General features: G+C 41.8%; 1 protein-coding gene and 1 pseudogene across 7 annotated transcripts; one reads left to right on the forward strand and one right to left on the reverse strand.

Moving 5' to 3' along the window:
* Positions 1-29,150: 29,150 nt before the first annotated feature.
* Positions 29,151-101,966, reverse strand: Igf1 (insulin like growth factor 1). Of its 7 annotated transcripts, none has more exons than XM_037196859.1 (6): positions 101,737-101,966; positions 101,338-101,419; positions 96,058-96,214; positions 47,213-47,394; positions 45,810-45,861; positions 29,151-33,146 (listed from the first exon to the last, which is right to left on the reverse strand). In XM_037196859.1, the coding sequence occupies exons 2-6, from the start codon at positions 101,398-101,400 to the stop codon at positions 33,121-33,123; spliced, it is 480 nt and encodes a 159-aa protein (XP_037052754.1). In that variant the 5' UTR covers positions 101,401-101,419; positions 101,737-101,966; the 3' UTR covers positions 29,151-33,120. The 7 variants fall into 7 exon arrangements, with proteins under 7 accessions (XP_037052754.1, XP_037052755.1, XP_037052757.1 ...); XM_037196860.1 differs by lacking the exon at positions 101,737-101,966 and adding an exon at positions 101,608-101,669; XM_037196862.1 differs by lacking the exons at positions 101,338-101,419; positions 101,737-101,966 and adding an exon at positions 101,119-101,269.
* Positions 97,806-97,948, forward strand: LOC114700651 (annotated as a pseudogene).
* Positions 101,967-144,179: the final 42,213 nt, after the last annotated feature.

Below are 144,179 nucleotides of genomic sequence, written 5' to 3' on the forward strand. Positions count from 1 at the left end.
TATAAAGGTGAAGCATCCTGGGGACAGTGAGAGCTCCACCTTTGCAGCCCTCCTAAATCCACTCTTCTTTTCCTTTGGGAGGTTCTGATCTTTCCCCTGTGGGAGCAGAGGCTGGCAGTGCTGCTCATATTGCTGTTTCTAGTGATACATGGTATATGATTAATGCTCCTGTTCTTCGTGGTAGTTAAAGGTGCACCCTTTCGCTTTGTGCTGTCCAAATCACCAGCCTGCTTCAGAACCGGCCCAGGAATTCCCACTGGTTTCCTAGGCCTTACCCTGTGCCCTTAGAGACCATGTCTTTGCTGTGGCTTCATTGCTTCACATGTAGGTCTGTAACTATAGTATCAGGTCCTTTAACCCAGCAGGATATCAAGATCTTTTCACTCTCTGCTCTCCAACCAACACTCCTCACCATCAGTGGTCACCAGTATTTGGGGATTTGACATGTCCTACTGTATTCCGTTTGTAGAAGTCTGCCTATTTCATGTGGTGTGGTGTGTCGCCCCCAGCTAACTGAGATTTCTGTGTTCTTTTGTGGTGTCTCATACTTCTGAAATAGCAGCCCTCCCCTCCCCCAGTAGCGATGGTCATACAATGGGCGCTCTTTTCAACCAAGATTGGTGAATAGAGTTTTAATTGAGCCGTAATTAATTGTTTTGACTGAAATGTATAATTAATTGTTTTGACTGAAATGTATGTTAGTCATTATGTGTGAGTGTGGGTGAATGTCTGTGTATCCATTCTTAGCCATTTCCTTGAGGCTCTATGAGTCGTAATCTATTCTTGGGTTGATCTCAGGACTATCCAACCTGAGAGGGGTCATCCTGATCATAGGAAATCTGGTTTGGATTCTGCAAGAATTAACTTCATCCTTTGCTTTACATCTAGTACCTACTTATAAGTGAGTACATACCATGTTTGTCCTTCTGAATCTGTACCTCACTCAGGATGATATTTTCTAGTTCCATCAATTTGCCTGTAAATTTCATGATGTCATTGTTTTTCTCTGCTGAGTAGTACTCCATTTAGTATATGTACCACATTTTCTTAATCCATTCTTCAGTTGACGGGCATCTAGGTTGTTTCCAGGTTCTGGCTATTACAAATAGTGCTGCTATGAACATAGCTGAGCATGTATCTTTATGGTATAAATCAGCATTCCTTGGGTAGATGCTGGGTCTTGAGGAAGATTGATTCCCAATTTTCTGAGAAACTGCCATACTAATTTCCAAAATAGCTGTACAAGTTTGCATTCCCACCAGGAGTCCAGTTCAAGAGACAGAAGAGGGATTCTATAAGTAAGGGGCACCAAGATCATGATGGGGAAACCTACAGAGACAACCAAATCAAACTAGTGGGAATTCATGAAATTTAGATCAACAGCTGTGGAGCCTGCATGGGACTGGGCGAGGCCTTCTGCATAGCCAGACTGTTGTGTAGCATGATCTGCTTAAGGGGACCCTTGGCAGTAAGATCAGGATCCATCCCTGGTGCATGAGTAGGCTTTTTGAAGCCCACTACCTATGATGAGACACCTCGAACAGCCTTGAGGCAGGGGAAGGGACTTGGACCTGCCTCTACTAAATGTACCTCCCCATTGGAGGTCTTACCTTCTTGTAAGAGGGAATGGAGGGTGGGTTGGGAGGGGGAGGCTGGAGGGGCGGGAGGGTGGAAGAGGAGGATCTTTGACTGGTATTTAAAATGAATAAAAATATTTCTTAATAAAAAACATTTAAAAAAATTAACTTCATTTCAGGGATGAAGGTTCTTTAAAGCCAGACCCAGCTTCCTGGAACTAAGAGTCACCTTGGTCACTGTTACCTAAATTTCCAACTTTTCTCATTTTCCATGAGAGTAGCAACCTAGTAGAGCCAGGGCAGACCACTAGGTGAAGGCACCGGAGGATGCCAGGCTTCTTTGCACTAGAAGCCTCTCCCCACTCCCAGCCCTTGCAGCTTTGACTTTGCTAGTTTACAAACTTGAGAGCACAAAACCCACTCCAGTCTCTCGTGCAGATTCATAGTACATCTAATCATCTGTGATTATAAGTCTATGAGGCTTTGCCTCATCAGTCTATTTTATTTTAACTTTATATAAAAAATGTCCGGGTGCTATGATTATCCATTATGGCCATAGGCCTGGCTTCATATCTGCTTCTAACTTTAAGTCACCGTCCTTGACCATGAAGGGCTCAGGAAACAAACCTGATGTTTTTGGTACACACTCTGTGTTGGTGGAATTAAGCCTTCATCCTGGTCCTGGTATTTCTGCCAAGCTGCCTCATTGTGTCCAGCTATCTTCTCTTTTCTTGCAACAGGATCTTTGCTGTGTCCCATTCCGGCATCTGGAGTCTCGACGCACACATATTGATATCTGATATGATGACCAATCCCACAAACAATTTCACTTAATTCAATAAACATTTGCCAGATTGAGTTACGTCTCAGGTGATGTGTTATGCGCTGGCTGGATAATACGGTGTGATAAATGCTTTAGCAGAAGCATGTGTATACTGCTATGGAAACTCAAATGGAGAGTAATAAATTCTTCCAAGGAAGGATCAGAAAAAGTCATTGGGGAAGAGCCTATATTTGGGATTAGAAGTTCTTTCTCTCAGAGGTCAGGGAGGTAGGTAGAAACGAGCATTCCATCAAAGAGCAAAGCCAACGGAGAACCAAGGAGTGAATACTTGATGTTTCAGGGAACAAGGACAGGGTTTTCCCCAGGGTGACCTCTAACCATCACCATGATCATTCCTTGGGGAGATTCCTGGAAATTACATTTCGAAATCTCATGTCATGGTGATTTGGAATCTCAGGAGTGACATCTGGCAATATTTAATAACAATAAGCAACAAGGTAATTTGTTGTTTTGTTTTGGTTTTTTGACAGGGTCTCTCTGTGTAGTCCTGGCTGTCCTGGAACTTCCTCTGTAGACCAGACTGGCCTCAAACTCACAAAGATTCACCTCCCTCTACTTCCCAAGTGCTGGGATTAAAGGTGTGTGCCACCACATCCTACACCTTTGTGGTTTTTAAAGTAATTGAATCAATGCTTATCACTTTGTGTACACTATAATGACCAGGAGGATCAATAAGATATCAATGCCAGATTCATCTCCAGAGGTTCTTAGTTAATGATTATGTGCTGTGGCCTAGATGTCTAGATTTTAAAAGTTTCTCTGGTGTTTCTAATGCAGATAACTGCTATATCTAAAATGGAGGACTCAGGTCCAGAGTATGAGCTTTTGGAAGCAAAGCAGGTACATGGAGACCAGCTATACATTATAATAGGGATGTGAGAAGCTCATGACATTTTCTCAGTATTTGTTGGGGAGTTTGCAACTCGCAAGTTGATCTTGCAGATGATAGAGAAAATGAAGTGTCTCCCAGAAAGTTAAATTCCTATTTACTTATCCCAGCCAGTGATGTCAGGAACCCAAATCTGACTTATTTACTCTTCATATTGGAGACAGGGATACTCAAGTACCTTTCCCAGAAAGTGGGCTCCGCTGTGCCACAGTAATTAATTTTAAAACTGTTTCTTTCTCTAGAGGTACAGTATCTATTTTGTACCCCACTTTAGAAACTTCATCTGCGTCTGGGTAAACACTGAGCCAGGCAAGTTCAAGAAGGCAAGACTTCTGGCAGGTTGTTGGTGGTGGTAGAGATTACACATTTGTGTGGGCGCCAAGCTTAGCATCATACAATCCAGTGAGTCCAAGAGGTTCAGAAATAAAAGGAAATGTGGGGTTTTTTTTTGTGAGGATTACAGTATGTTTGGGGCACTGTGGAGTTTTTGGGGTGGATTGGGGTTTTGGAACTGCAGTGGTCCAACATGATCAGGAGAGTACCAGCTACATCATGGGTACAGGTAAAAGGGAATGGTGGGAAGTCCCATGTAGGGCATACCTCTGGGCCCTATGTAGCAATTCATCCTATAGACCTCTTAAGTGTCCTTCATCTTATTTCCTCTCTCTTTGTCTTTTCTGTCCCTCATCCTTTTCTTTAGTACTCTGTATCCTCATTCTCTATTCTGAGCCCTGAGATGACCAACCAGGCCCAACTAGCCTCAAAAGTTGCTTAAAAAAAAAAAAACCAATAAAACATCTCTATTCATTGGTGTGTGTGTGTGTGTGTGTGTGTGTGTGTGTGTGTGTATGTGTGTGTACCCATGTGTATGCCATGATGTACATGTGTAGGTCAGAGAACAACTCCGTGGAGTCAATACTCTCTTTCCACCTTTAATGTGCATCCTAGAGCATGAACTCTGTCCTTCATCCTCTTCCTTAGCCCTTTAGGCTTCATAGCAATGCTGTTTCACACTGAGCCACCTTGCCACTCTCCCTCCCTGCCCTTTGCCCAGAGACCTAGAGAGGAAAAATGCCCAGGAAAAAATGTCATATGGATAATTAATGGTAGTACTATGACAGGACCATGTATTGTACTTTCTCTCTTATAGGTGAATTGCTAAACGGTCTAGTTAAATAAAAATCACAGAGCCAGATATAGGGGTTAAAACCTGAGAGATCAGGGAAATAGGAAGAGCCACAGCTAACCTTACCTCACCAACTCCGCAGCCTCTAAAGCAAGCTCCTTCCTGTCTAGCTATGCCTATATGCCTTGCTGTTCTGTTCTCTCATTTGTTCTCTCAGCCCAGCTACATCACTACCTCTTCCTGCCCAGCTCTGTCACTTCCTGTCTGTCTGTACAGACCTCCAGACCTCTGTGGTTAGTGCTGGGATTAAAGGCATGTATCACCATACCTGGCTCTGTTCCCATTGTAGCCTTGAACTCACAGAGATCCAGACAGATCCCTGCCTCCCAAGTGACAGGATTAAAGGTGTGTGCTACCATTGCGTGACTTCTATGTTTACTATAGTGACTGGCTTTTTCCTCTGATCCTCAGGTAAATTTTATTGGGAGACATAGTGTATTGGGGGACACAATGAATCACCACACTCTCTCTCTATGCCTGTGTATACTCTAGTATCCTTTGAAAGCCAAGTGAATCATTTGAGATATACATTGTATGTCATGTATGGTACCTATACTCATTTTCTAAGAAAGCGCCACCAATTAACCTGACATGCTGACTAAATTAATTGAAAAGGACGTTGCCTAAAATTTTTGTGAAAATGGAAGTAGGAATTTACAAAATAGGAAGTTCTGACTCACATATTTTAGGCTGCATGATGAGTTACTAAAGTTACAATCTGCTGTTGTGATAATGTAGAGTTCCCAAACCATGAATGTTAGGACAAGAAGAGACCAGTGGTCTTATGGTTGAATATGGAAAAGGTCTGCTGTGGTTGTCACTTTGGTTCATCAATCTTGCTCAGGCTTCTTCCTTTCGTCTTCCGACCCCATCTGTTGGTGTCCTCACATGAACATGTAGAGGATCAACTCACTGCTCTTCTAGCACAGCACTGCACTGGTTGGTTTTCTTCTGTGGTGTTTTGGAGTCTGGGAGCCCAAGGCAGTGTCCAACTCTGTGCAGACAGAGCAGATACTAAAGGTAGCTGCTGAATTGATTGATGTGGTGTTTGCCCGTCATACAAAATGCTCTAAGCACAGCCTTCGGCAGTTTTTTCCAGTCTCCAAGCACACTATAACTCCCTACAACACATTAGATAAGAGCCAGAACATGGCTGATGCTACTTCCCACTCAGAGATTATACATGTTGGCATCTTTTAAAAAAAATTCCAAAAATTTGGAACTTGGAGAGATTTTGAAGGTCAATAAGCCCAACCCACAGCTGCTTCAAGAAAGGCAGATTATTCAAAGACGTAGGGATTTGGCAGCTTCTTGGTTTGTGTACTAGTAAAAAGTCAGCCAGAAAGAATAATTCAGATTAAAAGTCATTTGAGGGCCAGAATTATTCTTTTTGGCTACATCTGTCACATTGGTAAAGAATAGTTAAATCTACTCGCATTTTTCTTCTTTGTTTTATATTTATGTGTTTAACACATACAAGACACACAAATTTTAAGTTTGTAGCTTTAGAAACTTTTTTACCTATACATATTCATCCACAGAACTATCTCACAAATTAAAATATAAATTACAGGCTGGAGAGATGGCTCAGAGATTAAGAGCATTGACTGCTCTTCCAGAGGCCCTGAGTTCAATTCCCAGCAACTGCATGGTGGCTCACAACCATCTGTAGTGAGATCTGGTGCCCTCTTCTTCTGGACTGCAGTCATATATGCTGTATACATAATAAATAAATAAAAAAGATAAAAATCATGACAGTGAGTTGGTGGTCAACTTGATTGGATCCAGGATCAATTAAGAGACGTGCCTCTGGAGGGGTCTGCGAGGGTATCTCTTGGAATGATTAACTAAGGTGGAGGACCCTCCCTCAGAGTGGGGAGTATCTTCCCTTCCTATAAAGAGTTCTGAGAGACAAATGGGGCTGCTTTGACCTGCTTCTCTTGGCTCCTTGGTGATGAGATCATCTAAGTTGCTACTGTTGCTGCTGCTGCTGCTACCATCCTGTACTGGCACCTGAATCCAGCTTCTTCTCCCTTACAACATAGACTGAAGACCCAGGCCTCCACACCAGACTGTGAGTGCTGACACATCCACCCTTGTGGACTGAGTTTCTACCAGGTTTTAGGCTCTCTAGCCTGTACTCAGTCCCTGTTGGACTACCCAGCCCACATCCTGTAGAGCAATCTAATAAATCTTCTCTGTAATATGTATTCATGCTAATGGTTCTATTCCTCTAGAGAACCTTGAGTTCCTCTAGGGGGACCCACAGTCCATTTTAAGGCTGAGATTGGTAGCGCGGACCTATAATTGCAGCATTTGAAAGGCTGAGACAGGAGGATTGCCGAGTCCTGGAAATCCTGGGTTGCATAGCCAGACACTATCACAAAGAGTCTTTAAAAATGGCGTAGACTGTTTCACAGGGGGAAACTTTACCCATGAGCTAATGCTCTCTTACTGCTGCTGTCTTTTCCAAGAAATCTAATTTCTACCTTCACAGGTTTGTAGCCTAGCTTTGATCTTTGTATAAATGAACTATGTAGTTTTGTTGGAGGTTTATCCATGTTGTTATATGCACCAATTGTTTTCTTTTTCACAGCTGAGTGTGAATCTCATGACTACAAGTTATTACAGGGTAATAACTTGTTAGTACAGGGTATTAGCTATTATTCAGAAGAAAGTCGAATGTGTTGCAACTTTAATTTAGCAGCTCCATGAGCTCCTTTCTGGATTCCTTGTCTTCAAGTGGGAGGAATGGCTAGCATTGTTTTTCAGTTCTAGAGTCAGTGAATTACGGTATATGCATTGAAGATTCAACTTACAACTGGAAAACATTTACATCTGACAATGATTTCATACCAAGAAATGTCCAAATAATTCCTATAAGGCAGTAAGAAAAAGAGAGCAATATATATAGCCTAAGCCAAAATGGGAAGAAGGTTTGTGTGTGTGTTTGCTGCTGTTGCTACAATGAAGAAATTGCTGAGCAGAAAATCCTGGCATCATTGTCATGACCTTGGAACACATATTTGCAAAGTCTCTGAAATGTTTGGTTATCTTCATGCTGCAGAAAAGTACCCCTCGTATTGTTCACAATGAGAAAGACAGCGCACTGTATTTGAGTTTGGTGAATATGTGGAAATGGTAGCACAAAGGGATGGCCCAAAATGTAAAGCTCCCTGCCAACGAAAAGCATCATTATTATTCTAGGTCTGTAGGAATGCAGTTGACATCAGCCACCATTCAACCCAGTCGCAGGTGTAGCCACAGGCAGGGTTGTTTTCCTTTGTTCCTTTGCCATGGCGGTGGGAGAGTCTCCGAACGCACACAAATAACAGCTGTGATCTTCATTGAGAGTTTTGAGTGGCCAAGCAAGGTGTACACTGAACGCATAGCAACAGATAGGTTTTCACTTGGGCAGGCACAGTATTATTCCCTCCAAGTTTAAAAGGGAAAGTTTTAACAGGCCTCTTGGAAGTGACCCCTGTTTCCCCCCCACCTGTTCCCAGTTACTGTCAGAGTGCGTCATCTCTCTCCCACATGCCCAGTGGGAAAACAACTTTGCCATCCAGAGCAAAGGGAGTATTTTGCTGTGTCAGGGATACAAGGGTCTGCATATGGCTCATTGTGCATTGCCCAATTAGCATTCCCCCCACCCCCCACCCCCACTCAGTGCTGGAGTTCCCTGCCTTATCATTTCAGCATGAGAAGCCACTACAAACCAAAGCTTTGCCAGAATGCTTGTGGTCTCTCTGCCTTGGCCTCTTTCAAGATTTTGCAACACTGGTCTCATCTGAGCAGGGTGAGAAATTGTCCCATCATCGCAACCAACCCAGATTGGTCAACCAAAGAGAATTTGCTTGTTCCTCACATTTGCTGCCCAAATCTTCTTGGACGAGGAGATCCCCATGACCCTGCCCCAAGACTGGCGGTTAACTGTTAGGTATTCCCTGTTTAGAATCATCCATCAATTTACTTCCCACTTGGTCTTTTCTCACCCATTTCTTTTATAAAAGATTGAGCTGTTTGATAGTAATATAAATGTATACAAACAGCACACAGAATCCAACACAGTGTAGCTAGCTGCTGATGACACAGAGTTCTGAAGAACAACTATAGGTTTGAATCTGAGTTTAGCACAATACCTGGGCGATTAAAACCCCAAGATTCTGGAGCTATAAAACTGGGACAAAACATCACCCCAGCTCTCAAGATTCTCAGTCTGCCACGTGAGGTAACCCAGTACACCCTCCCAGAGAGTGGACAGTCCACAGTTATTGCCTCATAAATACTATGTGGGATGTTTGTTCCGCAGATTGGGCAGCTGGGATCGATCATCCTGTGCAGTGGCCAGCTCAAGTTCACAGCAGAAGTGTATGTTAATCCTAGGACAAGAACGAAGTCCCAGAGTTCCTTTCCACTGGGGGCAAAAAAGGCCACAGGGAACGGTGACTTCTTCAAGCTTGGGTGGGAAACAACACAGGCAAACCGAAGCAAAGTGAGATGAGTTATTACGTGTTGTTGGCTTTTTCAACCAAGTGGTCTAGCTGACTGGCAGGGAAAGGAGGCTTTCATCCTGGAAATGGTAATCCTGCCTTCCACTTGCAGCCATTTGTGAAGGGCATCCATTTTGCTTTTAGCAATCCTGCCTTCCCCTTGCAGCGTTTTGTGAAGGGCATCCATTTTGCTTTAAGGAGTTGCGACCGTTAGATTAGAAAAGCAAAAGGAAGCTAGTACTATGGGTCTCCTAAGAGGAGCGTGGAGTTGATACTTCAGCTTTAATTAACAAGAGGCAGGTTTTTGTGGAGAGAAGAAAAGATCTTTGAGAATAAAGGGAAGGGTCTTTTAGGGGAGGTGTAGATCTATGATGTAAGAGCTGGCAAATAAGAGAAGGACCAGGTTATGGCATTCCCTCTCTAGGCTACTAGGTGGAGAACCGCTGATTGGGAGAAGGAGAGGAGTGGTGGGCTGAGTACCGGGATGTGGAAGATGGACCTGAGGGGATCACATGGAGGGGAGCTGTTGAGCGCAGGGGTGGCGTTCCCTGGAGAGCAGCAGCGCCACCGAGACAGGGCTGTGTTAGCTGCTCTTCATGGTCTTTTCTGTTGTGAATCTTCTATAAACCTCTGCCCGCATGCCCATCTGTCAGATCTCTCTTTTTAACGCCCAAGGACACTAACACACACTATAAAGCATAGACCCAGTCTGGAAGTTCCTTGGAGATATAAAATGAAGCTCCCAGTACTTGTACTCTGTGCCCCAACTAGTCCCATTACTTACGTTTTAATTTAGAAGTTCACAGAGCAAGCTCATTAAGGGTATGGTCTCTAGAGCCAGGTGACTTTTACCTGGTTCTCCCCCCTTATTAGCTAGGAAACTTGGAGGAAGTTTCAGAGGTGCTCGGAGCCTTGGGTTCCTTATCTTTCAGATGGCACAATCATAATTCCTGCCACATGGGTTTGCATTGCCTCAATGAATTAACACACGGGGAGGACTTTGTTAGAGCAATGTCTCGTATGTAGTGGAGTACAGTAACTGCTGGTTGGAGATGTTGCTGCCTGTGCTCAGCCACGTGTGTGTGTGCGTGTGTGTGTGTGTGTGTGTGTGTGTGTGTGTGTGTGTTCCTGAGTGTGTATTTAAAGAGATGAGAAACTGGCAGGTTTTTTTTTTTTTTTTTTATAACCAAAGAGGAGTTGTATTTCATTATTTCAATGTTTTGGGTGCTATTCATTTGATTTTCTATTCCTTGATTTATAAATGCTTTAAGTAATTGTGGAGCCCTTTAATAAATGATTCTTTTTTTTTTTTTTTGGTTTTTCGAGACAGGGTTTCTCTGTGTAGCTTTGCGCCTTTCCTGGAGCTCACTTGGTAGCCCAGGCTGGCCTCGAACTCACAGAGATCCGCCTGGCTCTGCCTCCCGAGTGCTGGGATTAAAGGCGTGCGCCACCACCGCCCGGCAATAAATGATTCTTAAAGTAGGCATTCCTCTGCCCTCAAGGTAGCTTGTAACTTCAATTAGTCTATCCAACAAACACTTCTCCCTTGACCTGACTTGGGGGCCGTGTCAATCTCCAGAGCATATCTGCTGGTCCTGGAAAGCTGGGGTCCTGCAGCAGGCCATAAACTGCATGGTATATGGATTTAATAATGTCAGGGGAAATTTTCAGTTAATTCCTTGGACTGTGGGTACACCCAGGATTCAAAGGCCAGACCAAAATGACATGAAGAGAAACAGAAAACTGGTAATTATCTGGTGAATTTGGGTCATGTGGAAAGCCAAACCAAATTACTTTAGCCAAGGAAAAAGTGATTTTTTTTTTTTTTTTACAAATGAATTAGCTTTGGTAAGATTTTGATGGGGTCTTCCCCTCTCTTCTCTCTTCCACCAGGTATTTCCTAGAAGCCAACAGATGACTTTGTAAGAAGATGAAAGTTGGGTACTCTGAAGGATGTCAAATTCAGGGGGAATCTGTTATTTTGCATTACTTTCAGTATAAACATATATAGAAAACTCACAGCTTGATTCTCAAAGCTGTGGCTATAGGACCCATTACTTCTTAGGTGTTCTTCATTTTAAATGAAAGTTGACAATCCTTTTTTTTTATTTTGAAAGAAATGTTTTCACTGAGATTATTTCCTAGGTATTTTTAAAAATTTTTAAATTATATTTTACTCCAAATTTGTACGTCTAGAGTAAAAACAAATGAGAGAAACAGGTTTTAATTTTTATGTTGTCAGTCACTTATTACAATTTTAATAGAGGATTTCAAAGTATTTCCTTATCCAAGAAATAGTAATGGAAATTGCTGACTCCATCTGTAACCTGCAAAATCCCATTAACTGGTGTCATGAGAATTTGTCACTTTGTCATCTAGCTGACCTTTTATAACCCGGGCACTCAGAGTGAACTGACATCCCCTTCAGTTCTTCAGATTTCATTGTGATCTCACCAAGAACCCCTTCCCATCAGCATCTCAGCCAGCCCAAGCCAATTTTAAAGCAAAGTGCATAACCAGAAATTGGCGCCAACCTTTGTGTATCATCCTTTCCATATTCAAAAACTGCCCAAGACTCATCTGATTAAGCATAAAAATAACTCTGTGAATGTCATTAGGCTGATGAACATTCCACCTCTGGCCACTTGAATTTGTATTCTGGGGATGTATCATTAAGTCACTGTTAAGTTGTTTCTCTTGTAAGGACCTGACATGCTCTCTAGAGTCTGAAGAATATTTTCATATTGAGTTTCGAAGGTTGAAATTTGCAATTTCTATTCAACAGAGAGGAAACAGCTGGTAAGTTAGGAAAGGCCAGCACAGTTCATCTGGCTACCATATACTCTACTGGGTTCTCTGGTTAATAAAGCGTCTTCATTCCAACCAGGGGTCCCTCCCTGCCAAATCTCCTCATTAAATAGAGTTGTGATTAGAAAATAATAAATGACACTTTATGTCATATGTGCCTCTTTCCAAGCTTACATAGCTGTCTTTTAAGTTTCCTCTTACACAACTTTTCCTTGGCTTTGGGTTTTTCTTCTCCCTGGCTGTCCTTCAACAAGGGATATGCAAAGTTCTTAATCTATAGCCCACTACTGAATGGAGCACCTTTTTACCCATTCTTATGGGATCAGCTGTTATCAATGCATTTGTTCTTTCCACAGCCCTTAATTGCTTCACACCGATTAATCCTTGTCTTACTGGATCACAAACAGTTGATAAAATCTTCTTCTGTTAGTTGGTAGTGTTTTTAAAGTTAAGGAAGGTCATTAGATGTCTTCTACATAGGATTCCAAATGTGTACAGATATTAACCGGAAAAGTATCACTTAGGGAAGTTGCTAAAAATAGGTATTTTTTGGTCTCAATTTCCAGACATTCTGAACCGTTTTGAGTGGGGCCCATAAGGTTCTAATGGACAGTCAGACTTTTGTTCCAGTGACGGATAAGAGTGCTTGATTGCAGTGGATTCAGAGCAGGCAGATGGCCTCGAGAAATGCCTGGGAAGTGAGAACAAGGAATCAAAGACAACCTATTCATACATACAATTTCTTAATTTATTTGTTGAGACAAAAGCATACTGTTTATTTCATTAACTGATAATCTCTCAGTACAGATCGAATGGAGCAAAAATCAAACACACAAATAAAAATAAAAAACCAGCCAGGCAGTGGTGGCACATGCCTTTAATCCAAGCACTCAGGAGGCAGAGGCAGGTGGATCTCTGTGAGTTCTAGGCCAGCCTGGTCTACAGAAGTTGTTCCAGGACAGCCAAGGCTACACAGAGAAACCATGTCTCAAAACAAAACAACATCAACAACAAAAAGGTTAGAAATAAAAAAAATACAATCATTTGATTACAAAAACCCAGCCTTTACCCTTTCAACAGGAAACAAGTTGGCTTTGTTTATTGTGTATGTGATATACTTTTTTGGATATTCTTTTATACCCTGCTTTTCATTTAACACTGTGTATTGGAATGCTGACTATATGCTTTGTGGAGATTTTTTCCCCCATTCTTTTCAAAGTTCTTTCTATTCATGATCATGAACGTCTTCATGATCAGAGTCTTCATGTTGCCTACAGTGACGTCACTGAGACACCCTCACGGTGGTGGTATGGTCAGGGCCTTTTCAGCAGTGATCAGTTCATGAAAACCATCATTTACGAATGGATCTGGGCATTATCAAATGGCTGGGAGAAGGTAGCTTAGTCCCTTCCATTTGTCTCTTTGCCTATCTCTGTCTGCCCTGGAAGATGCATTGGGAAGACACAATTTTGGAAGCAGAGAGCAAATCTGTTGACATCTGTCTTCACCTTGGACTTCTCAAACTCCAGAATTTTGAGAAATAAATTTTCATTATTTATAGATAGCTCATTGTTTACACCAGTATAAATGAACTAAGAAAAGTCATCCCCAGGTGCTTAACTATGAGCTAAATATCTCCTACTGTGGACTTTAATGCTGTTCACAGCTTTTGATTTGGCAAAAAAAAAATGCTGCAATAAACATCTTCGTGCATGTACATGGGAGAGCTGCCCTAAGAGGAGAAATAAATCTGATGGTTCATAACACATGGGTGCTTAAAATTTCAATAGTTTCTGTTCACTTGCTACTGTTCACTGTGAATACAGGCACGATTTGAGAACAGCTGTTTTCCTGCACTGTTATCAATACTCGATTGATATTCAAAAACCTTAAAAGTTTGCCGCCAGGTGGTGGTGATGCACTCCTTTAATCCCAGCACTCGGGAGGCAGAGGCAGGTGGATCTCTGTGAGTTCGAGGCCATCCTGGTCTACAAAGTGAGTTCCAGGAAAGGTGCAAAGCTACACAGAGAAACCCTGCCTTGAAAAAAAAATTAGCCAATATTTTGGAAAAGTGGCATTTCATTGTGATTCAGGCTTCTGAATTTCTGCTTAGAAATGAGAGTAGCACTCTGTTTTCCATGTGACTGTGGATGGGTTCACTTCCACAAGCTTTCCATTCATATCTTCTCCCAATTTTTCAATGGGTTATCCATATTTTCATGTTGATTCACAGGAATTATAGGTAAGATTCTTTCCTCCATTTTCTGTAATGAAGCTATTTAACCATTCTAAGCTAGGATTACTCAGTAGGTAATTATGGTAACCCAGTAGGGTCGTGTGGAGTGAGAATTGATGGAGATAAAACATTAAACTCTTTGTGTACTCCTTGACATATGGAGATTGCTCTGGGTGGTTGTTTCTGCTATCAGCATTACATTGTTCAGATCTTAGACCCTTCATAAAATCTTAATCTAATTTTTCCCAGGCCTCAGCCCAACTGTTAATTAGCTCATCCATGAATTCCATGAATCTTTGCTGATAGCTGGGTAAAAGAAGCTGCTGTAAACAGGTCTTCAGGACTATAAAGGTGTGATGGTCATAGACTGGGAGGGGAAATGGCGCCCAGTCCTGTGATGAAGTTTAGTGTTTTGTGAGCCCCATAGACACTCTTCAGGATTTTCTATCTCCAGGAGTGGCAAAGTGGTGGGGGATGTTTTATTTAGATCGTTTAAATTGTGATAACTCCTAACCTGATCTGCTAGTGTATCCTGGTGCTATGCCCACTTCTGTGTTGGAAGGAGGAGAAGGCTTTTCTCTGAAATTTCTGTTGGGATCTGGTGGAGTTTCTGACAGTAAATCTCAGAACACTGTAGGGGGATCCTAGAGCTGCCTGGAGTTTGTAACTCTCAGAAGGGCAAGTGCCAAGTCTCCAGTTCTCAGTCATTTACAGTCCATGGTTTGCTACCTTAGCCCTGCCTCCCACAGTTTCTGTTTGTGAGTCTATATTCACCTGTCTCCAATCTTGGGGGCTATGATTTATCTTGGGCTCTTTCTTACGAATCTAAGAAGAGTTGTTGATTTTGCAGTTTTTTCTAATATTTACTTTTAAGATGGAATTTATACTTCTATATCTTCAGTGAAGAAAATGATACATGGACTGCTTGTTTTAAGAACAGACATGAGCTGCAAGTGATGGCTGGTGCCTGTCATGAACAGTTGGGAGGCTGAGGCTGGAGAAGCACTGTGAGTTCCAGGAGACCTTGACATAGTGAGTCTGAGGCTAGTCTGAGCCTTTAGTATGAAATAGTCTCTAAAAACCAAGCAGACAGACAGACGGTATGGGGCAGGACAGAACAGTAGTTGGTTAGAGCTGCCATAATAAAGCAACACAAGACGACAGAAATTTTCTCCTTACAGATTCAGTTCTGGAGGTCGTAGGGATAAATCAAGGCACTGGCAGGGCCTTCTTACTCTCTCTCTCTCTCTCTCTCTCTCAATGCAGGGGAAGAACTCCTCTTTGCATTGCCAAATCCTGGCAGTTTCCAGCACCTTGGGCTTGTAGTAACATCAGTTCAGTCTTGGTCACCCTTGGCCCATGGCTTCCCCCCCTGTGTCTGTGTTCCTCTTTTCCAGTCCTTCTCTTTGCTATCAGAAAGACCTTAATCACCAAATTTAGAGCCTACTATGTGCTGAGAGTCTTAACTAATCCACCAGCAAAGATGCTCATCTCCAGATACTCACTGTCATTGGTGTTTAAGGGAGACTTGAATGTATCTTACCAAGGGATACAGTTCACTCACCATATTAGTAAAGAACCAAATTAAAACTTGAGTATACCATGGGGACATCTATATGGTGATATATGTATGAAGATAATGGGAAATTAGATTTGAGATATATTTTTATCAGAAAGGTTATAGGATTTGTTAATGGATTCAATTTGGGATAAGAGAGAAAAAAAGAGATGAAAAATAACTCAGACTTTTCATCTGAACCACTTGCTAGACAGTAAGATTTATCTACTTGTCTAGAGAGAAGCAATCTTCCAAGGAAGAAGAATGTGAGGCCTTTCTCTAGTTATCTTAATAATTTAACAGAACTTTAGAATGAGGCTTCTGGGACCAATGGACTGGGTTCACAGTGTTGTACACTGATCTCCATCTGCAAAACATAATTGCTAATAGGACTAGCTCCCTAAGAATGTTGTTGGGTCAATTAGATGTGATTGTGCATGTGAGAGATAGAATAATCCGTACCAGTCAGACAGAACTCCTACAATCCTCATCTATCTCCCTTTGAAAGGAACCTGTAAGGATCCCAATGGTTTCTTTGAATGTCTCACACTTTGATTTTTGTAGTAGATGAAGAGAACTGATACAGAGGTAGTATGCGGGGCACAGAGAGAAGGGGGCATAGAAGTTGTGAGAAACTGTCCTTAGATATGTTAAAGTAGTGGTCTGAACAGAAAGAAGGGAGGAAACTGCCCAAGGCTTGGTAAAAGGTAAAAAAAAAAAAAAAAACTATGAGAAAAGATTAAAGACTCAGGACTTTTCGAGTCTGGAATGTTGGGAAAGAGTCTTTAATGGAAGTGGGAAAGCCAAACTGTAAGGTGGCCCTGAGTAGAGAAAAGGTGCATTCAGCTTTACCATGTGGAAGTCCTGGCTGTAGAAGGGGAGAACCAAGCACAATGGAGGCATGTTGTGATGGTTGGCTATCAGGGTGGCTGGTAGATATGGTAGATGACGAATTCTACCAGACACACAGTGAGGGCATGGGAGGGGCGAGGGTGGTGGTGGTGGTTAAAGGCATCTGTTGCCAAACCTGATGACCTGAGTTCAGTCACCTGACCTCACAGGGAGGAAGGAGAGAACTGGTCCCTGAAAGCTCTCCTTTGACTTCCATATGTACATTGGGGTACATGCCCTATGCACCCCCACAGAGATACAGACATAAATGTAAACAGAAATTTTAAAACGCGAGTAGCCCAAAAGTGTAAGTTGCGTGTGATGATTTCTTTTTTTTAGTTGCCACTTTAAAAATGTGAAACCCGAAGCAAAACACAGGTGAAACATATTTCGGCAATATCACTCAACTCACTAGAAGTGACATACATTCTTCCAACACACAAGCATCGTGAAATGTTAATTAACGTTGTGTAGCAATTTCCTCTGAATTGAAACGGTCCGTAGTGGAGAGAGGGTTGTTAAGACTTAGAAAGTAAATGAGTTGTGGAAAGCTAAGGAAGCAAACAACTTAGAGCTCACAGGAAGTTCCTGAAACTTGTAAGCCACCCAGGTCGATCCCCTGTCCCTCAAGGTTAAGCAAGCAGTCACGCCTGGTGGGAAGAGGATACTCTCTGCATAGCTGAACTGCTTGTAAGTCCTTCGGGGTGGGGGGACCCAGGGGTGCAGCTTAATGAAGCTTCACCATGCTGGGCCCGGCTTGTTGGGAATGCAGCTATTTTGAGTCATCCACATTCTTTTTTTTTGTTTTGTTTTTCGAGACAGGGTTTCTCTGTGTAGCTTTGCGCCTTTCCTGGAACTCACTCTGTAGCCCAGGCTGGCCTCGAACTCACAGAGATTCACCTGGCTCTGCTTCCCGAGTGCTGGGATTAAAGGCATGTGCCACCACCACCCGGCATCCACATTCTTGTAAGTGAGCAATCCCAGCAGACTCACTGGTCCACTAAGCTGGACTCGGGTGGAGTCGTCTCTCTGGTCTGTCTTTGTTGCTTCTCTGGGGTGAACAGACATCTGTGCACACGTCCCCAGGAAAAGTCATCTTTTGATTGTTGTCGTCATTGTTGGTCATGGCACGTCTTTGAAATCTGGTATTTTATAGTCATACACATCCATATTTTGAGAATGCAATTCCTGCTGCAGTGGACGGTGTTATTACAACTGGAGATGGTGATCACACAGAAGATTGGGACGGGATTTCAAAAGAAGATGCAAGCCTGGCAAGGCTTGTATGGAGGGGAAGATCCTAGATAACAGGTCAACATTTTCTGGTCAGATTTGGGCGATCAGTTATTTTGCACACGTTCAATATCCTGGGGCTGGGAGATAGCTTAACTGGTGAGGTGCTTGATATTCAAGCATTGGGGGCCTGAACTTGATCCCTAGAATTAACAGGAAGCCAGGCACAGAAGTCCATGCTTGTAATCCCAGTGCTGAGAGACAGAGCAGAGGAATTCTTGGGGTTTACTGTCTAGCCTAGCTTAATTGGCAAGTGCCAGGCTAGTGAGAGTCCCTGTGTCTAAAAGCAAGCTAATGGCACCTGAGAAACAACACCCAAGGGTGAAATCTGGCTTCTGCATATATATATATATATATATATATATATATATATGTATGTATGTATGTATATGTATATGTATATATATAAACAATAAGTCTGTACATGCAAGCACACATAATTTGAAGACATTCACTTCATTTGTTTCACTACCTGGCCGAGAGAAGAGTGAATTAATAGTAGTAATTCAGTTCACATTTTAATCACAGTGTCTCCTGTTTTCTTTACTCTCAGTTTTTTAAATACTTCACTGTGGAATGTTGTCCCCTGGGCATGTCATTTGGCTCTTGTCTTGAAATCAGTGAAGCTGTGATTACTCATGTGAGAGTCTCACAAGATTTAAGTCCACTAGCCTTGCTCTATGGAGGGGAGGAAGAGCTCATGAAGTAGTACAGGAGATGGCTAAGGAGGTGGCTAAGCAGGCCATTCCAGGAAGAGCCCCTCACCTCCCTGAGGAGATGGAAGTACTTACCCATCACTGAGAGGTGCTCCGGGAGCTCTCTTTGTAGGTTAGCCAACTTGAAGTTACCCATGATTCTTTAAATTACCTCTATTAGAGTCGTTGGTTCACCAAGCCAGACTTGGGTGGAATTGTTTCATTGGTACCCTATCTGGAGGGAACTGACATTTTCCCCCACATCTATGCAGGAGAAGTTGATACAAACTTTGCTCATGTATTATTCTAACTGTCCATCTCTTCATGACTGTAATGTAAATCTGATTTCCTTATAGCTACATTTCTAGAATAGAACATATTAGGTCTCTAAAATGGCCTATGACATAAAAGCCAAATCCTTGCCTTCCATGAGTTTATAGTATGATTGGTAGAGAAGAATGTTGTAGAACAAAATCAATCTAGTGTTAGATAGTGGATAGCCAGATAATATTGCAATATGGGATCCAGGAATTCAACAGAAATAGAATCCACAGGGTTTGAAGTAGCCTAGAATAGCAGAAGTGAAATATGGATCATGTCTTTACATGGCTATCCAAGGGTTTGCCTTTAAACACATGGAAAAGTTTGAAAAGGAGACACATGGTTGGACAAGTGATGTGCAAAGGCAGGATGTATATGGATTGTTAAGATATAACAGTGAAGAGAAAATAAAATGTACTGCATAGTAATGGAATTTGAGTTGGCTAAGCAAGACTTTTGTGAGTAACTTTCACAATGGACCGAAGAGAGTAGAGGAGGTATGTGGCTATGGCAACTGCCTAGAAGGCGATAATGGGTGGATTAAGGTGATGCTTCGGGGATAGGTAGGAGCAGAAATGATGACAGGTGTTTGAACAGTCCCCTCACTGGACTAATTTAACCTAAATGTGTATTGGGAGGTTGAATTCATTGTGAAGGACAACTTCAAGGTTCTGAACTAGTTACTGGGTGATGGTGCTGCAGGCTGAAGGTTCCAGATGGATAACTGCTTTTTTGAGGCAAACATTGAGAGAGGAAAATGGGTTGAAGACAAAGTGTTAGAAGATGTCTAAGTGGGAATTTCCAGTAAGCCTTGAAATGATGAAGGGTCTCAGAGAATGTAGGTTCTTTCCAAACTTTTTTTTTTTTTTTTTTTTTTTTTTTGCCTATACAGAATGTGTTTACTTTATATGTTTCCCTGTGGCTTAGCTGATTACATTCTTATGTGTGGTTTGATGCTCCTCTGGCTTCAAACTTGTATTTGTTTTGGGCACGGTTGAAGTAAAGTGCTAACGAGCCCAAGGTCACGGGTTTGATCCCCAGAAGGGCCAGTTAGTTTCATAAAGAGGAAAACAGCGTTTCATGGTTCACAGACTTCACCCCTCATCTCATCTAACTTCTCTCAAAACTAAGAAGCATTGTCCCAAGAGGGCCTGGTGAGAAAGTGTGAGTGGCCATGTACAGTCCATTAAGGCCACGGGAATAACAGGTTCAGATGGGTTCATCTGGGCTGCTTCTCTGAGAAGCCCTGTCTGCTGTTCTCACTCAGCTCTTGGGAGAGCATCTTTTCAGAGACGGCATTGGCATCGTAACCAGATGCACATGGCACTGTCACGTGTGTCTCCACTCCCGTCTCCCTCTCTTGGTCCAGTGTGGTGATCCAGGAATGCATGGGCCTTTGCCATAAGTGTCTCCTTACCCGGGCTGGAGTATTAGTAGTTTGATTTTGAGAACCCGCTTTCTAATGTACAAATAAATCCTGGAGAGCGCAAGTGTGCCCTGAAGACTGGAAGCAGTTCTTTCACTGACAGATTTTCCCCATTGCATCAGGCTGCTTCAGCTTGCTAGATACTCTTTCTGAGAAATACACATGCACGTCTAAAATTCTTGTGCGTTTGTCATACGAGGGCACAGCATCCAATATTCCATGCCTTTGAAAGGAACGATGACATCTATCAATCAGCCCTGAGGTAGGTCTCCAGAAGACTTCTGCCATACAAGCCATTAACAGTGCTTGTTGGGGTAGCATCGGAAGCCTGTTTCTGTGGATACTGCATTTTCAAAAATTGATCTTGGAGGCTCTCAAATTACTTTCCAGCCAACTGTTACTTTGCAGGGTCCCATAGGAATGACCCCCTCCCCTAAAGAGAATTTGGAAGAATATTTCATGTATCTTGAAAGACTCATAAGAAATCGTCATGGTTTAATGGGGACTTGAAAACAGATTGCCTTTTCTTTCAGGGAATTAGTATTTGTCACACCGGGGATATTAAACCACTTCAAGATTGATATCTTAGAAGATTATGCTGTGGAATAAATGCCTAAGTGTAAAGAGTAACTGCAGAAGAACTCCAGTTGCATGCTGATGAATTTAATTAAACTGTTTGGAAAAATTATGTGTTTGGGCATAACGAGAAGCACGTGATTCACATACATTGCTTGTTTGGATTGGTTGCCCTGACAGGCACCGATATTTGGGTGATGTATGGAACACCCTGACACGGTCAAAGAAGAAGGTAGAAATCATGATCCTGAGGGGCTGTGGTTCTACCGCCCAGGTTGGGGTGAGGAAGCAGGAAGAACTAGAGTAGCACAGCTAAAAAATGCCCAACTTGGAAATCTGGGTTTGCTGGGTAGCATGGCACAAGAATCCCACCAGCACATTCCCCTGCTTTTGCCAAGGAGAAGAATCTGATTGGGGAGAGAAAGTAATCACTTGGTTAGTGTTAGGAAAAGTGGGGCCATGAGTCAGCGCATGCACAGGAAAAGCCAGTGAAAGCCAGTGGAGAGGGGTCTGTTGTGAGACGTTTACATACTTAATTTACCCCTTGTTAGGTCTCAAACCTAGGACAAATGGCTAACTGAGGTTCCCATTAACATCGCTGCAGACCTGGTCTCCAAGTTCTCCCAGCATCCCTCAGCCCCCTACCTGTTACAGGGCTTACCCTATACCCTACTCTAAACTTCTCCAGCTCAAGGGCTGGGCTGCCCTTCCTCCAGCTGCCCTTCCCTATATAATCCAGCCATTTTAGTTACCCGGTAGTTTGCCTTCATGGCCTCTTGATCTGGCTGGCTCTCCCCTCCCCGCTCTCCTCACATGGCCCGGCTCAGGGTCAAGTCCACTCTGGACCCTCCCAGATGCTCCTGCCCCTGGGTATGCTCTCCCTTTTATCTATAATAAACCTTCTTCTCCACCAGACCTAGGAGCAGCCATGGCCTTCCTCTGTCGTTTCTTTCTCTCATTCACCCCTTACCCTCTCTTTTTCAGACAGGGATATTACCTTAAAGCCTTGGCTGGCCTGGAACTGGCTGTACTTTGAAGTCAAAGTCACAGAGATTCACTCGCTGCTGCCTCCTAAGGGCTGGGATGAAATGTGTGCGCCACCATATCTGACAATTTTCTCATTCTTCATAACAACAGGAGAAGCAGTGATGATCAAAATCATGGTGATTATTCCCCCTTTCCTGTTCAGAGGACTCACCTGTAGATGGAGGGTATGGAAAGGAGGGATAACCAACACTAAGAGTATTTGAAAATCAATATGGGAACCTATATTTTATAAACTTCATATACATACATACATATATATACACTCTTTTATATGACATAATTAATTAATTAGAGTTACCCTACACAGGCGACAGTGATTCTTCTAGAAGCCATAGGTTGTCAAATAAAAAGCCCAGTGCCAGATGTGGGATACCTCCTCTCAAATTGTTGGTCAGGAATGTCCCAAACAATACAGGTTTTTGGCTGCTATTGGCCTTAGTTTCCCACTGGAACTTGATGATAGAACCCTGTTGCTGCAGACACCACACACTTTAGTCCCTGGGTGTGGAGACACCATGCTGGTACTCACCTGAAAGTACTTCCCTGTTGACTGGCTTTCACAGTCCTGGAAGGTGCTGTGGTGGCTGCTGGGTCGGAGACAAGTCATCAGCAACTGTATCCAGCTGTGAGCCCTGTGAGCTACAAATAATGACTGGCCTATCCAGATATTACCATGGTTAAATTAGTAGCATGAGTGTTATGGGGCTAACCAAGTGATTTCTGATTAGCTCTCTGTTCTGATCCACAAGAGAAAAACACATGCCTTGTATTGTAAATCTGGACAAGAACCTATGACTGTGAAACTCACAAGCCCCAGGGGGCAAACCTACTATCATTATTGGGCTAAATGAATTGAATTGCCCTTACATTTGTATCTCTGTATCATAGTTCACCGTTCAGACCTTATCAATGACGTTTCTCTGTGCAGTGACTTGCCCTCAGCACCTGGCTGAAAGTGTCAGAGCCACACCTAAGCCGCAGTCTGCCTGACTTCAGCTCACAGTGTTCTTTCCCTCTTCTTTCTGTTTGTATTGTGTGGAGTCCCCCGAAGAAAGCAGGAGCTGTGTCAGGTATTGAAAGCAGAATTTAACGTAGCTGCTAAAGAGATGAGCAGTGAAAGGGGAAGAGGCAACCAGAGATGAACAAGCGTCAAAAAATCACAGCACCCAGGGCTAGAGAGCCAGAGAGGAGCCGTGCTTTCATTTGGGAAAACAACAAGAGGATAGATATAGGTCTATCAGGAGGGACAGGTACTTCTTGTTCCAGGAGGCAAAGACCACGGACGGAAGATATGCAATTACTCACCAGAGTGCTACTTTGAAAAAGATAGAAAGGGGGAAACTATACGACTTCCTTCCTCCCTAAAGCCTTCTGTCTTTTGTTAGTGCCTCCTGTTGGCCACACTTAACCGGAGCCCAGGGACAGGAGGTGCTAGAAAATATAGTTCCTTATGGAAACAGATTTTTAAAAAATGTTGAAAAATAGTCGTGCGAGGGAGCAAATAGGCATCACATTCTAACACAGTCAGAAGTACATTATTTCACTGCAGTTTTCACTACAGTTGTGGGGTCTAGAGATACCAGCGGCGTCTTCTCGGTATTCACAGTCTAAGAGAATCAATATGTTTGGCTATGGGAGAAGGGTAGGAATGTCTATTTCCAAATGACCTTTAAAGCAGAGAGAAATGAAGAGAAATTTGATTCTGGGGCAGTTCTAATTGTGCGTATTTTAGGTTACATAAGGGAGTCTAAATGGGAGTTTTGAGCCAGATAAGTCAGGGAGGCACAATCATGAACAGTGGCTCTGCTTCTCTTACTGTTCTCTCCCTCAGTATCTCCAAAAACCCATCTAACCCCTTCTCATGTTTTAGAGATTTGAGGTTTGGAAGAATAGTTCCACGTTTATGGGGTGGAATGTTAGGTTCTCTTTACAGCATTGGAATAGAGAAGTTGCTATGACTAGAGCCTATGACTCCAGCCTCAAATTTCCATTTGGAAGAAAAAACTTTATTCTCTGTCCTTTCTACGGGATGCTGGGAATAGGCAGGAGCATTGAGTTCAAAAAGCAAAGCTAGTTAGGAAATGGCAGGAGGGTTTCTCAATCTTTAGCTCTTCCTTTATGCCAAGAAGAGGAACATTTCCCACATTACTTGAAATCCAAGGGCAATTTCTGGTTCTGATGCACAGCTGCAGTTGTTTCAAATCCAATTTACACCTGTTTCTGCTTTCAGTGACTGCTGTATTCTTTTCAAAGTCATCTCAGCCCATCACGGGGTGAAGAAAAGAACTTTTAGAAACCAGATGTTGCAATAACTATAACCATTATCCTTTGTTGAATCCCAAGGAGAATTAGTCTCTATCTATAAACTGGAGATGGTTTTCAGCTCAGCCTTGTATTGAAGACTCTTCACTGCTTGGGGACATATGCTCTGTAACCTATTTTCCATCAAGAGTCATAATTGATAGTCCTGGAGTCCTCAGCTTTAACTTAGAACCATAAACTTAGTAATGACTATTTTTGATATGCTAATGTCCCAAAGCAAAACTCAGTGTCACCATACACAATTTCAACAGAGAACCATTGCAGAAATGCTTCTTGAACTGCAGTGGTAGGGAGAGATAGAAAGAGTGTACAGCAAAATATACATGAAGAAATGCCTGACACTACTTCACTGAAGAATACAATGATGCCACCAGATGTTTGTAACCACATGAAGAACTATAGTGGCATAGAGTGATACAGGTGTGGAACAGAGACTTCAGATAACCCAGTGAGTGTCACCATTGTTGATAAGATTTTCCAAATGGTGGATAAGACTTGGTAAGGTTACAAACAAGGGACAGTTGATCTTCCCTTGAGTCGATGGCAATTTCATCCTTGTAGTGTTCAGCTTAAGTTAAAGCCATGGAAAAATACTTTGAACTTATAATAAGTTGAAGTTGTATTCTAAGCTCTGATGATGATCAAACAGGTTATCATTTATATGAAATGTCTGAAGTCTTGGTCCCTGCTCAATAAATGCCAATCACATTTCCCTTATTATTCAACAACTCTGAGTGTTTGCATAGATTTTCAAAATTTTAGAACCTCTTGTGTGACTTGGCTCACGTGGGTTGCAAAGGAAGAGATGCAGGTATGTTGATGTTACAAAACTCCAGGCTATAAAGATATGTTTCTTTCCAGAACCTCCAATTCAGCCATTGGCCATTGAGACCTCAACAGATTTGAAAACTGTTGAGGAAAAAGCAGATGGATTACTGCCAAGTCTCTAGTAAGAGACTTCATGATCAACTTACACATTTCCTTATGTATGAATTGTTTGTCCCTGGACTATTGTGGGTCTAGGACATAACCTCACTCATTGACGTCTCCCAAGATTGGTTTGCCCTTGGATTTCCCAAACACTATCCAAAGTGCTATCAAGAATCAACACTGTAACCTGAACAAGTGGAAGAGAGGCAGTAGTAATGTTGAGAGTTCAGCTTAAATACATTGCTGCTGTGCAGAAATGCTTATTTATCTTGAGAATGCCCTCCAATATGATTTATGACCCAAAGACATACGTAACTGCAGTCTGCTTCTAAAATGGAAAATGAAACTTGAGTAAGAAGTGTCAATTAGTATGCTGCTGTGTCCTTACATCTGAATCGAATATGAAATGATGAAGTTTTAAGTATGAAGACCATATTCAGACCATATTCAGGTATGCTTGGACTGTCTTTAACTTCTAGTGTATTAATGTGTTTGAGCCTCCATTCCTAGTCTTTAGAGTAGTGCTTGACACTTTTTTAAGAAACAAGGATAAATGATACAGTATAGGTAGATCACAGCAATAACTTATTGTTGTTAGTCATTATTATTATTACAGTTAGTGGTAATTATCAATGATGCTCATCAAACAGCAGGAAATGTTATTTTTACGAAAAGCAATGATTTGGCCTAACTCATCTTGGAGATCTTTCCAGGGGTAGAATTGCTCTTCAGCTCTTTGGGAGGAAAATGGCTTTGGACAATATTCAACAATAAAAAGTAAGTCAGTCTGCTCATACCCCCAAACATAGGTTAAAGCTGTGAGGAAATGTTGCTTCCCAGAACATAATGGAATTTCCTTGCAAGCTTGTGAAGGGTTTGGTAGGAAGATATGTAGTTCCTTGGAGAATTTCAGAATAGGATAGGGTCTTCTTATCCAGAGGCCTGTGAGCAGTCAGAAATTCCTTGATGGGTTCGAACTAATAATGATAAGGGGTGTCAAATTGGAAACCCTGTTCTATCATGTGCTACCAACCTCTCACTTCATTATCTACCAACCATTTCAGAAAAGGTGTAACCAGGTTAGATGGATGTGAATGGAGGGGAAAGATATCATCTTGGGCAGAGGAAGGAGAAGAGCTACATAGAAGACCAGTGCCACTGGAGACAGAACAGGGGATTTGGAAGAGGGACTGCAGAATGTTAGTGAAAATCCATGGCAAGTTTAAAGGAACAAAGATTGGGAATTAATTTGAGCTCAACTACCAATGGTATGTGGGACAGTATTAAAGAAAACATCTACCTTATTTCTTTAAATCCAAGTGCAAATCACATGGCTCCTATTTACTTAGTCTCTCTCTAAAGAGTGAAAGGTAGGATAATAAAAGGGAAAATAGAGTCAGACTCTTTTGAACAGGAGGAAAATTTCTGTACACTACAACTTGTCTTTCTACTAATACTTGTATGAGTGTGATACCATGGTATGTATTCAGTAAATAGATTTCTTGAAAGAACTCAATGGTGAGAAATCATATTCTTATAAAATCTCTTCATATGGGAGTGCATCCAGTGTTATTTGTGTGTGTTCGTTATAGGATGTGGGTGGATCTCTTGGAATGCAAATGTTTTCCTAGCTGCTTACATCATGGGTTATAACTCACTGTTGGGTCACAGTGAATGGGGTTGGTCTCATACACCTACTTCATTGTTCAAGAATATATTATACAATTCATATATCTCTTTATTCTGGGTGTTTTCTGTGTTTGTGAGTTGCATTCACCATCATTACTAAAAATGCTATGCAACAGTAGACATTTTAAGAAATGACACACTACAGCAAAAGAACCAATTAATCAAACATGATTAATTTTAATGTAATTACTAAAGAAAGATATAACATTTTATTATGACACTCTAGCCATACATTTTCAAAATATGCTTACTAAACAGTAAATGTAAGATAATGATTCAGTTAGTTACATTTTTAGAAGTCATTAGGACTGATATTGTTTTTCCATAAATGAATTGAATAATAATCATTTCAAATACAATCAGGATTAATTTGATAGAAGATGTTTTTGAATAAAAGAGATACAATGAGTGACCAATTATTACTTTCAGGTTTCAGGAGGAAAATTAATTCAATGTCTGTAAGTTATTTATCACACTTGGCCTTTAAATGTGATAAAAATGAAGAAAAATACATGATGTAATCCAAATTCTCATATCTCATTAACTCTTTAACCAACAGAGATCTGATATGATATGATATTTGGAGTTCTTAATGTAAATTGAATATAAACTGCATGATGTTTGGAAATTTTTGATATTTTGAATAGACATTTTAATGATACATAAACACAGATAAGAGTTGTGAATAGACAGCTTGAGGTTTCAGAGTCCTCTTGTAGTGTGGTTAGCAGTAGGTACAAGGTAAATATTCAAACAGAATGAGATTAGGTGATCAACAAAAGAAACTTTACAATGAGCTAGTGAACAGGGTCAGTGGGAGGTTTGGAAGGGATTTTTTGAGTTCTGATTTTCATTTTCGTACTTTACATAAGTGCATTTTGGGCAAAAGAAAATGAATAATGCTTACTTTTAGGCCTAGGCAATTTAAACACAGGCAGATTCTAAAGACTGTGAAAGGTCATGTTGAAGGTGATTTAGCCTGGGTTTCAGGTAGGAGAAAGTATTTCCATTTTAGCTCCATTTCAATGGGTGGTGACATTTGGATTTTTGTATTCCTTCTCATTTTTTTGGTTAATTTTTTTTACTTAAAAACCCATATTAATGACAGATTAAAAAAAGAAAAATCATGTCCGAAATTAATATAATCATACATTAAGAGGGAACATGTGAAATGTGTGTTTTAAAAGACAGTCCTTTAGTTATTAGATTTTCTCTGGCCAGCCTCTATAAAAGTCTGAGGCAGACACTGGGGGGAAAAAGGACTGTGAGGAACAAAGACAGTTTCAAAAGTCCCCTGGGCTTCTGTCTTCTCTAGGAAAGTTTTCCTTAAAATGATAGGAAAGAGGGGATAGATAGTACCAGATGTGACTTGGTTATCATGTACCAGATGCACTTAAGCTTCAGTCTTGTCTCTTTTCTTTTAAAGAGAAACCACACAAAGAAGGTATCTATGTATCACTTTCTAATACCTAACAGGAAAGTCTTATAGAGTATCACAATAGCAGTAAGTAAATATGCACTATAGGATTAAGCACTAGCCTTGAAAACAAAAGAAGCAACAAAAATTTCCCTTAGTTTCCCCCCCTCCGAGTCAGGACTTCATGATGTTTTTGGGGAGTGGGGACAGAGACTCACACCTCTACTGTATTTTAAGGTGAATAATTTCTTAATAGTAATCATCCATCTTTGAAAACATGGGAAAACCAATGTGCTTTGAATGGGAATGCTTATTCATGGGAGAAGAGCCAAGTAGGGCCTCCTCTAGACAATCTTTTATGATTGAAAATAGAAAGGAACATTTAAAATAGTCTGATGCAATAAGCCAAACCATACATTTCTAGCTAGCCTATAGAGAACGGATATGAGTTTATTATCTTCCATTCTACTCCGAAAGAGAAAAAAAGACCAAGTCATTTTGAACGTTAAGACTTTCATTCATAAAGATTGTATAAGATAAAAAAAAAAAACCAACACAAAACAAAACAAAATCTTCACAGATTGTCAGCCATCTTCTTAAAAAATTTCTCATAAGTTCTTAACTTTCTTTGTCGGTAGATAACCCCCATCTCACAAGAAAATACTTTCCAACCTTTCCCAATGAGATCCATGACTGTTTCTAGGAGAGCGAGCACTCTTTGAGGCATCTGGTGGAAGAGCATCCTCTAAAAACCAGAATTTAGTGCATATCCCAGAGGATGTGGCAGAAGCTCTTTCTAGTAATAGGTAAGTCTATGTTCTTAAAATCTTTGCTTTTATTTTCTCCACTTTCTGAGCATTTGTTTTAGAGTGGAGCACACACATGCGCGCTCACACACATGCACACACATGTAAGCAACACACGCACATCAAAACTAAAATCAAAACCAAAAATCAACAAGAAACCCAAGCAACCAACAAAAAGCAAGAGGTAACTTAATCCTCTTCTGCCGTTTGCCTCAAGTTCTTTTTCTCCTCCCATTTTGACTCCATGCTATTGAGCAACATTTCAGATTGGGTAAAGTATTGCTAATTTTGTTGAATTTGAGAGCAAACGAAATAATGGAGTCTTCAGACTTTAAAACCTCTTCATCCTGTCTCTGAACCCCCAAACTCACAACTTGGTGAACAATATTCTACTTGTTAGTGATATAAAGTTGAAAGGTGGTGGCTAGATCTAATACTATCTTATTAAGCCGTCTATCTATAGGATTGTTGTTTTCATACTTTAAAAAAATATGTCTATGCTTTCTTTTTTTTCTTTTTTCATTTTTTTTAGTCAAGTACTTTCTTAAAGAAACAATAGCACCACATTGGCATAGCTGGCCAAAGAATAAATGGGAAAGCAAAACATGCTGCACCCTCTTTTCCTTACACCCTCCAAGTGCTCACACCAGCAGCAGAAATCCTGGAGCCATGGGGTATGAGATGGTTTCATCTACACAGACATTCCACATGTTGCATTGACATTCCAAGAAGGGGAAGGAGTCTCAAGGGGGCAGGGCTGCCTTTATTAAACATAAGATTTTCATGGAAATGATTTCTTTTTATTATTCCATTTGGAGTCTTTTAGGGTGAGTAGGTGGTGTGTGTGTGTGTGTGTGTGTGTGTGTGTGTGTGCGCGCATGTGCGCGCGTGCACATGTGTATGCATACATGTAGGATGGGTATTAAAAAAGTGTTTTATTTTACTCTAGGGAAGTAGATTATAGTGGAGAGATGCGTTAACTTTTTCAGTAGAACTGATTCACCTTACAATTTTCAAACAACTGATATTCTTTGGTGACTAGGACCAAAATTTGACCTAGGTACTGAGTATTTTTAATTAAATCAGGAATAAGCCTATCAAATGAAAACTCCTTCCTACCTATCTTTATAATTCTTTTGTGAATGTCTTAAAGTTGCCCCATTTCTAGACACTAAACTATTTAACTCCGTAGCAAAGCTTACAAAATTTAGAGTTGTAAAATTTGAAGTGTCATTTCCTACCAATCTTGAATCATTCTGATTTATCATATAATGGTCAGTTGGCTTTCAGAGTTTATGTAGATTTATCTTACAGTGTTCATTTGTCTGAGAGTATAATGATGTGTTAGTATAATTAATTTTTATTAGTTGATTTCTGATTCAGTTGGAGAGAATTATGTATTGGATAAAGGATTGCATATTTAAGTTTTCATCATTGAGAGAATTTTTGACTAGGTATAGGATTAAATAAACAAAACATGTGACAGACACTTGGAATCACCATATCCAACCATGGCAGGAACCCTACAAATCTGTTTAAGACTGCCTATAAGGCTTTCTTGGAATCACTAACTTTAAAAGGTATACACTGGAAACAAGAACTAACGTCAGAACTGCTACCCTGGGTATGGGAAGGTCCAACTTTTCCCACCACACCTCTGGGAAACAGAGAGATGGTGAAATGGACCTAATATTCCATTTACGTCTCTCCATGATATATGTAGGGCATGTTCAGCTCGCCAAATCCTTCTGAGGGTTTTACTGAACAGCACTTTCTCATTTATTCAGAGATGTTTGAGGCAACCCAGCAGAAGGAAAACTAAAAATGTCTTGTTTTTTGTTTTTGTTTTTCTTAAACATTTTGTGAGAATATTAAGGAAGTCTGCAAAAGAGAAAAGGCTGTAAATAAGATTAACTGAATATTGGATAATTTTTTTGTTCTAAAGAGGGAGACAATCTTGCTCCACAAACAGGGAACCTATTCTAGGTTCTTTTGGTTATCAATGCCCAGTTGAATGTATCCTGCACATCTGCAGGAAGCTGAATTCTTTCTTTTAAGCAGACACTAGGGAGAACCTTGGGGCTGAGATGGAAACTTTTTGCCTCTCAAGTAGCAATTCTGGCCAGCACATTTTCACAAAATAAAGTAAGTAAGTATATACGCAAGCAAGGGCATAAGAGTACATCCACTAAAGTAACTTGTGGTTTTTAATAGATATTATTATTAGGGTATTTATTTTTTATATGCTAAAGGGAATGAAAATGTGGTTTTCAAACTGAATAGATTATCATTGATAATATTAGAGTTATTCCTAGATACTAAGTGTCTACAAGGATTAATATGAGTAGATAAATGGAATACTCTTTAATTGGCAAGGATCTTTCTCTTTCTTCCTTTTTCTTTCTTTTCACTTATCTTTATATTCATAAGTTCAATGCAGAAGTAAAACCAAATTATGCATCAAATGTCTCTTACTCTGCAGCATGCTGGGGAGACAGAGTCATTAGCTCTTCACTAGTTAGTTGGACAGCTTCACCAATTAGAACCTGGGTATCATACTGTCACCTCAGTGACTGACGAATAATCCTTGGAGCTACACTGTCAATGGGTTATTTACAGAATTCCTTGCATCTCAGCAATTCAAGGGCTCTGATGTTGCACCCTCCTGGAAACCCAGAGGAAAAATCTGAAGATCTATCTTTTTAATATTCATACCACCTCTCTGAGGTAGGTAGATGACATATTGCCCCCCATTTTGCAGATGAGGAAACGGAGGCACCGAGAGGTGGAGTGACTTGACCAAGGTCACATGGTGGTGAGTCCATGTGGCAGAAGTTGCAAATCCTTGTTTCTTCGGTGATAAAAAGAAACCAGGACTCCTAAAATCCCTAGCCTCTTGCTTTTCCCATGCCATAGCTTCCTCTCTGGACACACTTGCCAAGTGTGTCTCAGTGGACTTTGTGTCTTAAATTCCTCTCGGAAGGCATAGCTGGGGAGGCCTTTGTGTCTCCCAAGAGGGTGGATTTTTTTTTTTTTCAGTTCCCTTTCTAAATTTTGTCATCTTAGGCTCCAGGCTTTCATCTTTGCTTTGCTTTCACCTTTTACCATTTTGACCAGATTCTTTCATATAACAAACTACAAAATAGCACCATTGTACTAAAAAAACAACAACAACAGAGTTTTACATACTGGTTGATATAGCCTGTATTATTGATATGCTAAATTTACATAGTGCTCTATATGGAAAAAAAATAAAAAGAGCAATCGCTAGTTAGGTTACATACTAACTTATCATTTGAAGGAACCACCAAGAGTTGAAGAGATGTTCTACGTTTCAAACACACACCTAAAAATGATTGGCCTCAAAGTTGCAGTTACTGTCCTTCTAATTTTTTTTTCTTGTAATACGAGGTGGAAAAATAAAGCTTTGTGTCTAAAATAAACGCATCCAACTTATATTTGGTACAAATGCCACAGATGAAGTCAGGTGGGTTAAAACTTGGTGGGCCAATTGACTACTTACTTGCTCTTGCTTTTGAGGAGGCCAAATTCAACAAATACCAATGTTAGAGAAAGGGCTAATGGAGATAGACAAGACCATTACACTCTGTAAAACAAGCAGCTTGAGCTATGTGGGGAAAAGTAAAAATAAGAGAGCAATTCATAAACCACGTATACACAGTTGCTGAATGAATGGCTTCAGTAGCCAAAATTCAGAGAGGAATTTAGTGCAACTGGATCTGTACAACACCCATGCATTTTCGGCTCTTGAGAGGCAGGGACTAGGAGATATAATTATATATATATTTTTCTCTATAGAACGTTATTGATAAAGGATCAACAGCAATTTACCCACTCCAGGACCACTTTTGCAAGGTGCAAAGTTTTTTAACAAACACTCCTAAAGACAATGTTGGAATGTTTACTTGTATATTTCATTGGGGGAAATGCCCATCTTTGAAATGTTATTGAACTTATTATTCTTATTATTTTGGTCGGTGTTCCAATGTTTTGCAGGTTGTTCATGCAGATCAAAGGATCCTGCCGTGACACATCATTTTCTGCTTCTTGGCAGGTTCTTCCTACATCCTGTAGTTCTTGTTTCCTGCACTTCCTCTACTTGCGTTCTTCAAATGCACTTCCTACACATAGGGAAGAAGAAAAGGTCCCATTAAGTTATTGTGGTTTATATATCTGGTTATGTCTTTAAACATTTATTCATTTATCCTTTGTGTTTAGTAGTCACTATGTGATAGATAATTAACTCAATACACACATGCAATGTCAATGACCAAAACAGGGTGAGAAGTATTTCAATGCCTTTAAAGATTCATCATTTCTTTATTTTGGTAACTTTCACTCTCTCTTGTAACTCTTTGTAAGATGGATAATCAGTTCCTGTTATACTTATATCCCCTTTCCCTTTGTTCTTGTGCTATAGGAGACTAGTACTGATTCTTCCTGGGTACTGGGCCCTGCTATTTCTAATACTGGGTCTCATCTTTTTGTATCTTATGCCTACCAACCAAGCTAAAAGAGGGTTTGGAGTCTTGAATTCTTTGAGAAACATACAGATGGACAAACCTTTAGTTAATACTTCAACCAAACTTGACTATCTCTATGATCTTCTATAGCATGTGGACCATTGCTTTATAATTACACAAAGATGCCATCCTTTCCACCTGCCTCTACCCCAGATTCATTCACAGGATGGAGATCCTGAGAATTCTACCCTTCTGACTGGAAGCTTATTTTTCCCCCAGTGAGTAAAACAAAAACAAAACAAGCCAGATCCAAACAACAAGGGCAACAAAACCCCAAACTCCTCAGACTCTGAGGTTACCTCTGCTATCTTGTTGCAGCTTGTTTTACATTACTGTTTTATAAAAGGGACATGTTGTTTTGATTTTTGTTCATTTTCCCCTATGGAGAGAGGCAGCATTTTGGAAGCAGGAGATTGGGAAGTCAGGTAAAAATCACAAAATCCTGAGCTGAGCTCCAACTCTACCGTCTTCTGTTGGCCAGCCACACGAACTTGTGTGCAAGTCCTAATTCCTTTGTCCACAAAATAGAACAACAGGATCTATAAGACGGAGGCATTAGCATTCATGAATGCCCTTTTCTAGAGCAGAGGCATAATAATTAACGTGAGTATTAGATGTTATTATTAACTTTCTCTCTTTATTATGTCATCTTTGTTTGTGTGTGTAGTGTGTGTGTATGTGCTCACGCACGCACATGTGTGCATGCAGGTGTGTATGTGGGTACAGCTATAGAGCTGCAATCTTTTTTTTTTTTTTTTTTGAAACAGTTTTTCATTGACCATGGCTGGAGTATTGAACAGCAAGCTCAGGGTGTCTGCCTGTTTCCACCTCTCAGCATTAATGCCTGGCTGCCGGTTATTTATAGGAATGCCAAGGAATCTGAACTCAGATTCCCATGCTTTCACGGTCAGCTCTTCGCTGACTGACCCATCTCCCCTGGCCTTGTTATGCCGTACTAATTGGAAAGTAACAATCCTAAGGCCCAAATGCCATGTTCTTTGAGTTGCTAACATTATGACTTCCTCAACAAATAACGATGATGAAGGAATGAAAGAATATGAATTTTGTTTAGAACAGAAGTTCTAAGAGAGCAGACTCATCTGCCTCATGGTGGTTAAAGCTCAGAATCTAGCTTGGGATGCTGCAGGTAATTTACCTCTAGTCAGAGAATGTCCTGTAAGAAGATGCAATAGACAGTAATAGGTACAGAATGGCACTTCAGAAGTCACGGTATCCCTTATCACTGGGGACACACTTCTGTCAAGACCAAACAGTCATCCTCACACTAGCAGCCGGAATTGCCAAACTTTTCCCCTGCCTAGGGTAATGCCCACTCAATCTCAATACCGTTAGGAGCTAAAGGACTTTAGAGACCTTGGAAGGGTGAGAGGATTTAATACTGATGAACACTAACATTTCTTGGAACCAATACCTATCAACCAAGACTCTTAGGCATGTGGTGATTTTTTTCTGACACATGTTGATCTTCCCTACCGGGAACACGAGTTTTACCACTGAGTCCTTCATGAAACATGAAAGGGAACTAGCCCTTTGTGAGGCGACGGTCAATATCCTACTGACCGAACAGAAGAAAGGTGGCATTCCCACGTAAAAATACTCTTTAAAATAACAGGTCCATGCCCACTGTAAGAAAAAAAGCAGGCCAGGAGAAAGTGGGATCTTGAGTGCAGCATCTTGAAATGCCATCAGTTTAAAATATTGAGACTTCCCCTTTTTATAGTCTATACTCTTATAAAGTTCACTTAAAGTACTTTCGTTGCTGGGCAAAGCATTAGGCACTGATCTGCCAGTGAAGGTCTGCTCCTTATTCTCAATCATTTTCTGGACAAATGAAAGGAGGCATCTGTGGTAGAAGAGTGGGATCATTAAAGCTCCCAACCCATCTGAAGCTGCACATGGACCCATTTGTTCCCTCTCACCTCACACTTCAAATAGTGGAAATGTCAACAGCACTAGTCTACAAAACTACTAACCAAATTAACCAACAGGTAGGGGAGTATACTAATTTGAATTTTTTTTCTGTTTAATATGCACACTAGCTTAGAAATAAAGAACCATGAGTCTAAAGTACACACACTAAAACAACTCATGAATGACCTGGTAACAGTGAAAGAAATCCCATAATGGATTGAATCGCCAGTTCTCGAGCTGAGTTACAAACTTGTTAAAGAACACAGTCAGGTATCTTCTGAACTTCACTCTTCAAGTGTGTGAGGGCTGTGCACAACTAAGAGGGAAAATGGTTTAGATTGACCATCTTACAGATCTTTGCCTTCTGGTTGTTTTGCTTTTCTCCGAAAGCAGAAGGTAGGCAGGGTAAGGTTGAGCAGAGGTGTGCCCTGGTGGTTTTCTTGTGGGTCTGCCTCAGTGTCCCGTAGAGTGATGGTCTGAAACGCACCCACCACTGCTCTAAGTGGCATGCTTCCCAAGCACACGGGCTCAGCGGACCCATTTCAAACCAGCTCTGGGTCTGGCTTGCATTTGGCTCTCTTCCAGGGTGGGCGGGAGCTCACATGTGATTTCTTTGTTGCAGACAATGACAGCGACGAACAAAAGCACTCAGAGACTGGGCTGCATCTGTTGCTTCTCTCATTGTCTTAATTTAATTACACTGGCGACCCTTGACAATAGGCTGCAGGTGGAGGCCTGTTAGGAGCAGCCGTCCTTGGAGCTGGCACCCACCTTCAATGTACTTCTTGAAGGGTTATGAAACAGTTTCACAGGCAGCCAAGCAAAAACTTTTCACTTCAGCAGCTTGTCCAAGACAAACAAGCCAGCTGAAACTGTTTCTAGTGTGCAACTAGACAGATTTTTGAAAGGAAAACAGTAGTGAGTAAATATTATTTCCTATTGACACTAGAGAAGGTAAGATTATTAAAAAAAAAAAAATGCCTGTCTTCCAGCTTGCTGGGGTTGATGGAAGAAACTGACCCTTCTGAAGGAAGGGCTCACCAGCCTATTAGGGAATGAGCTGCGAAAGGGATTCATTTGTAATAGAGGCCATTTGCCTTCTTCCCTAGCTCTCAAACTTTCCCCTGGAAAGTTATCCATAGACCCTTTGAGGGCAAAGATCATCAAAGGTTAATAACAATAAACATCACAGTGATCTTGTGTGACACCTGCTGAGGCTTTACAGTTGCGTACATTCTCTCCCTGGCTCCTGGCATCCATTTTGGCAAGGTGACCTTATTTGTAGTCACTCCATTTCCAGACTGAGGCTAGCTAAGATTTAGTGACATGCTGAAGGCTGGGGAGGAACGGGCTGTCAGAATTAAGAATAGAAATAATAGTAGCCATCACTTGAGCATCTATAATGTGCTAAGGATTAGTTCAAACACATACATGTTTTCTCATTTAATTCTCACGGTCATCCTCAGGATGGGCACTGGCCTCTTGACCATTTGACCTTTAAGGAATCTGAAGCTTTGAAAGGGTAAACAAACAAACACACAAACTACCCCCCAACCCCGGCAAAAAAAGAAAAACAAACTTGCATATTTCTTAGAGTTAAGGTAGACTTCTGCTTTGAGTTTGCAGCAGTTCTTTGTGAATCTGAGGCCGACCTGTTAGCCTGCTACCTACCACACCAAGAGGTGGAACAGAACCTAGTGCCTCAGAGTCCATATCTCTTTCTAATAGCAGTAGCTTATAATGTCTTCAGCTGTCCACCTGGTTCATAGTCTCAGGGAGAAGACTCTAAGCTAAAAGGGTGGGTGTTTTTCCAGGCCACAGTGTCAGCTAGGCCACACTTGCATGGTTATTTATAGAGGTCTGGAAATGTAGTATTTTCAGTTAGCAAGGGCTAACTCCTTGGATATCATTACTTCTGATTTTCACCATGCCTGTTGGGGTGTGTGTGTGTGGATTTTTGCCTAAGGGGCAGAATATAAAAGAAAGATGATAGGCTCTTTAAACTTGAGGAAGGAAGTGTTGATATTCTCAATAGACCATGTTTCCTTCTTCCACTCACTGCGAACAAGTTAAGTATTGTATGGCATAGCCTAGGAAAGGCCTGGTCTCCTATAAAGAAGCACTGGGGAAATAATGCCCAACATGGAATATTAGCAGCTTCTTTAGAGCACAAAGTACTAACTCAGCATTGACCTTCTCCACAAAAGGGCAAATAGGAAAAAAAAAGAACAGTGGACGATTGAGAGGTGACCCAGACATCAACCCTTCACTTGTTGAAAAGGATGTGCTGTAATTCTTTTTTTCTAGTTGGCTTGGGGACACATGACATTGTGGAGGATGATTTAGATGTCTTGGTATCAGCTTTGACATCTTTTTACTTCAAGGAATCCCAAGTTCCAATTCTAAGACAGTGTCAGATCAGCCTTTCTTCTCTGGTAGCCAAGCTGAGTGAGATTTACTCTGTACATTAGGATGTGATTTTTAAAATGAAAGAACAGAGAACACAGTTCGAGAGACCTGGGCTCCTGTTGTGTGTGGCAGACTCTTTAAGACAGAGGCACATGTGTGGACATATGGGACACTGTGTCAGTTTGTCTAGCCTCTGGCTGTTTTTCGGAAACTATGTTCTTCTGCCTTTAATATGATGGGAATGGCTATTTCTTCCTCTCCCTCCCCATGCCTTTTTCCTTTGCACAGATTAGATTGTTCCAGGCTGACCCCTCACCTAAGCTGTGTCTGAGTGTAGTGGGGATACACACTTTTGGAACCCAGACATTTTTAGTGGCCACTTTGTCATAAAGACTCCCTGATGGCTGTTACACTATCCTTAACACCTGATATCAGCCTCAGACATTTCTGCCTGAGCTCCTTTCTCTCTCTTTCTCACTTGGGATCAGATAGCATTGCTATTTGATGGTTTGCGCAAGCTACCAAACCAAACTCTATTCTCTTTTCTTTCACATAGTTATATCTCCTAATAACATCTTGCTTATTTGTCTCCCTGAGGCCATAGGTTTTCATGCCTAGTTTTGGTCCCAGCTCCCTCACCTCACAAGACTTATGTGACCATGGACAGCCACTGACTTGTTCTTGCCTCAGTTTCCTCTTCTATAATGTGAAAGAATGGAGTAAAAGCACTGACTTCATTACATTGGTCGATTGACTGTGAAGCATAGGGAGATGGCTACTATTGTGTGCAAGAAGGCTTGCTGTCCAAGACACTTGGTTTAGATCCATTTTCTGAGCTTGACTCTTAGCAACATCATTCTAGACTGGCTTGTGTGATACCTCATTTGCACCTACTTTTGTTAGAACACTGACATGTTTTAGAGCAAATTCTGCACATGTTTGTTTCTCCTACTTAAAGGGAAGCTTTATTCCTTTACCTCTGTATTCTCCCTAAATGCAAACAGCGTGTTTAAGAAACAAAAGGCAATAGCAAATTTGTCTTCTTGTTTACATTGATTTAACTTTTCTGCAGAAGTGATGGGGTAGAGTTTAGGTCAACAGCAAGCATGGCACCGTCACTTCTTGTGTTCACAAAGCAAAATGTAACAGAGCTCTCTCTGGTCTCAAAACTTACACTGATGATTGTGGCCTAATCGATGTTAATTAAGAAATGGAAGAAGGAGTGAGGTGTCTGGCTAACATGTGAGAGTCCATCTTGGGTGTGTGTCCTGACTTGGCCAGATGTGAGAGCAAGACCTTGACAAGGCATTTAGCCTTTTTCGGTTAATTTTCTTATCTCTACAGTGGGGAAAATGATAGCATTTACCAGGAATGCTTATGATGATTAAGTGAAAGGATTCACCAAAGCCCTTGCCATAGGGTAAGTGTTGAATAAATACTGTCTATTATTATTATCATCCAGGTTTTAATAGTCACTACTACTGAAACCCTTTCTGTGCTAGAATGCTACCCCTTTTCTTCTGATTATAGGCAAAGTTAGCTACCTTCTGGTTTTGCAGAGTACCCTTGAATGCTGGGGAAGCATGCCCACAGCTCTTCTTCCTTTTCTCTTTTAATGAATGATGTCTCTCTAGAAATGCTCAGAAGTCAAGGAACTTGAATTCATCCTACCATTATTTCAAGATTAGTCTGATTTAAGAACTTTCTCCCTCTTCAAATAACCACCTGAAGTGATTTCCAGCCTATCTTCCTGTGATGTAAGAAACTGCTGGTTAACAGTTTAAAAGGATGGAGGGAAATAGAAGAAGAGAATACTGAAGGACTGTTTTCCTTAAGCAGCAGAAAGTACTTATTTATTTATATTGTCTGTAACAGTCTCGAAGGGTGTTGTAGAATCCTGCAGGTTCAAGGTCGTTTTGACGGATTTTATGGACAACTGGTTTGGCTATTTTCGTTTGTGATTAATGATGATGATGAAGATGATAATGGTGGTGGTGATAAATAAGGTGATAAATAAGCCTAATCCTACCATTGTTCCCTGAGGGAGTTGATTTTGGAATTGCTGAAAGGTTCAAATGTGACATTTCAAAAGTGCAATACCAGATTCTGGTGATTTTACTGACGTTTGCACCTCTCACCTGAAAATTCGTTCTGATGTTATTTTTCCTCTTACTTTCACAATGCCATTGTTCCAACTGGCTTATGACTTATACTAATGCTGAGCTAGTGTGTGTACTAATTTGTATCATGATGTCCTTGAGAGACCCGAGGCCCCAAAAAGTCTTCTGGTGTCAGTTCAATGTACCAGTGATGAGTTCACAGGGTTAGTAAGAAAGGGTGTTGCCCTCTTCCACTCAATTCTTTGAGTGTGTGACAAATCTGGGCAGAACATTCAAACTCTGTGTTCTGAATTTTCCTTTTCACTGAATTGAGAGAAATTTTGGAAGCTTGGAAGACTCTCCCGAACTTTTAGGATGAACAAAATAACACTATGACAGGTTGAAGTGATTTGCATCTGTTTGAGGTTGATGGGAGCCTTCAGCGTATAAAAGTAAACAAGGAGAATGCCAGCTAGTGCTTTTCCAAGGCAGAACAAGCTACAAGAACAGTTCATGCAAACAGTTTTAAAATTTTAAAATCATTTTGTGGTGCCAAAGCACCTCTACCTCTAGCCCTGTATTCTTTTGAAGAATATGAATATTATTCACAGAGACAAACCAAGCATTTAATAGTGACCCAGTCAACTAATACTGACGAAAGAACAATAATGATGCCATGCATTTGTTGCTACATTTACACTTTCATTTCTTCTGGTCTTGCAATGTTCCATAAACTTTTCAACATGCCTTGCCATGACATCAACATCACACGTTTCCAAGTGCACCATTGTCAAATGATTAGGAATCTTTCCCAACCCTCGGCCTTCCATACTCTTGCTCTTAATTATTGGAGATTTTCATCCTGCCATAATTGTTATCTACAGCTGTGAAAATAGCCCATCATATTTTCACAGATGGCAGGGCTGGTTGGCTTTTGATTACTTAACCTCTTAGTGCTGGCCAGACAGAAAGCCCCATGTGAACATTTCTAGACTTTACACAGAATTTTGTAAAAAAAACTTTTGGCATATGAATCTTTGCTTAGAAGTCAGGGCCATTGAGCCAGCTTAAGTTTGATTTAAAATTTCTTAGTTTTTCCCTCGGAACTTTGGAGCCATTTTAACAAGGGTAAGGATATTTGCTGTCATGCTTAGACTGTTGTAGAATAAGAATGGATAGTCCAGAGTGAGGAGAGGGTGTTGGAGACTTATGGGGAGGCTGGGGCTGGAGAGATGGCTTACAGGGTAAAGGCAATTGCTGCCGAGTCTAATAACCTGAGTTTGATCTCCAGGACTGTCGTGGTGGAAAGAGGGAACCCACTCTGTCAAGTTATTCTCCGATCACCATATACATACCGTGGCATACACCTCTCCTCAGAATAAGATTTTAAATCTTCTTAAAGGAAAGGGGAAGGAGATAGCAGAAGCCCGGGGCAGTTGTGGCCAACAATCCCAATCTCTGAGAGGAGCAGGAAAAGGGGAGGTGACTTCATTCTTGCCTATTTGGTGGCTCCTGAAGAACCCTCTCTAACCAGCACCAGGTGTCGTTTCTTACTTAGGTCAAAGCGACCAATAACTGGCCTTTCAGCCCTGAGGTAGCATTTCAGGAAAGAAATTCTATGGTGGGTATTCTAAAACTTTTAAAAAACGACTGGGCTTCATCCAAAGCTGTCAGTCTTTCCATTGCTTTCAAAAGCCCTCACATTAATTTCAGGCTATCAACTTCATTTTGGCTGAAAAGTCAACTTTGTGTTATCAATTACATATTTCAAAAAAAGTCTGATTCCCTTCTAGCACGCAAATCAAAAGACTAGCTTTTGTCTTCCCTTATAAATCCCAGTAGACCTGAACACTTGCAGGCTCTGCTGCCGTAGGAAGCCATGTTTCCCGCTGTCAGTTGGAGGGAAGTGGTCAGGAGATTCTCGAAGAGGGGTTACTCTTGGGGAGCTATTTCTTTGTCTCCTTTTGCAAATGCTTACATCTTACCAGCACAAATTTGAAGCTGTATGAAGTTGGGTTGTTTGTAAGAGACATTTGAAAGACCTGATGCTGGAGAAAGGTGCTGCTAGATCGTCAGTCCGAGAAACGGAAGTGTCCCGGAAGCCCTGCGAGCCCGGAAATAGCCCACACTGCGATTTATTTTGGCAGTTTTACTTAAAACTATTAAGATCTAGCATCCATGCTACAGTTAATTTCTCCCCAGGCACCATGGAATGAAAACACATATTATATTTGATTTTAACTGGTTGAGAAAAAAATGATGGTTTTTCTGAAAAGTCCATTGTATGACCCTGAAATAAATACTAACAGTTCTTCAGATGTGGCAGAGCTGGACTAACCATTTCATTTCTAATTCTTCAAAGAATCAAGTATTCTTCAAGCTGGGAGGAATCTTAGACCACTGAGTTCTCTTCTGTCATATGTTGGAGAATATGTACTCATTGGAACAGTTGTCAGACTTTGGCTCGACATGTTTGGCAGCATGTGATACTTCTACTCCAGGGAACTTTTCTATTGCTCTAATTTCCAAAAGTACAGTGATACTAGCGAGTATTTCAATAGTGCTTATTATGTGCAAGCACCATTTTGAGTACACACACACACACACACACTTATATGCATACACATGCACAATTATAGATATATCTATATATACTTTCAATAAGTTCTCACAACAGCTGTATGGGGTAGATTCAGTTGTTACCATATAGAGAGATAAGGAAACTGAGACATAGATGAGCTAGAAGGTTTGCCCATGAGTACACACGCGGCTAGTAGAAGAGATTTGACTTGCATTAAGGCATTCTAAAGGTGTTCTGTGTCCTTAATCTTGATACTATCCTGCTTCTCCGACTTGTAAGCTTTATGCCTCATTTAGACATTTACAGTCATAGATCCTCAATTAACTTGTCTCAGAATTGTGATTCCTTGTGTATTTTTAATTAGTTTTAAACACAATTATCAATTTGCTCCAACACAAACACTTGAAGCTGAAATATGGGGATTGTAAATAAGGATTACTACTTTGTTTACTTCAAGAATACTCTGGGATGGATGACAGTCACCGTGAAGTATTTAGCTAATCACAAACTGTCACATTAAGTTTTTGAGCACTTTTAATTCAAGCTAAAGAAGGACATTTCAAATATGTGAGATGTTAATAAACCTCCTTTGCCTTTCCTGCTTTATTCTGTGATTGCCTCACTATCCTCAATAGGAAAGGAGGAATCAATCTCAACAGTTCTCTTCACTTTTTGTGGTCTTCTTTTGCTATAGTGTGTCTGCCTATATCACTCATTTATCCATCTAAACATTCATCTGTCCATCCATCCATTCATCCATCCATCCATCCATCCATCCATCCATCCATCCATCCATCTATACATCCTTCCACCTACTCAGTATTGTATGTTGTGCATATTCCTCTAATTCCTTGAGTATTACTTACTACTAAAATGATATGAAAGGACAATGCTTGATTATGTTTTCCTAATTCCTATTACATAGCAATGGCATGTAGGCAGGCATGTTAAGGATTGCTTTTAAATGGATAAAACCCATTTCAAGAAGAAATGTATTCCAATACAGAGTCTATGGCTATGAGAACTTATTTTAACTAGAAAGTCCTATTGGTTTCAGTTTGACTAGAATGAAGTTTATAATTAGATACAACCACACAAACCTTTCCATAGGACACAAATACTGAATTGTTTTGCTGAACTGAGGTCTCTTGAAAAGCTGTCTGTGTCTGAAGGCTGCAGAGTTGATGTGGCATTAGTGTCAGCTTTTACCTGAGGCTGGTGCTAAAGTGTGCTTGCTGTCTTGACAGAATGTAGTCTCTCCTAATAATCTAGGATCAGTTTGCAATGATACCGGAAGTAGGTTAGCTTTCATTGGGGGTTTTGACACACATTTCTAACTGAACCTTTTAATCCTATTTTGAGCTCTGGACATCTCTATAATATTGAAGAAATCCAATATTTTCAGTGAGCCATGGTGAAAAGGTGATCCTGGAGTAGAAAAAAATATCAGGATCATAAAGGACTAGGCAAGAAAGGATGCTTTCTAACACCAGGACTTCTTGAAGTATGTTTCATAGATGAAATGTTTCACTGTGGCTTTCAGTCATTTTACCAGCCCAAAGGTCATCATGAGCGTGGCTGAATATTACCGTCTTCTACACCCTCTTTGAGTTGTGATTCACAATCTGAATAACTTGAGATTTTTGCTTTCTGCTCAATGAAGATCTTGCTGTACTGATTGAATCAAGGGAAGTAAGTGCAAAGGTCACTGGGACCCACTTTCTGCAAGTGGAATGATACCGTCTTCACATTCAGAAAATTCAGCATTCTTGCTTGTACTCACAACCTTTCTTCTGGCAGAAAAATACCAAATTAGGGGAGACTTCCAATGTCCCTTTCTTTTGTACTTCATTCACTCTGATGAAGTGTTATTGTCTGCCCAGAAGAAGCTTAGAAATCAAGTGCATTTCTACCCATGTCCAGATCTCCTGGTCTTTAAAACAAAGAGAATCAAATGGCTTCCAAGGCCTTTACCAGTGCTAACAGCACGATCTAGGGGATTTTCTAATGAAGAAAAAGCTTATAGGATTTGAGATTTCAACATCTAGCTGTGTGTGTGTGTGTGTGTGTGTGTGTGTGTGTGTGTGTGTGTGTGTAGAAAGAGTGAGGTAGCAAGGGAGAAAATGGATAGATGGATAATTAAAAATGTTTTGTTCTCCCTAGGAGATACAGTCAAATGACATAGTTTGATATCAGAAATGTTCATTATGGGCTAACTGCTATCCTCTACCCCCAAATTCATGTGTAAGGTCTCAATTCCAAGTACCTCAAAAACAGACTACACTTAGATATATAGTCTTGATTGAGGTCATCATATTTAAATGAGGTCATTAGGGTGAGCCCCAATCGAGTCTCACTGATCTCCCAATGAAAACTAAATTTTGGACACTGAGATATGTAAGGAGGGAAGATTGTGGAGACACAGGAGGAAGGTCTCCAAGGAACTACACCTTGAATGTGGACTCCTAGAGCTGTGAGAGACAAAGCGTCTGTGGGTTAAACCACTTACTCTGTAGTCTGTGGTACTTTGCTATGGCAGCCATAGCAAACTCATACAATTTTTATGTCTGATACCAAAGTACAAAATAAAAGTTCAGAGACCTTTTAGAGGTTACCTCAGAGTCTTTTATGTAAATACTGGATGCTCTTTGGCCTACACCCTGGGCTTGACTAAGAAGCAGAGCTACCAATGAAATTCAGGGAAGAAATCTGGGAACTTCCATGACACAATACATGTTGCTGCGAATTTAGGGTTAATCTTTAACTCTGAACATATATTTACACGGGCAATTCTTTTCTAATAGATTTGTACAAAATTTGGAATGCATGCTACCGATGCGATCTTTATTTGCATACTTTCTATTCTGATTTATTTTTTTGAAGAAGGGGAAGGGTGTATCTTGTTGGCATGTTTCTTAATTCATTTGTTCTTGATGGTCCCTTGTCACTTGGTACTTTCTGAGGTGTTATGTTCTCCTTTTCCATTCTTTCCATGTATAATCGCCACATCCCACAGTAGGTTCTTCCGCCTTCCACCGCAGACGTTATCTAGCTCAGCTGGGCCTACTTTTCTTCATTGCCCCTCAGTTCCTCTCTCATCCTCGCCTTTACCACGTCCCTGTCGGCCTCTGTGCTCACACTTCCTAGCTCCACGCTCCCTTCTCTGCTCTTCCTTCTCTCCCCTGATTGGCTGGGTCGCTTCTGTTCCCTCCTTCCCTCCAGGGTGTGTCTTTGGCTCACCTTTCCTTCTCCTTTGGGGCTTCATTTTCTTGTTTGTAGATAGGGCCTGGGACTGCAAACATCACAAAAACAATTGCATTGAGAATAGATGGTTCCTGTGCTGAAGACAGTCTTTGAAACTGCCCAGAATGCCTGGGCTCCATAGGAAAAAGGAGCCAGCTTTGGTGCTGGAAAGGGGTCTCTAACCCAGGCACCAGAGCTGACATTCCAGAGCTTTGGACCTTGTCTCTCATACCCACGTCCTCTTCAACTAGAAAGAATGAACATTCCTTTGCCCTTCATTCACACACTGGAATTCCTTCTGACTCTTGTGCCTACTGTGTTCTGTATATACCAACCAAGTCCCTTGCATCCCCTGAGGTGACTCACTGGGGTGATGTCTCCCCTAAGACATCAGGGTCCTCCTTCAGCCTCAGCTGGGGCTTAGGACCAGGAAACAGCAAAGGTGTCATTGTGAAATTTTGGGTCTCTTATCTTATGCTTTCCACACATGCTAGTTTTGTTTCAATGATAGTATCTACACGTTCACCATTTTTCTTCAGCAAAACTCCTCAGAACACCCAAGAGAGGGATGTTCCTTCCTTCCTTTCTCCTTTTCTTCTTTTATCTTCTCTTTATTTCTATGTAAGGACCATGATTTTACTTAGGCTCTGAAGTGTTCATTCACTCATTCATTCATTAACAAGTGTATCAAGTGGCCAACATTCAACTATGTTTTATCTGTTTCTGGTCACACAGATGGTGTTCTTGAGGTTGCTTTACAACAATTGCTTGGACAAAGGATGCCTTGTGTTTTGATCATTAGAAACATCTAAGCATTCCTACAGCCAAACAGAGTATGCCCATTTTTAGTGTTTTTCCTTTAATTTATAATTGCCACTGTGAATTTCAAATAGGTCCTAATATGGAGTCGTTCTGTATTTGGACCATTGTGGAACTCCAGGATGTACAAATTTTGTTACTAGATATAATTATGGCAAATGTTAATCCTGTCTAATAGTTACTTGGTGTGGGCATTCCACTTGGACATGGAGTACATCTTAGAGAATATTTACTGAATTCTGACAACTTTCTGCAGTACATACTATCATCACAATTTCACTGATAACGGGGACTTGATATGCTGTTTGCCAAAGATGCCTTATTGGGCAACTTGAGTCTTGACAGCGTTAGTCCTTGCTTTCCACCGTCTTCTAAGTGTCAGGCTGTCCAGGGCAGTGAAAAAGATAATTCTGAGTAGAGAGTGATTCAAAGGATGGAGCTGTAAGCCATCCATCCCATTGGCAGGATTGGAGCCTTTTGACCTGACATCTAGGAGACACAGGGCAGAATTTCCATTCCCCTCCCTGCCCCTGTATGAAAGAGCACTCAAGAATGACTCCATTCCATCCACACGTGCTTACCTTCTGAGTCTTGGGCACGTCAGTGTGGCGCTGGGCACGGATAGAGCGGGCTGTTTTCGTAGCCTTGAGTGGGGCACAGTACATCTCCAGCCTTCTCAGATCACAGCTCCGGAAGCAGCACTCATCCACAATGCCTGTCTGAGGTGCCCTCCGAATGCTGGAGCCATAGCCTGTGGGCTTGTCTGCACAGATCAGAGCAGCTTGGAGTTAGACAACTTTGCCCTGATGCCTCTCTTCTCCCTACATCAAGTCTCTATACTTCTCCAACATGTTACCCTTTTCTTGAAGTACCTCCAATAATGTCTGAGCTAATATGTTCCTTTAGATTCCAGTATGTCCCCTGGGGTTATAACACACTCATGTGCAAGAATTCATTCACCATACACTTTTATTTATATTGTTCTGCCCATGTTTTAAACAACCCATGTTCAAGGATCCTGTTCATGTCCATTCCTATCACTCTTCTTTCTATTGTCTTAGTTGAGAGACCTTTGAGAGTGCTAGTCAAAACAGAATTTATGGATCATGTTTCTTAAAATTTTGTAAACATACCGTTTTGTTGTTAAATTGACAAGGTAATTGTATATATTGCAAGGGTACAGTATGATGCTTTGGAACACATATATACTATACAATGATCAACTGAAGTTATTTAGATTCCATTATCTCAAACACTTGGGCAAGAATACCAATTAATACGTGATGCTGGAAAAACTGAGTCTTTTTAATGACTTTAATAAATGTGTCCAGTTTTTGTACACAGGGCAGCTCAATTGTTCTTTTCTTGACCGTTTCTATTGTAAAATCAAATTGCATAGAGGCAAAGTTTGAAATCTAGAAATATATACCTGTTTTATTTTGGGGAAATCTGAGACTTAGAGTTTGAAGGAGTTGCCTAAGGTCATTCATGCAGTAATCGGTGGAGTCAGGATTTAAACTCTTGACCTACTTGTCGTTAAGCCCACAAGCTTCATGGAGCCCAGAAGACACTGTTGTGTAACTCCAGAAAAGTCACTTGAGCTCTGTAGGTCTCAATCTATTGTACAATGGGCAATAACATCTTTCTTGTCAGAACTGAGGATATGATGAAACAATGTATTAAATAAAATAATATACTGCACCTGGTACAGAAGAGATCTCAACTACTTATTAGCTTGTGTGCTTGGAGTATCTTTTCCAGTGTCTTAAAGGGGTTTGCACAATCACTCCAGAAAGCATGGAACAGCCATTTCTGTTTCCTTACAGTAAACTGTTGGACTGGGATGGAAGGAACTAAATGCCAGGGAGAACACTGATATCAAACCTCCCTTGATATTTGCAAATCAATTGGATCTCTTTACTTGGCTAGGTTTTGGTTTGATTTGATCATGTTTTTGACCACACTTTTCCTGGCTTTCAGAATTAAAAGAAAAGATAAAACAAGCTTACATAGAACTTACCATGCACCCAAATGATCAATTTTTTGTTACCATACAAGGTTTATGAAATCAAATGTTGTCTATATAGTAGTGTATCAAGCATACATAACATGAAGCTGTGTTGTCTTAGATTGGGTTATACAATTTTGATCTGTTCTCATCTCCCTTACATCCTTTGGGAGGTAGACTACTTATGATCTCTCCTTTGATATCTAGGCTTCATGAAAGAAATTTATGAACCACTGACCTATAAGAATCCAATTAACAACCTGATATATACTTAATCTTAATTCCTGACCCAAGAAGGCATGGCATTAAAGTCTTATAGTCACATAAATAATGACACAATAATACTGGGGTTCTGAAAGTCAAAGTTTTCAACGGCATTTTCAGCTTCCTCACTGGGGGAGAGTGAGGTCCGTGGCAATAGCTCACTATCACACTAGTTTGGCTGCCTTGCTGCTGAGAAGGCCAACTGTTTATGGCATCCTCTAAGAACCCAAATGTTTTCCTGATGCTTGGCACAGGAACCTCGTTGCTGCTTCCTCATAAGGAAGGTTTATTCTCAGGGCAGCTGGCAGTAGTCACTTCACGAGAGTTCCTTTGCGCTCTCTCTGGGAAGGGTCTGCTCTCTCTCACAGCAGACCCTATGGGCTGCTTGTGGTTGTGGGCTTGGGGAGGGACCAGGCGGCTGACCCCAATGGAGCCTCAGCAATGCTTTTACTTGTTTTTGGGTGGAAGACTAAGAGGGAAGTGAACTCAGGGCTTTTGCTTGCCAGCCAGGCCCTGGCAAAGTTGAAATTCAGCTGATCCCCTGGGCAATGTAAACAATGTTTTCTGTTTTCTTGTTTTTTATAATCTTTTCCTGAGACTATAAATTAGAGGAAAGACACAGATTGATGTACATGGCTCTTGTAACCCACAAAGGACTTCTATATAGTTTTGTAACTGGCTAGCCAGTTAAGACTAGGGCATAATGTGGATTCTCTTTGCAGGTAGGGAAAGGAGAGAGGAACCTGTCTCTTTGCTATACCTATCACAATAGTAACCTTCAGGATGATTGTCCTTTGTTTATAACACATTTTCTTAAAGGGCATGCATAAAGAGTTACTTGTTGATTATGGAACAGTTATTTGATATTTAGGAGTGGAGTTTTAGGAGTCCTTCTAGAAACTTCCAAACCCAGCTAGATCAAATACAAATGTTTTCACAACTCAAGCTTATGGATTGAAAATAGAGAGGGATAGATTGTGGATTCTAGGACCTATTTAAGATTTCTATTCCAAGCGCTTCTCAATCTTAATTCTGTGATCAATACTTGCTCCAAGAAGAGGATGCCAGTCATTACCTTTGGATAGAAGAAAGCATTTCCATACATTACATGACCCTTCTTGGTGACTCTCAAGAGCCATGAGTCTACCACAGGTCTATTTCATCTTCTGAAATAATAACCATCACCACAGCAAAGAATAGCACACCACCATAGCAACTAGCTTGTTGTATGTCTCAGAAGAGCTTAGAGTTTGATGTAGTTTGTTCTAAAGGTAGCTGTGCTTTCCAGTCCACAGACTGATGGATTTTGAAGCAGAGTGCTTGAGGATTTTTATGTAATGTTTTCCATTAAGGAACTTGATTTTATCTTATATCTGTATCTTCTTTGTGAATGCTATTGGAGTAGTGGTATACATGTGTGGATTTTCCCATGAACCAGTGAGTTCAAGCTACCAATTTTAGAGGGATGCTTTTCTTTGTCAATTCATAATGACTACAATGGACCCATTGTATTGTATTCAGAATTTATGAATGTAACAAATGTTTACCTGCTGCTTTTTAAAGCTTAATTAATCCTTTGAAGTGTCCTATAGGCTTGATTTCAACAATCATCATCTTTCAGCAATTGAGGGACCACAGTTGTGGGTCAAAGTTTCAGGTTTTACCTTCAACTATCTCATGTAAGTCTTTTTTGGAATAAAAGTATTTACTGTTATGATCTAAAACAGAAGCCTGGTGCAATACAATTTGTCATATAGGCAATCAAGCAAATCTCCCCAGCACCTATTGATATAAGTATGTATCTTAAACACAGCTAAATTACAGCAAATTTCAATCACTTTTTTTTTAATGAGATAGAACTGGTTGCTACATCATTGCCTTTAAAAACTACTTATTACATATGTTTATTCTGATTGGCAGAATCAGAATTATCAGGGAAACAGAAAACAAAATTGGCTTAACATAAAAGATTTAAAACAATTTGAATAAAAATGTTAAAGAAAACAGACTTTCTTGAAATGTAATGAACTCCTCGCTATAGGAAGCAGCTAAGTAAAGGCTATACAAATACCTGTCACTGACCTTAGGAGCAGAATCCTATATTGGAAAGTGGATGACTAATGTGGTCCTTTCTATTCCAGAGAGTTTATAGAAAATCTTGGCTAGTCAGCATAGTTGGGAAACACATTGACTTCAAGGAAGAGTTTCAAGCATTTTCAAACTTAGAAAGTGAACATTTATCATTTGTCTTCTCCAGAATGCTCAAAACACTTCTCCTTGTTTCTACCCAATGCAGTGGTAAAGGACAGGTGACAAGGCCATTATCTTTCACAACGAGATGTGATCCAAGGGTTCTCTTACTGTCTACACATTTAACCATTAGACTGTAACATTCTGCAGATGTTTTGCTGATGAAGTCTTAACATTGAAAATTTATACTAATAAATTTATTTTGTCAATATCTTGGTTTGGGATCATCTAGAATACAGCTCCAAGACAGCTTAACAGACAAACTGGCCACTTAGACTTTGAGTAGGCATAAGGTTTAGGCATAACACACTGCTGTATTTTAAACATAGGCCAACACATAGACTTCCAATAGTTAAAGATCTGACTTCTATAATAGCAGTACTTTCCTTTAAATAATGCATGGTCACTGGAGTAATTCAATAATCTTCAGGGCCAAGTTGCTAGTTACAGGGGTTTGGGGCAGAACTGTAGTATCATCAAAACTACACTAATTAGCTGAGTATCACATTTTGTCACAGATGCAAGCAACTCACTCATCTCTGTCTCTGAGGAGAAGCATGCACTTCAGAGATTTAACTGGGGTCTTTGTTTCTAGAACAAAGAGTCCTGCCCATCCATCACGAGTAAAGCTACCTCTACCCATCTTCACGAATTTGTGTTTCTCATCACTTTCTGAAAATGTACTTGAAGCACTGTACTTAACTTTGATTCTCTGTGAAATTTCCCCTTTTCTGGCTGTAAAAGCTCTTTAAACTCTCCATTGGAAAGAATGAAACATTGATTTTATGAATCAATATTTTAATAATGACAAAGGCAAGCATTTTCAAAACAGGAATGTACCTAGTTTTGAAGACATATGCTTATTCTTTTCTGGGTTACAAAGAATACAACAATTCTTTAAAACAATTGCTAATAGGAGGAGGAGGTACCAAAGTAGATTCTTTTTAAAATTAAATTAATTTTTAAAAATTGATAACAGGATGAAGGGGCAAGAAAATTAAAGATGGGGTTTGGAGGCTATTTCTAGAAAATTCTCAGTCACACACCTGATAGAAAACATAGATGGAATTATTAGATAATAAACAATTGGCCCTTAACTTTTATTAGCTGAAGATTGATTATGCAACCAAATATCACAGAATCTGTAGGAATCAGAACACTGGTTTTCTTATATAAGTTGATTTTTTTTTGTCAACCTCTAGATTCACTGACAATTCAGAATAAGTCTGAATGATTGGATTCTTAAGTCAGTACTGGTCTGTGGGCAAACTTATCTAATAAAAATTAATTCAGTTGACTTCAATCTGCACTGGATATTAGTAGGAAAGTTCTGAAAATTGTATAAGAAGTAATCTTGCAGCTGCCCAATAAATTCTTTTTGTTGTCCTGAGAATAGAACACAAGGTCCTATGCTGGCTGAGCACACATTGTACCAATGAACTAAACCCCTGGCCTCATGTTTTAGCATTTTAACATCCTTTCTTCCTTACTCCCTTGCTCCTTCCCCCTCTTTCTCCTTTCCACCATCCTTCTCTTCCTCCCTCCCTTTCTTCCTTCCTTCTTTCCTTTTTTCTTTCCATCCTTCCTTCGTTTCCTTGGGGACAGGGTTTTGCTACATAGCTCAGACTGGCCTTAACCTTGAACTCATGAGCTCCAGTCTCCTGAGTGCTGGGATTGTCGGTTTATGCTACAACTCCTGGCAACATTTTAATTTTCATTTGCCGAGATGGAAGTTACTTCCCAATATTTCCTACTTCTGATAGCTTTCTATGGAAAACTGACGTGCTTCATGAATCCTAATATAAAACATCGTTAGCTGGGTGGTGATGGCATATGCATTTAATCCCAGAACTCAGGAGGCAGAAGCAGGTGGATGGATTTCTGAGTTTGAGGACAGCCTGCTCTACAAAGTGAGTCCCAAGACATCCAGGTCTACTCAGAGAAACCCTGTCTCAAACAAACAAACAAACAAACATACAAACATTGTATGGTTGATATTTCCTGAATCCATAAGACTTACAGTAAACTTTCAAAACCTTATAGAAGTCATATTTAATTGAAATAAATTAATAAGGTGTGTGTGGACTATGTGCTTAGTAAAGATGGAGAAAGGCAACTTATTGTTGCTCCCGTCATTTGCTATTCATGATCACACAGGTTTGCACTTATAGACTCACACATATCAGAGAATAAAGCGAATCCTCATCAATATTAAAGGTTTTCAAATTAGGATTATTTGCATAAGTTTTAAAACCTATATTTAGAAATAATGCCTGACTGATCCTTTTCTGAATACCGGTGTTCAGGGCTGCATTTCTGTGAAAGGATCTTTCCCAAGCTTGACCTTTGGCATCTGTAAAAGTGGACACTGAGAAAATGTTCTCTTTTCTACGAACAATGTGTCAGAAACAGTCTGGACAACCTATCAAGTTCAGGCATCGATTTCACTTCTGGTCTGTGTTAATGTTTAATTGGCAGTGTTTGCCAGTTCCACTCCTCAGTTTGGATGAAGTCATCTTTTCTAGGAATCGTGACCCTATGTGACCCACCCCACCCCCACCACTCAGCAGCCCTGTCTCGGCTACTAAATCGCTATAATGCCAAGGATCAAAGTCTCCTTGTTTCCCAATCATGTCAATGTTTATGTATCTCTGGGTCTCAAAGGAATGACACAGAGCGTCAGGAGGCTGCTCCTGTCTTGAGTCCCTGTTCTTTTGGAAGCCCCAATTCAAGGGCAGGTATGGAAAGCAGACTGTTGGAGTCCCCTTTGTTTCCAAGGTCAGGGAGTCAAAGCGCAAGGCTTAGGGGCAGGAACAGCTGAGATCCAAAGCAGAAACATTGTTGCTTTAAGACTCTTTAGAGAAATGGCCTGACAGAATGGGAAGCAACATGATGTATTACTTTAGCCTGATACAATGCCCTGGAGGGTGAGCATCTTGCCAGGACAGCAGAATTTACTAGCTTGGGGCTTATTCCAAGGCTTGAAGGAGATAGACACAGCCAACAAAATTCTACTTTGGCAAGAGAAATGCTTCACTGCACAGAAACTGTTGTCCTAAGGGGACGGTTTGGTTTATCAGTGTCTAAGGTGAAAGGTAATCAGATGCCAAGAGGTCATTTTTATGTTGAAATTATTTCAGTGGGGCTTTCTATGTAAGTTAGCTATCATTAACTAGTTAGGCAATTTCTTCCACTTACAGAAAATCACAGAATCTCAGTGAGATCTGCCAGTAATACCTGTCCCAACGATGACAGAGGCAGTAGACCGAGTGCTTAAAGCCCAAAGGACTGAGTCTGATGGTTTAGATTCTGCCACGTATTCAACTGCATGAGTCTTCTTCTATGAGTCTTCTTCTTCTTCTTCTTCTTCTTCTTCTTCTTCTTCTTCTCCTCCTCCTCCTCCTCCTCCTCCTCCTCCTCCTCCTCCTCTTCCTCCTCCTCCTTCTTCTAAGTATTTTGAGACAAGGTTTCTCTGTGTAGCTTTGTGCCTTTCCTGGAACTCACTCTGTAGCCTAGCCTGGCCTTGAACTCACAGAGATCCAACTGCCTCTGCCTACTGTGTGCTGGTATTAATGGCACGAGCCACCACTGCCAGGCTTGAACCCAATCTTCTAAGATTCAGATCTTCATAAGTAGATTTGCCATACCAAAAAATATCTTAGAAGTGCTGTGAGGATTAAGTAGCTCTTTGTCTAATGTCTGGCATGCAGTGAACTACGTAAATATTGGCTGTCTGTATGATTCGGTTTTGCTGATTAACACAGCAACTTGGGCAAGAATTGTCTTCCTCACTGTTTAAAATGCATTCTCCCTTACCCAAAAGAAAGTTCATTCAAAACAGATTTTCTTGATAGACAAGGGCTGTCTGCATTAAGGTGAATGAGTAACTGTTCCCTTGGAAGCATATGTAAACTTTATGTGTGTAAACCACCCTGACTAGTCCTGAGTTGACGGCAAGGATGGATCCTCCAATCAGGTCTAATAACATAATGTCACATATGGTTACCTTTGCCTATTGCTACCTTGGTTTTCTTTCAAATAACCTACTGGTTAAAACCGTTGCTTTTCAGTATCCAACTTACTTCAAAATGGTTTGAAGGCATGAGGTGAGTGTGGGTGGAACACACAACCCGAGAGGTGTCCTTCTCTTGTCTTGTTCACCTCCCTCCTCCCTTTACCTTGCTTTTCCTGGTCTGATGGTGTTATTTCCCCTCACTAATGACTATCAGGCTGAATGCTCAGGCCATGCTGAGTTCATGGTAGGCTAGGAATTAGATACTCGTTCCCCCTTGGATAATTGAAAACGAGGGCTTCCTCCTTGCCAGGTCTGCTTTGGGAATGAATAGTCATCAAGTATCCAGTATTACCAGACCACTAATCACTACTCCATCTTGGACTTGTGCCTGGATGCGGTAGAAACTATAAGAGAAGGGATAACAAGGGTACCGAGGATTGCCTGTGTGAGCTTCAGTGTCCTCCCCCTCCCGCCGCCACTCCCCTGCCTTTCTCTCTCTGAAAGATTGAGACAAAAATTGGCATAGAGTCTGGCTCTAATCTGGAGATAGTAGCCTGGCTGTTGATATTATCTCTAATGCATACACTGTTAATCCTACTATACTTTCAGCTGCGATAGCGGCCTTGTAGTCAAAACACAAGGCACTCATGACTAGAGGGCAATGCCTTTCTCTCTGGTGCCACAGAGAGATGAATCAGCCAAGGGGGTATGAAAGCACACCCTCCTTATTTTTAGTTTTACTCTAGAGTCTATCATCTCTCTTTGCTTTGCAACTTGGCACCTGCCCTGGGATCTCAGGGGCGCTGCTCCCTGTCAGTCTCCTTTCCTGAGGCTTCTGGCTTTTTTTTTTTTTTTGCACTTGGGGCACATCTGGACCTTTTCCCGGGGGTGGGTGTGACAGGGTCAGCATGGCAGGTAAAGGGGTGATAACTGCCAGGGAAGTCTGGCATGTCTGCATGGAGAACCTTGAGAGGTGGAGGCTCTGACAAGAGGGCCCTGCACCAGAAGAGCAAACTGTTGGAAGACGGCCTCCACAGCAGCAGCAGAAACAGCTCTTGGCACCATGGCAGAGGAAAAGGCAGCCAGAGTCAATGACAGATTGAAACACACAGAGAGAGGAAAGGAGGAGGGTGGGCAGGAGGAGACAGTTTGGGTGGTAAGTGGCATAAATAACTGCCTGATGTGTACTCAGATGCTGGTTGGGTTGGGCATGACAGTCCTTTCCTGCTATGTCTTCAGACTGAAACATCCCAGGGAGTGTTTCCATAGCACCCGGTGCTGAGCTATACGCAGACAGGGAGAGAAAGATGGCGGTGTGGTATATTGAGCGCAATGCTGGATCTCAGCCTTAGAGACTTCTCCTGGACTCACACGCTACCCAGACTCTCAGAGATTCATTCCCATGACCAAACTGAACTCTGGATAACATCAGGCACCCTCGCTGAAGACATGACTCTCAATAGTGCCAAGCTGGCCGTGCTTCCCGCGTTTGGAATAAATAATGTTTACATCTGGCACATGAATGCTGTTCTGGAATAAGAGGGCAAAGTAGCAAAGCAGAAGATCTAATGAGAGAATCAGAAGTTTCTTCTCTGTCTTATTAATTTCAGATACAAGCAAGTTTCATCAGCTCAATTTAAGGACAGTTAGGGTCAGTCAAAAAATGAAGGAATATATCAAGTTCTGATCTTGATTAACAGATAAAGACAGGAAAGTCTGTGGGGATTGTGGAGGCCCTTCAAGGTAGGGTTCAAGTGTATGTTGGGAGGAGAATAGGAAAGAACCCTCCAGAAACTCATTTTTTTGGGGAGGTATTAAAGCAATAGGAAGATACAAGCTACATATTGTTAACCAAGGTGTTAATAAAGAAGAATACCTCTCATTTAATTGGGAATTTGCAAAAAAAAAAGTGTTTTTATAAAAATTTCTTCAACTTTTAAAAGCTTTTTTAAAAATTTTATGTGTATAAATGTTTTCCCTGCATGTATTTTTAAAGTACCACAATCATGCCTTGTGCCTATGGAAGTCAGAGGAGGGTGTTGGAACATGTGGAACTGAAGTTAAAGACAGCTGTGAGCCACCAGGTGGGTGCTGGGAATTGAATCCCGGTCCTTTACAGAACATTGAGTACTTTTAACTGCTGAGCCATCTCTCTAGGCCTGTATAATTCCCTTTTAAATGGGCCTTTTACTGTTACCTTCACAAGAAGTGGCTCTTTACCATGGGCAGGAGAGTTGTTAATATTGTTGATCAGAATGTTTAACTTCCTGGTAATCAGTGGGGGTTTTATCTCCCCAGTTTCCATAGTGTCTGTCAATGGCGTATGGACCTCCTGTGTGACAGACCCTTCCTTCCTTTCAGGTGGGCACATGTAGTTTCCTCAGAAAAGACTAGTTACAGGTCATGGTAATCCACCTTAGGTAATGTGAACCGGCTTCTAGGCAGGCCACCGTGAACATCATTGCTATCCAACATGTTCCCAGGGGACAGCATCAGGTAAGAGGTAGTAAACATGGTTTTTCAAGTGCTCCCTCACTTTCTCTCCCTCTTCCTCCTGCTCTCTCATTCTTTTACTCTCTCTCTCTGTCTCTCTCTGTCAAACCAACTTGTTTTAAGGTTACTAATATTTAAAGATACAAGGAGTTCTTAAACAAGTCAGAATATATTATTTGTCAAAGCATCAAGCGAGCATACAGATTGAAGCCAGATGGTTCATTTTTAATATAGTAGATATTATACTATAAATACATATAATAAGTAATTATATTATTTCGGGACATTTCAGATAAAGGTGGACTCATTGGACCATTATTGCTTTTCTCTGTGGATTTTTGCTGCCACCATTGCCGCCCCTTTTTCCTAGTATTTGATTTCCTAAATATAATCAAAAGGCCTCTGTGTTTTCTTCAAATTCCTTCATGTTAGCTTTTTTTTTTTTTTTTAATGTCTTTGGGCATCGCAACAAAATCAGAGTCAACTAAAGTGGTTTCTCTGAAAGCTTTTGGCAATCATGGAGCCTGTGAGCTTTGATCCTTTATATTCCCAACCTAGCCCCACCCAAACGAGGTGAGCTATGAGTAAGTGAGGGGGGGGGGAAGGGAAGAGGAGAGAAAGGAGGAATAGAGAAAAAGAGGGAGAGTGAGGGTCAAGTAATAGCTTGACTCCAAGTTGGAAGATGTTCTCATCTTTATTTCATCTGGGACTAATATCATGCCTACATTCCAAAACTCATTAAATGCTTTTTAGCAAATATAATTATCTACCAGGAAAAAAAATCTGACTCTTCTGATTATTTCACTAAATTCAGCATAGAAAAACCACTTTGGGGTATGCTGTTGGATAAAGTAATCTCATTTTTATTTGTACTTTTTGTTACAAGCCTAAACACAGAATGGCCACAGTGCTCTGCCCTGGGACTTGGTCTGAGGCAATGGCCTTTTGGCCTTCTGCGAATTTCCTTTCTGAGAACTGGAGACCGTTGCCTCAGAAGTCATTTTCCAGTTCTTCGCAGAACTTATTCACAGTTGCCGAATGAGTTGGCTTGGTGTAGAGAGAAAATGTGAGCCCTACTGTGACACACAGCTGGAAGGTGGCTGGTGCCCGGGGACACTGGGCCAGCATGGCTGTCTGGGGGCCATTGTATTTCCTCTGACTGCCTCCATCTGCTCACTTTAGCTCAGATCTAGGTTTAGGAAAGCTCCGTTTAGGGCACTCATGGAATAAAATCTGTCCCTACTTTAGCAGGAAATGGGGCTCTAACTGTCTCTTGTGATCTATAGTCTCTCAGAAGGGCAGCTCTCATTCCATTTTTCAGCCGGCCTTCCAGGACCTTCTTTGTCCTAATCCCACACAAAGCTTCTCATCTTTGGAAGAAAGGACAGTTTAAAGTCCATGGACCTATTGATGGGTGTGGTCTCCACAGTCTCCACCATGACAAATACATGTACATTCACGAAAGAACTCCATCTGTAAACTTCTAGAAATAACTCACAAGGGCTCCTAGCCATTTCCACACAATAAGAGAGAGAGGAGGGCAATGAAGCTTCTGGCTTTGTGTAGTAGGAGTTCTGATAAGAACCGACAGAGAGCACCTCAAGGCTCTTTTCGCTGTGTTGGTTATCTTGTTGTGGCTGTGATAAAATACCTGAAATAAGCAACTTGTAGGAGGAAGGATTTTTTTTTTTTTTTTGACTCATGGTTTTAGTCTGTGATTAGCTGGTTCCATTGCTTTTAGGATGCTTTTGTGTCAAGGCAGAAAACATCATGCTAGAAAGGCATGGTGGAGATATGTTTTCACCTCATGAAGGGATGGAGAATGGGAATGGGAGGGGAAGGGAGAAGAGTATGTGTGTGTGTCAGGGAGGGAAACATGGTGACATGGGTAGATAAGATATGCCCTTCAAATGTATGTTTCAGTGACCTCCTTCCTCAAACCAAGACCTACTTCTTGATAGTCCATTTAGGTACCATCAGCAGCGTCATCCATTCATGAAGTTATTGCCTTTATGCTCCAACCACCTGTCACTAGTACTGCAAGCTGGGAAGCCAGGCCTTCAGCATGTGAAGCTGTGTCAGTTCACATTCAAATCAAACTCATCTGGACTGTAAGCTTCTGTCACTGAAGAAGTATTTGAAAGAAAAGGATAATAGGAAAAGGACAGAATAGGAACACTTGCATCTACTTCTAAAGGTTCACCCATTCATTTTGCTCCTAATCGAACTCCTCTCATCTTTCCTGCTTCTGGATCAAGAAAACACTCAGACAAAGGTCAACTGAGAAGTCCCAGGCTCTTCATTTCTTCTCAAGTAGACTTGCTCTACTGAGACTTCCCTTTGGCAGACATTTCTTGCAGTGGGACCATAAACTGTCATAAATTCCTCACATTCTTCAGAACATCTGTGCCTTCTTTGGCCAAACCTTTTCCTTGGTACTCAACAGGCCACAAATCACCCTTTGCTGCTCTTTCCAGGCTGTGGATGTCCTAACACTCTTCTTTCAAACCACATTCTTCTCTCGTCCTTGGCTGTGGCTCTTGGCATATGAGTCTTCTCATATCCCCCATCTGGGTTAGGCATCTGAGGCATCCCCATGAGTGTTGCCCCAGGCTGTCTACCTGACTTGAAATGCTGCCTTTCTCTAAATGTCAGAGTTGCTAAGGAGGCTATGTTACCTCCTTTGAAGTTTAAATTCTCAACCTGACTTACACAGAATAGTGTAGACAATACTTCCATATAAACAAGAACACTAATGACTGGCATCTAGAGGAAATTGACTAGCTAGTGAGCCGGAGGACAGTACATAATGATCCAGAGATAAAATCAAAAGAGTCTATAAATGTTTTCATTAAACACTGTTTTCTTTGTGACATTTGTAAAACCAAAGCCTTTGCAACAACATATAACCAATAGCATCATCTCTTTTAAGTGATTCCTATTAAACTTTTCATGTCTTATTACTTTGCATGTCTTATTTATATCTTTCTAGTATCTACATGGAGTGGGCATTATGTCTGCATCCATCTAATATGTCAGGAAGCTGAGATTTACAAAGATTAAGTAGTAACTTAGTCTATTAAGTAACAGAGCCAGGCTTCCCTCCTAGGGACACTCTAAAAGTGGGAGAACTCTCTGGTGATAAAAACATCCGAAGTTGACACCGTTAGTGAGACTTCCATACCACATGATGCTGATATCCATGAAGATGATAGGTGAGATCTTCTAAGCTGAACTTCCAACTCAAGGGTTCAAGCACTTCCATTAAACAGTTTTCTCCTGAGTAATGTGGTGACATGAGATAGAAGTCTTTGAACTTCTGCAACCAAGGACACAGCTTAGGCATTGGATGCTCACCTACCATTCATAAAACCATGACTCTGTTTCATATGGGGTACTCAGCTCAGTCACATAGCTAGACAATTTCACTTCCAATCCTACTGAATTTCAAAAATTTTAACAACTTTAACTCATAGTAAAAATCATGAAAGTTTACCCATAAGTTAAATATCCCAACAAATTGCATTACCTTCATTTTTAAAATAATTTTTCCTCATTCTCATCCAGGGGTAGATTATTTTTATGTAGCTATAGTCACAGCCAAAATTTAATGTTATGTTATATTTCTTCCATTTAATTAATGTTTTATTGCAAGTATTTCCCATGTTGCCACCTGATCTTCAAAGTTATAATTTTAAAGCTGTGGGATATTTTATTGGGTAGATTTATTATCCTTGGTTTCTTCAAGCTTTTTTGTATTCCTAGATGTTTTGGCTATTTCCAGTTTTATTATTGTTTTAGCTAATGCAACAATGAAGTGTTCTTGTAAAGATAATGCTCTAATCAGAGGTCATTGATAAGAATGAGCTCTCAGGAATGGATTTGTTGAGTCAAAGGATACTATCTGACAGTCCTATTCTGATGAGAGACTGCCTTTTCACCATAAGAATCAGAAAGAATTTAGTCGCAAAAGCAGATAATTGTATCCAGATTTCCTTCCAGTGTTAGAAAAGAGAAAGCTAAGGAGGAATCCAAACAGGAAGCTTACCTGTGTCCCATGAGTCAGAATAAAGGAACCGCTTTCTGCTTTCAATTACTGGTGCTGTTTTTATGAAGGGAGCATGGGGTGGAACCAAGCTTTAGTTTGGCATTCAAAGGTTTACTAAGTAGGAGGAAAACCAAGGGAAATGAAATTGATGACAAGAAATGCTGGTTCTCAGTTTTCAAAAGCACCGTGGACCTAGGAGTTTTCTTCTCTAGAGAGGGCTTACGGATCACAGCTGCTAAGGCAATACTACACCCCAGTGAAGGAGTGGACGTCTGCCTTCCAAATAACAAAGGTGCTGCCCTTATGCTCCTTTGAGCTGAAGCACTCTATGAAGCATGGAGATCTTGCTCAACCTTCTTTGGGACACATAGGATGCTGACAATCTACCTTCCCGCCTAAACAGAAACTTGGGCAACCATATTTGCTGTTCTGTTACCACATTTTTCTTCTGCTCCTGGTCCTTCATTCATAGATTTGTATTTAGTACATACTCTATAGTCTAGACACTATTCTCAGCAAATACAAAATACAAATGAGATGACAGATCAACATCCTCTATGACCCTAGTGACGGTGACAACTTTAATGGCTACTGCGGGGCAGGGGTGTGGAATTCAACAGTTCGATGACAGTTATTCTGAGAAAGTGTTCAAGCCCCAGTATATCACAAGGAATTTCTTTCAGGTCCGGGGTGTACTCTGCTCTGTTTCAATTCCATTAACCTCCTTGAACATGTAAAAACAACCAACAAGTGGTATTTAACTATGTATTTACCTTTACCTTCTGTTTTTGAAGACCAGCCTATTTTCCCAATTTGGTTTTAAGTATCTCAAGGACGGAAATTTCATCCTTCTGCTTCTCTGTCTAAAATCACAACTTCAGATATGTGGGCGTTTCCTACATGCTCATTGGTAGATGTAGTGGCAACTCTGGCACACAATAGCACACAAAAAGAAGCAATAGGAAAAACATCTGAGCATTGAAAAGAAGAAACCTAACATCAGGAACTGAGCATTTAATATAGCAATAAAATCCTGTCCTTACATGCATGGGGTCCAGGGTTTGAGTCCAACACCACACACACACCACCACCACCACCAGCAGCAGCAGCAATGTATGTATTTCAAGGTCTTCTGTTAAAGGCATAATAATAGCACCTGTATTTATGGGTAATCATATTAAGGCACAAAGCCAGCTTGGAGTAGCAGGTGGCATACAGCAGTCACTTGAAAGCTGTTATTTCAATCACTCTTCTAACCATCACCATTATGACTTGAATGTGGGGGTTGTGGGAAACTGATTTGAACACGGGCACTTTTCTTGAGTCAAGACATTGGTTTTACTGTTTCATTCAAGCTATGTGAGCCGAGTAAGCTACTGGACCTCTCAGGGCTCATCCTAGGAGGCAGCCACCAGTGATGGATGCAGCAAACTCTTCACGAGTTTAGTTAATGTCATTCAACAGAGTCAGTGATCAGCCATCCTGTGCCTGGACTTGGTGCTCTGAATGCAGAAGAGGACCTCTCACCCTCATCCCCTGGAACCTGCAGTTCATAATGTACGTCAGCATTATCGATCCATACAGCCAATTATCAACTGGCTATCGATCCATACAGCCATGAGTCTGTGGCAGTTCCTGAAGCAGCTAATGTGCAAGAGGACTAAAACATTCTAGGATACATAACAATGCACACACACATCAGTGATTCTCTAACTTAAACTTGCATTGATATCACCTGGAGGAGCTACTAAAACATGGGCCAGTGGGCCACGCCCAAGTTCTCTGTTTCTGCCAGTCTGAGCTAGTGAGTGCCTGAGAATTTGCATTTCCAGCAAGTTCTCAGTTGATACCATTGCTTTTGTGTGACATCAGCTGCCTAGGTATGGATAAGACCCAGGAACGAGTATAGAAAGAAGGAGCCATTGAGAACTACAGTCCTGAAAAAGACCTATTTTGAACACTTAAAATATGCCAGAATGTTTTCATATCTCTTTTGTAGTAAAGGTATCCCATATGTTAGTCTCGTAGCAGAACCAATTTTATTGCAAATCAGAGAGAGAGGGGGGAAAAACACATCAAAACCTTCTAAAAGAAGAAACTGAAACAAAAGATACATATTGACCTTTCCCCGTTCACTGTGTTTTTTACGTTGACAGTCTGCCATTCAGGATTCCAGCTAACCCCTGAAGACAAGGTATGGGGTCTAAGGGTAGGAAGCTAGAGCATTAACAAGTTAGCCAAATAGAAACCGGGAAACACAGGGGTGCCCGCTGATACTGAATGCTGCTTTTCTGAGTTCCATTTGTTTTTAAGTGTTCAAAACTCCACGGTGGGAATTCACGCCGCCCTGCTCAGTTGTAAACTCAAGCTCAGAAGACGGGGTTCACAAGAGCCTGTGCCCACTTTTTCCTATGACTTTCACCTTTATTACCCACTAGGGTAATATCGAGAAGTAAAAAATACAAAAATGTGGGGTGGGCTTACAACACACCTTCAGGGCTGTATTATCACAACATCCTTTCAGGGACCAGTCAGAACTGGAGGAAAAGTTGGAAGAGAAGCCCAGCAGTTGTGATCACTTACAGAACCAACTTGGGGGTAACTAGAGGCCATGTGATTGTGCAAAAAGAAGAATGATAACTTTCTATTCTATCTATCTATCTATCTATCTATCTATCTATCTATCTATCATCCTATCTCTCTCCATCCATCCATCCATCCACCCATCCATCTGTCTGTCCATCCGTCCACCTATCATCTATCTATCTATCTATCTATCATCTCTATCTCTCTCCATCCATCCATCCATCCATCCACCCATCCGTCTGTCCATCCATCCACCTATCATCTATCTATCTATCTATCTATCTATCTATCTATCTATCTATCTATCTATCATCTCTATCTCTCTCTCCATTCATCCATCCATCCACCTATCATCTATCTATCTATCTATCTATCTATCTATCTATCTATCTATCTCATTATCGATGTACCTCAAGCAAGTATTAGAATCAGTCATGCTGTGGAAGCTGGATTAATTAATCTAATTGCTTCCAGAGAGAAGTGACAGGAAGGGGGCAAATGATGCTTTCTTAGTTTCGAAGCCTTCCCCACGAGGTTGTCTTGGAGCTTCTCATAGCTTTAAACCAAACAGTGCCCTGTGGGCAGCAACTCCAGACTGGTGGCATGAAGAAAGGAGGCAGAACCTGTGGCTGGTGCAGTGATTCCAACTTCCCTTGAGCTCCACTTTGCATTTTCCTCTTGAGAAACAAACAAACAAAACAACAAAAACAAAAAATCCACTAGGATTTTTAATGTTTTTTTTTTTTTTTTCTAGCTATCTACTTGCCATTTCCTCTCCAGGATATTTTACACATCTCCTTCACAGATCTATTTCTGGGATAGGGAAGAGGGAAATGGTCTCATTCACTCAACAAGAAGACTGTTAGGGATCCCCAGGGATGACTGACATGTCTGTGCTGAGACACTCCCACAACTTCCTTACTGGTTTCTCCAAAGACTTCTAAGGGCCCTCTAGGGAGGACCTGCCATAGGCACAGAAGTGTGTACGAGCATCCCTTAATATGGAAGTGCTCCACCAAGACTGAAAAGAGTTTGAAGGGTGGTAAGACACTTGGCCTGGTCCAAAAATGTTCAAAGCCTACTAAAAACTCATGACTTAGAGTAGTGGTTCCCAACCTGTGAGTCTGGACCACTTTGGCAAACTTCTATCCCCCAAAATATTTCTATTGTAATTTATAACTGTAGCAAAATCACAGTTGTAAAGAAGCAATGAAAACGGTTTTATGGCTGGAGGTCACCACAACATGAGGAACTCTATGAAAGGGTCGCTGTGTTAGAAAGGCTGAGAAGTACTCCCATAGAGGATGATATGATCCAAAAGCAAAGGCTTATTAAAATACAAATTCCTTAGAAATCCTTTAGTCTATGGTTATATTTGGCACCCTTTGCATGCTATATAACTACATGACTGTGGATTTTCTAAGAGAGAGGAAACTTAAAAATTTAAAAGACTCCATTGTGTAGAGAAACTGGAGAAGGACAGGCCCAGCCTTACAGAGACACTGAAGCAGTCAGTCAGTCAGTACCCTGTCAGCCACTGCAATCTTTTCTAAGACATTTAGGGCTTGCCTACATACCAGACTTCCTACCCCAAATGCCAGTTATGTTATTAAAAGACACCCAAAGATCCAAGATGTTTCCTTAGGTCAGCACTCATAAAAGAGTATTTGTTGTTCAAGAGATATCACACAAAAAAATCTTCAGATCAGCTGCAAATGTGTATCAAGAGTATCTAGCTCATGGGAAGTTCCATGGTGAAGAAGTCTATCTGATGTCACCTGCTCTGCACTTAGTGACACCATACTCCCATTTTTCAGAGGTAATAGATGTTACCTCTCTGAGTAACAGGGCTCTGAATCTCAAAATTCCCTGTTTATCACATTTGATTAAAAGTCCTCCAAGAACCCATTGGGCATGTTAATAATTAACTGAGGAACAATGTGTTACCAAACATTAACCTCCCATTAAAAATTCTGGGTCAGAGAAAACAGAAGGGTTAGTTTGCTAATGGAGATTGGTTCAGAATATCAGACCTTCCTTAAATTGTAATCGCATTCTACTCAAAGAAGGGCCCCTACTGTCCACCCTATCTAAGGGAGCCTCCACCCTCAATTCTACGATCCTATTGCTCCTTTCCACACATTTATCAAGACTTGACATGATCTTCTCTATTTATTTGCTGACCTGTACTTTTTCTCCTTTTGCCCTAAGTCCAATGTGAGGTCTATGAAGCCCAGAGCCGTTTACTCTGTGCTCACTGCTACAACAACAACGGCAGCCAGAATAGCTCTACATGGAGTCAGTGCTTAGTGGAGACATTTTAATATGTGGATAGACGAGTTAATGAATGGATAGAGAAGCTGATCTGTTCATTGTTGTACCCATAGTGAGCATCATTAGTGCTCAAAAGATGACCATTGCATAAGTGAATGGAGAGGGATGATTTGCACCATTTCCCACAGTTAAACCACGTTTATAGGGAATGGGAGAAATGAGTGATAGTCCAACCCTTCAGAGGATTCGTGCAAATCCAGACTCCTTCCTTCATGACAAATAATAGAAGAGTGTATTTTTCAGATAATCTTGAGTCGGGAATAGAACTTCAAAATGGTTGAAGGTAGGATTATAATTTAAAGAGACCTTTAATGACTTCAGAACAAGTCATTGAAAACAGAAAGATGTTTAAAATGGACAGAAGTGGCTCCACCTGGCAAAGACAAGCACTATAGCAAAATATCTGTGAGCTCTGAGTGAGCAAGAAAGTACAACAACACATTGAAATCTGAAGCGAGCTCATGAGGGGGGTTATGAAATGAAAGCCTAGAGAGTTATCTTTCCACAAAACTTGGCATTGCTGAGGTTTTAATTAGAGAGTAGGAGCTCATATTTCACCCTATTTTAGTATTTATTTGGAGAAGCTGGAGATATTCCAGCAAGATTTTTTAAGAAATGATTAACTGGATAGAAAACAAAGTTAAGATGTAGGTCTCCTAGAAAGATGATGCTAAGATCAATGTGGGGAGGCATAATAATATCCAGGGTATAATAATCGCATGGTACTCTTGTTCATCTCCACTGAGGACTAGACATGGATAGACAGGCTCAGTCTACATCTAATGTATTCCCATTTAGTATCAGGAAGAATTTATTAAACAGGGGAAACATGCTGAACCAGGGCCAGTGGGAAGCTGAGTAATTGCTACCCTGGAGATCTCTAAATGTAGGATGACAACCATCTGCTTAGATAGAGGCAGGGGACTGGACCTAAGGACCTCTTGGCTTTCCTTCTGTCTTTGAGTCTGTGTTTAGAGAATCGTGGCCACTGAGCTCCCCTATTCTTTAGTGATCCTCCATTCCCATCACAGGACAGACCCCACACTGTCCAACTCTGAATGGCTTCCCTTGGGAGGAGCTCAATTGTTCTTCTCTGTACTGGAAGGAAATGGAGAGTGTTGCTTCAGCTGCTTCCCTTTTCCAGCCCCCACAGAGAGAGGCCAGCTTTTGTCCTGTTGGGGCTCCTAACATGCTGTAGCAGCCTGCTTCTCCATCTTGTGTGGGATTGGAAGGTGGGTGCAACTGGACACAGTCACAGGATGCCAGATCTCCAAGACGTTTAAGGTCCAGTCTGGATCTATCCCCGTGTTACTCAGAATAAGAACATTGAAGGTAAAACAGCTCTCAAGGAATCCAACTGATTCTTCTTGCATAGAACTGAATTGTAAACTCCTTAATTCACAAGGTCTACTTGCGCCCTGTGTCTGTGCTTTAGTTAGAAAGAATTTTTTGATGAAGATAAAGAGTCTAAAAATCATATCTTAAGTTGCTGAACTAGAAGTGAGACAATGAGCAAGGGAGAACACACATTTTAATAGAATTACTGCCAGTGCTGTTATTCTCATACACAGGAGAAGCATTTGGAACAAGACCATTGAAAGGCTTTACCAATTGCAACATGTTGTTTTTCTGTGATTTGAAGTCATGGTTTCAGAAATTATAATGGGTAGATGTTCAGTTTATGGTCTAATGGATGAAAAAATTTTTTAGAAGATCACTTATGCAATTAAGTGATGTTCAATATTTTTGAGACTCTAAAATAGTAATTTTCATTCTAATTTATTTATTTTGAAAAAAAATTGTGTGTGTGCATCGTTATGTTGTGTGGGTAGTGTATGTGCTGTTAATGTGCTCATGAACATGCAGAAGATCTTTAATGGGTCTCCACCTTAGTCTCTAAGGCAGAGTTTCTCACTGAACCTGAACTTCATTGATTCAATTAAGCATGGCTGGCTAGCCAGTGAGCTTCAGGGATTGTCTGTCTCTGCCACACCCCAAGCCCCTGATGGGGACCTGGATCTGTGGCCTTCTTGTTTGTGCAGTAAGCATGGTACCAACTGAAGCTACCTCCCCAGACCATGTTAATCCATTTCAAAAAGTTATTTATTCTTTCACATTTGCCAAGCAGAGTAAAGGGTTTCAGCTGTTGCCTGTATGATGAAACTTCTAAGCCAATTCTTCTGTGATGCCCTCTTAGCACTGGATTATTATCCAATGACCCATGGGAATATGTGGCTCATTATCTCTAAAACCAAAATCAACATTTTTGCCACTGATTAAAGCCAAGTTGACCCAAGTCAAATCTTTTATACTTGACATTTCTTTTTTTTTTTTTTATCCAGACTCAAAGTCTGACAGTTATATTTGACTTCTTTCTATAGGTAATCTATTACCACAAGTCTTCTGTTATAGGTCTTATGACCCCTTTCTACTTTCTACTGCCCATTCCTTTTTAAAAATCACAACAATTGTGATATCCTCCATCTTCTTCCTATCATTTGGGTAAACTTAGGGCAAAGGAGACAAGTGATATGATGCTAGTCCTAGAAGTCAAAAGTGAAAATGGGGAATGGAAAACAGTTGGGAATCTGCCTGTAAAGTGGGATGACTTGGAAAGATTAAAAAAAAAAAAACAGAAAATAGAGAGAAATCATGAGCCATCTTATGTAGATACTGGACAGAGGTGTGACCTAAGGAGACTGAAAAACCCGGGGATATCTGGTTTAGATATGAGTGTGTTATTTATCTCTCATAAGAATCTTATAGTACAGACACCATTATTTGCTTCATTTATTGTTGAGAATACTGAAGCTTGGAAAAGTTTAATAATGTGTCTCTAGCTCACCCATTAAAAGGTTAAGCCAGAACTCATAGTAGAATCCTTCTAAGCACCAATTCATTTTACTACAGTGCCTCTTACCTTAAGTAGAAACTTCCTGACTACTTACAAGTCAATAGGAAGATCTCACTGCCTCTTAGAACTTTCCCTAAGAGTCATTTAGCATGAAACGAGAAAAAAAATGAAATCATGATATACTTCATAACTGTAACCACTTACCTGCTATGACATAGTAAACAATGTTTAAAAGGTACATTTTCCTTAATCCTTTTATAGTGACTGCCCACATTAGTTTTCTTCGCTGGATTAAGAGGGTAAAATTGAAAGGAATGCTGTTTGCATTCTGAAAAGGCCCCATCCCCTATTCTGTACAAATTTCTATTCTTTTTTTTTTTATATTTCTGATTCTAATCATTATTTCTTATATTTCTGAGAAGCCTATTAGTTTCTTCTGTCTGGTCCAATAGCATCCAACAAAGATGGGAAGGAAAGGGTAGATGAGGATAACGACACTCTCTTGAACAGCTGCTCATTTGCTCACATGCATCTGGTGAATGGATAGGGTGTGAAATTACTCAAGAAAACACAGCTGTCAGAAACTTTGGGAATGTTTTTCATGCTCAGGTTGATTTAAAGCCTGGAGCAGAGCCAGCCTTGCATACAGGCAGAATTAGAAGAGTAATAAATGTGATCTGAGCATCTACTCTGTCCCTTCCACTGTGCTAGGCATCACTGATCATCCCATATCATTCCACAGGAACCTAAGAAAGAGGTTTTGCTTCAATTATTGGTAACCTGGGAAATGGTTAAAAAATCACACAGCTTAATAAATGATGCCAAAAGACAAGGTGTAAGTATAGATCTGACTGACATGAAAGCATCCTCAGATTTTATAGTGAGTGCCTCAAGGTTGGGCATCCTACTCATATAACTCAAAGAACTTAAGGAGATCTATTCTTACAGTATTCCTATCCATTGTCCAGGATCCCTTTTTTCTGTGGTAGTAGAACTCCTAATCTTTAGATAACTACATTTGTCAGCCTCCCTTGCAGCTACATTTGACCATTTTCTCAACTTCTACATAAAGGAATACAAATTTAAAGCATCATATAAAAGCTTTGGGATTCTTCTTTAAAGGTCAACCAGAAACCCTCCTCTCTCTCTCTCTCTCTCTCTCTCTCTCTCTCTCTCTCTCTCTCTCTCTCTCACACACACACACACACACACATACACACACACACACACACACACACACACACACACACGCATACACACACACACACACACACACACACACACACACACACACCCCTTTCTGTTGGCTGTAGCATGGTTAGAATGCTGAACTATCTGTGGCCATGTAGATGAGGACTACAACACAGGATGATGAAATAGAATACCAGAAATAGCTGAATTCTTTGTAAACAAACAAACAAACAAAACAAAAAACAATTTTGTTATTAGTATTATTGTATGGTGTGTGTGTGTGTGTGTGTGTGTGTGTGTGTGTGTGTGTGTGTGTGTTTATTCACACATGCCACAGTATGCTTGTGGAGGTCTGAGGACAACTTTGTGGTCAGTTATCATCTTCCACTACTACGTGGGTTCTGGAGATTGACCTCCATTCATCAGGACTGCAGGACAAGCGATTTTACCTGCTGCCTCGCTGGCCCAAGAGCTGGATTCTTGGGGGATATTGTGGAACAGAACTGCTTTGCATAACAGGTAATTCAGCGGTATTGAACGATGTGGCTTAAAACTGATAGGTGAGAGACTGACTTTCATCTTACTGAAGCCAGTGTAATCTCTAGACACTCTTCTGTGCACAGAGCAAGAGGAGGCACAAACAGGTGATTGTGGGCCAGGCTTTGTGCCTCTGCTTCACAGGGAAAAGGGAGAGCAACCACTATGAGCAGGCATTTATTTATTTATTTATTAACTCACAGATTCACTTAAAAATTATTTAGTCTACTGTGTCAGGAATGGTTTTCAGTAGATTAAATAGTAAGGAAATTTGAATGTATGGTGACAACTTTTTAACTTCAAATTTTTTAAATAAAACTTTATTATGAAAGCCTTGTTAATAAATAAAGACACCCCACACTAAAATTAACTAGACCCAAAGTCTATCCAACTCAGTGAACCTGACAAAATTACTTCTAATCTAATTGTCTTCTTGCAGAGCTAAGCTGCTAGTTAATTTAAAAACTGTAGTTGTTGAAAAGCAAGCAAAATCACTGGTTACCCACCATATTTAGGGTACTGCCTCCCAATGCTATGCACTGTGAAAATGGATGGGTAAGTCAATGCCATGATTCTCAAGGAGTTAATGATCTAGTAGAGATGAAATAACCAATAAGCGACGAAAATGAGAATAGAATAAAGTTAAGTGCCTTAGCAGGTGCAGGCAAGGAAGGTTCAGAGGAGGAACTCAGCTGAGTCATCTCATCGTCCTACTGGTTAGTGAGACACGCACTGATGTACTTTTCTGTTTGCAGAATAGAAGAGGCAGTGAAGTTGTTTCTGGTCCCCATCCCTGGAGAAGTTCCAGCACAGGCCTCTTTCAGGATGTGGAGGAAGCAACTGCTCCCCTGCAGAGGTATTTTATGAGATAGAAGGTCTTTTCCAACTCTTTGATTCCGAGGATCTATTTTTTGCTTTAATTTCCATTGTGTATATGCTTCGTACATGGTGCCATGTTACATAGGCATTTTTGTGTGAGTATAAGTTGCTCTTTGACTAGACTTCCCACTATGCTTTTCTCCTTTCCCTTTATTAGTTCCTCTAGACAGCTTGGCTTCTACTTTCATGTCATACATACATGCATGATTTTATGTACCTATGTAAAATCTAGGAACCACAAATGAGAAAACATGGCATTTGTCTGTAAGACTTACATAGCTCTCTTCATCATCCCCAGTTGCATCCCTTTCCTGGAAACAACATGACTTCCTTCTCAAACTGTGTATACACCACGGTTTCCTTATCCATTCCTTTGCTGCTCAGCATTTAGGCTGGGGTCTATAACTTAGCTATTGTGAACAGTGCTGCAACAAGCATTGGTGTGCAAATATCTCTGTGATATGCTGACTCGAGGTCCTTCAGGGGAATACTCACGAGTGGGACAGCTGGATCTGGTAGATCTCCTTTTAGACTTATGGGGAGCCTCCATCCTGATTTCCATAGTATCTCGGTTGGTTTATTTTCCAATCAGCAGTACATATGGGTCTCCTTTTGTTCACATCCTGGCCAGCATTTGTTTTTATTTGTTCTTTTAACAACTGCCACACTAGCTGGACCAGAATAAATCTACTTCTATTTTTGATATGAGCTCTTTCCATGACAAAGAGTTAGAAAATAGCACAGAGAGCAAAGTGACTATTTTGGATACAACAGGGATGACGTTTTCCATTGGGACCTGTTTTGTGACTTGGTACAGCCTCACTTGCCCCACAGCACAAGCAACTTTTGCCGTGAATGGAAACATAGCCACCGAGTAATGCTCCACACAGAGATAAATGGCCTCCCAATGGCCCTGGGACTAAATTAGACCTGACAAAATATTGCTTTGGGGGCGGGGCACTCTTCCATCTCCTCTTCACTCCCTGTTTGAAAGCTAAGAGTAATCACCATCTAATTCTCTACATGACCAACACCTATAAAGGATACCATTGCCATTTATTTGTTTTTTAAACAGTATATCTCAATTTATTTGGTCCATTGAGGCAAGTTCTCTTGATACTTTTAGTTTCATTTCCCCATATTTACATGCTCATTGCCAACATAGTATCTTTCCATCTATTCATCTACTTTTGATTCATTCTGTCTAATTTTAATAGGACTTCCAAAATACCTTGGGTAAGTTGTCAGAAGAACGGTCTTGAGTTCATTTCTTTTAAGCCTCTAATAATTAGAGTTAGGATTTGGGTACTAGGGAAACAGAATCACAGACCAGCACTAAAGGAAACCTTGAAGGATCTTTTTCTATTTTAGTAGGTTGCTCTAATGGTATTTAAAGACAAACAGGAAACAGGTTTTGTAAAATCACAAAGCCTTCTGGTAAGAATATAAGCTAAGATCAAAACACTCCAAAGCTGTATCAAGTGAGTCAGTTTCCTATATGGAACTTGATCAATGGTCCCACACACCTAGACTACCTTGTATTCTTTCAGAAATTGTGTAGACATACCGTGTAACTTCCGGGTAGGGATTGACTTGATCAGTAAAGTTCTATCCATCTCTCTGACTTCTTTATGTACTCTGCTGTCTTCAAGGATGTGTGATGACTGCCCTCCGTTCACGATCCCTCAAATAAATACTTTGAGACTGACTACTTGTCACCATTATCTATTTTATTTGTTTACAAAGCAAGGTAAACATGATGTTTCTACACCGTGGTAATGAAATTAGTGATGCCCAAAGTTCTAGATGAGGGTGCCAAGAGATCCTTTCTTGACACTTACAGAACTGTGGGCCTTCTCATGATGAGTGGAGTGCACTCAGAACGTCCCAAAGTATAAAGGAAAGTGGGAAGAAGGAGTCTGACTGCAGATATGGAGCGGCATGTCTCCTGTGGTAAGGTGAGATAAGAGGAATAATCAAGAGCCTACAGTGAACCTTTCAGGGAGGCTCCCTCACTGCAGGAAGTCAAATCACTTTCCACAGCAGTGGGTCTACAACAATGCATGCTGCCGAAGTGAATGAGCAGAAAAGGAGAGATGAAGAAGATAGGAGATTGATCAGGTATGTATTCCAACCATTGGGAAGGAAAGGAAGCCTGGGAAATAGACCGTGCATTTTCCAATCAGGTGACTCTAGCAGACAGGGCTCTTTCCCGTTCTGGTTGTTGTTTAGCACTGCCCACGTGTGCACCTATGACAGAAACCCTGTCGGTGCAGTTCAGCACCACAACCCTTGCTATTGACAGCAGTTCATTAGACATCCATGCGCCTTACCAGTACTCAGTGTTACACATCTGGAACACGAGCTGAGTTAGGTCAGTCTGGTTAGTTAGAGCATTGTACGCCATTTGACATCCTTACTATTGTTATTGACTCGCTGAGTTGAGGCAACTCATGGCGAACATTAACAATGCCTGTTTAGAAGGTGACATCATCTTCCTACTGCTAACCTCATCTATAGCGCAAAGAATCCTGGGAAGATTAGGATGAAAGAGTGAGGTCATGGGTTGGAATCTTTCAGAGAAATTGGGACCTTAGAGACATCTATGTTGCAAAGCAATTTAAGGACATGGGCCTGAAAAAGAAAACTGCAACTCCCTTGCAGAAGAGTTAGTTTGGAAAATGCTAGATTGGCAACACATCGCACCCTGTGAAAACTTGTGACTTCAATGTGGAAAAAAAAAGGTTTCAATTAAATTGGGTGTTTTTTAATCTCCCTTGGGGGTGTTCAGGTTTAGGGGTTGAGAAGCTGAGAACTTTATGAGGATGAAGGAAGCCTTCTAGAAAATCTTGGAACCCCATAGCTCTTGGTAAGACAAATCATCCACACGTGGACACTGCTTTGCCTTTAGAAGCATTGTGGTCAATGGCATTCTTTTATGACCATGTGTGGCTAAGCCTGGAATGGTGTACTTGGTTGTAGCTCAAGAATGTCTATACTGTGCCTTTCCAAATTCATTTTTATGGGTTATAGACTTAAGGAGTGAAAGAGTCCCCTGCAAGGCTCAGCATTCCTTAGGTACTTATTTGTCTTTGGGTTTTGATTTGAATTTGAAAAGATAATCTTAAAGATATACTATAGTAGTAAAGTATATTTTTGAAGCCTCAACCAGAACCTCTGGCATTCAGCCTAATTTAGGAAATTCTAATTGTGTGGTTTCTAATATATGTGCTAAACATTGTCCCAAATTCTAAGGTTACCCAGAGGATTATGCCATCAATTCTGGCTGGATGAAGTTTATGAATAAACGGATACTTAACTCTATTACAAGTATCTATAGGATTTTTTTCTATGTATAAAGAGATGCCTGGAGTATGTAGGGGATGCTTCTTACTAATGGTGTAAGAAAATATACTAAGCAAAGAATATATGCTTTCAGGCGTAGGGGTTATCCAGGAAAGGAAGTGAAAGAGAGAAAAGATCTAAAAACATGCCAGGCACCGGGGGTGTCTAGTTGGTTGCCTGTATGAAGACCTTAACTGTCACACTTAGATTGCTCTGTTCCCATAGGTGAATGTGTGCTTGTGTTTCTCAGTGAACTCACTCATGACAATAATGAGAGTTCCTATTTTACAGTGGTGGCTGAGAATGAAATGTGCTTATGATTCACAGAAGTGCTTAGAACAGTGCTGTGCACGTGACGAGCCCACAGAATGTGGTAGTTACTGGTCTTCAATATTAAATGTTGTACCACCTTATGTCAGTGGCTTATTTTGCCAAAGAGTCTAATATTTAGACTATTGCCCAGATGTATTGTGTGCCACACATTCGGTACTTCGATCTCTAGACACTCCTTCCCAGTCTCACCAGAGCATCTCTACCATCAAATCCTACATTCCACCTTAACCACCAGCCATGAATTTCGGAGGAACATGAGGATTCTCATTGTACATCACGAGCCTTGTGGCAAGTTTTCGCAAAGTTGCCTTCAGAGTAACCAAGGCTGATACTGACCCTCTAGAGTGACTCACAGGATCTGAGAAAGGCACAGCTTTTTTATCCTCAGAGAGGAGGACGTGTAGAAGGGAAAGGGCAGACTCATCTTCCTGCTATTCCTAGATTTCCCTGAAAGATGACAGCAATATCAAAGGAACAAGACAAACACTCATATCATCTGGTCACTGATGCGTGCCAGTGTCTGACCTCACCGAGTCTAAAGGCCATCTCCACCTTTGTGAACAAGCCAGGACTTGGCGCTCTTTATGAAACCTCCAAGCACATGCTAGGACAGCTTATTTAAGAATAGAAAAAAGCCTCACCTCCTCAATTATGAAAACTGTTCCAGTAGACAGCGCCAGATGAGTGATTCAGCAGAGGTGAAAGATTCCTCATCAAGAGGCCAATCAAATTAGAGGTCAACACTGGATATAAAGTCAGGCTGCTGGATGCAGCCCAGACATCTTACAGGGAAGCCTGGAGGGTGTCTCCTGTCTGCTGTTTACCTAACAGTCTGGGAACAAATTGGTGTACTCAGACCCATGTCTTCACATCCCACTGAGTCAGAGTCTGCCATTAATGTAGTGCTTGGCAGGGAGGTTGAGGGTTGGCCACACGAGAGCTTGAAGTGCTTTGTCACTTCGGCTCTGGCAAAGCCTGAAGATTCTTGGATTGGGGTGTCAGGGAAGGGTAAGAAGGGAATGGAGGACACGGCTCCAGCCACCCACGGCGCCATTTCTAGGTTTTGATTAGGAAAATACTAGATCTGATAGTGTTGACTTACAAGATCCAAAGGAATTTTGACTTTTAAGAGGAATGAAGGGCTTGGGTTTCAGGGGAATGATCTTGCTTGGAACTTCTGACTCGACACTTGAATGCAAGTGCAGTTATCAAAGTGACATTGCTGTGGGTCTGGGTTACACAACAGCATGCCAGCTTTCTGATGGGAGCTGAGCTGATGGGTGTTGAGCAATGCCACTTGGAGAGAGAACTCATACACAGCAACCTGTTCAACAATTCTAAGGCTTTATGTTTAAAATGGTTTTATATAGTTTTACATGTTGGGAGCTAGGTTTTCCAATGCCCGGTCTGTTTTGTTTGTGTCAAGAAGTGAATTCTCAGCTGATGACTTAACGTCATTTAAAAATATCCCACAGTGAAACTAGAAGAGATCCTTTCAGGTGTGTATGAGTTTCCCAGAGAGATCACTGCCCATTGTATCAGCTCCCACCTCCCAGCTATCTTTATCTACAGCCCCTTCTTTAATGCCCCATCTGGGGGTGGGGCTGGAGTCAAACCTCTTAATGGGTCAAAGTGGGGAGACTTGATCAGGATGTTCTGTCCCTTTATCCCAGCAGAGGAGATGCCCAACCCCCCACATTGCATGGAGAAGCGCCTGGTAGAGGACTGAAGCACCCAGCGGCTCCGTCCTCATCCCAGGGTGACCTCAGCAGACAGCTTGGATAAGAAGCTGCCATTTCTCACCCTGACACTGGGAAAAGATGAGTCATGAGCACAAGCAGAGAACGAGGAACTGGCAAACCAGTCACGAAGAATTGGGATCCCTTTGGATCTTTCTCCCTTCAGAAGAAAAGGGAGATCATTCCTTATCCAGCAAGCATTCAGGCATGAGAGGTAGACTTTCACTGCCGATAGTTTGTTAGCCCCCCGGTTACGTTACTTACTGCTAAGAGGTGCTCATAAGGACTCGCATAGACATAGTAACTTGGCAAAGGATTTACTTCACCAAAGAGATGACTGCTGTAATAGTGCATGGCTGTCATCTTGGGAGTGTCTCAGGAAATAGTTGTACCCCCTTTTGAATTTATAATACTAGCATTTGATTTACTTAATAAGGGGTGTGTACAAGCATGCTGTCTAGTCTAGTGGGTAAGGAGGAAACTAGAAAACTGTTGAGTGTGAGGAAATGGACTTCAAAGACTCTGCTGAATTTGACATTGAAAAGAGAAGGAATATTTTCATTTAGAGAAAGGCAGAGAGGCTACCACGGGAAGAAATACTATCAAACCTGTTAGCATGTGACAATATTTTGTCAGAGGCTCTTCCTTCATTTCTGTTCAAGTGTGGACTTTCAGCTACTGCTAATTTTCTAATCAAAAGGGAGCAAATCTATTTATAATTGACATAAATGACAGTCTTATTTATAGTTCTCCTTCGCCTTCCATGTTTCTCTGTGGGAGATTTTTCCTGAAACAAAAGCCTAGTTTTTGAAGGAACTGTATTCCAGGGCAGCCTTGATCATTTCTGTTGCCCGAGAGATGTATGTAATTAACCTTTTATCCCTACTCAAGGGGTGGTGCAATGTTCAAAGGAGTGACCAATAATATAATGACTCCATTTTTTTGTCCTTGTCATTCTAGTCAAAAGAAATCATACATGACCCAAAATAAGAAATGGTAGTCCCCAAGCTCTAAAAAAAAAATGGCCACGAAGGCCACCCTAGCTAACCCACTTTCAGCTTCAACATGTACTACAGAGTCCAATATTCCTTCAGTTCTGAGAACCTGCTAGGCAAATAATTTCTAGACGTTAGCAGTGAATCTTGAGTCTTAGAATTTGGTAATGACTACACAGTTGTCACCTCACACCGTTTGGTAGACAGGTGGGATGTCTGTCTCCCTGGGTTTGTTGTTGTTGTTGTTTGTTTGTTTGTTTGTTTTTTCGAGACAGGGTTTCTCTGTGTAGCTTTACACCTTTCCTGGAACTCATTTGGTAGCTCAGGCTGGCCTCGAACTCACAGAGATCCGCCTGCCTCTGCCTCCCAAGTGCTGGGATTAAAGGCGTGCGCCACCACCACCTGGCTGTCTCCCTGTTTTAAAGGGAGAAAATTGCCTGAAGTTTCCCAGCTCACAGAGAGCTATTCCAAAGCCCTCCATGATGATCTTTTAAGCGCATGTTAAGAGTTCCTTTTCATATTCATTATCGTTTTTCTGGTAGTGAAATAAATGTTACTTCAGTGCACACAGACACTTACAGTTGGATCTCTGCTTAATTTAGGAAAAAAGAAAAGAAATCCTTATGCTTTAAGAAACTAACAATGCCCACATATGCTCCATCAGATCCTCTCTGTATTGTGGGGTAGAGATCAGGTGGGAGATGAACATTATAACTCTAGGTAGAATTTGGAAGGTATTGACTTTACATTGGAAAGACTGGCCCAGCAAGTTCACAAAAGAAAGGACTCCTAGGTGATCTTTCCATCAATTCCAACTCAGATTAGCTTGTCCACACAGTATTTCTAGCCTCTTTCAGGATATAGAGCATACCCAAACCTTTACTTCACCAAGGATCTAAGCAAGGAATGCTCAGAAGTAATGCCTCCCGTCTTATATATAACTCAATGGAAGCTCTTACATGATCCTGTATAAAGAGAGTAAAATAAAATTTCTTGATATTGATTTGGAAATTCAATAATATAATTTAAAATCTTCCATATAAAGGTGGAAGGGAAAAAGGAATATAACTTTTAATGTACCCTATTTAATACTAGGTTATTGTGCTTATTTCTATATATAGGTAAGGATTAGTTTTAAACCTGATTGAAGGACCTTAAGGTAGACTTTTGACAATATGATAAGTGCCCATTAACAGTAATGTGCTTTCTGACTTTATTGATTTAGCTTTCTTGTCCTCTTTAACTCTATAACAAATAGTATTTCACAAAATATCGCAGACTTCAATTAAATTTGTAACAGGCACTTTCTTCTTCTTCTTCTCCTCCTCTTCCTCCTCCTCCTCCTTCTCCTTTTACAGCATTTTATAATTGGATACTCAAATCAAAATTCATTGTGTTGAATCCATTTCTGGAACATCAAATTGACTATAATCTTGATGATAGATAACTCACCTTTCCTGGTACTCAGAGAAGGTGAGGATGAGAATTCCTTTCTAGATACCTTGAAACTACAGAAATAGACACCTTCTGATGTGGGAGACAAAGCTCTTTGAATTTCCTCTTCCCAGTGGTATTTGTGTTTTACCTGGCATTGGCACAATACACAACTTCCAGCTGGGGCCCAAGGGATGGACTGACTCCTAGAATTCTAAACAAGTTACTCCTTGTGAGGCATGGCATAGTGTTTTAATCTGGCGATCATAGCAAACTTCCAACAAAAAGAATCATGTTCTACTTACCTAAATTCCCTCAGCAGTTTTGTTTTGATTCATCACTTCTCACTCTCTACTTGAAAATGCCTAACAGTCCAGAATGAGCATCCAACCCAGCCATGTCTGCATTTTAAATGAGTTACTGCCTTCTTATGGGCATGCACAACTAACCTAGCCTGTGGGTCCAAAGGAAAAAAATAGATAACAGTGACTTCCATGTACAAGGGAGCTAGGAAACTCTTACAGAAAGTAATAGCCCTCACTTTCAACAAGCTTTTTTCTAAGCAGGATGGTGGAAGGCACAAACAAAAACAAAACAAAACAAAAAACCAACAATAAAAAACCCAACCAACCAACCAACCAACCAACCAACCAACCAACCAAAACCACGAAATAGAACATATTATAAAGGCTTCTAGAGTAATCTTATTGCTTTCCTCTTTCAAAAGAGAGTTGGCATCTGCTAGAAGATTTTACAAAGGAGGTGACATTTGAGAGAAGAGGAGGAAAGTTCACGAAAACAAAGCATGGTAGCAAGTCATGAAGGTTGGATATTGGAAGATACAGGGGGCCGCTGTAGACCCCATGAGTCAATTGATTCAGTGACTCCTTGACTGAAGCATGTCATATGACATATGGACCAGAATAAGACAGTTCAGCGAGTGGAGGTTTTGGTGAAGCAGAAAGGACATGCCAATCTGAAGAAAAGAGTCGTTCAATAAATAATGGCAGATAATTTCAATTTTCATCCAAACACTGTCTTTGCCAAGAAAAATACTTAAGAAGGCTGGATATGACTTACAGACTGCTGTTTTGTGAGCGCTGCTGTAGGGAGACATTAAGAAATGTGACTGGACCAAGTCAGCTAGTGGCATTCCTTAACATGCCCTGCTGTCAACTGAGGAATTTGGGCTCAATTTATTTAGCCATGCATGGTCACTGGAAAGTTGTTTAGGAAAGGACTAAAGTGATTAGAACTGTGTTTATAGAGATTAATCTCCTGGGTGGGATGCCTGGTGTCAAGCAAGATTGGACACAGAGCGATCATTGAGGAGGCTGTTGCAATAGGTTTGGTGAGTGCTGAGGAGGTTCTGAATAGTGAAGGGATTTGATGGAGGGACACATGTGCAATATTCCAGTGAATTGGTAACAGCTGTTCTGGATCTTGGTACAAAACAAACTATAATGCTACAGCTTGCTTTGTCTAAAGAGTTGGGTTTGATGCTCTGCACTGTCCTAAACATGCTGGGGGATTGCATAAACCATCCATCGCATTGGCTGGGAACCTGGCCTTTTCTGCTTGACAAGGCCACTGGCCAAATTCTCCACTTGCTCTTGAAGGAACATCCCTTTGATGATCTCTAAATTATTCAATGTTTGGAATTTCAGACTTGGGTTCTTCTTCTAATCAGGAGAGTCTGATATTTTACAAATCCTGGATGACTTGTACCTCTGGTATGTCTGGGGTAGAGCTGCAGAGTTGTGCAAAGATAAAGTCTGTGTGGTATTCCTGTGAGTCAGCAGAGGCTAGCTGAGTGATGGTACGAAGACAGTAAGTGCGTGATGGATTGAGTGAGAGGAAAGCGGATAGTTACCAGACCAAGGGATCTTGCGTATCACAAGCAGAGACAGCAGGCTAATGGCAGATGGGTATATAAATGAATGAAGCAATCCTTCAAAGACACTGTGGTGAATGCTAGGGTCACAATCCAGTCATTGAAGGGTCCAGACAAGGGATGCCACTCAGGAAATCAGGCCCTGCCACACTGTGTCACCCCATTTTTCAAGAGACTATGTTTAAGACAATTCACGTACATGGGTGATAGTCAGGTGGCTTATGAGTGGCGACTGGCATCTTGTGACACGGGCTTGCAAAGTCTGTGAGTGTACCAGTTGTGCCAACTTAACCCTTTTGTCACCAGCATGTGGCTAGGCAGGGGACATTCTGGAGTAAAGAGATGGAATCAGAAATAGAAGAAGGATTCCCATCGGATCGTTGGGTTGTAAACTTGGTATTTAAGGGGTCCTTGTGCGCAAGGGCTCGGGTACACTCCTGTCGAGGCAGGGTTCATCTTCCCTTGGATACCATTTGCAATGCAGCTGATGCTCTGCGGATGGTTCTGCAGTTAAACTGGCGACCGCTGTAATTTAACCTCCGTACGTTTTTATTAAAGTAACAAGTAAAAGTTAATGAGAGAAGAGTGCTTACAACAGTTTTAAAGTTTATCCTTTGCTTCCTGATTCGCTTTCGTTTCTCTTTTTACTGAAATAGGAGCCATGATGGTTTTGCACTCAATGCAATTTTATATTACATACACGTGTGAACAGCCACATCATATATGTATAAATGCATGTATATACACATACACAGCTTTGTTGCTGGGCTAATTTTGAAAACTGTGACTATTGGGAAAGCAACTGGCAAGATCTTAAGGTCTGGAGCCGAGGTCCTGGCCCTGGTGACAGGTTTGAAAATTGCAGCCACAGCAACTGGGAGCTCCAATTTCTAGTTCACAGAAAATCAGGCCACAAGGTTATCGTTAGAGCATTTCTGTGTTTCCTCTGCAGAAAAACTCCAGTGACTAGAGGGAATAGGGCCTAGATACTGCTGCCTTGCCTTGTATATTGGACCACAAACAGGGTAGACCCCAACATCATCATCCAGTTTCAGTAAAAGTTGAGCTTGCTCAGTATCTGTTCTCTCTCTTCAGGAATGAGGACCGCCAACTATTTTCTAGAACAAGTCACCCCAGACTCCACTGTGCATACAGTCCCCCAGTGTATTTGGCTACCATGTGGATTTGAGGTCTTTTAGGGAGCTAGCAGCCCCTGATGCTGCATCTCTAATAATCTTCCAGGGTATTTTGAGCATCCTGCCTCCGGATCCACCTTCATCCACCAAGCAACAGTGGTATGCACCTTTAAGAGCATGTGCCAACCAAGCACACGTGACCCAATGTAAACAAGAAACTGTTTCTTGCTATAAAACATTTTCTATATCCATCGACCCCATCTTTTTCCCCCTGAAGGAATAGAGCCCCCTATTCTTTATTATTGCCATTTTCTTAGGTGAGAGGACCAAAGTCGTTTATCTTGAAGCCAGTCGTCCACCCAGTGACTTTAAGGCTCCAAGTGGCACATGCTTGCTTCAGAACCAGCTAGAAATAAGCTCGTTTCTGTCTTTAGCTTGCTTGTACATCACAGTGCTTTGGCATAGTTCCTGGCCTATGGCTTACATATGAAAATACACTTCCATAATTTCATGCAAAGCATTATCATGATGAGCCTACAGGAATACCAACCAGACTTAGGGCACTAATGCTTTTCAAAGCCTTGGAAAGTTTAGGGCCTTCAAAATCAGCCATAAGGGAAGCCTACTGTGTAACTATGGCATTGGTTATCTAAGGCATTATCTCCAAGTATCTGTTCCATACTTGGAGATAAGGAGCCACAGAAAAGAAAGAATCCCTGGGCACACAAAACTGTTTCTACACCCAAACTAAGAGAGTGGAACTTGAAGGTATAAGTCACTAGCATTTGCATCTGCGCTGAAAATATATTCATCCTTATAATAAGGAACATTTACTGTGCTTGCCAGACTCACAGTGAAATGGTTGGAACATGCTGAAAACGGTTTCAGTTTGACCCTGTTTCTTCCATTCAGTAGCCATGCATGGAGGGTGTCCAGCCAAGAACAATGAGACAACTGGAGCTTTATCCTTCTACCATGCTAGGATAGAGCTGCCGTTAAGAGTTATGATGTGTTTCAGGAATGGCAAAGCATCCATATGGAACAAATGTTTGGCAGTATGGCAGCTGATGAAACCAGGGAAAAAGGAGACAAATTATCAATTTCTCGCTCCCAATTTACCCTAAGAAATTAGATCCATTTTCAGTAGCTTTGCCTTCAAATTTCTTCATTATGTGAATCAACATTACCTTCTGCCAAACTAAATAAGCCTATGAACAACTGGAGACTTTAACGGAAATAAATATAAGACTCAAAATACATAGGGAAATTTAAGCTCCTTCAGGGAAGACCTTCACGGAAGGTTGGCAAGTCAGGAATGCAGCGAATGTGTCTACACTCTTTGCTTTGGGTAGCTTCTACTAGCAAGCAATAGAAAATGCGGTAAGTAGCCAGCCAGCTGACGTGCCTTCACATTAAACTGACTCAGGAAAAAAGTTACCCTTTAACCTTTTCCCTATCTTTCTGAACCCTCCAATCTATCAAATTTCTAAGGTTTACAAAGATATCTGTAGTGTATTATAGTCACACTGATGGGGAAAAAAAGACTTAATGAAGTTTGATTGGTAGAAGTTGGGAGAAGTGTTTTCTGAATGAGGAAGGGCCTGGAGTTTTCAATGAGTATTTTCATTCACGAAGCAGCCAATGTGACATAGCAGTTCATTGTGAGGACTTGAACTGTGGTCACCAGGACTATTATACGTGAATTTTTCAAGGTTACACTGAATGTGCCTCCTTGTTCAGGAGTTCTCAGGACTGAATGTCGATGACCAAACTGTACTTCTTGCTTCTCCCCCCTGGTTTGCTTTAGGACCTGATTCCTGGTTCTCTGGATCTGATTGCTGCCTGTGATTCTTCATAGCTCTCCAATTCTTCAGCTCTGCTTGGGCCAATAGAACTGTATCGTGGTGTTTTCTGAGGGCAGGTCATCCAGCTGCGTTATCTACCTTTTGGATTATGTGCCAGGGGTTCATCACTTCCCTGGTCTAGAATGGCTTCTTTACATTAAACTGAGAAGAACAGGAGAGAAGAATGGAATAAAAGTTTCCAAAGTGGCGAGACATACTAGTGAGGGTCTGGTAGCCTCTGAAAAGTCTCCATTGGCTTAGTGTTGAACTGAGTTTTCAGTTGTGAGGGAAAATTCAGAGTGGACACCTTAAGTAGACCTGGAGACCTAACTCTTTTATTTTTTCAGTCTCAGATTCACAATGACAGTAGTTACCAATGGAAAGCAAAGTGCTTATTCTGGGAATGGGAAGAAGAAAATAGATTTTAGAATGACTTTTTCAATATCAAATCAGGAATTTTCTTAAGTGTTCCATTCTGGCTACTGTGAAGGACAGAAAAAATATCTATGGGAGTTTAATTCCTGGTTTTCCCAGTGTGGTGTAAAATAGGATGGAAATCCAGCAGCAATTGTAACCAATACTTCATGGTGTGCTTCAGAAGTGTCTTACTACATCAATTCTGTGTCTCTAGGAATGACTGGCTATAAAGCTTCTGAGAAAGAAAAATACCTTGTTACTGGTCTACAGGGTAATAAAACTCATAGTTTTTATTGCATCAAAGCCATGCTTTAAATAAAAGCTGCTTCTTAAATCATTGTCTAAGTCAGGAAAAGATAAAAAAAAAAAAAAAAAAACACTCTAGTTGGGCAACATGAGGGAGAAAGATACTTTTCAGCCTGGAAATAAATCCCCTCTGCTGACCACTCTGTTTTGAGGCTAAGCGGGGTTCACTAATAGCTGACTCCAGGGAACAGACATCTTTTGCCTACGTGTGCTACTTCAGTGATGACCTGGCCACCTCTTAGTGGACAAACTCTCAGCAGCCTCTGTGTGGTAACATAAGAGGCTTCATCTCCTTCTTCCAACAAGAGAAAATAAAGCTGTCACCAAGTGGTCTTTCTAGTACAAGGAGATGAGAGAGAAGAAGACACCAGCGTGCTGTTATCTTTAATTAAGAAGTTAGAAGAAAATACATGACTGAATTAACTTTTCTAGATTACATTTATTGCAGAAAGTTTTACCGAAATCAAACCATTGAACTGAATGTCAGCCATGAGTAAAGACAGAAGGCTAAGTGTCTCATTCAGTCTCTTAAGAATGACGTAGTTGAAGGATAGCCCCTTCAGTTTCCGAAGCCCTTCTGTGGCTGAGTCTCAGAACGGTTCCAAGGAATAATATTCTTATTCACATTTTATGAGGAGGAATGGGAGGCTCAAGGTCAGAGTGAGTCCCCCAAGGTCACAGAGCTGTTCAGTAGGTAATTTGGGTCAGACTCAAGGTGGACGGCTGGCTTTCTGAACAATAAAGAGTCTGGTGGTATTCAGGAAAGGCATCACAAAGGCTGAGGGAAAAAATGGCCATTTACTTAGAACTAGGCCTTTTACTAGTGAAGAATAGAAAGTTTATCTATTAGGGGTCGAAGAAGGGAAGCCACAGTCACAGGGGTGACTTGACTCTGTGTCACCAGCTTCCTTTACTCTGGCTTCAGGTGATCTCAGTTTAACTTCTCCAGCCTACAGCTTCGTGTTGACCATTTCTTTTTGCTCTTACTTCTCTCACCAAAAATGAATGAGTTCTATGGCTACAAGACAAGAAGGAAAGCCTGCAAATGATTTCAGATAGCACATAGAAAGAGCTATATGTTTCGACAGAAAAGTCTTCAAAATGCAACTGCGTCTTCCCATCGCTTACTTACTCCAGACAACGGGCCATCCGTTCCCAACTCAGTAACTAAGGACTGAGTCCATAACCCCGTCATTTAGGAAGGCTTCCTAGGTGGTGTGTTATTTCTAATTTTATACACTATTTTCCTCCACTTTATTACTTGTTTCTCTTCTAGAGTTTTTCTAGTCCCGTCGTTCAGAATTGGGGGTAATTTTGCTCCCCAAATATATTAGGCAGTATCTGGAGTAACTTGAGTCCATTACACCTGGGATGATGGAACTCCTGTGATTGGTATGAGCTAACTGTATTTCTATGAACCTCCTGTAATGCACTGGACAGGCCTCTCCTTCAGCAGAAGCTACAGACCCCACACTTCAGGAGGGCCTGCAGTTGAAACTCCTATTCCTAATACCATTCCCAAGAAAAGGAAGGGCTGTTTGAAGAATGAAGTATGATTTCAAAACATGCTACCTGGGCTCATAAAGTAGCAGGAAGAAGGAAGAAAAGACATCCTCAGGGTCCCCTAATCCGTCTAACCCAGAGTTCTAACTCTTGTGCTCCTTCGCCCGGTTTCATGGAGAGTCAGGAGTTGGCTCCACGTGGTTGGCTCCACACAGTCTTTCTAAATTGCTTGCTTCTGATGAAAGACCCATTTCATCAGGGTAAATGGCACAGAGGTAGGGCCATCTTCCCAGAAACACAGAATTGCCTGACAACGCTTACACAGTGTAACCAAACTTTAGCTTAAACACGCCCCTTAGATAGCCTTTCCTGGCACCCCATAAAGGCCACAAACAAAGAAGAAAACCAGGTAAGGATTCATAGAGTATTTGCTTGAGAATCTGAAAAGAAATCAGGTGTATTTTTTTTTTTGGCATGAGACAGTGAAATCTAAAAACAAACAAACAAACAAACAAACAAACAAAAAACAACCTGACAACTAATCCTACAACTCATCAGGCTGTTTCAGATTTTCTAGGAATGCAGCTTTGCAAAGCTAAGTCATTCCAAAGCAGTTCTACCAAAGTTGACGTTGGAGAGAGTAGCCAGAGGATCAGAATATCATAATATACAATAGTAACCTAAATTACAACCTTAAGTGAACTTCAATGCCCAAAGCACATCTGAAGGCATTGTACAGCATAGATCCAGACAGGCAGGGGATGACTTTAATTTATGAATACTTCTGCCACAAGGGAACAAATTGCTAACTCTCAGGTGAGTTTATTAGAATGAAGGGGTTGCCTGGGACTGTTCATTTGGATGAACTTGATTTTATGCCTCCCCGGGTCGTTTTATGTTACCAGGTAATTTCACATAGGCATGATTAATTGCTATCACCTGGAGGAAAGCTGTGTTGGGGTCAGAAAAAAAGGAACCAACATACCTCCTACCACCACTCATTATCTATGTGACCTTGAACACATCACGTCCCTCTGGGGTTCTGTTTTAATGTTGATAAGATTATTTTCAAAGATTTCCAAGCTTGTAGCAGGGTTTAATATTCTTTCTTTTCACTAATCAGGTAGCTTTAAAAGACAGATAGAAATACATATATTTGATCAATTATCAGGGTCTTAAGTATCTTCCTGGGATTTCAGCATAAGTTTTTTTTCTTTTGAAATGGAAATTACTATTCCTGCAGAATGCCTGAACATTTAAAGCAAAAGGTTTTAATTTAAAAGACTGTGTGGTCTCTTCTGGGTTGCACAATTTCTCTTTGTGTCTCCGCTTCTGCTGATCAAATATTGCAAAGCCATTAATTACCTTAGGACAAATCCAGAGGGCCCCGTGCAAAGGGTCTGGTGAATTACATAAAGCAATCCACCAGATGTAAAGCAAGCGCAGGCTTTCTCTTGGTATCTAAGGTTCACTGGAAAACTAAGAGGAGCAGTTATGCCAAGAATGAAAACCCAGGGCTTGCCAAGTGCCTCTTTAAATGGCTCTAGCCAATGTGAGACTAAACAATGCATTAAATAGGCATATAACTTGCTACAGTTAGGGAATTGCATGTCAAATAACAGCTCTTTGCTATGTTTTAAACATGATCTCACATATAGATAAAGACAAACAAAACTCTGCGATGTCGTCTCCTTGGTCTAACAGTTAATCAGAGGTTTGAACTTTGCAGGCAACCAAAATCATTCTTCGGGATGTAAGAGCTCATGAAGATTCAAAGAAAGGTGTGGGATGGGATGGTGCCAGGGTAACGGCTTAGTGCAAACAGGACAGTTTGCCACTATGTTTGTCAAAGACATCTGGCTACATGCGAGATCAAAGCCCTTGTGGCCCGTTATTGAGGACAATTGAGGAATCTCCTTGGGAGAGAGACCTTGTGCCTGTTTTCAATGTATCTGGTTCTTTGCTGTGGGCTTTGAAATCCAAAGGAAGGCTTCTGGAGAGATGGGATTGGCTCTGATGGAGTGCATAAGGGATGCTGGCATGGCATATGGTGTCTGGACAACACAGTTGGAAGAACACTGAAGTCATATAATGCTCAATCTCGCTCTTGGACCCTACCATGTCTACCGCCACTGTTGATGTGAGACCTTCTGATACCATGGTCTCTAACAGCCTGTTGAGATACTCATTGCACAGATAGAGATCATGTGTTCCAACCCACTGGCTGTTCCCACCTCTCTATGGCTCCCACCGTGCATCATAGTACTTCATAACTTTTGCTACCACTTTCCCAGTATCCCACAAGAGATGTTTGGTCCAACTAAATAGCCTTTTGGTAATTCATTGTGGAAAACAAACAAACAAACAAACAAAAACCTTCCAGACTAAAAGCTGCAAGAAAGGAAACATTTGAGGTTTTCTGATAGAGGAAGAAGAAAATGCAACCACTGAGTGATAGGTAAGGCTTCCTGGTGCTCACAGGAAAGGGGCCATGTACTGTCTGAGGGGGTCAGGGTGAAACTTCTTGTACACTAGTTATCTCTAATCAAAGGAAATTTTTCCTTTTTACTCTGAGGAAATCCCTCAGGTATTTTCTCAATGGTCCCAGGGGTTTATTACATGGAACATTCCCTCCCAGGCCTCATTTCAAGAAAATGTTGAAAACCAGCTGCTTTCTACAAAGGCTCTTACTCCTTATTTTCCAGAAGATGTCTGTGATTTGGGGAGCATTTCCCTAGACTACAAAACTGTTCAAGGGACCAAATGAACATATTGCATATAGACAAGAAGCTGCAGGTCTGGTTTTTTGGTCCATCAAGTTTCAAAATCTCCATACCTTTCATTTCATTGTGTGTGTGTGTGTGTGTGTGTGTGTGTGTGTGTGTGTGTGTGTGTATGTGTGTGTGTGTGTGTGTGTGTGTGTTGTGTGTCTATTCTGTGCGAGGTGTCTTGTCACTTACATGTCAGACTAGCTGGACTGCAAGCCTCTAGGGCTTTTCCCATCCCTGCTTCCCACATCTCCTTATTAGAACACTAGAACTGTAGACTTGTGTTCTTCATACTTGCGTGACAATGTGACCTGCTGAGCATTTCCACAGCCCATATCTTACACTCCTTATTTGTCTAATGCAATAATCATCTTTGCCTGTCAAAATGGGCATAGAGACAAAATGGAAGAGCAAATGGATTTTGAAAAAGTAAATGTGGTGCAAGCAAATCATTTTTCTTGTCATCAATACTAAGATGATTCCCATAACTGTTACTACCAGTAATTTTATCACTTGCCCCAAAGTGGAAAAAATGTGAGTGCAGAGCTAACTAGACTTTTCAAAGATCTTATTTTTCCACTCAGGTGGATTCTGCACCTGAGTCAAAGGAGAGAGTGAAATAAATGTCCTAGCTAATGAGTGTGATACTTCTATGTGCCAGCCACCATTCAAAACTACGATTATAATCCATTAGCTCATTTAACCCTAATATCAACACTATAAGGAGGTCCCATTTTACAAATGAAGAAATTGAGGCACAGTGTGGTTAAGGAGCTTGCTCAAGGTCTCCAAGAGTAAGTTGCAGAGCTAAAGCTCAACCCTGGATTTTTGGCAAATGAGGCCAATATTTTTGCCCTTGAACTCTTCATTCTCCTGTTTATAGTACTCCATCCAGGAGAAGGCAGTCTTAACATGCCATAAAATGGAAAACTATTTTCTAATTTCACACAGAAACGATTATTTTCTTAGTCCCACAGACGAGTCTTCTTGGGTCTATTTTAAAAAGTAGTAGCAAGCATTTGTGGGTCAAGATAAAAGCCCAATGCCTTTTTTTTCAAACCATATCTGTGGCTTATTAGCTCCATGTAAAAATAAGGGCAAGGTTATAAGGTCAATTCCAGATGTATCAATTTCAAAGAGAATAGTTTTTCCATAGGCAGTGACCGCACTTACCCCTAACGTGGACCAGCACTCACACAAATGCATGCCTGGCATCCCCAGATGGGTGCTGTGTAAAGAAACGCATATGGATAAAGCTCAGAGTCCACACTGGCCCCAAAGCAAAGCTAGTGGTCTCTATGTTTCTTTTTGAATACTCCATTCTTCTTCAGTTGGACAGACTGTATCTAATGGGCTGCCAAAAGGCTTTGGGTAGATTCATAGGGTCCTCTTCCATGCTAATGAACAGACTTCCTCCCTGCTTCTGAAAGTCGAGGCAAGGTGAAAAGATGACAATCACCAGACAGTCCTCGGTAACAGAGAGAAATGACAACCTTGGGCTTATGACCTGGGAGTTTGTGGCCATGTCTGAGTTTCTGTTCTGTCCTTGGAGACCTAAGGCCCAAATTAAAATATAGCAGAGCAGCTGGCTCTCATTTCTTGAAGTGAGCGGATTGCCTACCTTTGGGGACCAACCGAAATGATGTCAAGAAGACAAAAGAAGCTAAATATTCCTGGGTCACTAGTTAAATCCAGGGTTCTCCTTTCTTCAATAGCGTGAACGCTTGTTGCTCGCAACCTAGAGGTCGTCCATTAAAGTTAAAAGTCATTTACTTTAACAACCCTGCCCCCCTGCTTTATAGACAAGGACATATCAGCCCAAGAAGTTTAAATGCCGGCCAAAGTCACACAAATAATGATTGACAGGTCTGGGGGTAGTTTTCTGAGCTCTGTACATCAAAGGAAAGAAGCCTGAGTTCATAATAATAACCCAAACTTTAGGAAGGTTTGTGAAATCAATAACAATGAAAGCTAATTGAAAAGTTTCACTTCAACTCTTTAAAAACAGTATGCTTTAACACATGAAGGATGTCGTTGGTTTATTCAGATCTGCTCTTAATAAGCATGCATTGTAGGGATGTTTTACTAAAGCCATAAATCTGGGTAACAGAAAGGGTTTCCAACTTTCTTTTCTAATTGATTTACTTCTCCTTCCCCCAAGACTGCCTGAGGTCAAGCATATATAGCTTATTTAAGGGACTGTTTATAGACTCTTAAACTATAAAGGACCCCAGAACCTCTCTTTCTTCTGGTTGTTCTTAATTGAAACCATTCAAGGTGGTTGGTTGCCTGTCAACTTCTTAAATACCTCAAAGGGGAAAAATTCCAGAAGTCCCCAAACAGCATCTTAAAATGGTTATAATCACCATAGTTGTCAAAAGTTATACCTGTGGCAAGCTTAACTTTTCCCACTTTGTTTTACCCATGCGGGGTGCTTCAGACAAAACAAAGTTATAGTGGGACCTCTTCTGTGTGTGTTCCAGCACATGGGTGAGTTAATACAGAGCTCTTGCCTAGTGAGCTTTCGCTTCCACAATGGCACCCCACTCCTCACAGGACCAAGACAGCGTAAGCCTGATTGACACGCTCTGTCTATGGTACATGGGGAAGAATTGAGCTCTTCCTTGGGTTCTTCATTTTGTAAACTGTCTGGGGGAAGATGCGTTAATTTTGGATCAACTGTTCTACTTCTGCTAGAAGATATTCACACACCATCATCCAGAAGGTTGTGTCTGCTGCGCTCCCACAGAACTTGGGCTAGAGAGGAATACACACTCATTTACAAAATTGGGTCAGTCTACACAAAGCAAGAATTACCAAACAAACAAATGAAAAACTTACTTACAACAATTCTTACAGGATTCAAAACCCCTCCTTGTTAAATATTTTGTATTATCCAAAAAATAAAGATGGAGGCAGATTTCTTTCAGATGTTTAGATATCATCCCCAGATCAGACACTTCCTTCCACTATTAAGAGAAATATATACTTCCAAAGTAGAGTTGAAACAGGTTAAAATAAAATGGTATGGGTACAAAAAACAAACTTTGGAAATAAGAGGAAAACTCAGTAAGTGTCTTGGAGGGACAGCCATGTAGAGAGTGCTTCCCTTTAAAAGGTGCTTTGATGACTGTAAATGCTTAGGGCTGACTTTGCTACACACAGTAAATCTTAGGGGATGGAAAGGAAACTCAATAAAATTTGTTGACAACAGTTAATGCCTCTAAGAATAATTGGCTCAGGAACAAAACAGACCATCAATGTAGCTTGGGGATGGCCAAAGTACAGCTTCTAAGTTCTTGTTGGAATACATACATTGCATTCAGTGGGGGCAAAGTGAAACAGTTTCATCAAATAACTGGATAGGCATGAGTTGAGAAGCCTGTCCCCAAATATTTGGCAGTTATAATTCGTCGTGGTCCTTACTATGAGGGTTCCACAGAAGCAGTTCTATTATGTTTACTTGAATTCAGTCATGCCAATTTAAATTTATAAATACCAGCAACTACTGTATCAGTCAGACATTGAACTTGACCCCATCTTCAAAAATAAATAGCTATGGCTATTTGAGGGGTTCACTCAGAGGGCAGAGTTTCATGAAAACATGCAATACGTGAGATGGGTATTTAGGGAAAGCATTAAGAATATACACTTTTCTCCCATGTTTTTTTTTCTCCTACAGCATATGATATGCACACTTTTTTCCTAACCTCTGTCTAGACTCTTGCTCTAAAGGCGAGGTCAGTGAGTCTCTCATTCATCTCTGGGCATTTTGGTTGTATCTTCTGCTACTGCCCGGCAGATGCTCCCCCAGTGTTCTGAAGTAAACTAAACCAATCGAAAAGAACCAGCTTTTCTCAAGTAGAAGGGTTGTGGTATTGAACACAAAGCTATCAAGAATACCTTTGTGCTTAAGGAACAGAGGCAGGCAGGGGATTTAGCTTAGATCATAAGGCAGAATATGATTTTAAAAAAGAATGAAATACTCTTAATGACATAATTGGCTATAGCACATGTTTCACAAAGCCATTTTTTGTCCAGAATTCTTTTATGATATTTTGTCACTTGTCTTATTTTGTTTTGCCAAAATCATGGTAAATACACATTACCAGTCTTCGGCTTTAAATATTAAGTGGCTATATGGATTCTTTTCATTTTGAGTTATTAAGTATAAGTTAAACACATTTACTAAAATTTGATCCTTGTAGTGATCAGATGCAAAAACCTTTTTAGTGCATTAAAATTGGTTTCCATTGTCAGGTTTCATTGCTCAAGTGTCTGTGTGAACATATAAAAGTATTGGCCAGTTATCTAGTGTTGATTCATTATTTCTTGTCTTAGTTTTCATTATCTACTGCAAACATCACAGGCATGGAAGAATCCAGTAGTCGTGGACCATACATGGAAATCCTGGAGGACATCACGATGAGTTTTACAGTTCCACCTGGCACTAAAGAGAGAGCACGTGCAGGCTTGGGAATGATCAGTGAACCGGATGAAAGGAACTTGCACAAGTGGGTTACCAAGGCAAGACCAAGTCCTTGGGAACCAGAGGTGAGAACTGCTCATGCTTTCCAATGTGAAAACGTGCATCAGTGGTAGCAAATTATAGAATGATCACAACTCATTGTTTGTCATGTTGACGACTCATAGCCACCTTCTCTAGAACATTTTTAAAGATGAAGCAAGTCTGGTATTAAAAAAAATCACCCACCCAATAAATTTATTCATTTACCCTGCAACAGAGAACTAGATGAAACTATTTCATTGCCAGAATTTTTAGTGAATGTATTAAAATAAAGGACTGACAGGAAGCACAAAGTGGACATTTTCCCCATTCCAACAGCTAAAAGCATGTTTGACTCTTTGATGATATTCTGTCACTTGTCTTTTTTATTTTATTTTGCTAAAACCATGGTAAATGAGCATTACCAGTCTCCTTAGTACTTCCCTCACCCATCTCCAGACTTGTATGCATAAACTTTTGCCTCATTCTTACACACACACACACACACACACACACACACACACACACACACACACACGTGCACACACGCCCCCCATCTACCACCCACCACCCACCATCATCCACCACCACCCACCTCCACCCACCACCACCCACCACCACCCACCACCACCCACCACCACCCACCACTACCCGCCACCACCATTACCACCTGCCTCAAAAGAGACTTTGGAATGTGAATCATACAAGAGCTACGCAAAGCTTGGTGGGTCACTGAGGTAATCTGTTTGCACGTGAGTGATAGGAACCCTGAGGAATGATTCATGCCCCAGTTTCTTGGAACTCTTTAAACTTCCAAAAAAATGTACAGAGTTCACATCTGTCTCTCGGTTTTCCACTGCATTATAATGTGCTGCGAGATGGAGGTGTGTGGGGTGGATTGTTTTCAAGTGATCCCTTGCCTTGGTAGTCATTGACTTGGTGTGTGTTATTTACAGACATGGACTCCTTTGTCTCTTTTTCACAGACTGTTGACTTTCTTATTGTCTGAGACCTATTGATAAGATATGCGATGCTGAATTTTTCAAAGAGTCCTCTCCAGGTGGATATGACACCCAGGGAAGAACTACATCAAAGGGAAGTAGTGACAAAATATCAAGGTCAATTTCCAAGGAGATCATTTTGTTATGCCACTCCAGTGTGCAGTTAGAAGAAGCCTCTATATTTACAAACATGTCTTGGCAAAGATCACCTTTTGTCCACTCCCGGTGACTTTGTATCACATGGAGACATCTAATTTGCTCTCCATTTAATTTATTTCTCAAGTTCACATGAATTTTGGGGTGGGGGAATCCTTATCATTTTATTATAGATCACAGAACACTCAAAGTAATCCTGCATGTCTTCCAGATGTTTATATATGCTCCCAAAGGTCTAAGAACAAAACCTCCTATCCTCCAGGGCTGTTCTGTCCTATTCTTCATTAGCAAGGATAGGAGAATGGGGGTAGACCATAAGCTGGAGAAACGCCCAAGAGGAAGCAGTTAAAGCCAAACTCTTAAGGAAGAAAATTCCACCCTAAATCTCCCAAACCCGCCAAAGCCCAGCTGCAATGCTATGCCTACATTGAGGGGAGGAATCCTGGGCTGAGGATGGCTATCAGCCATGGCCAGTCATTCAGTTATTCACACAGTCCCTGCAGGTGTAAATCCACAAACCCGTATACTGTAGAACTGTTGTAGTAGCCCAGAGAAGGGTGGTGGGAGTGGGTGCGGGAGAGTTACTCACTGAAGTAAAAGCCCCTCGGTCCACACACGAATTGAAGAGCGTCCACCAGCTCAGCTCCGCAGAGGGTCTCCGGTGCCGCTGTGGTAGAGCTGGTGAAGGTGAGCAAGCAGAGTGCCAGGTAGAAGAGATGTGAAGACGGCATGATGTGTACCTTTATCTGCCAGAGGGGAAAAAAGGAGGATCAGGTATCCTTCTGGGTCCAGAAAGGGTGGGACAGGGATGCACGGACTCAGGATTTCCTTGTTATCACTCATCAAAATTCTCTGGCCTAGAAGAGCAATGTGGCATGAAGGGCCCCTGCGGGTCCTGGCCTGAGTCTGTCTTGACATCAGACAACCTATGTTTAGTCCCTTTGATCTCCAGAAGTTTTTATGAGTTCCTATTACAAATAAATGGGGTAAAGGGGCCACAAACATTTACTGGGTGACAAAGGATGGCAGTTATTTCAGTGGGGGATTCTCATGCAATTCTGAGAGCCTGATAAAACATCTCAATTATCAAAAGTTCAATTTGCTCAGCTTTGTGCTCAAACTGTTTTCATCTAAATGCTCTAAAACATGGCTCTCTGCAAATCACATATATTCATTATATTTATTATTGATCAAAATACTAAATTAACTGGGCCATCATTTTCTGCCAATAGATTACTAAGCTACTACAGTGGCCAGAAAGGTATTGTGAAAATACATCATTACAGCTTTTCAGAGGGCGAGGGATGTGAGGGAGGGAGAGAGAACAAGAATCGGGGAAGAGGACGAGGTGGCTCACCTGAGAACATCAGCAGTTAACCCTGCCACAAGTGGGAAGCAAACAAGCAATTCAGAGAGAGGAAGAACATGAAGACTTAGGAATGAAATTGTCTCTCGCACAGCACAGTGACAGAAAGATCCGATGCTTTTCCTTAAACACCATGAAGGTCATAGTCTGGACCTCTATAGTAAATGCAGGATGACAGGAGAAAGTCACGATGCCTTTATTTGTTAACTAAAGGTTTAGGTGAGGAGAGAGCCTTCAAGAAAAAGACTCCAAAATGAGGGGAAACCTTTTGTTTGTTGCTGCTGCTGTTCCGCTTTGGTAATGGAGCATGAGCAGTTACGGTTTTAATGACATCAGGCTGAGGTGGGAAATCCGGCACGTCTTGCCTCTACTGATTATTCTCTGCCCCTTTGGGAGACATTTCTAAGTCCTGGGTGCTGGATTCAGGGCCTCTCAGGAAGAAGGGGCCAATGACCTACTCCCAGACAAGGCAAGCAACAGATTCTGCTCTGGCCGGCTCCTCTCCAGAAAGCCTGGGGAGGTTTAGAAGCAAATGTCCATGTTTTATGGCTGCCTGGGGAAGAGGGTCTCTAGTTTCTGTGCCTGCCTGGGAAAGAGTGACAAGTGGGAAAGGAGAGGATGGAGGAAGGTCAGGGGGGTGGAAATCATTTTCTGAGCTTTAACAGGAAATAAAATAGTGCCTACATTCTGAAGTCCCTCTCAAGTCCACCATCAGAAAGGTCCATACAGACAGTGATTTTCTATGTGCAGAGCACTGGACCTAAATCATGCAGGAGGCTTTTCTTGAGCAACAGGAATTCTGACTTAATCTCCGGGAGGCATTTATGCATCATTCTATCACTTTTATAACAAAATCTATCAAGGGACCTCTGGTTGGCACAAGTTAGTCAGTGGCTGATAGCCAAATGGCATCCCTGCCAAAGTCGGGGTTCCTGTGACTCAAGTCTCTCTTCATTCTAAGAAGCAGACACATCGCTTCTCGGCCTTTTGGCTAAGATCAAGTGTAGAAGCAGACACATAGGAAGACAGACAAATAGTTTTCCATATTGCTGCTTGTGGAACCAGCATGGACTTTCTTCTAGGAAGACTCCCAAGGTGAACAGCTTCACCTCTTTCAGATACGTATGCTTTCAGCAGCATGGGAAGAGTCACCAATGTGTTACTAGGTAGCCTACTCTATGAAAGGGGTCATGGAAATACACTGGAAGCTATATATTTTAAAAGAGTTCTTTTTGAACCTCACGGTTGAGGAAAGTTCATTCAACCCCACCTGGTTTGGAGAATGAGACCTAGACATTTTGTTGATGACCACTTTCCCTGTCCTGGGTGAATTCTCAACTTAATGGTTCTGCATCCCTGGCAAATTTTGCTCCATTATTTTAAACAAATTTCCAATTTTGTGGCTAGATCTTCAGTTTAGCATTTGGAGGGGGCAAGGAACCCAAGTCCCTGATTCCTGATAGCACCAGATAAATATTTAATAAGTGCTGTAAAGCAGCTCTAAAGGAAAGGAACACCCTCTACTTACAGATCATCATGAAAGAGGGCATGCAACTATAAAGGACGTATGACCTCAGCTAAGGCCTTGGTACATTTCCTCAGTAGGACTTCAGCATGGAAGCTCTCCATCTCTACACAACCAAAGGCACAGGATTTCCTAGAAATTAGCTAATATCCACTCACTTCTCTTAGTTGTAAAAAGAATGAAGGGGAGTTTCCCCTTGAGCATTTCTCATGGAAACCTGACCAGATCCGCCCCAACAGGGCTCCATGGCTCTTTGTGAAAGGGCAGCCCTGTAATCCCCATAATTGGTCTTAGGACACATCCCTACACGCTGGCAGCAGGTCAGCTCTAGAATGAATAATACTCCAGCAGACCCATTTCTGAAACACCGCCCCCTATCCCTGCTGGGTTTCAGATAGTGCTGAAGGCCAGCCACCTGCAGTGGTTAGTTTGGACCAACTCCACAGGAACTATTACTCAATCTCACAGCCTTCGTAAGCTTAGACTGTCATGAGCTGTCACGAACTACATTTTAATAGTTATTTCAAGTCCAGCAAGACATATACATCTCTAGACTTTAAAAACTGAAAATTGCTTTAACCAATTTTTCCTTTCTTTTCTGCATGGAATTATACTGAAAACACTGTCTGATAAATACCAGTACTTACAATTCTAGGACCTCTGGTACATTTTCCTTTAGCTCAGACACTAGTCCAGCACACCCACAGAGAGTCAGAGTTTATCACATCATGTTCCCCAAACAGAAAACAATAACGAACTTGCTTAGGAGCTAAGAAAAGTTCCAAATAAGTCTTCCCATATGTTCTCCATTATTTCCTGGGCCCCTTATTTCGTCAACCACAAGGAAAAGGAGTAGAGAGGGGTCAGGGGTGTGATAGGAAGAGGTCAAGGAAGAGCCTGCGAAAGACAGGGCAAAAAAAACCCAATCCCTAACCTGGAACACTTTCCTCAAAGACCATCCACAAATCCACGTTTCCAAAGCCCTTCCCGTGTTAAACAAGTGGGATATCAATTGATTCCAGATGTCTGGATGACAGCGAAAATGCCCAGCAGAAGGGTGAGGGCAATAGACATGAGAAGGTACTCACTGGAGGTGCAGTCATTTTGGTATGTCCCAGGTCTTTTCACAGCAGGTCAGGGTGGGTATTATGAGGCTGATGTGAATAGAAAACTCAGGACTTAAAAACATGTGCTGTTTTGTGGGTGGGGTTTGTGAAAGCATCTAGTTACATTTGGACACCCAGGCAGGTATGCTATGAGCCTGGGTAAACTGCCTTTTGTCCATTCAAACCATGAGCAAGCTGCACAGCTGGGAGTCGAGTCACCCCCCCCACTCCCACCCTTTTACCCCTCCCCCACTCCCCCCCCACCCCTTGCCTCCCTCCCTCCTAGTGAAGCCACTGATTTCCATTGTATGGCTATCTATCTCAGCTACCCAGAATAGTGAGTGATCCAAGTTCCAGCTCCTTGCCTTCCTCCCCCACCTCCCCCTGGCTCCAGCACTGGGAAATACCTTGAGACTCAAGAGTACAAAGCCAGCCTGTGCCCTGTGTGCACTGCTCGAGGCAGTTGACCTGTGCTCATTGAATTACATTTCAAAGACCGCCACACAGCAGCTCCCTCCAACCATCTCCTGCTGCAAGCACAGGAAAAAAGTTGAAGCATATTGCTAGCACCACTTCTGAAATGTTCTGCAGCCCCACCATGGAAAGAAAGTTCATTTGGAGAGGATTTTCCAAACTTGCAATGAATGCCGAGGTAACATTCCACGGTTTCTTGGACGAGCCTTTTAAATAGGGAGACGCAATCCCAGCTGCCAGACCACACAGCGTATATGAACGCTGACTTCATTCCTGTAAGGTGGCTGGAGCCTGTTGGCATCTCAAGGATGCCAGAATTAAGTGCTTGACAAGGTTGTCTCCCTAACTCCCAAGCCACTTACTTGCCTAAGAAAAGTCCTAGCGACGGCGTTTGAAAGCAGCAGAGAAACGCTGCACTCTGTGGCTGGGATCTTTTATGAATTAAACCCTCCGGCAACTGCCTCCAAGGAGCCAGCGGCAGCGGCTTAAAAGTGCTTGCAAATTGAAAAAACACAAGTCTGGAAGGATATAATTTTGCTGAGAGTGGAAACTTGAACTAGACCCAGTGATCGGAAAGGAGAAGTCAGTGCGTTGACAGCGGCAGCCGCAGCCAGATTCACCTAAAGAGACTTTACCGCACCCCGTGCAAGAGCCGAGGCTTGCAGCTCCAAATCCAAGCCCAGACTCAGTCCACGAAAGTCCCCTTCCAAAGAGAAAAGTTGGACAGGCAGCCGCCAGAACGCGCCTGCTTTCCGAGCTCAGCGTGGATCTGTTTAAATTTTCTGAATATGCAAAGACAGCAAGTTGTCTAAGCGCTCTTTCTCAGAAAAGCAAATTAAACTTCACTTTAACTTTGACTTTCTGGGCATAAGTGCCGAGAATTCCCGATTCTTGGCTCCAAAAAAAGCATATTTAAAAAGCTTTCCTATCGTCTAAAATGTAACTTTTAATCTATGACATGCCTCGTACATAAAGTCCTGACGAATTACACACACAGAGAGAGAGACAGACACACAGGAACATGGTCTTAAAAAGCAAACGCCTGCACCTGTGAAAGAAAAAGCAAACCCAAGTTCACATGCATGCTTTCGAGCCCCGAGCCATAGGCAAGATTTAAAGGAACCTCTTTAAAACGGCAGCGCGGAAGCCCTGTGGAAGTGGAGGGTTTAGCGTAAGTACCTTGCAATAGTTTCTACCCGTACAGATATCTCTGCAATTGCATTCATCTCCCGGAGCTCTCTTCACAGCTCACACAGAACTGCACATTCAGCAATTTGTAAATAACTCCCAGTTCTGAAACAATGCAAATTCTAACGCGAATAACAATCCCAGGCAGAAGAAAACAGCGCACAGCTTAAATACAATTCCCCAAGAGTTCAAAGAATAAGAGATATTTACCTTCAAGAAATCACAGAAGCAGCACTTGAATAATTGAGTTGGAAGACTGCTGATTTTCCCCATTGCTTCTGAAGTACAAAGTCTGAAAATGAATTGGTGAGCAGGAATAATGAGGCAAAAAGAAATCCAGAGAGATGGGAGATGTTAGAGGAGCAATGTCACACTTCAATTTTGAGGACTTTATTCCATTGCGCAGGCTCTATCTGCTCCGAATTTAGCAGTGACAGTGAGATTTAGCAAACAGAAGAGGGATTTAGAGAAAATCCTCACATTTATCTACAAAACACAGACACTGTAGACAGGAAACAGCTGGGGGAGCTTTCGCCTCCTCTCTCTCCCTCTTCTGGCAGAGTTATCGAGTAAGGACTTTTTTGGGCACGGTGACAAATAACATCATACCTTTGCTTTTAAAAACTGGAGCACAGAAGCATTTTTTTTTTCCCTTAAAAGAATGTGTGTTACTGTCAGGGTTAGCAGACATTAAATACTGATGCTGCCATAGGAAATAGGGTCTGGTCTCTGATTAACTTTCCACAGGGCAGGAAGGTACACATGCCCGCTAATACACCTTACCAGGATTAGAGGATCTAAGTGGGACAGGGGGGCGATTTTAGATTTTAGGGCAAATACAAAATTTGAAAAAAGAAGAAAAAGGGAAGAGAAGATCATCTCCAGAAAGTCTAACGATGTTAACCCTGAAATGACCAGGCTAAACTAGTTTGAAGCCAGCGCTCCGGTGACCCCTTGTCCTAGTTGCTAAGCGAGGGGAATGATCTCATTTCCTAAAACCTATAGACAGGCAGGCGGCAGTGGGCTGGCTCCCATTAGGACACTGTATCATGCTTTGTGCAGAGAAAAAGACTATGCTGAGCTCTGGAACCAACTGAAAAATAAAAAGATCTTATTTTTCAGCAAAGCTGTCACCTCTGTAACCCCAAGGAAACAGTATATGAGGGACACACTGGTTCCCTGTTGGCCATATTTTTCTGCATAACTCTGTGTGTGTGTGTGTGTGTGTGTGTGTGTGTGTGTGTGTGTGTGTATGTTTGTGTGTGTGTGTGTGTGTGTGTGTGTGTGTGTGTGTGTGTGGTAACTGTGTTTTCTTTCTCCATTTTTTTTTTTTTTGTGTGTGTGTATTCCAAATAATACCAGCTGGCTAGCAATACCCTCTCTAGGGTTATGATGTCATTCAAATCCCTCAACTGGGTAAGTGGCTGGCAGCATGCTTCCAGCCAGCTGCTTCGCTATTTATAATGTATACTTGCCTTTGCCGTAGAGAATCAAGTTCTGATCTTTTGTTGACATGGTTTGTACCTATTTCTCAGTGGGTTTGAGAGGGAATAGATAAGAAGGTGAATTATGAAAGAGGATTACAAAAGCCCAGACCAGACATTGTGCTTCCCGTGGATGTCTCTCTAGGTGTGGTTTCCCAGGAGAGATGGAAATGAGCCTGACTTTCTTCCTGGCTCTCTCATGACTCTCCGGGGAGGGGGGGGGGTGGTTATGAAGACACTGACACATCATTGGAGACAGAGGTCAGCTGGAAACTATACACTGCCTCGTTATACTGCCCGGGGCTGGAAATCTGCTCGGAGAGGTGGATGTCCTCAAATGAAACCAGTGTGGTTTTGCAAGGGGTTTGGACTTGTTCCAATCCTCTGTGTGGTCAATACTTGATGGCAATGTTTACCTTTCAGACACAGACATTGGAAACCTGGAGTTAGGCTGTTCCAGTGGTGGGTGATGGTAGGTGTCTTTTGATGAGAGTACCTACTGTGTGCTCAGTGACACATACCTCGAGAGAAGCAAAACAGGAGCAAGACACGGGCAGAAAGAGAGGCACCCCCCTGCCATGTTTTGAGCAGTGCAGAGTGGGAGGGGGCAGCAATTTTTCAGGGAGGTGGGGGAGAAAACCTGTTTGGGAAATCAAGAATGGGGGAGGAGAGAATGCAAGGTGAGAGGCCCGGGGCTGGTAAGCTTGACTCCGAGAACCCAGAAAACTGCAGCATCCCCAGGTGGTCCCGCATGTCTGTGGTTGTGTGGGCAATCCTGCACACAGAGGAACCCAAGGATTCCTCTAGCAAGGCCACCTGGGGCACTTGATTTACGACAACTTATGCAGCTCTTTTTCTTTTTCATAAAAAATGTGCATCCTCCTCTTAAGGACCTTGACGATGGGCATAACACGGAACCAAAGACCTGTTAAGAGTTTCTTAGTCTCTCAGGCAGGAGGATCGGGTCCAGGCCGGAGTCTTTGCTCTACCACTGGGTACCTTTTTGGGCTAGTCAGCACTGCCCAAACCTCTCCCCAGCGCAACGGCAGCGTGCTTTAATGGTCTCCATACATTCTAGAAGCTCGCTACATTCCTCCGAGTTGGTGACTCTGGCTCCTATGCTTTCTGGGCACTGTGCTGTGTGCCCTGCTGAGCCGCACTGTGTCGCGCAGTGATGCTGTGCTGTGCAGAGGAGACCACCTTATTCGCTTCCTCTGAAAGGCTGTTTTGAGGACAGAACATACACCATCCCATCAGACACTGCACTCCGGCACTGTCAACAACACAGGGACTCACTGGGTTTTATAACCCCAATTACCCTTAAAGGATAATTGAGTTTTAATTTATGTCCCAGTTTATGGCACAATCAAAGAAAACCGAATTTCAGTGCAGCGTAATTGTCATCAGCTGCGCCGTGGAAACATTCTGATGGGAACTATCAGTTTCCTATGGAGGCGGGGGGCGGCGGGGGGGAGCAATTTCCTGAAGTGATTCACATATATTTCAAACTGGGAAATCGTCCCTGTTAGCAGAGAGGGTGAGCTGGCAACAGAGCAGGGGGCGATAATTCCTGGAGAAATGTCCATCTTCTTTGTAAACTCCAGGAGTCAATTCCAAGATGAAAGGGGCCTTTACTGATGGGGTGCGGGACCTGCGTAGAAAGGAGAGCAAGGGGCGAATCTACCCCTGAAGCTCCAGGTGGTGTAAACTGAGTACCAGGGAGGGGTCAGGCCAGGAGATCCCCCTGGAGAGGCTCTCCGTGGTCATTCTGAAATTACTGAACGCTGGTTTTGTTGCCTGTCTGGAGAAAGAATCTAGCAGATATGGGAACTGTGTGCCACAGAAATAGCTAGCCGCGAAGATGCGCTCATCATGAGAACAGCCGCTCTGGAGACGCAGGCTCACAGTTTCACCTTTTGCATGTGTAATGCCTGTGAGTTATAAATAACCCTCCCCTCCAGCCGTCTACCTGAGCGGTCTATTTGCATAAAGCCGCAGCTCCAGAAGGCTTCTGACACCTTTCTTAAAAAATAAATAAAGTGAACTTGTTCATTCTCAGAAAGGGAAGGTTGCCTGAGAGCCGCCGAAAATGGGGCGATACCTGGTCCTGCCCCCCCCTCTTTGCTTGAGTCATATCCCATTTTCTCTGTGTTCCTCAGAGAGGGGTCACCTTCAAAGGTCACACTGCATCTTTGCACAGTTGGACATATAAACAATTGCTGTCTTTACTGATGTTGCTGACATTAATGTCAGTGTGTGTGTGCATGTGTGCATATGTGTATATGTATGTGTATGTGTGTATATGTTTGTATGTGTGCATGTGTGTATATGTATGTGTGTAAATGTGTGTATATGTGTGTGTCTGTGTATATGTGTGTGTCTGTGTGTGTATATGTGTTTGTATGTGTGTATAAGTGTGTGTATCTGAGTGTATGTTTATATATGTGTATGTGTGTATATGTGTGTGTGTATATATGTGTATGTGTGTATATGTGTGTGTGTCTGTGTGTATATGTGTGTGTATGTGTATATATGTGTATGTGTGTATATGTGTGTGTATATGTGTGTGTCTCTGTGTGTATATGTGTTTGTATGTGTGTATATGTGTGTGTATGTGTATATATGTGTATGTGTGTGTCTGTGTGTATGTGTATATGTGTGTGTGTCTGTGTGTATGTGTATATGTGTGTGTGTCTGTGTGTATGTGTATATGTGTGTGTATGTGTATATTTGTGTATGTGTGTGTGTGTGTGTGTGTGTGTATGTGTATGTGTGTATATGTGTGTGTATGAAAGTGGAAAAGGAATGTTTGAGGAGAGATGTATATAAAGAACAGGGAAGAGAAGAAAAAGAGAATAATGGAACACGCGATCTGAAAGCAGAAGGAAGAACTATTTAGGGCCAGGAGCGAGGAGGGGGAGGGGAGAAGAGAAGTTCTGGGTGGAGGTTTGGAGGGAGGGAGGGGCTCTGGCATCCCGAAGGCCACCATGCAGAGACCTTGGTGAAGATCTCGGTGTCGCTCTTGGATCTTTCTTTGTAGGGAAGGTTGCTCTGGCGTGCAGTCCTGTGTCTGAGGTGAAGAACTTGTATACAGAACACAGAATTTAGAGGAAAGTGATGTATCCCCAAACTCCACATGCTAAAGAGAGCGGACCCCCGCAAGGTTCTGCTCAGGAGGCTCCTCTTGATCCCAGAAAGACGTTCTCTAGCTGGGGGGAGCTGCTGAACTGCTCGAAGGGACGTTTCGCCCACAGTGAAGGGGAAATGGGAAGACAAACCCATTTGCTAAAGAAGAAATCAGTGCTTCTTTTCAGCATCAAAGTTGGATTTGATTTCTGCTAAAATGACTAAAGGACAAATATTGGAAACAGAAACCAAATCGATGTGGGTTTGGGAGCACAACAGTCCTGGTGATGGTAGAGGAGGCGTCACCGCAGGGCGTTAGCATGGGCTGGTGGAGAGAGAGAGCGTGAGGGCTCACTGCACTTGTCCCAGACTGAACAGAAAAGTGGGCAAGCACACTCCAATTCCGAACCTCAGGGCTAGAACCCACACAGGCTCTTTCCTTGGGAATTTAAAAAAGAAAAAAAATGTGGGCGCCCTCTAGTGGGCACTTTGGAAACTGCCTCTTCAATCTTCACTGGATGTGTCTGGAAGGAGTGTGTGTTTGGGAGTGGGGGACGGGTCGCGGTGGGGGTGAGGGTATGAAAAGTCCTGGATTCATAAGCTGCAGTATCTTTACTTAACTAAGCCTGTTAAATAAAGATGCATATATTCGCCTCACTGTCATTTAAAAGGGGGCGAAGTGTTGAGGGGCAAAGAACCACCGTAAACTTCACGAATGTCTTCTTCATGCTGTATGAGTCAAAATACAGAGTTAAAAGACCTAGAGTATGGAAAAGAAATGGTGATAAAAGTAAAATATTTTTTTAAAGTCATAAACCCTCTGAGTAACACGACAAGCCTTCTCAATTTATAAATAAGAAGAGCAACACCGGGTGTAGGGACTGCTAGGTAGAAAAATGATGTATTAAATGAAACCTAAATTTAGGCGCTCCCAAGTGCAGCTTGGCTTCAGGCTTCCTGTGTGCTCTTCCGGCTTCCCCACACCTCAGTCTTCAAAATGTGGGTTAGAACACCCGGGGTCAAAGACTCACTAGGTACAGATGTGATTCCATTTTTAACCCTCTTTCTATCCGGAATCTACCAAGAAGAAAGTTTCAATCTGACCTTAGTCAGCTTGAGCGCCAAGCGCCGCCCCCCCAATCTTATTTAACAAAGAGAAAGCAGATCTCAAGCCCAAAGTCTTTCTAGGTGGCAGTTTCTAGCCAGAATTCAATAATATTGATTTCATGTTACTGGTATTAGTATCTAATGCCATTAACATGAGTATTTAAGATTATTAAACTTAAAAAGTTTGTTTTAGGCATATGTTTTTAGGAACTCCTATTTAAGATAAGAGATGCTGGACTTAGAATAAACATATTATTATCTTCTAGGAATGAATTTTTTATTTTTAAAGTTGGTATACAAAGTAATGGGCTTCACTTTGTTTTTTTCATACATATAGATATCATTATACTTTGTTCTCTCTCATACATGCCCTTTCTAGTCTCATGCTACACACACACACACACACACACACACACACTACACACTGTTAAATCCAGAGTCTGCTTATAAGAACAAAAAACATGTAGTTTATGTCTTTCTGAGTTTGAATTTAAAATAAGTAATAAAGTTGAGTATTAAAACATATGTATCCAAGTCTCAAAAATATCTGTTTAAGAAAAAAATATTTAAACTAAGTAAATAGTACTATGGATGTTCGACGATTACGATAATGAATGGATGATGCATGAAAGTCTAGTAGTTGAGAATTGCACCACTTGACATGTTATTGTGTTGGGAAAAAGCAGACATAAGACAAATACTTAGAACAAAGACCATGGATGTTTAGAATGGTATCCTACAAATGAGCTAATTGCATTTCTAGATAGTTTGGATCTCCATTAGTCTCACTCGTGTTTTGGTCTGGTCTTTGGAAGGATCTGGAGATGTTATCACAAGCTGGTAGTGAGTTAGGGCTTGAAGCATAAGCTCACTTCCAAACTGGACCTCAGCAAAGGCTGTTCCATGCGTGGGCAACAGCATGAGCAGAAACACAAATGTACTTACAATATATTTTTGTTCCATTTTATAGGCGCTTAGTGAAGGCCTCAGCTTCTTTCATAGAATGAACATTAGTTATTTAATATTAATTTAAAGCAATTTAAACACCATTGCATTAGTCAGGATTCCTTAGAGAAATATAATAGATGCATGTAGGATTTTCCTTTCATGGAACTGACTTACAAAGATGTAGTGGTTTGGAATTCCAAAATCTACAAGGTAGATCCGTAGGCTGGGAAGCCAAGGAAGATTTGACGTTTGAAGCAAAGCAGTTTGATCTCACAGTTCCCTCTTTTTCATCCAAGGAGGCCAGTCATTCTCTAGTGAGGCCTTCAGTCAATTGGATAAAGCACAGCCACATTATGAATAGAAACCAGCTTCACTAAAAATCTGATTTAAATATTAATATTTCTTTAAAAACAATCCCAGGAAGACCAGTGAGATGGATCAGCAGGTAAAAGTACTTGCTACCGCTTGTGACAACCTGGGATGTATCCCCAGGAACCACTCGGTGGAGAATCAACTCCCTCAAGCTGTCTTTACATGCATGTACACGCTTATGTATGCAAACATGCACACACATTATTAAGTGTGTGTGCACTTATACGTGTGCTCATGCATTTGTGAACACACCCATAAGTGCACACACACTAAGTAAATACACATACTAAATAAAAAGTAATATAATTTAAAAAAAAATCACAGTAACATGTAAAGGACATTTGACTAAGTATGTGGGTACTATGTGGCCTAGCTTTGACACATAGAATTAATCATGTCACCAAGGGCTCTCAAAGGTACCCTCACTAAAACTGAATCATCAAGATAATAAAAACCTTTTCCGAGTTACCAAACGAAATCTCAAGTGAACGGCCCGTGTTCTGTGATTTTTAAGTTTTCGTCCGTGCATTTTTCTCAAGTCCTTGGTCCCTTCACTCATTTCTGTTTGGTTTGGCTAAAAGGAAGCCCTCTGTGGCACTTGCTTTGGTTATACCATTAACATTTTACAAAGGCGCTGCTTCCTGGTGACAGTGTTTTGAATTTTTTTTTTCCGCAGGAGGAAATAAATATGCATAAAGCACACACATTCACACCACTCCAACACATGCACACAAGCACCTACTTAAACATCTGCGCTAAGGTTTTTTTTTTTTCCCTAGACGAGATGAAGTGTGTTCATTCCCTCATAACACAATCTGCTGTTTGGATCAGTGGAGAGAAATTGTAGGCCTGAGGTAGGATTTGGGGTAAGGCCAATGAAGAGAGACATTTCCACATCCTTTTCCTTCAGAGGATGACTCTGTGCCTGGCTTTATTTGGGCCATGACAATCTGCGTAGGAGAGGGACAAGAGACTGTTAACATTCATAATGCTTTTTTGCATTTTCTGTTTTCTTTTTCATGGAGCAGGTATTACAGCAGTTAATCAAAACATATTTTCTGCTGCTAGGTGCTATATACACTCTTGTTATTAATGTCAGCTGAAACTCTAGTAGCTAAGTCCATTTGTGAGGGTGCATACTTACTTTCTCAGTTTTCCTCTTTATTCTTCAAGGGCTCTGGACCTCTCTAAGGGTGAGGCTAGTCTCGGCTTGCTTCTGTGACATCTCTATGTACTTACTCATCAAACCTCACCAGTATTCCTCCACTCGCTCGTAATGTTCTTAAGACCCACTGCTTTCCTTTCTATTTTCTTCCATCCTTCTCCAGTGGATCGATGAATACCTCGTTAGTGTGTGGATTTTTTTTAAACCCGTTTCCCCTCCCACCCAAGGAATCCAGGCAAGGAACGATTGCTGAAGCCACTTCCCTCACATTGTATGTTCAAGGGTCTCACACTTCTTCAGGCACATGAAGTGGGTCCTCAGAGTCCCTCGGTCCATTGAAGCCCTCCCCTTAACCTTCAAAGCATCCCCTTCTTCGGCAGCCTCATCTGTTGCTACTTCCCAGTATAGCGTAGTCATAGCCGAGTCGTAACTGTTTATCCACACATCCCTAGCTTTGAGTATACATCTAGGTGTTGAATGGCTCTTCAGTAGGATTGGTCAGTTAATAATTATACTACCACTACCACGAGTGAATGCATATTATATCCAATTCTTTATCTCATCTTATTTTAATGATCTCATTTAATTCTCGTGTGCTTTAATGGAATATTCTATTTTCATTTTCACTAAAAAGGGTTTAGTGCCATTCTAGGACTATATAACACTCTTGAAGTCCTTGTGAGACACAGGACGAAAGCTGGGAGAAGTTAAGTGCTTTTGCTGATGTATGGAGAGTAAATTACAGACCCCAGACTTAGTCTAGTTATTCATTCTGGTTCAGACAGACCTTCTCTCATACTGGGCTGCCTCTGATACAACAAAGCAAGTGCTCAGAGCAGTGCAATTAGGCAATTACTTTCCAGAAGGAAGAGGTGGACGAGCGCAACCCCAAAGCTGAGTTGAAGCTCATTGTGGACTAGAGAGCATTGTGCTTTCCTGGGCTTCCTGCAGGGCAGTCTTCTTGGAGCTTTAGGTGTGGGGAGCTGCAGTAAAGCAGCTCCAACGCCAAGCAGCACTCCACGGACCCCCAGCGTGACTTAGATAAGCTTTGTTCAGACATGTGGGCTCACTCGATGACTACCCCACTTCTCAGAGAGCCGGGCTCCAGCAAACGCCGTCTTTGTTTTGCTGTTCTGGGTTTCTTAAGGTTGAAGAGTCCGGGTATTCTTTGTCGCCCCTCTGCACCCAACTCCTTCCTTTCTTCCTTTTCCCGTCTAATGAGTGCTAGCTCAACTGCCTCCCTGGAATCAACCCTGGCTTCACAGCCCTGATTCTTCCCAAGGAAAATGGTGACTTCAGATTTGGATCTTACTGGACTTACAGTCCTGCCAACCCAACTGGCAGGCTCTCTGCCCACTTTGGCTCCCATCAAGGTAGTGATCCCACATCCTGGCCTTGGCGAGCTCCTCTGCAAGGTGCCAGGGTTGTTAATCTCACTCCACTGGTTGGCAAAGCAAGAGGCATCCCAAGATGACTGTAGTATTTACAGAGTTGGGAGGAGCCTGAGGCTTCTAAGTGGGGGCCTCTGTTCCTACCAAGGGGCTTTTCAGGTCAAACCTCCTGACACCTGGCCCTTCCAAATCTCTAATTCTTGGGGATTGAGCAGATAATGCAAATGAAATCATAGGCAGCTTGCCACGTGTTGCCTGTAAGCACAAGCCCAACAGAGCAACCAACCTACTCTAATGACCCAATATAAAACAAGCATGACATAAAGCCCAAGGCCCTGGGGACTGAACAGAATCTTCACAGTGGGAGGAATCAACCCAGAGCAGATGTTAAGTGAGGTCACACAGAGCTTCCAACGACAGCCATCGGTGTTCTGCACCAAGGGCCATCCCCATGCATTTCTGCAGCTAATGGATAACATTCCCACAGGGGCTCTACTGAGCCCTGGTGAACTATTTCAGTGGCACCCATGTCACAAGCATGCCAATACTAACACTACATTTACCCTCCCCTGGGGGATTTCCTTCAGGACGGGAAAGCCATGACTTCAATGAAGGGTGGGAGGATGCAGCTCCTTGCTGGGGTCACCCCATTGTAGAACAAACTCTGACAGCTATTAATCTATACTACCTGGAGAATAACTTAGCCCCAGGATCCTGCAAGTTAGTTCAGTCCATAAAGTGAATTGGAAAGGCCAACGGGGCTGCATGGGTACCTTGAGCCGCCTCATCACCTTAGACGGTCCTCTCGCTGGCTCTCTTAAACAAATGTTATGTGACAAAATCATGTGTGTGGCGTAACTATGTTAACACGTTTTATAGTCCGAGAACCCAACGGGATTAGGTCTATGGGAATCATGTAAAGAAGCTGAATATGTATTCCAGATGTTCATGATGCTATAATTCTTTGCTGGGAGCAGAGGAGAAGTTTTTGTCTTGGCCAGGAAGCTTGATTTCAGAAATTGAGTCAGAGACACACTTGCAATGTGATATATTTGAGATTATAACATTAAGTTTCATTCTTCCAGTAAAGTAAGTGTAATTTTTTTTTTAAAAAACAAACCAAATAAAAAGTGAGGAGAGTTTTTTGAGAAAAAGAGAGAAAAGAAAGAAGGGAGAAAGAAGCAATTGAGACAGTACAAGAGGACTCAACTGTCCCTCTTGGATAGTTTTGTCCCACTCAGCCTCGCAGCAGCATCCTCTCCTCTGGTGCCAAACGGAGTGGTCATTGTCAAGGAGACCTCGGGGATGGAAAGCGAATTTGACCTGGGTCCTCTCGCTAGTACCACTGAGTGACAGCCCAGCGTGGAAGCAGACCCTTTAATGGCCCACACCATCAGAAAAGGATGCATGGACTCAAGGCTTCCATTTTAGACTGTCTTCCGTTAGTTGTAAGCAACTTCTAATGAGTTCCTCTAAGAGAATGTGTGTTTTGTATAAGTAATTATGCTTCTGCTTAAAAAAAAATAATAAAAAAGTGACTTCCCTTTTGTATGTGGCTGTTTCTTTGAAAGGTTTAACTCTTACACTCTTGCTAGTGTGCTAATAATAGGCTGATGGCAAAATACACTTGATTTGTCTTACAAACGAAAAGCATATGGTATATTAGAAACCAAGGAGATGGTTCAGCTCATAAAGCACTGCTCAAACAAGAACATCTGAGTTCAGATCCCTGGTACCCACATGACAAGCCAGACAGGTGACATGGACCTTTCATCTCAAAGCTGGGGAGGTAGAGATGGGAGGATCCCTGGGGATGGCTAGTAGCTGAATCTGTGAGCAACACTGACTTAAAAAAATCAAGTGATCAAGGAAAGTTACCCGATGCTGACCTTTGGCCTACACACACACACACACACACACACACACACACACACACACACACACAAGAATGCTCACATTTATATAAAGCACATGACATGAAGATTTCTAGACCACAGAAACCTGCTTCAAAATGTTCTTGGTGATGTGTTGAATTCCATCACCTCCTATAGAATCAATGCAGCATCTCCCACTCTGCTGCTAAGTTTGACCTGAGCATCGTAAGAAAACACAGGTCTTTACATAACTCATCTGGTGTTCGGCCACACTGTACGACTAACTGGACTGCAACTACACTGTCCTATCTGTACCTTGAGCTCTTGTTAAAGGATTTTTCATCTCCACCTAGCCTCCAGTTCTCTAGATGAAGAGATTAGCATATTTGTTGCCTGGGTTTCCTCAAATCTCCTGTTATCTCTTCTGTGACATGCCCCAAGACACCTCACATGTACTGTGGAAGCTAGAAATGATGGCTTATCCCCGTGAACTCCTGTATCACTTTCTCTTTGTACCTTGTCTTTTTGCATGCATGTATGCAAATACATATGCACTCAATTATACATTTACCCATGGTTTCATTCACAAAACAGTTACTATTCATAATATGCAACATACCAAGAGCTAGATAAATAATAAAAATCCACATTATTTTTCACTCTATAGAACATTCTCTACAGGGCAGGAAGACAGCCCTTCACTCACTAATCATACTAAAGAATGGATACATGTCAGGTGAACTACATATCCTATGGTAAATTGCTGTTGCTAGTTTTTATATTCATTTATGCTTTTAAGCAAGATAACAATGGCACCTGATCAAAGTTTGACCTGAGAAGGAAGGACACAGGAGACTATTCCTTAGGAACCAATGACACAGAGGCAAAGATATGTTTACTTACATTTCATATGTGCAGATTCACTCAGTATCCACTTTTGATATTTTCCCTACCAGTTCCTTTTCATCTGGAACGTGTGGGACGGATTCCTTCCTGTCTGGAATGGGCCATGGGTGACCACTCAGTCCACTCCTCCATTCATCGTTCCCACCTTCATCAGTTCGTTCTTATGGAGTCATCCTACACACCGGCAATGCCCCGTGACGTATCTGTCCAAACAATTGGTTCCTGAAGGCACAGGATAGCCCACCTATCCAAGAGCTGTGGCGGCCACTGCTAGTTTGATGAGAGAAAGCAAGCAACTTAACTCTGGGTCAAGATCTTACACTCACAGCACCCCGTGATGTGGTTGAGGCTCTCCCTTGAGGGGCATCAGAACACTGGCTGTCTAATGACTGTGTGACCCAGTGCCAGCCCCTTCTCCTGGCTCACCCCTGAGTCCTGTTTGAGAAACCCACCTCCTTCGATCTTGATACTCTCCTGCCTGATGACGCAGGTTTTCATCCATGACCATCAAGAGAGGAAAGATGAGACGAGGTAGGTGGGAGCTGCAGATACTGAGGATCCCATGAGGCTCAGGACCGCTTCACAGATATCACACAGCGTACAGTCTGGGAGGGGGTGTGTCTGAGTCTTTGTGTGTGTGTAATGAAGATGAGGCTGGAAAATAAGCATAAAAAAGAAACAATTTCAAAAAGAACTAAGCACAACGGAGCAAGTGAAACCAAGCGGCAGTAGCGGGCTAGCCAAGCAAACTGGTGGGGTTTGAGAGACCTGCAGCTTCTACTGTTTCTTAAAATGCCACGGTACCATGTTTGGGGATAGAAAGTCCTAAATGCCGTCACTTCCATCCACACACTTTTACAAGTACTGCTCTCAGCCACCATGTCCTGCTACCAAGTGCCGAGATAGTCACGGCATTGAGCTATGCAGACGCCTCCTAAAAACACAAAGGGAAAGCGTTTGCTGTGAATGTTGACTCAGCAACCGGGATCCCTAGTCTCCCTTTCCTTAGCATCCTCATTCTCACACAGGTACCACGGTACTTCCCCCAGTTTCCTTCTTCCGCCCTGGCTAACCGCTTCCTCAGTCTCTCCTTCCGTTAACCGCACCATTGGTTTGTTTTGTTTTCTTTGTTTGTTTTTTGTTTTTCGAGACAGGGTTTCTCTGTGTAGTTTTGGAGCCTGTCCTGGATCTCGCTCTGTAGACCAGGCTGGCCTTGAACTCACAGAGATCCGCCTGGCTCTGCCTCCCGAGTGCTGGGATTAAAGGCGTGCACCACTGCCACCCAGCCACACCATTGCTTTGTTGAACTTTTTTTCACTTACATTTTACATTTTAAAGTTTTGACATTGTAGGGAGTTGGTTTATGAGTGCTTAGAATTTCTATACATCTGATTCCAATAGGATAGAAATTAAGCATTTTCATTCAAGGTGGAGAATCCAAAGTGCCACTTAAAAGTGGATGTTGTGATGCTCTACTGTAGTGTGCAGTCAGTTCTCTGAGCACATTATGACCATAGACATCTTTTTTTAACATGTAGTTTTGATTTCTTTGAGTCATTGATTCATTTTTTATTAAAATTTAGAATACAAATCATTAATACATTAAGTATTATTACTTCATAACTATAATAATCTTGGCCCATTAGTAACAAATAACAATTTATTTTATGAAATTGTGCCAAAATTTTGTTAGAAGCAGGTAGATAGCTATTTTGGAAAACAAGAAATTACAACAAACCAATTTAAGTGATAATCAGTGAGGCAGTTTCTAAAACTCTCAAGACATCGAGAGCATCTGTTCTCAGCCCATGAGTCCTGACCCCTTTGTGTGGGGGTCAAGCGAGTCTTTCACAGGGGGTGCATATCAGACATCCTGCATTTCAGACGTTAACATTATGATTCACAAGAGTGGAAATATTATAGTTATGAAATAGCAACAAAAATAATCTCACGGTTGGGGGTCACCACAACATGAGGAACTGTACTAAGGGGTCACAGCATCAGGAAGGTTGAAAATCACCGAGCTAGAGGAATTCAACAAATTCAAATCCCCTGAAGACAAAGGCAGAGGCATGCTTCGTTTTATTTTAATCCTGAGTGCTGGAAACACTGATTTCAAATTCTGAAACTCACAACCACCTTCCCTTCTCAGGGTGAAGCCTGTGCACTTGCCCTCAAGGAAGAGCCCAGGAAAATGGAGGCCCAACATTTTAAACAATTCCTACCTTCGTGCTGCTTGGGCTGGGGAGACAGGGGCAGAAGAAGGCCATTCCTGCAGCCAGGGAAGATCATTTCAGGCCAATGTCACAAGCAGAGCATGTTTGATACTTCGCAATAGAAGAAACACAAGGACAATGAATATTTTTAAAGTAAATATTTAAAAAAGCATTTAACGTCTTTAACCATAATTTAACAAAGTAAGAATACTTTGATATTCCATCTCACCCCATTTGGAATGGTTATGATTAATTGGGAAAATCCAAATATTGGCAAGCTGTAGGGAAGGAGAAAGTATTTTTCATTGTTGGTGCAAATAATTAAATTGGTGCAGCCAATAAGGAAGTAGGTGTGGAAGTTGTTTAGAACCACCACATGACCAGCTGTACCATCACTGGGGATATACCCAAAGGACTATGTACCCTAGCACAGAGACATTTAAATCTTCATGTATATTGCTGTTCCATTTACAACTGCAAAGGAATAGAACCAACCTAGATGTACATCACTTGACAAATGGGTGATGAAAATGTGGTACATATGCACATGGAATTTCATTCAGTCATAATAAAATGTGGAGCTGAAATTTGCAGAAAAATGAATCAAGTTGAAAAATGCGTTAAGTTAACTAACCCAGACTCAGAAAGACAAGTAACCACATATTCTTGGTCATATGTAGCTATTGCTTCTAACACACACACACACACACACACACACTCTCTCTCTCTCTCTCTCTCTCTCTCTCTCTCACACACACACACACACACACATATGCAGTTACATGGGAGCAAATGTAGGTAAAGGTCATTAAACTAAAAAGGGGCCACAAGAGGGACAAAAGACACCTCAGGAGGGCAGTGAAGAGGGTAGGGCACACCTGTGACATGGCAGTGGGGGGAGGAATACTGGAGGGTTTACCATACAGGTAGAGAGGGAGTGGAGATGGAGGGCGGTGGGGAGAGAAGGATTAACCAAATCACAGTGTATGTGTGTAAATGCAGAAAGGAAATCTGGTCCTGTGCATTCTAATTTTAAAAACCAGAATGATTGTAGACTGTTGAAGTGTTAACTGGAAGGAACCTGAGTTGGAAACAGTATAAAGTCCAACTTTCTATTAATTCCGTATTTCATGGACATGGAGAGAGGGAGATCTGATAAAGAATTAACGCACATAGTAATTGGGTACAATGACCCCAACTGGGCATGAGAACAAGGAAGAAGAAATGGGTATTTCATGTTCTCTAGTGCTGCTCTTTATGGAAAAACAGGGTAGGGAACTGTTGGGGAAAGTATTCTTTTAGATTTCTGCACTCAGAAATGAGACCACACTACAATAAAAAGAATTATTAAAACAGACTTTTGAGAAATACACCAAGCTTCAAGATAATTCAAGGACAGAGAGTAAAGTGTTATGTTAATAAAAGAAAAACAAGATCCCCAAAATAAGTAATAGCGAGTTTGGGATAAGACCTCCAGGCATGACTGTGGTTCTCTGGCCTCCAGCAAGTCAGCTGGCCTTTCAGGCCTTGTAGTCTGTCTCGGATTGAGACAGACTGAGGCTGTTGTGGTGATCCATGATGATAATTTCAGAACTCAAGAACCAGAGGTAGGAGGACCAGGAGTTGAGTTCACCATGGGCTACATAGCATAACCTCATCTCAAAATAAACAAGGAAGGGACCAGAAAGAAATTCCAACAGAACTACTGGCTGGGGGCTTTAAACACATTATCTCAACTCTGGACTCTTCTTACCTGTCAAATTAGGATATATCAATACCCACTTTCTAGAGTTAGCACAAAAAATGCTAACAGAATAATGTTGTGTTATGAGGACATTTGTACATATGTAACACAAATTGCTAACCTCTAAAGCCTCTTTACTGGAATCCGCTGCAATGTGCCATCTGTACATAAAGTTTCCTGATGACCTGTCATTGGTAGAAAAGTTGCGTCAAGGCCAAGGTGACCTGTTTGAATGTCTTCAAATTTATTTAAGCCTTGTGAAATAATCCAGCTAACACATATGACTGCAAACCTTTGGGAGTGCCATCTGCTACCAAATCTATCGTCCTTTTCACTGCTCTGACAGGGACACTGAATTTAAATATTCAACCTTGATAGTTGCCTCAAAGAATTTAAAGGTATCAAATTCAATCAAAATCATAAAAAACCATATCAAGCCTTTGTTATATGTACTAGTATAATTTAGAGGCTATGACATTTAATATAGGGATCATTATTGCATTGACTTTGACAGTTTGGTAATTATTAGTTTCAGCTGTAATTTTGGTTGCATTGTTAATGCTTTCAAGTTTATTCTATAGCATGCAGGCTAACTTGGCCCAGGATTGTTATGAATATGGCTCAGTACAATATCATAAACATACATAAAACACTATGGAACTTTTGTGTGTGTGTGGTTCTTGAACATGAACTTCATAAATGATAAGGTGTTGCAATGCCATGTGAAATAAATGTATATATGTTCTCACAACCTGTGGGCCAAGGGTTGGACATCCCTGCTAGGTGATGAGCTGTCTAGAGTGGAGACGGGGGCAGAAGAATGGGGTGGACTCATAAATGGGGACTAGAGGAGGCAGGATTCAGTGGCTCCAAATTTCTCTCCTCTGTACTTCAGGAAGACAACCTCCCTTAAAAATGGAAACAGTCCCTGGGAAGGCTGCAGTTCACTGCGAGTGTGGTACACATTGCTGTGTGTTCCCCAGGAAACTCTTGAGCTCCTCATGTGTCCTAGCAAGACTGTGCTGTCTTCCACCCCTCCCCCTCCCCCCTAGACTGCCTTTAGTACTAATATCAAAAGGGAAGCTGCAGTCAGAACTATCACTCATTGTCTTCACACAGATGAACTTGGCGTCACTTAATCTCTCTTTACATTTCACCCCGGAGATCCTCGATATTATCCTGCACATCTCAGTCTGTCTTCATCTGCACCTCCCCCAGCCCTCTTCACTCTGCTCTCTGGAACTCATAGCACATCATCAGCAAAATCTCCCACTTCTTCATCTGCTCCTACTTCCCTGTTTTGCTCTGGGACCCATTTGCTTATTGATTTTATCCATCTTGGGTTTTTTTTTTTCTTTTTGTATCTCACATATACAGAGTCTGGAGAGGACAGAGAGTTGTCTTCCTCATTTTCTTTGACTATTTTCAAATGAGCTCTGGTTCCTCTACAACTCTAACTCCAACTTCTCTGGGTTGCAAGCTGTTGGGACAGACCACCTTCCTCCCACAGATCCACCTTATCTGTGGTCTTCTCTGTCAGTACCATCCTTCATTAAACACTTATCATCTAGACACTAATATTCTTTTCATCAATGATTTTATTAACATTCTTAATTACATTAGTATCCATCTACCTAGTCATGTGGCCAGGTATCTTCTCAACTCCTTTATCTCCTTGCATTTAATTTTCCGTTCCTCCACCCTACCCCAGCTTTTAATTTCAATTCTCATACTCTAGACTGCTAGCTGTGTTGCTTCCAAAACCTCCAATTAACCCGTCCCACTTCATATGTTGTATCATACAGTAATCCATCTCCAATCTTCCTTTATCACCACTGGGGTCCCCACTGTTTGCTGCTTCTCTGCCTCCCTGTTCATAATCTCCTTGTGGTCTCAGTTGCCAGTTTACCAACTTGAAATCCAGGACTCGCTCATTTAATCCACCTTCTACATAGATCTACTTTGTCCATTTCTTTCTCCCCATTTTTGTCAATATGAACCCCCACTCAATTTCTGCCACCTTCATCCTTGCACTTGAGCAGCTGAAGTTGGAGAAAGCATAACCTAGCCGGGCGGTGGTGGCGCACGCCTTTAATCCCAGCACTCGGGAGGCAGAGCCAGGAGGATCTCTGTGAGTTCGAGGCCAGCCTGGGCTACCAAGTGAGTTCCAGGAAAAAGGCGCAAAGCTACACAGAGAAACCCTGTCTCGAAAAACCAAAAAAAAAAAAGAAAGCATAACCTGACCGAGTGGCTTCACTTCAGAGATCTGACTGGATATCTCCAGCCTTCATTCAGTCCCACTAGAAATCAAAGACCTTTTCAGGAATAACCTGGAGAGGATTCAAAGAGAATACAAAACTAGAGGAAAGAAGACTGGACAGAGTTCAGATAAAGCAAAGAACAATGGTGGAGCAGACACTAGAGAAGTGGCGGCAGCCATGTGAGCCACTGGGAGCATCCTAGGCACATGAAAAAGGTGAAATGAGCAGGATTTGGTAAGTGGCTTTAGCTGGGACAATTACCTTTGCCTGTATATACGCCTACCAGGAGGAAAGAAGAAATGGGCAAAGCCCATCATCTCTAAATTTAGGATTTTACCCAGAACGCTTCCTTGGAGAAGACTTATCAGGAAGACCTCTCTCTGCCCTGCCCACCTTTTTCCAACAATCTTCAACATTCGAAACATGTGCATTCCTGATGTTTTACTCTTTTCTGATGTTTTTTGTAGTTTCCATTCTACTATTTATATTTATAATCTTCAAGATGAGAGGCTAGAGATGCCGACTCCTACTAATTATGTATAAAAACCTTTTTCAAGAAAAGAAATATGAAACAAACTGAGGGAAGGAAGGTACTAACTACAGTCTGAGACGTTTCCATTTCCATATGAAGAAATGGTGTCCACTAGACAACTGGGTAGAACAGTGAGAAGTAGAGCTTGGAATTATAGTGGATTCCTACTCGCTTTGCCTACTAAGAGTCCATTAACCAGCTGTTAGCACCATCTCAATACCCTTGGGGAAGCAATCTCTGCCCCCCTTTAGGACTCCTGTCCCTTTTCATTGCACCATCCTTCTATGCCAGTGTTCAGCAGTTTATATTTACCCGTTTCTTTTGTTTATTATCTATATCTCCCTCTGGAATATCAGCTCCATGAGACTATGGACTTTTTTGTTCCCCGTTGTATTTGAGAACCAAGAACAATACTTGTCACATAGTGAGTAAAGTTTTCCTCATGCCTACCTTCAGGCATGGTGGTGTGACTCCAGCTTAAGGAAGTCAACATTTCTATACTGTTGACATCGATGATGGTTTAGTAGAGCCCAGAAGTCTGAGCATGTATCCAGGTCCCATCTAAAGGGACCTGAACTAAAAGCAATGCCAACTCAAATGGAAACAGAGATGGGAGACAAAAAGAATATAGTGAGGTCCTGGTGACCTTACTTAAGACCTTTGATCAAGGCAGACATGTTACAGGGGTTAAAAAACATCTGTCTTGTCTTTAATTTTGCTCACTCTTGCTTAACTCTATGTTTTCAGTCATTTACAAACCACAGAATTGGGGCTAATACAAGTTGTAACTGAAGCGATCTGGGCAGATGAAATCCCGTGGACAGAACAGGTAACCTAAGACTAGAACCAAGGGACCAAACATATCTGATGAATGATCAGAAGGCAGACACGGTGAAAAACCGCTTAGAATGCAGAGGAGAGGAGAGCAGAAGAGAGGCTCAGGGCGACGGCTCGGTGTGTAAGGGTGCTTGGTCTGCGAGCGGGAGGACTTGAGTTTGAAATCATAGCATCTGCGTCAACAGCCAGGCATGGCCGCAGTGCCTGTACACCAGCGCGGGAGGGTGGACACAGGTAGAACCCATGAGCTCGGTGGGCAGCCAGACTAACCCAGACGGTGAACTTCTGCTTAGTGAAAGACCCTGTCACAAGACGGCAGGGCAGAGGGTGACAGAAGAAGACACTCTGCATCCTGCTCTGGCTTCGTATACACAAGCGTGTGTGCTCACATCCAGGCACTCATGCGTGGGACGGACACACACACACACACACACACACACACACACACACACACACACACCTCCCCTACAACAAAAAAGAGAGAAAAAGGGAAGGTTAACAATATGGAACTTAAATTAAAAGTATACATTAGAATTGCCTGAGATACAAATTTCTGGGCTTCCCCTCCAGCAGATCTTGGATGGGGTCAACAAGTTCATGTCTAACAAGTTCCCAGTCTATAGCACATCTGTATCTCTGAGAGCACTGATAAGAGAGTCTGAGTAAGGCGCAGGTTTATTAGAACTGAGAATGTGGAAAAGGAGATTGTCTCTATGCTCTGTTGAATGGACGAACATGTAGGCAGTTGGGCAATAATGCAAAGGCCGTGATAATCGTTCGGTCAGTGGAGAGATTAGTAAAGAAACAAGGAGCCAGCTACAGGGAATAAGAATTAAAGCCTTTTAACTCCAATGTGGATTGAGCTTGGCGATATTTCTCAGATAGTGTCAGAGAAATGCAGAGAAGTCCTGAGAGGCACAAGACACAAGAAGAATGAGAGGCAAGAACGGCCCGAGTTGGGGATGAGCAGAGAAAAGAAGTGAGCAGCTGAGGAGAAAGGTTTGGGGATGGAGGAGCTCATGGTTTGGCTGCTCAGGTTTTTTTTTTTTATTTTTTCCTTAAAAGAAAACAGGATCCTATGCTTAAAGCAAGGAAGAATGAATAAGACGATGAGCTGAAAAGCGAGGGGAACATTTCAAATAGCTTTTAGGAAAGGGGCACTGAGGGAGAAGACACAGTTAATAATTAAACTAAAGAAATGAGAGACTTTCTTCCAAAATGCTGTGCAGCCCTGGTTTAGGAACAGAGGAGGCTGAGTGGGTTTAGACAGTGTAGAAATGACTTTCTTTCTGTTTTATAATGATAATACCTCCATTAATGAGTGCTCTGGGGATGAAACTCTTTACTGTGAAGACAGACCATCTGCAAAACAAAAACATGTCCATAAATCACAGCGCAGAACGTTCGTAGCCTTATGACAAAATCACTTAGTACACAGTTGCTTTTTGTCTTGGACCAGACTCTACCCTACATCAGCATGTAAAATCTCCAAAGATTATCTTCTGCCCCAGGTCCCCCTGACCTCTTCCACAGACCTAGAGGCTCTGTGCTTTTCAGCACCCGCACTCTCCCTTGCAAGCTTGAGATGGATTTGATAATCAGCATTGTTGCTGTTGATTGCAAACTGCTGGGACCCTCATCCACGTGTTGCTCTAGCTGGGACTATGCCTCTCCCATGCTTTTCCTCTGACTATGTAACAGTATTGCAGTGGTTTTTTTTTCCTCCCTTAAAGACAGATTTAATGTTGCAATGGTAAGGTTTGTCCCTCAAGGGCTCACGTTCTGGAGGCTGGATTCCCGCTGCTATGGAGAGGTAGGCTTAGTGGGTGTGAGCATTAGATTACAACACTTATAAAGGCTTGATACCTAATTTGCAAGAACAGTTTAGGTTACGAGAGACTTGGCTACTGGACAATAAGTGATTATAAACCATTTTCTGTCTCATGTATGACCCTACCCCCATACGTGACTCCACCTTGTGACAACATCTGCCATGTTATGGCTGAGTCGGAAGGCACTTCCAAAGGGTGAGAGGATGGGGCCACCTGATGTTGAATTTCAACCTCTAAAACCAAGTTAAATAAATCTCCTTTCTTTAGAAAATAGCAGGCCTTGGGCAACTGGCTATAGAAATTAGAAAACAGACTATGAGAGGTTCAACTTAAAGATGGATGAAGCGCAGATAATGGAGGCTGGGGATCCATCTGATCGAATTCAGAGGCCAGAGAGGTATCTGGCACAGGCGTGCTTGTCAGGTATTGATAGAATGAGTTAAGAGGTGAACGGATGAGTGAACAAGGTCAGTGAGTTGGAGTGGGGATAAAATAGTGTGACAGACATGGTTGCAGGATTTACAAGTTGTTATGGCCTCTTAGTTTTTCTTCTTTAATTCTGAAGGATGAGAAATCCAAAATCAAAGTGCCAGCACCTGCAATGGCCTTCTTCTAGTGGTTTTTTTAAAACATGGCACAGGGTGGAAGGGTAAGAGGTGATGGGGCCCCAAGGATGAAACTCCCCTGACCTGTGCGTCTCCTGTTAGGTCCTCGCCTCTGATACTGCACTGGGAATTGAGTCTTCAATGCATAAATCTTGAAAGACAAGTTCAGAAAGAAAAACAGTTCATTGGAGAGGGGAGCCTGAGGAGTCCTGGTTAGGGAACATAGAAGAAAGGAGGAAGAGAAGGATGTACGAGGGGCCTTTAATGAGGTACCTGAGGAAGAGAAGGATACAGGAGGGTTTCTAATGAGACACTTTCCTTATGATAAAATGCGGCTCAACGCCACTGGACACCTTCAAGAGATGGAACAGAACGGTCTCTGACCAAAAGACAAGTGAGCGAGGGCTGCTCTTGGGTTATGTCCTCCCCTCAACACTTCTGATCTACCTTGCAGATGGACAGATCACATTTTTACAGTGAGGGCCTCTCCCAAATAAAGTGACACAAATGTTTATAGCAGGAAACCGTACGTGACTGAGGAAGAAGGGCATCAAGAGAAAAACTGCGATCTATTCTGTCAGTATACTTCAAAACATTTCAAAACACGTACCTCTTCATGCAGTCATCTCACACTTTCCATATAAACTTATGTGCTTGATAATAAAAAAAACACACATTTGCACACAAGGGTATTCACTGCCGAATTATTTAAGTAACGAAATATTGGACACAACCTCAGCATTCATTGGGGGAGATTTTTAAATGATCCACATGTGTTAACACCAAAAAAGTCTGTAACACAGTAAGTTTTTAAAAAGTGAGATGCATAATGTTTTGAACAGAGTGTTATGCTGCCATATATGAAATACATATTTATGTGCATTCTTTCACATATTCATAACTGCAAAGATCAAGAAACTAGAAACAGTGATTGACTGCTTTGCCATGGAAACTGAAAATAGAAAAGGCAGACAAGATAGAAGAAAGAACTTTTAAAATCATAATCTATTTTATTATGTGACTTTTTAAAGACACGTTCATATGTAAATTTAATTTAAGAATTTAAAGTTTTGAGTAGATTGAAAAGTCTGGTTATATATGTATAATGTGTAGCTTCTAAAACACAAACTTCTCCTAGTGCCTATTTCCTACCTTGTAATCTTAAGGAAGTTGAATCCCAAGGGACAGTGACAAAGCCCTGGTATTGGGATTATTCCCTTCTAACTCAGTAGGAGAGCGACCTCCAGGAGCGTTCTCTCTGTATTGATTTATTCAACCAACCACTGATTCTTTCCTGTGACTCCAAGACACAGTGACTGATAAGTGTCAAAACAAACTCAAATGAAAAATGACAAATTCTGGCCCAGGCTAAACTAAATGTTCTTCTAAAAAACAATTTATTTGTTTGGTCTTATGCTGTGGGAAGGCTTTCTGTATGCTGTGAATATGTGTTGCTCTGATTGGTTGATAAATAAAGCTGCATTGACCTATGGCAAGGCAGCTTAGAGGCAGGCAGGAAATCCGAGCAGATATACGGAGAGAAGAAAGGAGAGGAGGGAGAGATGCTAGACTGCCATCCTAGGAACAACATGTAATGGGATGCAGGTAAAGCCACAGAACACGTGGCGATACATAGATGGATAGTTATGGGTTCAGTTAAACTATAAGAGCTGGCTAGCAAGAAGCCTGCCATAGGCCGTACAGTTTGTAAATAATATTAAGCCTCTGAATGACTATTTTATAAGCAGCTGAGGGACCGCGGGGCTGGCCGGGACTGGAGAAACCTTCCGGTTACAGTCTTATGTGTATAAGTGGCTGTCTTCATGTATGTGTGTGTACAAGTGATTATTTACATGTATGTAGGTATACTGCATCCGCTTGATGTCCATGGAGGTCAGATGAGGGCATAGGATCCTCTGGAACAGGAGTTACAGGTGGCCATGGGCCTCCATATGGGTGCTGGGATTTGAACCTGCTTCCTCTGTAAGAGCAGCAATGCTCTTCACCTCTGAACCATTCCTCCGCTTCATACTAACTGTTGTTGACAGCAGGCTGTGAGCATCAATGCTCTCATCTTGGAACAAAGTCCTTGAACTGGCCATGACACATTTGAGCAAAGCAGTCATTCCCTGGGGTCACCTGGAATATTTCAACACTCGCCTGGGTGATGTGATGCCGCAGAAAATGTCCAATTAGCACGGGTCCTCATTTTGAGGAACTGGTGCTTTCTCCAGGGCGCTACGGGGAGAGGAACTAATTCATTCTTATGAAACTGGCAAACTTTTTTTTTTTTTTGCTGTCTCAGCCTCTGCATAGAAGATGGGATTAATCAGCCAGTTGCTCAATCTCTCAGTACAGAGATCCACATCTGATGTAAAGTGCCCAGACTGGATGCCTTGTGGGGTTTTTTGTTTGCTTGTTTTTGTTTTTTGTGTTTGTTTTGTTTGCAAGTAATAGGGCTAGAGAACCCCCATTTCTCTTTGTTCGGAGTCATTGAACGATTGTGACAAATGCCGTTATTTCCACATGGATTATTGTGGTTGCAACCCTGGACACGTTCCCTGTCTCCAGCCACATGCTTTTACACAATCCGTAAAGGTGTGGGCATAGTGACCCTTCTAAAACACAGATTTGACTGAAATGACCCATTTCTTCCTCTCTGTGTGTATGTGCACACACACCGGTATTCAGGTACACGTATATGTACACACACCCAGAGGCCAGAACACTGGATGTCTTCCTCTGTTGCTCCCTCCGAAACAGAAGCTCACCTTTTCTACTAGGCTGCCCACTCAGTGAACCCATGGGATCTGCCTGTCTCCATCAACCTCACTAAAAGCTGGGCTTACAACTCCCAGTTCTTGTGGGGTTGGCAGAGGTTTGAACTTAGGTTTCATGCTTTTGAGCAAGTCCTCTTACCCACCAAGTCCTCTCCCCAGCTCCCTATCATCCATTTCTTGAAACCAGTTAGCAACACTTGATTTTCCTATAAACTAAATGATGTTCCACTTGCCCACCAGCTTTTCTAGCTACATTGCTTTCCATTTCCCATGGTTTTGTGTCTCCAGCCATATTTACTGATTCCTGCATGAAATTCACCTTTTAATATTATCAGGCTCAGAATGTTGGCTCTCTAGGGTCCCATGAACCTGATCTATTCCTCCTCTGTGTTAATATTTATTACTTTGTCTTGAATGTTTATGTTTCCTTGCCTATATCTGTTATTAGATGGTAAACTTTTTCTAGACTGATGTAGTCTTTGTTCTTTGAATTCACAACACACAGTAGACATTCAACACAAGTTGTTTATGTATATTCAGTTCCCTTGACCCTACCCATGAGCAGCTGCCACCGAGTACCTGCAACTGGGCACCTTTGTAAGCATCCCATTCCTCTCTTTCTCATCACAGTCCAGAGCAGCTCTGCAGAGGGGCCCCCTACAGAGACTCCACAGTGGAGATTGGTGTAAGGGTTTGTGGCTGGTTCTCTCAGGAACAGTGTTTGCAGAGGAAGTGAAAGAAGCAGATTGGGAATAGAGAGAAGTTAGGCTCACGTGCAATAGCAACGGGGCCTTGACTGACCCTACAGCAGGTACCAAGGCCTGGGTCGTCCTTCATAGTTGGTCCAAGTTGGAGTCAGACGTCCAGCTTTTATATCAATGCATCAACTGGGCATTGGGTACAGGCTATCTTTGAAAAGGTCATGACCTTGAGCCAAAGGGTTCTCTTCACCCTCAGAGCTGTGAGTCATTTGTAGGCAATAGTTACATTTGGGGATATATTAGTTCCAGGTAGGGACCTGAGCAACGAGGTGTTCTTTACCAGCTGTTGACCTGGGTTCTGGAATCAGAATGCCTTTAGGAGTACCATCTTCTGCTAAGCGCTTTGTTCATCCATTGCTATGTGATAAACGGACTCTCTAAAATAGTAGTTTTAAGAGCCAGTAGCACTGTTTTGATCCCAGGCCTGTAGTGTTGCCAGGGAGTGGTGGAGAGAGTTCATTTCTTCTCCGTGTGGTGTCAGCGAGGATGGGTCTTCTAAGAGTGGGACATCCACTTCCTGCTTCCTCACATGGTTGGTGATTTCAACAGGGACCACCTTGGATTTCCTCAGAGGATGCTGGCTCCACTCCAAGAATATATATCCCAAGATAGCAAGGCAGAAGCAGTGTCACACAGAGATGACATAGGCTCAGAAGTCATCCAGCATTGTGCTTGGCCGGGCAGTGTTGTGGTCTGAAATTTGTCCTTCACCAAATTCATGTTGAAATTTGATCTCCTTTAACTGAACTAAGAGGCAAGACCTTTAAGAGATATTCAAATTATAGAAAGACTTGCCCCCAGGAACGGTTTAGTGACATTATTATGGAAGCGGGATCATTACACATTTCTCTTCAATGTTAATTATTCAGCCTAAGCCGTTATGTTGAAGCACCACAAAATAGGTTAAGATGGGTGTCTAGGTCACATTGCAAGTTTGGGAACAGAATCAAAGACTGTGGAAAACACATTCTTCCATAATCTTCCATCTGGATATAATAACTCCTGCTCATCCTTACGTGATTGACCTTTTCCTAAACTACCAGGTATCACCTCAGTATGTCCTTAGTTGTAGCCACTTGAATATCATTTTTACCTGTGTCTAAGGAGCAAGTGATCTGTTTTTCTCACGTCCAGCATATGATGTGGCAGGTACAGAACACCTCCTATGCGTATGTTCATCCAATGGGGGTGGGGAGTGAAATAAATACACAACTGCTCTAGGTAGACATTTGTAAGTTTGGCCAGGGCTCCTCCTACTCTTTGGGAAAGGTTCCTCATGCTTTCTCTCTTGGTTTGATCTTTACATCTTAGTTCCACACTCTGAGTTATCCTTCATCTCTTTTATTCAAAGCTGAGTCATTTTCTCGGCTACATACTATATTCTAGGCCTATATTATCTTGCACAATCTTTGTTCATTTTAGTCTTACTTTTTCTCACTTCCACTAGAACACTCCTCTTTAAAAAGCCGTAGTAGGGTTGAAAAGGTTGCTCATGGGTAGAGTCATTTTCCTGCATGCACAAGGATCTGGATTTGATTTCCAAGCCCATGAGAACACATAAAACAAGCCACAGCAGAAACACCAGTGCTGGCCAGGTGTGGTGGCCCATAAATATAATTTTGGCACTAGAAGGGTTGAGGCAGGAGGATCTCAAGTTTGAGACTGGTCTGAAGTAATGATATCCAGTTGTTAACTTCCTGCCCCTCCAACACACACCAGATCACACACCAAGTCTTCAAGGACAACTCAAGACACATTTCAGGACAATCAATATGGCTCTTGTGTGCATCATTCTTTCAACAGACTAAAGGTAAAATGACAATTTGTTTTAAATTAACTTGGTCATTAGTAACTTCCTACATGTTCGCAATGCATTCTGGTCACACCCATCCCTCCATCCTCAGCTACCTGCCTCCCTGCACCCTTCTCACACCCACATTCATGGCTTTTAGGTTGGATCTTGATTTTGCTTTGTGACCCGCTGAGTTTGACCAGGGCCAATCGTGAAAGAGTAGGTGTAACACTATCCTTTAGAGTTGAGTAACTCAGCAGCGGATGCATCACTAAAGACAATGACTTACCTTCCAGCAGCCTTTGACACTGCCATTAACTCCCCCGGGAGGGGCAGATCCTCGTGAGCCCCTCCCCCACCCATGACTACACCTGTACTGGTGCAGTCTTGTGTGGATCTTAAGTAAGAAACAGAAGCTGTTGTGAGTTCCAAAATGACGTATTTTGTGACGTCCAAGAGAAAGGAACCCAACAGAGATGGCATTGAGGGTTATTGTTCTATCCTGCTAATGGTGGGAGAGCACTGGGATTTGACTACAGAACAGCCTTGGGCCTTTCATGCTGCAACATGGGTGAAATTTAATGGCGATATGGTAAACAAAAGATGCCACACACGAAAGGACAAATATTGTGTGACTTTCATGAGGTTCCTAGAATTGTCAAATCCCTAGAAACAGAAAGCAGCATAGTAGTTCCCAGGGGCTGGGAGAGGAGAACTGAGAATTCGTGCTAAACAGACATAGCATTTCAGTCTAGGGAGTCAACAATAATTTGAGTCGTAGTTATGGTTAGATTTTGTCAGTTTGGTGCAAGCTGGAATCATCAAGTTTGAGAGAACATCAATAGAGAAATTGTATCCATCAAATCGACCTATGGGCATGTCTGTGGGGGCATTTTCTTGGCTATTAATTTATGTGGGAAGGCACAGCCTACTTTGGGCAGTGCTGCCTCTTGGCCAGTGGTCCTGGGTTGTATAAGAAGGCAAACTGGGCAAGTCATAGGGAGGAGCCAGTAAACAGCATCCCTCCATGGCCCCTGCTTCAGTTCCTGCTGCCGGGACCTGCCTGCTTGAGTTCCTGTCTTGGCTTCCCTCTGTGATGGACCGTGATCAGGATGTGTAAGCCAAATAAACCCTTTCCTCCACAAGCTGACTTTGCTTGTGGTATTTATTGTATCAATAGCAAACAAACAAGACTGCTGACAGTGATGTTTACACATCCAGTGTCTAAAGAGCTCTGAACTGTACACTTAACAATGACTGGAATAATAACCACATGCTATATTCATTTGATCAGAGTTTTAAGTGTTAGAGAAAAATGCTGTTCTATATAGGTGAGTGATCTAATAGCTGATATTACTTCTTCTAAAGTGTCTAATAGAAACAATAAAAAACAATTAGAAGAAACAAGAGTAGAAAAAGAGCATAATTGTTGTAGCAGGGTGCTGGATAATGGGGGGCTGATGATCATGGGCTTTACACTATATTAAACACGTAGTGGACATTTTTAAAAGGCTCTACCATGCTTTGAATTGAATTTTCTGAGCTATACTGTGCATCTATTCTCTTTGTCAAGGGGTCAATGAAGAACAAACAAAGCAAAGCCCTGTCTTCGGTGCCCAGCGAGAAACCCCCAGGCTGTGCAGTTGTTAATAGTGTGGGCTGAAGCTGAGGAAAGAGGCCATGGAGGAGCCCCCTTCTGTGAGCTACAGGAGTCCTCGTCTGCCCCAGAGAAACTGCCATGTGTATCCTTGCTTCTTCTTGCTTCCTCCACCTTAGACCCCTTAGGGATCTTGTAAGGATGCCAGTACCCCATCAAGTGAGATAGAGTAAGTGAGGAAGACCCCAGGGAATGGTGTTTTCAAAGTTTCCTTGGGGATTCTAACAAAGTCAAGGTCAGGAGCTATCTGTATATTATATTAGTCTGCTTTTTGTCACTGTGAAGAAATACTTGAGATGAACAGCTTTAAGAGAGAAAATGCTGATTTTGTCCTATGTCTTCAGAGATTTAAGCCCATAGTCACTCGGTTCCACTGTTTCTGGACTTGTGAGGAAGCAGAGTGTTATGGCAGAAGGGCATGGCTAACAAAAACTGTTTCTTTCATGCTGGTTGGAAGGAAAGGGAGGAGAGGGGACTGGGGAGAAGACACACATACCCCTCGGGATTATATCTTCACCAACCAACTTCCTTCATATCCTGAAGTTTTTATTCCAATATCCCATTAAGTTGTGAACACATCCATGGATTAGTCTTGAACTGGGTAACATCTCACAGCTCAGTTGTTTCCACAGCCACCACCTCTGACCAAACTGTCTCCACATGAGTTTGGGGGGACATTTTAGATCTAATCTGCAGCACATGTGGATCAGCTGACATGTTACAAATGCTTGTTTGTAACATGTTGATTCAAAGTGAATCTGGAGTGGTTTGCTTGGTTCTCTATATTCCAACCACTTGATAGAGCCTTTATGGCAAATGAATTATTTACTTCTTGTGGGGGAGTTACTCATGTGACACAGTGCATATGTGGAAGTCAGAGGAAAACTCGTGAGAGCCAGTTCTCTCCTAACCTGTGGGTTATAGGGGTCAAGCCCAAGTTATCACACCTGGCAGCAAGCTCGCCCACCTACTGAACAGGCTCACCAGCCCTCTGAAAAAGAATTCACATGCCAACCTCTCATTGTATCTCTCCTCCCAGGGCTTCTAATGGCCAGAGACCATAAGTATGTCTATTGAGTCTTTTTTTTTTTTCTTTGCTAGAAAATTCCTTAAGTTTTTGCTGGAGCAGGATCATGTACACCCAAGAGAGCATTGTTGTGGCTGTTAGCAAGCCCATGGAAAGATAAGAAAAGCTTCAAAAGTTTTTGAGGCTACAGAAAAAAAACACCATTGCAACTCAATGCAATTTGGAATAGCAGTAAAGAAAAATAATTTATACCCATTTATCAAAATGAAATGAAAGCATCTTAGACAAGAGTTTGATTCTGGAGTTGAAGGCATTAATGAATTTAACACTAAGAAAGGCAGTCCTATGAGCTGAGCAATGCAATCTGAAGCTGTCCGTGACTATTGATATTCAACTCTGTTTCACCCCCAATGTATGGAGGATAGAAAGATTTTCATAACCTAGTGCAAAATGGAATGAATTGATTCTTTTAACTGAATGTGCAGTATAAACAACTCCACATGATTTCTCTTCTTTACCTCTGTGCCTACAAATTTGGAGAGAATACAGAAACGGGAGTCTCTGTGTCCCCAGAAGGGGCATAGGCTTTCACTGAAAGTAGCTCTCCCATGCATGACAGAATAGTAAATCCAAAGCTTTGAGTGAAGAGTGATAGGGTGTCCCATTTCTCTAAAGTTAGTCAGAATGAGTACCGAAGGAGTAGCAAGCACATTTAGCAAACACAGATTGCAGACCGTCTAGATACGTTTTATTTGGGGACAAATGTTTGAATCTAACACCTGGGGCATGTTTATTCCAAAATAATTCTAGTTAAACCAGGCACTTTTTTTTTAATTCTACGATCAAGAAAGTAGTCGCTTTTTTGCTCAGATACACAGAGTCTAAATGTCTTACTCCAAGGATTGCCATGCATAGCAGAAACCACAAAGTCAGTATCAGTTAGCAACTGCTGTACAACAAATGACCCCAAATTTCTGAATCTTGAGATGACATCATTTGCTATTGCTAGATTTAGTGCAGTTTGTTCATCTAGGGTAGATGTGGAGGGTGGGTAGGTGCAGATTCTATTGGAGTAGTTTAGCATAAGGCTAGTGTTAACTTTCTTCTTTCTACTGAGACCCATAGGGCAACTGGGGCATAGTCTTCGAAGGCACAAGGCTACAAGCTGAGATATGCAAGGCCACTTGAAGCCAAAGTTTAAGATTAGCACACTGACATTTCCACACCCATCCATTGGTCACTGTAAGCCACATGGCTGAACCTCAGATTAAGGGAAATAAAATGTTTCATTCAAAAAGAGGCCACAGTGAGTATTAGTGGAGAAGGAATTAAGAAATGGGGCTAACAATGTAATCAACCTCACATTGGCACTGGGAAATTGAAGTACAGGCAAAGGAAAGCAAGTCCACAGTGCTTCAGAATGTTAGGGGAGCAGGGCCAGAAACTGGCGAGGGAAGCTACCAGAAGGAAGAAAGGGCTTAGAGCCAAGAGTTACTGGAGTCCTGAAATTGAACCTCTAATCTCAATATTTCCATATTTGCCTATAAAAGTTTTCATGGACTGAGATGAAATGGAACAGATGAGATGGTCGTGGTATGAAAACCAGACAACAGGATTATGGTCCAAATTTCTCTTGAATCTGACCCTGTAGCTCACATGGACTACTTGGCCTCTCACTCGCCATTGATGACTCCTTTGGTTGAATAGGAAAGACACTGAGACCACTGCAAAAGAGAGCTCAGTATGTGTTCGTTAGTGTCGTCATCAGGACTTTCTCCATTCAGAAAGAGAAACTCGGAGTCATTCAAGATCAAAGGGAGAGTTACTAACACATAATCCAAAAGACTAGGCATTCTAGCTTCAGGTAGAGATGGATCCAGCTATTCAAATAATGCCCCCAGGAATCCTTGTTTCTCTGCTGCTAGACTCTGGGTTTCTCTGTGATGACTTCATTCTTACGCAAGTTTCTGCTTCACACTGTCACAACAGCTGCTCCATCAACATTACAACCCAGGCCAAGTTCAGCAAAAAGCTAAGGACTGAATTCTCGCATTAACAAGGGTCCAATGTCTACTTTGAGACAAGACACAAGGACCAGGGCACTGGCTCACCAGACCTGAGAATTCCAGACTTGCATGATGAAATTTCACAGGGCTTACCTAAAATATATAGGCTGAGTATAGAAGAAGGGTGTAAAACTGAGGGCCATGAAAGATGGAACATAGGTTATGAAAAAGGAAAAAAAGTAGCAGATACCTCTGTCCAACAGCTGGTCAGTTTCCTTAGTGAAAGATTTGCCAATATCAGTATTCTCCTGTCTCCTCCATCCTCTCCCATCCCACCTTACCTCAGCCACTCTGGAAACCTTCCTCTCACAACGGTGAAGATTCTGTGCCTCAATTTGATAAGTTTCTCACTGAGCCCTTTCTAAATACTTAATTTTGAACATCAGTTTAACACCTCGATATTTCTGATCTCTTTTGACCCTGATTTAATTGCCTCAGCTTTTTTCATGTATAATTTATTTATCTACCATGCCTATTGTCTACTTTGTCTCCATTTGCATTACATTTTCTGTTTACTGGGTTCTACAAATATCACATACATAAGGGCAGAGTCCGTTTGTATTATTCACTAATAAATATGAAATGCCAACAACATTGCCAGGGCACAGTATATGCCAATAAATAATGTGGAATAAATGAATGCCTCAAATGTTGGGAAATGATAAACATGAGGACAATTTTATCAGAGAAAAGAAATGTTCCAACAATCTTCTTCAGGGTTCCAGTGATAGACCAAGGACTGAATCATGGTTTTTCTCTCTTGAACCAGATTAAGTCTCACCAGGCAGATCTGTGGTAACCAAGTGAAGGCTTCTTGAGGTTACAAAATTATACTATATTCCTGTTCATGCTCAAACAACAGAACTTGGGCTATCACGTTGGGCATGGTAGAACTATAAAGTCTTAAGTGCCTAGTATGGGACAAAAGTGTATGTTCAAAGTGAGTGGACAAAGAAAGTGTCTTAGTTACTGTTTCTATTGCTGTGAAGAGACACCAACCACGGCAACTCTTATAAAGAGAACATTTAACTGGGGCGGCTTACTTACAATTTCAGATGTTCAGTTTATTATCATCATGGCAGGGAGCATGGCAGCATGCAGGCAGACATGGGGCGGCTGGCTACATCTTGACTTTCAGGGAATAGGAAGTAGACTGAGACAGTAAGGACATAGAAAACCTCAAAGCCTGCCCTCACAGTGACACACTTCCTCCAGCAAGGTCATACCTACTTCAACAAAACCACACCTACTAATAATGCCTATGAAATTATGGGGGCCAATTACATTCAAGCTGCCACATTCCACTCCCTGGCCCCCATAAGCTTGTAACAATATCATAATGCAAAATGTACTTAGTCCAACTTCAAAAGTCCCCATAGTCTATCAGTCTCAACAATGTTTAAAAGTTCAAAGTTCAAAATCTCTTCTGAGGGTCATGCAATCTCTAAACTTTAATCCCCTGTAAAATCAAAATAAAAAAAACAGATCACATATTTCCAACATATAATGGCACAGTATATACATTACCATTCCAAAATATAGGGAAAGGAGCATAGTGAGGAAAGACTGGACTCATGAAAGACCAAAAACCAGCTGGGCAAACTCTAAACTCTACATCTCCATGTCTGATGTCAAAATGCTCTTTCAGATCTCCAACTCCTTTCAGCTTTGTTGACTGCAACACACTCCTTCTCTTGGTCTGGTTCCACTCCCTGTTAGCAGCTCTCCTCTGCAGGTTCCCATGACTCTGGCATCTCTAACATCTTGGGTTCTCCAAGGTAACACAGGCTTCAACTTTACAGCTTCAAGCAATGGCCTCTCTACTAGGCCTCCAATCAGGGATACCCTGACACATGCCTGGCCTCAGCGGCTTTATTCCATAACTCCTTTCTTATATCCTTAACTAAACCCAGAACCACATGGTCGAAGATGCCAAGTTCTGCTGCTTTCTGGGGCTGGAACATGGTCCCCTTGTTCAATTACATCTTCACCAGTTTTTTATCCTTTGCTGCCTCAGTTTGGCTCTCTTGAAACTGGATCTCTAGACAAGCCTGGCTTCAAACTCAGAGATTCCCCCACCCTCTGCCTTCCAAATGCTGGGATTAAAGGTGTGCACCACTATACCCAACTCTAAGATTTTTTTAAAGTTCCTTTTCACAAGTTGGAAAACTTAGTTGGATGGGATCTTGCCCTGAGGTCACCTCTCCATTTATTCCATTTCTCAATTCATTTATCTCCTTAAACACAGGACTTAGCTCCATTCTACATCCTGATGCTCTTTTTCTCCTCAAAATTTACATTTTGTAACTTACTCTGCTCAACTTGCTCTTTTTCATTTAAATCTTCATTAGAATTACCACTAATAACCATATGACAGCATGTATTCTGGGCTGGTTTGAGATTTCCTCTGCTAACCAAATTAATCCAAAATTCTTCATGTTAGTCTCAGGCAGACTCTTTGAACAAGGACAAAAGGCAGCTTTCATCACCAAAATACCAAAGAACAATTTCTAGGCAACATACTAAAACTCTTCTCCTCTGGAACCTCTTGATCCCTACCGTTCATTAAATCACAGTCAGCACCACTGTCTTCCATGCTCCTACTGGTATAGCCCATTAAGTAGTCCTTAAAGCATTCCACTGCTTTCCTAACCCAAACTCCCCAAATCCGTATTATTCCAAACAAAAACATGGTAAGGCCATCACAGCAATACCCAAGTACCTAGTACCAACTTGTGTCTTAGTTAGGGTCTCATACCATGACCACAGCAACTCTTATAAAGGAAATATTTAATTGGGCCTGACTTACAGTTTCAGAGGTTCAGTTCATTATCATCATGGAGGGGAGCATGGCTGGTGTGCAGACAGACATGGTTGTGGTGATATTTTATTTGTGCTGAAATGTGGTGATATTTTATTTGTATGTTAATAAATGAAGCTTGCCTGGAGATCAGGGGAAAAGGGCCAGCCATTTTAAGTAAATAAGAAGCCAGGCAGCACAAACCCTTAATCCCTTAAACTGGCAGGATCTCTGTGTGTTCAAGACCACACTAGGGAAGAGAACCAAGGGTGGTGACATATGCATTCAATCCCAGTACTAACCATAGAGACCTGGAGGTCTGTGCAGACAGGCAGGAAGTGACAGAGCTGTGTAAGAAGAGGAAATGAGGTAGCTAGGCTAAGATAGCCAATGAGAGGGCAGAACAGCAAGGTAATAAAGGCATGGGTAGACAGGAAGTAGGTCACATTTGGAAGTTGCAGAGTTGGTGAGGTAAGGTTGGCTGGTGACTTTCCCTATTTCCCTGATCTAAGGCTTTCACCCCTATATTTGGCTCCATGTTTTTTACTTAATAAGACCATTTTGGCAATTTGTCTACACATGGTGCTGGCTACATCTTGGCTTGCAAAGAACAGGAAGTCGACTGAGACACTGAGCAGTATCCTGAGCATAGAAAACCTCAAAGCCTGCTCCCACAGTGACACACTTCCTCCAGCAAGGCCATACAGACTCCAACATGGCCACACCTCCTAATAGTGCCACTCCTTATGAGATTATAGGGGCCAATCACATTCAGACTACCACAGAAAGCATCACAGTTGGAGATTGTAGGAGGGGGAGGGGAGAACTCTCTAAAACAAGGTTAGATTTTTTTTTTTTTTTTGTATTTACTCCTTATCTTAGAAGGAGAGACCTTAGTTAGCAAGTTCAAAATCATAAAGGACTGGGTGCTGATTCAAAGACCTTCCAGTTGTTCATGCCTTTGTGGTGCTCTCAGATCATTTCCCCGAGCCACAGCCTAAGTTTCTCTGACATGAGAATAGTTGGATTTGGCCTAAAAGAGATTCCCTAACCCATTGCCCAAGTTCTGTCCACTTTTAGGAAGAGCTTGTCACTCACTGTACTAGGGTGATGTTGTTGAGGTGTGCTATGAAGAGATGTAAAATGGGCTTGGATTTGCGGCAGGCAGGACCTTGTGGGACTGACTGGCAGACGGAGCTAGTGTCTGGGAGAAGTGATGCACTTGAAAGCTCTCTTTGAAAAGTTACTTCTTAGAATTTCTTTAAGAGAACCATGCTGAGATTTGGACAACCAAAGTTAAGCAGAACCAAGGGTAGGGCCCCAAATTAATACAGGGACCCGTCTTCACTTGGAAAGTTCCAGAACAGAGCCTCGTGAGCGTCTGCCCTTGCCAGTGACCTTGTAAGTTTATTTAACTGTCCAGCTAAAAGTTCACCCTGACATTTCAGCATGAGGCAGAACTCGAGATTTATAGCTGACAGCTCAGACAGACGGAAGGACAGTTGCCCAACAGGGCTGGGAGAATGGCTATTCAGGAAGCCTCTGCTTTTCAGGGTTTTTTTCCTTCTCTCATCACAGGGTGCAGGCAGCTGAGCTGTCCTCAGTGACTGTGCTGAGGGCCATGTGGAAGTTAGCAACGGGCAGCAGTTGCTCTTCTCTGGGAACGGGGGAAGAGGCCTGGGGTGGAGGAAGGGAGCCACAGTCAGGAGCCAAGCTGAGGATGAGACACAGTTGCCTTGCAGAAAAGGGAGGGAGAGGGGGAGATGGCCTGAAAAGAAAAAGGACTTTTTTTTTCTTTTGCACATTTTTGCAAAAATGTTCTAGAACCATCTAGCCTTGGTAATTCTTGCAGGCTGGATGAGACAAGCAGAGGGGGCTGACTAACCCAAGGATCCTCTGCTGTTTGGTCAGGTTGCTTTTCATATCCATTGTTTTTCATTGAAACTTTTAGAAAAGACTGATTTAATTAAAACAAAATAAATCACAGGGCCCAAGTTTCTACCTTTATTTTCTATGATCCAGGAAGTAGGAGCTTCATTTACCAGCTGTGTGGACTTTGGCAAATTATTTCACCTCCCTTGGTCATTACCTCACATGGAAAACAGGGCTTACAATAGTGTCTTCATTAGGGGAGGGCTGTGCTTCAGTGAGATATGAACGACCTTCAGAGCTCTGACTTTATTATCACACGTTTGCAACAACCACCAGTATTACTAATATCATTCAAATGCCACTCTAGCACAAATGTGTCAAGGTAGTCTAGAAAAACAACACCTAGTAGTCAAAGCAGGTGGTGGCCACAGCTGTCTCCTGGCTCCCATCCCTGGTCCTGTAGAGGAGGTCTGATGGACGGTGATACATGGGGATGATAGATGGTTCCTAATGTTCAGTGCATGAGAAGTGGAGGAAGTATCTGTGTGGGGCTGAACCCATAGGAAGAAGCAGAAGGCAGGGGTGATGAGGTCACAAGCACACCTGTCATCAACTTAGTGAAATAAACGATTTGCCCTCTGTCATACCTTGAATGTATCAGCGATGGATCTGGAAAGATGAGAATATGTGAATGCCCCAAGAGGAAGCAGGAACAGAAGTATTCTTCAGTGTGTTAAAAATGTCACCTACCCTGTCATCTCCTAGATTATTTACCCTTCTGCAGAAGATAGCTGGAGTTAGTCTGAGCCATGCTTAGAATCATAAGTCCATTTAACTAAGGACTGAAAACAACTGTATAGATCGATTTGATGTATCTCCGGTAACATAAACACAAACTAGCTGATACATTGATGCATTTATTTATTTAATGTTATAAGTTCAGTAGTATGGGACTCCAGGTTTAGCTGATCCAGAAGCTCAACAATACCATCAAGTTCAGTTTTCTCCTGTCTGTGTTATCATCTTTATTATATGGGTTGTGTTTTCCCCTCTTTGTATTATCATCCTTATAGTATGGTATTCTTGAGTTTTTTTTTTTTTAAAGTGCTTGTCAGTAGTATGTAGAGAATTTTATTTCTTATTTCCACCCAATGTGTGGGAAAGGAAGAAGAAAGGAAGGGGTGGAGATTCCTTCAACTATGGAATGAGAGGTACAGATAATTAAGGACATGTACTCACATCTGGACCAATCCCAGTGGCTAGGTCGGTGCCTGGTATAGTTAATCCTGAATCTCAGATGACAGGATCTAAGATTACCTAGAAGGCGCCATCAAAACTGACTGGGATGGAATTTCTAAATCAGATTAGTTGGGGTGGGAAGACCCTCCCTAAATGTGGGGAGCACCATCCATTGGGGTGAGGGTCAATACTGAGTTGTGTGGGGAAAGTGGTCTGAGCACCAGCTTTCTTCTTTTTCTCTTCCTGACTACAGATCCAGTGTGAGCAGCTGCCTCAGATTCTCGCTGTCGTGACTTTCCCACCATAATGAACCGATTGTACCAACTGGCCGACAAAATAGATCCTCAATTCCTAATTCGCTTTTGTCAGATATTTTGTTGAAGGAATGATAAAAGTAATGGATATGATATACAATGTTGATTGACCTAAGTCTGGAATTTTACTTTTAATTTTAAAAATTATTATTATTGTGTATACGGTGTGTGTGTGTGTGTGTGTGCAGATTCACATGTGCTAGTGCTACTGTGCACATATAATGTGCAGAGGACAATTTTTGGAGTTAGTTCTCTCCTTCTCCCCAGAGTCCCGGGGACTGAACCCAGGTGTCAGGCTTGTGGGAAAATTGCTGCTACCCATTGAACCATCTTGTCAACCTCAGCCTGGAGTTTGCAGTCACTTGTTGCTAACTTTTAGTTTTGATGCAAGCTTTTTAGACTTGATACTGATTATCTTGCAGCTGGGTAATTCTTTGTTGTGAGAACTTTCACATGAACATATCCTCCTTTGCTTTGTGTCTATTCACTCAATCTTACAAGCGTGAGGCTGTATATGTAGAGTTAAGCCCAAGATGAGGCAGGGACTAGTTAGGGAGTTTGTCTGTGTTTTGTTGCTCTAGTAGAATATCAGAGGCAGGGTAACTCGACAAAGGAGGGGCGGCTGTATCTCACACTTTTGCCTGTTTTGGGGACCATTTTTCTCCTCCTGGATTGCCATGTTCAGCCCTAATATGAGGGGATGTGTCTAGCCTAGTCTTATATTATAACTCGAATATGTCATGTTTGGCTGATATCTGGGAGGCCTGCCCTTTTCTGAAGGTAAAGGAGGAGTGGATCTGGGAGAGAGGGGAGGTACGGGAAAGACTGCGAAGAGGGAAGGGAGGGGAAACTGTGGTTGGAATGTAACATATGAGAGAAGAATAAATAAAAAAGAAAAATAACCTACACATATAAAAGCATATGGCACCAACACTAGCTTAGATCTCTTGAGGGCCCTCCTGACTGTACTGTGTTAAGGCGCATCACATCTTCTTGGCAGGTGTGTGTGTGTGTGTGTGTGTGTGTGTGTGTGTGTGTGTGTGTGTGTAAGATATCAAATTACCAGAGATAAAGCAATGGGCTCTTGCAGTTTCACAATCTCTTTTGAAGGTAAGCTTCCAATTTGCCTAAGAACCTCCCTCTAAGCCCCACCTCTTAAGATCTCACTGCTCTCACATTGGTACCCTGTGGATGAGAGAGAGATGCCAATATATGTGCCCTTGGGAAACAACTGAAGTTGTACCCAGAACACAGTAATGGGGCAGGGTCTTGGAGGTCATGCGAAGGATTTTGATTTTCATTTTAAAACACTAGGAAGCAGCCCAATCATTTAGAGTGGAGGATAATTGAAGTCAGAGTCTGGAGCAGAGCAGTGTGGAAAGAAACTAGAGAAGATCACAGTCAAGCAGCTGATAACTCAGGGTGGCTTCAGTGAGAGAGCTAGACACAGCAGCAGAGAGGGCTGGGCATGCTTGAGCTCTGTGAGGTGCAAGCAAGTTAGAAGCTGGTGCTGTGGTAGGTGAGTGTAAGGGAGGGGGTGAAGAGAGTGTGAGGCAAAGAAGATGCTGTGTATGATGCAAGGGTGTCTGGCTCACTTTCTTTGGAATATTGGAGAGGGATCAGATTGGGGAAGGAGGATATGCTCTGGCTATGATTAATTGGAGGTGTATGTGAGATGTCAAGGAATGAATGCCAATGGGCAGTTCCAGGTAGCAGGCTTGTATTCAGAGGAATGCATTGCACTGGAGATGGTACAGGAACTGGAGCTGTGGGTATGGAAGAAGTAACTCTGAGAGATTCTAATACTCTTCAGTGAGGTAGAAAGCCACAAATCTTGGGGGTTGATCATCAAGGGTAGGGCAGGCTAGGGGAGCGGAGTGACATTCTTTAAGCCACAGGAAGAGCAGGCTTTGAAAAGAAAGACTTGATTCTTGGTGCTTCAGACTACAGAGAGGAAATGAAGTACCAGACTGCCCATTCAACTTAGTGACACAGAGGCCATAGATGACCCCAGCAGGAACTGCTTTGGAAGTAGTAAGTATTGAACTGAAAGTCTGTTGAAAAGGTTGGATGAATACATGGAAAAGATATGGACTAAAGAGTGGATTTCTCTTAGAAAAGTTGTCCCTGAGAGAACAGAAGTGAGGAGGCTGCTGGGAGGAGATGGTCTGAGCCAAGGAGAATTTCTGTTTAGGATGAGGCACTTGACCATGTTTAAATGGCTCATCGTGGAGCAGTAGGTAAGGATACCTATTGAAAGCAGGGAAGAAAAGTGAAATGAATAATAGAAGGTGATTGCAAAGGCAGGAAGTGGTGAGACCCTGATCTACGGGCTCTAGAGCCTCAAGGAGAAGTTCTGCTGTTATCAACAGAAAGGGAAAGGAGAGGCGAGACCTAGAGGTGTCAGTGGATCTGAGGGATACAGTGGAATGTTGCTAGCTTTCCTTCTTGAATGCCTTCCAGTTTCTAAAATAGGAGGTTCGGTTTCTGGAGGAAGGGTAATAGAGCTTGTTCTGTGGGGGAAGCTGTTTGGAAACTGAGGTAAGAGTAAGCATTTATCAGGTGCCAAAGCCCAGCAGATACATCCACAATGCAACCCCTACGCCCAAGACTCAGGGAACACCATGGAAGAGAAGATTATAAAAGCCAGAGACCCAGGATGCAAGATGGTATCTTTTAGACATGACAGTGAAGCTTCATCCATGAAATCTCAGCAACATATTTGCCTAAACAAGACCCAAACAATGACACCACCTGTCAACATGCCAACATGGATGGAGGAAATTTCAAAAGGCCCCACCCTAAATGAAGAGCAATAGGTAATCAATGGCTGCTCAGAGAGGGAGACTCAGTCATCTCCAGGGATGAGCCCTCTGGTAGATTTTCAATCCCAAATAGTCAGCCCTAAGCACATGTACATAAGGGCAACACTAAATGTACTCAGTAGATTGTGTGTGTATGTATATGTATATGTATATGTATATGTATATGTATATGTATATGTATATGTATATGTATATGTGTGTGTGTATGTGTGTGTGTGTATACACAGATATATATATATATATATATATATATAATAATTAAAGAAGAAGGTGGTATTTGAGAGGGAGTAGAAGGGGAAACGGAGCAATTGGGGGAGGGGGGATGATAATTATGTGAAGACAGTATTGTATGAAATCCTCAAAAATTTAAATAAAAAATGAGTAAGCATATAATATCACCAAAGGACTTCTGAGAGCCTTAAGCACTTATGAGTTCAAGTTGAATGTCCAAGGGGAGCTTGGCAGAAACAGCATTGTTCATTGAACCTCAGAGCTTACTGTGTGCACAGCATCTTAAGGGTCAGGATTTCTCACTTCATGATCCAGGAAATTAGAAAATATCAATTCATATAATAAAAAATAACATTAGACAGACACCTTCATTTTGTGATGGAAGAATCGGATAAGAGTGGCAAGGAACTTGTAGGAAATCAGTTGGCTGAATGATGACGAGTCATGAAGAGCTCATTTGTAGGATTCACAGTGGTATCCCAGGGCTCTCAGCTCTGTGAGCACAGTCTGCTTCTGTCTGCATTGAGAGACACTAGGCCCTGCCCATGGCTGGGATAATCTAGTTCTACTTTGAAATATAGAACGAGACAGAGGGACAGACATAAAAGAAGCTGGTATAAGACATTATTTTTACATTCAGACACTAAGACATTCTTTCTACATTCAGCCTGCTTCAAATCCATAACAAAATCAGCTACGAGCTCTTGAGTGACTTACATAATTTCTGCGTGACTCATTTTCCTCATTTGTATAAAAGGACTAATCATGACATCCCTACCACAAAGAATTATGACAATGAAATACAACGGTCTTTGTTAAGGATTTAAATAGTATAATCCAAGAAAGCATACAGTATTTGTTGGCTGTTATAGATATAGTATCCTTGTCTGAAACGCTTGTGAATACAGGTGATTTTGAAATATACATAATGAGGTACTTTCAGATCATACCCAGGCCTAAACAACAATGTCAGTGATGTCTTGTGTCCATATTATGCACATAGCCTGAAATAAAGTTTATAAAATACTTTCAGAAAGCTTGAGTTTGACTGATCATGACCACTTCTGCCTCTTACCCTCACTCCCCACGAGCTCTGGAGCGGACTTTGCATTTGTGGCTCTGTGTAGGTTCTCAGAAGATTTTGAATTTGGAAACATTTTGGACTTCTAAATTTTTGATGAAAATTACCAACCTTTACTGTGAGCAGCAAGGTAATCAGGGAGGTAGAAAAATTTACCCTGGCCAAGGAAAGAAAGATGAACAGATGAGTGAAACAAGGCAGAAAAGA

Source organism: Peromyscus leucopus, chromosome 18 (assembly GCF_004664715.2).
Source record: "Peromyscus leucopus breed LL Stock chromosome 18, UCI_PerLeu_2.1, whole genome shotgun sequence".
In the NCBI taxonomy this organism is placed as follows: domain Eukaryota; kingdom Metazoa; phylum Chordata; class Mammalia; order Rodentia; family Cricetidae; genus Peromyscus; species Peromyscus leucopus.

Coding starts and splice junctions, on each gene's coding strand:
- Igf1 (XM_037196859.1), bottom strand. CDS start 101,400: ATGGGGAAAATCAGCAGTCTTCCAACTCAATTATTCAAGTGCTGCTTC. Junction 96,215..101,337: donor GCTTCTGTGATTTCTTGAAG/GTAAATATCTCT, acceptor CCCCTCTGGCAG/ATAAAGGTACACATCATGCC. Junction 33,147..45,809: donor GCCCCAAAGGAGAAGGAAAG/GTGAGCCAAAGA, acceptor CCCTATGTGTAG/GAAGTGCATTTGAAGAACGC.